Raw genomic sequence first — 144,179 nt, 5'->3', positions numbered from 1 at the left:
TGTCTGACTATCCACGTGCCTCGTTATCACTGATCCCCTCCCCTCTCTCCTCACCCTATCCCCGTGTCCTGCCTCCCCCGCCACACACAGATACACACGGACCCCCCCTCCCTTCCCCCCCCTCCTCCCCCAACACTCCCTCCCTCCCTCCCACCCTCCCCATTCCCTCCCACCCTCCCCATTCCCTCCCCTTTGCGAGAGACCCGGCCGGGGATTTGAAGATCTGCGAGAGAGCCTCTCATTTGTAATCAGATGAAAGCGCAGATAATCCCGAGTCTGGCTCCATCTTGTTCACCGTTGGAGTAGAAGGAGGTGGAGGAGGGGCCGTGAGAGGGGGAGGCTGGGCCTGGTGGGGGTCACCTGTGGATGAGAAGAAGGAGGAAGCAGTTTTCTTTCCCTTCCAAGGCCCTGGACTGACGGGGCGCTCAGAGGATGAGTGAACTCTGACACCGAGAGACAGACGGAGAAAAGGAGAGAGAGAGTGAGAGAGAGAGAAAGGAGAAGAGGGGAGCTTTGTGCTCGTCACTGACACTCGAGGTAAAAAGGTAAGCGGGGTTTGCTCGGTGGGGTGGTGTTTGGAGAGTCAGACATGCTGTCATTTTTAAAAAAAAATTATTTCCGCCTGGAAACACAGTTGCCCGTCCGTCAGCGTTTTACCCGAAGGTTGGCGCAGGTGCATGGCTGGTTACAGGGTGGGGGGAGGTGGCTGGGAGAGGGGGAGTGGAGAGGAGGAGAGGGGGCGGGCAGAGAGCGGAGGAACAACACCTACAGTCTCAATGGTATTTTTAGCCTTCCTGGACGAAACAGCGTGAGGGCGCTCTCAGTCTTGGCGTGCAGCTGGGGCTCTCTGGCTGCGGCTCGGGTCTCGGAGGCTGGTGCGGGTGCATCTTCGCCCCGGTCTTTTCCTTTTCCCCTTATCGTCCTGTCACCTGTCCTCTGCCTGTGATGTGCCGCTCACTCATTCTCTACGTGCACGGGAAAGAGATTGCGCCTGCATGCAGTGCTGTTCTACGACCCTCGTGAAGTCCTCATTAATTTGCAAACAAAATGAGGCAGCTCTCAACTGAGTGGTTTGTGATGTCAGCAGGCTTCTATTAACAAAATCCCAAGACAAGACCTTTTTTTTAAAAGGCGGTACACTGGGATGCTAAATGACCAAATATTGTCAATATTAAAAAATATTAATTTTTAAAATGAATATCAGTAAAATATGAAAGATAAGGTTTGACTTAAATCGATATTTCTTTGAAACTGTTAGGCATTGAAAGCTAACATTTTTTTTTTCCATTGTGATTGTGGGTAAAACTATTTTCACGTTTTCTGTGTATTGAAGATGCACTGACCACAAGTGATAATAAGCCACCATCATCCTAGAGAAGTGATATGGCAACCGTGATTAACTAATCCTGCCAATAGAGTCGGTCAACATTGATAATGACTCAATACATTTGCTGTATCACTTACTGCTCACTGGAGGGTACTGAAACCAAAAGTGTTACTTGGTTTTATTGACAAATGTTTTCAATAAATGAATTTAGTCTGTCACCCAGCTAGCTGTAAAGCTGAAGTATTTTGATATGCTTGTCAGTCTGCAGTAATGAATGAATTGTGAGTTGTATTTGTCATGTTTAGGACGCCTTATCGATTTGGTCTTCACTCTGCAATAGATTTTTGTCAGCTATCAGATGCTGCAGTCCAAATGCTCAGGTATTGATGCTGATGAAAGCTTGATTTTTCAGCGTTTGACCAGTGGCAGAGTAATTCTGCCCGTCACTGAAAACTGAGAGTTGCCTGAGTGGAGTATGAGTGAAAACATGTTGACGAAACACATCCCCAGCCTCAGCTGTTTGAACGATAATTATTCTGACATCTTGCAAAACAGATATGACACCGTGGGCTTTGTGTGAGTGAATAATACCCCTGTCTGACTGAATGCAGATGCTAGACAACAATACCACCCCGTTCATGAACGTTCTTGCCAGACAGGGGGATTATAATACTCTTCTGCCAATGCCCTTGTCAGCCACAACAACAGATGAAAGGAGATGGTGGCGGTAGTTGTAATTTTTGGCATTTGGGTGGGTAGTGGGGGCGGGGGATAGCTGCACTGTGGAGGTGTGGCTTGGTTGCTGGCCTGGACCTCAGGGTCATAGACTCCGACCCAGCTTGGAGGGTTGGAGGTACAGACACGCAACCCCTCGAATACCGCTGGCTCAAAGTTTCTGAATTTTTACCCCGTGTTTGACCTAGGTTTGATCCCTGCTTTCACTCCAGGGGACAATGTAGGCATCAATGACAGCGCCTCCAAGTGGCCGATGGCCAAATTGGAGCAGCGTAGCTTTAAAAGAGAAGAGCGTGCCAGTATCTACGGGGTAAAGGCACAGGAGTGCAGACGTACCTTTGAAGTTCAAGGATGATGAATCAGAAAGACGGCAGTATAAATGTGCTGCATAATGAACCAGATCTATTAAATGCGTGCAATTTCCTTTTTTACATTTTTTACGCTGAGCAAAATTCATACAGCTGCTTAAATTTTAACACTTTTTAATTTGTTATAATTTAATGCCTTTAGACATACCTGTCACACACTCACACACACACACCCACATACACACACACATTATTTCTGGCTTTCTGGCTCTTCCCTTCTCTCTGTCTCTCATACAGACACACAGGCATGGTACATACATTTGTAATATAGTTTTGTTTATAATCAAATGAGCTGCTACAGCACCAAAGAATATTTAGATTTGAACCTATATTTGAATAGGTTCAGAAGTATTCCCAAGAGCTGCTGCTCTGACCTTTAGCACCTTGGTGTAATCCTCCTCTTGGGTCTACAGTTGTGTGTTTGCACAAGCATCATATGAATCATAGCTTAGTGGGGATGGACTGGAAAGCTCATGTTGTCTAAGAGAAGGACTTATTGTGGATCTTAGCCCCTTAGTCCCTTTGTTAGAGTTAGGCCAGATCAGCTGTCTCGTCTGTACTACAGAGAACATGATGTCTCCTTTTCCCCGATAGTCAGATAACTCACACGCGATTTGTTCACACGGGCCAGCACAGACTTACTCCGGTCCGTCCTGCAAGGTTATGCCACCTCCGTTTACTGCGCGGCCGCTCATGCCGTTGTAAAACAGTAACCACCCGTGAAGCCTAATGCGCTCTTAAAGCAAGCCGACAATCCCATGTTTCTCTAATAATCTTGCGGATCAGCACAGACTGATCCAAATCTTTCCTCATCCCCCTAATCTCTGGGAAGTGTGTGGGATACCTGACCTGTCTCCGCCTGTCTCCTCCACTGTGTCATGATTTTGGGTGCACGTTCCCCACTGCTAGGTGCATGTGCCAGCCTCTAAATCTCGCCCCATGACCGGTGAACAAGAGGTTGAGACTTTGCAGCCTGATTTGGGGTTGCATAGATCAAAAGGTGACTTTACATTGGGTGATCTTGAGTTGGTCTACGAGGTAGCCACACGTAGTCTGAGGCATATAGGAGACCTTCATCTCACATAAAGCCACCTAATGACTGTGGAATTGCTGTAAATAAACTCCTAATAATGCAGTGTCACGAAGTTTGCCTATGACACAGGAACCTACGCTGCACAAGGCTTTAATTACTGTGGTTGCAGTTTCTGTTGTTGTAATTATTTTGCTGTGGTGGGAACCTGAAGACAGCAAAACGGCAAAATTGCGTGTGCAGTACGACACTGGTTATTATTGCGCAGTGTGATGGATTGATCAGATGTAGTCTGTTGTTTTCTGTATGCACTGTTCATGTGGCCTTATTATGAGTACTTTTGTACCTCTGCTTTGTAAGTTGCTCTGGATAAGAGCATCTGTCAGTTTTAATGTAAATGTAAAATGTTGTTGGAAAGCTTAGTATCCATTACCTTTTCCCCAAACAGGCCTTGCCCATGGCAGAGAGCGCACGCCCCGTATCAGAGCTCTTTCCCCCGGGGAGCGCCGCTGCCTCTGGCGCTGACAGCACCTCTGATGGTGGCATCTTCCCCCTCTCCAAGAGCTCGACGGACGTGGTGACGGGGCCTCTGCGGCAAAAGGAGCCGCGGAAGAGTTTGAGCAGCGCCGCGTGCTCTCGGACGTCTGTCGACAGCGGCGGCCCATCACTGCCGCCGTCAGGGAGTGACTCCCAGGAGCACAGCAGCGGGCCCGGCACGCCGGAGACGGTGATCCACCGCGACGCGGAGCGCCCGTGCAGCATTGCCGAGATCCCATGGACTGAGCCGCCGCCCGCGGGCGAGGTCGCGGTGAACAGCCACCCCTGCGCGGCCCCCGGCCCACAGAGCCACGCCTCCTCCTCATCCCACACGGACCTCCGCGACCAGCGCCTGGAGCTGGTCCAGCAGCCGGTGCAGAGGAGCCTCTCGGCTAGCCTGCACACGGCCAGGGAAGGGCCGGCGCCCCGGCGGAGCGAGACCAGCGTCGCCTGCCCCCGGGCGGGATACTGCGGCCAGGACACGGCGGGCTGCCCGGGGCTGGTGTGCAAGCAGCCCATGCAGCTGCAGCAGAGCAACACGGTCACCACCTGCCGGGGCAGCAGCAGCAGCAGCCCCACCCAGCAGCAGCAGCAGCAGCAGGGGGGCGTCCGGATCTGCCTGCCCAGCCCATCCAGCAGCTCAGGGGAGGGCGAGGCGAAGCAGCCGTCCTGTGGCGGGGAGGCCTGCTATGGTCACCTGGTCAACCACGGCGGCCTGGAGGACACCTTCGCCGCCTACTGCCACCCGCTGCCGATCCCCACGCCGGCCCAGCTGCTGCCGCGCCTGGTCGGGGCGGAGGGCGAGTGCGGGGGTCAGAGGGCGCCGGCCCACGCCGGCCTGCTCACCTTCCCCCGGCTCATCTCGTCCGTCAGCGAGACGGGGCTCGACGCCAAGCGGATGATGCGCTGCTGCAACGTGGACTGCCAGGAGCAGGGCGCGGCCTACCCCATCCTGCCGCCACCGGGGGGCCTGCAGGGGGCCGGCAGGGCCACCAGGGAGGCGGGGACCATGACCTCCCGCGGGGAGCTGAGGGACGTGGGGGTGCAGACGGAGCTCTCGGAGACGCCCCCGCCCCACGTGTACCCCGAGGTCAGCGTGGCGGCGGAGGAGGGGGACGCGGGCACGGGGACGGGCGCCGGCGGCCAAAAGTCGCCTGTGAAGGAAGTGATGTGGGACGCGGAGGGGATGACGTGGGAGGTGTACGGGGCGTCGGTGGACCCCGAGGAGCTGGGCCTTGCCATCCAGAAACACCTGGAGCTGCAGATCAAGGAGAAGGCTGCCCGGGCGGCCAAGCTGTCCCGCCAGGACACACCCACCTCCCAGCGGAGCGGGCGGCGCAGGAAGAGGGGGGGTGTGATGGGGTCCCTGAGGAACCCCTCCTGCTGCGCCCGCTCCAGCGCGGTGGTGGACTGACAGGGCGAGCCACGGTTCCCGTGTGGCAGGGTGGGTGACGACCACCATGCGCTGTTGGTCATACCCACCAACTGCAGAGACTGTGGCCTGAAATACAGAGAGGAACCTGCCTCACAGCAGAGGTATGTCCAACTGATGTCCAATCAGGCAAAATCACGCATTCAGTATCAGTGCTGCACTGAGATCTGTAGCCCCGCTGCAGGTAGGCAGATCAGTCACTACCACCAGCGAACCTCGCTGCACAGGGAGCAAAAACTCAAAACAGCCTTCCCTTTGTCCCTTCTCTGGATTACTGGACTCAGCAGTATGGGTGTTAGGTCTATATGTTAGGTCTCACACATTCTGTGTTTCTCACGCAAAGCCATGAGACAAATAGCTCCTCAGACCTCTGGTCTGGAAAGTGCTATTACAGCTGATTTAAGGACCTTTTGTAATTTTTCAAACTAGCAAGTATTATAAAACGGTACTGCAGAAAGGAATGAGCAAATGTAACTAACAACTGCAAATGATGTTGGATCATATCTAAAATTCATGCAAGTTGAAAAAAAAACAGGAAGTTAATCATTTAAGAGACAGTTGCAGTGAGAGATATAATTACAATAATGCCATCATGAACAGGTCATTAACAGCCTTTGTGAACTACATTGTGCACTGTATTAATTCCGCATTGAGCACTGAATTGAAGTCGACCACATCAGTACATTTGATTATCCTTTGCCTTGAAACCAGCAATGATGGCAGCAGCATTTCAACCTTCCATATAGCAGAGCTTAATGGTGTGAGAACCAGCTACAAGAGTATTTCACAAATAGTCCCTCTGACTCACACACATCCATGCGCATAAACACATGTCGTTAAGATCAACAAACACATTTACCTTTATGTAAGCAGCGTCCCTCGAGTGGGTCAAACAGTCCAGCCAGTCATGTGGAATTCGTATCACTCACACAGTGTTTATTCTGTCACACTGATGCATCCGAACGGGGGAACGCTCAGCCTAAAACAGTTCAAAATAAGCTGTTCATTGTTTGTGACTAAACACAGCCCTGTGTGTGTGTGTGTGTGTGTGTGTGTGTGTGTGTGTAGCTGCCCCTGTTTGTGCTGCAGTTCAGAGTTCACAGAAATATCCAGATGAGAACACGCACAGGCTGAGCTATATGTCACAATAGACACTGATCCTAAATAAAACATTGCGAAAGATGTTGGTTCCAGAGTATCCATGCTCTCTCACTTTGACTAAGGGCCTCATTTTGCTTCTGGTAGGTTTAATTTCAGAATTATTCTCCATATACATGTTCATCTATATGTTTTTTAAATTTGCTGCTTATTTTGTATGGTAATCTGCATTTTATTGATCAGGCTAATGCAAAAAATAGGGTAGGTTATAATTTTTCCACAGTGGTCCTTGGGTCAAGCCTGGTAGGCAAGCCTGTTCATTGACAGTGGTTTAATTCCAACTCTCTGGGCACATGCTGTAGGTGGTCTGGAGTGTTTGAGATGATAGGATAATGGTGTGATGTCTCATATTTCATAAGTGCTAATTCATGGGCGGTAGGGACAGATTCACTGCTGCTGTCCTTGATTTGGGCCATCAGCTGCTTGAATTGCGCAAAGCACACAGCAGCCATGAACTGATAAAAGAAATGACAATTTCCCTAACCTTTTGCTTGTCACTCAATAGTATTACCCTTCTATATATTTCTGTCATTATGCCAAGGATGCATACCTGACTAACCGTTCTCTAAATGTGGGCTAAACCTGTAAGAAAGAAATTCGGTTAAACTGCAGCATGTCCCTCCCTTATAGCTGAGTGTGTGCCGAGGCTGTGGATTTTAGACTGTGCAAAGCAATGTAAAGCAAACTGTGTATCTCAGCTGTGTCATTTTCTTCACTTATGTGCTGGTGCGCACTGTGTAGTGGAGCATTAGCATGATTCTAAAGAGAGATCTTCGACACAACTACGCTTCTATACAATCAGTTCTCACAGAACGTTCCATTTCACATGTGTTCTAAGCAAAGCTTGTTTTTGGAGTGTCGGAGTTCTCTGTAATGACTTCTTTGTTTTTATAGATGAAGGAGAAAGAATAGAAAGGAATTTCCTGACGCCAAGTGACAGAGAAAGTAGCTTTAATTAGTGAGGTGTTCGTTGACATTGAGCTCAGACGATTTGGAAGAACGGACTGGGACGGATGCATTGTTTTATTTATAGAGGAGCAGGAACACATCAAACCAACTGGTGAATATCTGTCCAGGTCTTTCTTTTCATACAACCTGCGAACTGTGCAGGATACAAAAACAAATGACCAGTATTCCTGTTCTGCTGTTGTGATTTCCTTCCCTTCAAGCCAGCTCTTACTCTTCCCTGGATTCAATCAAACTGCCAAATCTTCTTAAGGGAAAGTGCTATCAAATGTAACCCTAAAGCTAACCTTAAAGCTAATCCTAACCCTAAACAACAGCAACAAAGAACCAAACAAATAAAACCTGAAAAAATAAACTCTTGTATCGATCCAGTAGTGCAGGACAAAACAATATTATAAACTGACCCCCTTCAAAATCATCTAAATTACTTAAGGGGAAAGGTCACTTGAAATATGATATAGATTAATGCTTCTTTTTTTGCAGCACTTAACATTGAAATGACTTTGCAGTTCTGATTGAATCCAGGGATGTCATTTGAACCTTCGGTTGAGATTTCTCAATGTATCATTGTCAGCCTTTACTCTTTACTTTAAGAGAAGCAATAATGGATACTCTAAAATTGCCTAACAAGAGTCTACTTTGTTTTAAAAGGTAAATATTCACAAAACCTCTATTGTTATGTGTATTTGTGTTTATTAGGATCGATAATATTATACAAAGGATGACCTGCTTGTTCTGTTATGGTCAATTACTGTGTATCCAGCTGTGAGTCTAGACTAGAATCTCTAGGTGACTCTAAGATGGGCCTCTGCCAAATAAAAACTGCCTACAGCAAGATTTGAGTCACACCTGTCATCAAGGGTTATGTGTTCTGTAGATAAGTCAGACTTTTTCCCTGTCCTTATTGGTAGCTGTTTGATGTGATGTGTCAGTCAGTCAGGAGCGAAACCCTTTCAGTGACATCATCAGCACCAGACTGTGAACCAGGTGAGCTGCTAGGGTGATGAGAGTGGGCAGCCTCACGCACCCCAAAATGGCCAGAGCTGAGAGTGGCTCCTTGATTTTGCCCAGTCGCAGCGAAGCCATTTGATTGGCTCAGAAAAGTCCACGATCGACAGAGCTTGGTACCGTAGCTCCACCCGTTTTGGGGTTCACGAAGCCTCACTCCCCCACCACTGCTATCAGCACAATAATGACCCCTCTGTCCCGTCTCTTTGCTCCGCTTTGTTGGAGGCTGAAAGCATTCAACCCCAGAGTCAAGAGCTCAGTTCGCTGTTCCCATGAGCTGGCACATTCCTTGGTATTCACTGTAAAGGGCTCTTTTTGAGTGGTTGTTTGTCACATATAGTGAAATGGCCATGGAGGGCAGAAAAGCTGCTCTGTCGGGTGAGGCCTTCTGAAATGAGGCAACGCTGAGAGCACAGTTAGGGTGCCGGGGCATGAGGTGGGAGTGTCTGTCTGTGCAGCACATATTCTTCTAGTAATGCCAGCAATAATAATAATAGTAATGCCTCATTTGAAATCCTGTGTTACTGTGGTAGCCTCTGAAACACTGTGTCTTTTCTCCTGTGTGTTGCTGGCGTGGTAGCGCCACCTGTTGGAGATCTGTAACGACTGCCCCGCGGTGTGTGTCAGCTGGTTGGTGCGCACTCGCGGAGGAGGGGTTTAGAACCCGAGTCTCCGATTGCGTCATCAGCACATCTGGCCAAGGGAAAGGTGGCGTGTGTCTTCAAGAGTCAGATGATAAAAAAAAAAAAAAAAAACACCAAAACCCCACCTCTCCCTTTAATCGTTGCTTACCATTAACTGGCTGGTCCATCACTAGTCCTGTTAAACTGGCTTTTTGAGGCGAGATGAGAACGATCCGGCTCTTTTCCCCTGTAGTCTCTGCCTCGAGCAAATAGACGTTGTTGCCACCTTGGCCTGTGCCAAAGTGCAAGTGACTGACCTTAACAGAGCCTGCGGAGGCGTTAGTGAGGCTCTGTGGAAAACGAGGTCAGTGCAGCCTCCTTCAGCTGTGCCTCAGCACAGTCCGTCCCAGGAGAGCGGGTTAAAGCCATCTGTCTTTTGGAGCACACGACGTCACACGAGAATGTTCGTTACTTTTTTTTTTTATAAAAAAAGAAGGTTTATCTATAGTTTCTATTTTATTTTTTAAAATGAAGATGAAAAGCCAATAGTATTCCCAGGGGGGCTGGTGTCCACTGCCCTCTCTAATCTGTGTCTGTGTCTTTGAGATTGAGCGTGGCGTTTGTGACCCGGTACGATGTTGCGACTAATTCTGGGACGAAGGATGCCCTTAACTAGCTGACAACACACAGTTCTCTCTGTACCATCTGTACTCTAGTATTGTAGATACAATCGGAATTGTGGCAATGTATTTTGGAAATGTTTTTGGAAATGTCAATTGTTTATTTTCACCAAAAACAATAACAAAAAATCAATAAAGATAACTAATACCAGTAAAATTGTCTCATAGATTTTTATGTTCATATTTTTTCTGTAAAATATCAACTGCATATTAAAAGTAATAGTAAAATGATAACTTTTTAAATGATTTATACTATTCACTGCTCAAAGTGATCTGATTACATTCCATCCAGGAACTCTGCGATACTTGAAAACTTTAGAATCAATGGAGACCCACTGTATGATGTTTTAGAAAACTGTCAATAACAGAAAGGTTTGTGGTCTTACATGTTTGTGAATTCTTGTATATTGACACCTAGTGGCAGAAACAGGGAAGACGTGAAGCAGACCTGAGTTGATTCTGTTTACTAGTGTTGTGGCACAATTCTGCTACCTGTTAATATTACCAGAGCCTCTGCACACACAGGTATCAGGTATCACACAAGCACACATATCTAAAAGTAGTCAGCACAAAAGAAGTGCACCTGAAAGAGTTCAGTTATCCATGTCACAAACAACAGTACTTCTGGGCGATTCTTCAGGCTAACTTGTTAAACTCTTATCCCCGCCTTGCAGCAGAAGTGCAAGAAATGGGCCTGTTCTCTCAGCTCACCTTGCCCACCTCCACCATTTTTATTTTGTTTTTTTGCTCAGCACATGCTCATATCTAGAGTAGCATACGTCACTTCAACATTAGCGATGGGGGGCACAGGGTGCTTTCTGTCTGTGGGGTGGGGTCATGTTGTGTGCTATTACTTTAACAGCCAGGACAGCTTTAAACAGGTGGGGTGGGGGGGGGGGGGGGGGGGGTGAGAGTGGAGGTGGCATTGGGTTCATGTGTTTACAGTTCCAGGCTAGTGGTTTGAAAATACAGGGGGTGGCGACAGAGACCCTGCGGGACCCCAGCCCACGTGACGTAGCGTGAGGAGGTGGTGTGACAGCGAAGGAGGGCGGCGGCGTTGTTTCCGAAAGTGCTGATCGGACCCACAGGTGCACCGGCCCCGTTAATGCAGAAGCCCCTAGCTGCATCCAGCAGAACAATCCAGCGCTCTGGGCCCTTTGTCCGGCCCCTTTGTTCCCCAGGGGGGCATTGAGAGAACAATGGCGGGGGACCTGTGACAGCGCTGCCCCGCTCCCAACCCCCCGCCGCCCCTCATAAATAGGGGTGCTCTGCAGCCAGCACCCGTCACTCTGGAAAATGAGCGTCAGGAGCCTGCTGCTGTTGTGCTTCACTCTCGCCCTCACTGTCACCCAGGCCGTCTCCCCCGGGCGTCACCTGCAGTCCAAGGCCCTTCACCTGGGTAAGTGCCAATGGACGCTCCTCTCTCCCCCGACACACACTCCCAGCTTGGCCCACACAGTCTCTACTTACACTGTCCTGACGCCCAAATAAAGTCTGGGCTGACAAATGCGAAACAGGGCGATCCACATTGCTGAGGAATTGGCCACAGTCCCTCAGAGTGAGCACAGAATAGTGGAAGCACAATCAGGAGACATTACTGTGTTACTTAATATTCAAAAGAACATGGATGGAAATCTTCAGTACCTGATCTGAACAGTAAAAAAGAATGTGCTTTAGGGCGTCAGTTCCACTAATATGTTCATAGACATTTACAGTATAAAACAGTATATTGCAGTAATGGAGATATTTTGTCTATGGAGCAAGTTTCATCTGATAAACTTAAGACAAAAACGAGATCATGCGATATCTACCTGGTCTTCATCAGGTTACAGCAGTATTGCATCAGACCTGCTTAAACAGACACATCAGCCAGTTAGGCAAATGAAAGCTGGGCCGTGATCATAGATGCAAAGGTGGAAGAGTGACAGATAGAAGACAGATGGGAGAAAGGTACAATATTGTAAGAAAACACAGACAAACTCATACAGAAATGCAGTACTGCCAAACACAAAGAAATTATAAATATTACAATAAGTTTGAGAAATATGGAAAAGGATGTTAATCCATATAATGCATAAAATTTATATCATAATAAACAAAAGGTGGCATTGTATACAAGAAGGCAGAATATGGATGAATATGCATAGCAAGACATATATCCTGTAGATGTCCCATAGAAGAACACGTAAGTGACATATAAAGTGCGTAGAACTGGTACCAGGAAGGAAGTTCATTTTCTTAGTCATTGCATCACAAAAGTATCTTGGAATCAAATACATATCAGTACATCAGTACATATCCGTACATTATCATGTGAATTCAACACGCTCTAACCTCACTAGAATTTTATCAAATTCCCTTGTAACTTGCTAATTGCAATATTTGATTCCTTTCTGATGATATCTTCCATGTCTGTCAAACTGTTAATATGATATACTCACAAAAATATTGCTAGTTATCACAATAATGAATGTCACCAAGCTGAAAATGTCTCCTTTCCTAATTCTGATATTTACTGAAGTGCTGAAGTGTACTGAATATGAGCCACAAAAATGTGGAGAATGGGGCTTTAAAAAAATTCCACTTGTAGCTGAAATGCAACCGACATAAAGAAGTACCATTCCTAAAACAGCTTTTCAAACGTATGGCACTTGTCTGCATGCCAACAAGTAGTGTTGTGGATGTTCTGTCCTTATATGTTTACATATTTTTATTCTGCATTTATATATTTTTAGGGCTCTGTAAGTCATATATAATGAAGTTTGTACATTATTTTAGTTTTGGTCAAAATTTTCTTTCGAAAATGAAAATGAAATGAGAAGTATGGAGAATGTGGGCCTCTCTCTGAGCTGAGGTATAACTGTCTGTGTCTGTGCCGCCCTGTAGACTGGCCTGAGGACTGTGGGCTCGCCCACTTTAAACCCAACACAGCAGAACGCATCGTGTCTGGGAATGAGGCACGGCCTCACTCCTGGCCATGGCAGGTCTCTCTGCAGGTAAATCACATCACAGCGCCACCTAGAGTGATGCTTCCGGCCAACACGGCTCCATGGGGTTCTGGGGTTAACACAATAAACATTTGCATTGCTACATAACTGTGCTGAACTATCTAATATAGGTGTATAGTGAACCATCTATTACTACATTTGTTTGAGGGAGCATTATCTTTGCTAACCTTTAAAATGTGCCATGGTATGTTTAACATTTACTTGGCATAACATTTACCTAACATTTATTTAATACATAATAAATTATATGGTTCAAAACAAATATGACTCTTGTGTCAAAGACTTTTTCTGTATCTATACTGACCTTTTGTTTGATAATTAAGGGTCAGTGTGGCATCCTCAAGTCAAATTTTCAATACGTGCAAAGCACACATGCAGTAAGGCCCACTGAAGCTTGATATTTTTCATTAAACACGGAAACATGGCATGCAGAAAAACACTCAAGGCTGATGGTGAATACAAAAGGAAGTTGATGTAGGTACTCACGCTCGTTGTTGCCTGCCCCAGGTCCGTCCCAGAGGAAGTAAACACTACATCCATGTTTGTGGGGGAACCCTGATCCACAAGAACTGGGTGCTCACTGCTGCACACTGCTTTCAGAAGTAAGGGTTCCACCAGACACATTTTACACCAGAGTGGCCTTGTGCCCGTGTAATCACACATTTTAGTTACATACATTAGAAGGAAATCTCTGAGCATTTAATGTGATTACATATGCAGACCTATGTAATGTGTACATAGCTATGCATATACTATATAAGTATTATGTAAGTTCACATGGAGTGTTCCTGGTTTTCAATATAGTAAATCATTTCTTTGTAGTCTGCATTTTTAAATTACTGAGTGATGACGGATAATGCAAATAAATAGTTTTGCATATGCAGTTACCCAGATGCAAGGCCACTGCAAAATGAAGTACATTTATCTCAGACTAAGATCTCCCAACACGTGTTCATCCATTAATTAAAAGTGGGTACCCCTCACTAGTTTTGAGGGCATAAATCCAGCAGACATTATGTATACCTCTGAGTTAAGGTTCTCTGAAACTAGGGTGGGTGTTAAACCACGTTAATCCACTCAAAAAATGCCAAATTCAATCAACCAATCTTAAAAGCCAAGTCAAAATCAAATATCATTCAGCAGTCTAAGACTGGATGTCATGACCGGGAGGTTAGATGCACCGATGATGCTCTGTGAGGGTAGTGTAACGGTGAGGTGGTGCGTCTCTCTTGGGTGCAGGGGGAAGGCGGAGGATGCAGGGAGCTGGCGGATCGTTCTGGGGAAGCACCAGCTGAGGCGCGCCGAGTCGGCCGAGCGCATCTTCCCCGTCAAGAGGATCTACCGGCACGAGAGGTTCCGCTACCCGGCTCACAGCGAGCTGGACTACGACATTGCCCTGGTCAAGGCCGCCACCGACATCCAGCCCAGCAACTTCATCCGCTACGCCTGCATGCCGCGCAGACAGACCGCACTGAAACCGGGACACTACTGCTGGGTCACGGGCTGGGGGGACACGCGCGGTAAGAGTCCACAGACTGACACAGTGGATAAGGAGTCTTATAACCTGATAAGGCTGCAGGTTCAATTCCTGGATTGGGCACAGCTATTGCACCCTTGGGCATGGTGCTTTACCTGAATTGTTCCAGTAGATGGCCAGCTGTACACAATGGTGATGTGCAAAAATGTAAGCTATGTAAATTGCCCTTGAAAAGGCCTCCTAAGGAAACATGTAATATCATGTACAGTCAAAGACTGGTGGGGAGTTGCCTTAAAGTCCATTCCGGGGTTGAATATTAGCTATATTAGCTATTTAATGGACAGTATGATATTATTTCCCTTCACAATCCCAGTCTTGATGCTCTCAAAATAGAATTGTGCTACAAACGTGTCAACTTGTAGTAATGCGAGGAAAAGGAGAGAGAATGCATTGGCGTGAAGAGACACCACATTAGTGGCATGCTTTCCCAGGGGAAAGACGTTAAGGGGGCCATTGTTAAAAGGAGGCTTGTGTTTGTGCGTCTCTCAGGGGGGAAGGAGAACGTGTCTCTGGCTGAAGCACTCAACCAGGCCCGCCTGCCCATCATCGACTTCAAGACATGCCGGCAGAAGAAGTTCTGGGGGGACCGAGTGCGAGACTCCATGATCTGCGCTGGGTTCCGTGACACGGAAGGCACACCGGCTGCTTGCCAGGTGATGAATGATGTCATATTCTAGAGCCTCTAGAACTAACAAAATGCAAGGGGGGCCAGACAAGTATATGAGAAAACTAAACCCGTGATTAGGGAGTCATTAACAGTAGTGGGATTCACTAAATCTGCCTATTGAACAGATTGGAATTGGATTGACCCTCCAACAGAACAGTTGGAGGGTCTGTCGAAGCCGATGTTCTTAGGTGGTAGACCTGTAGACCAGACAGTAACAGAGCATGAAAGGAGAAAGGTTAAGAGATGTAGGTGTGTTAGTGTGGATGTGCTACTGAATGAACGTCCCATTGCTGAAGGAAGGGTGAATAGGGGACTGAGGCTAACATTATTGCTGATGGTTTGTCCTGCGTGCAGGGAGACTCTGGTGGGCCTCTCCTGTGCCAGCTGGGACGTGACCGCTGGGAAGTGCACGGCGTGGTCAGCTTTGGCCCCATCGGTTGCACGGTGGAGAACAAGCCGAGCGTCTTCACGCGCACCTCCGCCTACATACCCTGGATCGAGGCCACCCGGATCAGGGACTTCTTCCTGCACTGACACCACACCTCTGAGGCGGGGGCCACCGGCCTCCGTCCGTGCAGAACCACCCCCCCATCGCCTGCTAGAAGAGTGTAAACAGCAGGGAAAAAGCACCCGCCACCTACAGGCGGAACGTGGCATAGCATCTGCTGCCCGGTCCAGGGCACGTGAGCTGTGACCCAGTGTGTGTTGTTCCACTACATTCACAACAACTCAACTCTTTGTCTACGGTGGCATGGACAGTCCTGGCTCCTCCCGACAGTTCCTCACTGTGTCTGATTGGTCCTGACTAATTTCAGTCACTTGTGTGATTCGTCACCACGCCAGGATTCAGCACTGCAGTGGAGCAGCATGGACAAGCTTACTGTTGCCTATGTCTGTGCAACTGAGTCGTATTCCATTACCAGGCAATAAGCAGATACACACAGCTGCTGGTGCTTTACGTGTTCATCAGCAGTTATGTGCACATAGGTTTCAGTGATCAACATGTTCCTTTCACGTCTACATTTCAGTGTCCCACCGATGAGTACTCAGAAAGTGAGTTCTTTTGTTATTTATACAGCACCAGTTAATCATTCTACCCAGAATGTCACTGCTGTACTGCAATAGACTTAGGCACAAAACATCATTGCTAGAGTAGTTTATGGCAGTCTCCACAGATAATCAGTCTTACAATATCAGATATCTTAATCAGTCTACAGTTAATTAATAATCAATACGTCAATAGTCTGTGCAATAATTTTTTGAAAAATTATTGCATCATATTATCATTTACCAACACCATTTCACTGTCCAGGTATACTCACGTTTATTTTCATACATGATCATGATTAGATTTTGATGACAATCATTCTTAATCCTGTGACAAAGGTCATTAAAAACAAAGGAGAAATAAGCAGTTATCTCTGCAGTTGCCATGGAAAATTATGCTTGTATCAACTTGAATCTGAGCTGCAGATTCAAACAAGCATTACTTTTTCATATGTTGAGCAATGTTTACAATCAGTGTCAGTCAGTGAAATGAGCAAACCTTGTATACAGCATCAAAAGGTCACAACTGTTTAAATCTATCGTCAAAGGTTAAGACTGACCATGGGAAGATCCAGACTGAAAGGCCTCCAGCTCACACAGCCTTTGTTTTTGTACCATACTGAAAAGGACAGACTGATTATACACAGAGTTCTGTATATATGACTTTCTCTGTGTGGTTTTATGGAGGGGACAATGCTATACCGTAGACCTCATCAGGCAGTCATTTAAACTTTAAATGTAAACTAACTGTAGCTATATTTCATTTTAGTTCCAACTTCTCTATCCAGTACACTGAAATAAACTATCCTGCTTTTTTACTGGTTGTGTGCATCATTGAATTGGGTTGCTCTCTTGTGTTTTTAGAGCCCACTTAGCTATTGGTTTCCAAAAAATTGATGTGAAGAAAAAAAATCATGTTTATTAGCCTATTCAATACATTCAAAAGATCTTAGCTCCCATCCATCAAATCTGATGTCCCTGGCAAATCTTTTGAGTACCTACTCTACCTGAATTGTTTCCTATCCATGACAAAAATACAGAAAGTCTATTTCAATATACAGATAATTGAACTCTGCTTGAAAAATACTTTGTAAGCGGAGGACAAATATTTTAAAACATACTGGTAAATTGAACCACTGCTGAAAAAGGGTAACATTCTTCTTGCAGACGGCATACACATGGCTTGAATTTGTTAAAAAAAAAAAAAAAAAATATTCAAAACATGCATCATTTCAAAACATGTTCATCAATCCAACTGAGCTTTATAGAAATTTGAATTCATGCTGCATGATGCATTTTTGGGCTTAGATTTTGTCATGACTCAGAATCTTTTTCAATGGAATCTGAATCTGGAATGCTGAACAGTTGGAAATTATGCACCAGAAAATGAGAAGAAATGCCGACATTCTTCAAGAAAGTCTTAGATTGCGTTACGGTGACACACAAACTGCAAATCAAACCATGGAGGGACTGCCTGACCCCTGAATTCATATTCTTAGCATTGGGAGAAACAAGGTATTCTCAAGGTCTAAGCAATTGATGCAATACATAGACTCATATTTGAGTGGGTGGGTGGTGGCTTCCTCAACAATACAGTCTCTCCACAGCTGTGCATGGCTGTACCAATCAAGACTCCACCATATGTGGCTAATGATGTCAGACTAGCAAGCATGGTGATTTATATGAATAAACTATTAAATGAAAGGCAATCATTCGGTTTCTGCATTTTTCTGCATGTTTTATATATGCATGTATGTATGTATGTGTGTGTACTGTATACGTATTGAAAAAACCCTGAAAGGATTACACTCTTATGTGAAATAACCTTTTCAATGCTGCAAGATAGCACCTTGGTCTGGGGTCTAGCCTGTAATTGACAGCAACTAATTGCATAATTTTGATATTGACATTTTCTGTATTATATGATTGAATGGATAAATACCTCAAAGTACTTTCTTTATAGAATTAGTTGTGGTATGTTTTCTGATTTACATATTGTCCCACCCATGACTGTAATGACAAAAATAGTATCCCATCCAGTCATTAGTGATAGGCTAATCTTAGCTGAAAAATGTTACAAGAAAGTCAGTTATGGTTCATTCTGAAAGAGATGCAGACCATATTTAATACAAACTATACATCCACATGTGATTCAGACAGCAAAATTCAAAAAGCTGATTGAAGAGTGGACATGAAAGAATATATCTTAAAATGATGTGATCCAAATAAACAGAAATGCTAATTTGTAATTGGTCCGCTAGGGGGAAACGTGCTTTCACAAAAAAATAATCCATCTTGCCATGTGAAACCGACACGCCGCCTACCGATCAAAACCGCGATACCGGCGAAGTGTCGCGAGAAAGGCCAATACGCAGGGGAGCATCCGCATCCGTCAGGCGAATGACGTCCGTCCCTACGCACGCACTGAGCCTCTGACACCGGCGGTGTGGGCGAAGTTCGTGATTTTACCGCTCAAGCGTGGTCATAATTTAACCGGCTTTTGAGCAGATTTACACGACACCGAATACTTTCATGACTTCCAAATCGAAATCGCCACCAAACGGGACCAGGTGGGTGACATCTATACATTATGACGTTGTCTTACTTAGGCTACACTGTGTACGTAGAGATGGTCTTGCTATCTGGTGACCGAGCTAGCTATCTAGATAGCTATCAGTATAACTGCATATTTTCAGTTTTCTGCTATTTGGTAACATATAACTACACGTCATTTAGAAATGAGTACCTGACTTTAATTATGTTGTAGTCTTTGCTTAGTCGCTTAGTTATTCAGTAGTTAAGGAATTAGCCGGCTAGCCTAGCTCTCTACATTTCCTTCCTCGAGTGTAGCCTAGCCAGCAAGTTGGAAAAAGTGGGGGGAAAATGGGGGTCAACGACGGCCGAAATTGTTTCATAACCGGAAGTTCCTGGATGGAGACCTGGTTATTTGCAGAGTATCTTAAGTATGCTTGCTTATAATTTACATGGAGATTTACATACTGACATATTCATGTATTAATATTAAACTGAAATGGCGGTAATTGCAATTAATGTAATCACTGTATGATGCATAGATGTAACTTTGAGTTAGTTGTGGGTTCTCAATTACATTTTAATACAGATGCATATCTGTCTTACACCAAAGTATGAAATGAAGTTAGATCTTCTCTTGTCTTGTGGAGATATTCCATGTGTTATTATATGTAGCACTGTGGGAAATGTCAAATTGAATTTTGCAGTACAGTATGATCATTAGCTGTTCTGCAGTTCTCAGTCTAGCAGTTACCAGACTAGTCTACATTTTCATCCTGGACTCTTTTCTCTGTGCACAGTTTGTAGGCAGCAGGGAGAAAACCTCCTACATAACTTGCACCATGCAGCGTCTTAGCTATATAGCTAACTGCTTCGTCCAGTAAGTGTTTATCACATTACAGCATTTTCCAACACTGTGAGGGACTACTAGCAGTTGCCTTGTGTGTGTTTGTGGGCATCAGTTTAGAGCTATCACTGCAGAGCACCCCTAATCTTTTCATTTTATGGATGTGATAATCTGATAAATTGTGTCCACTATCAGCTCACTGTGATAATGTCAAGATCCGCTTTGAAGCGAAGCTTGTGAATAAACATGTAGCCGGGTGGACTAGAGGCAGTTTGACCATTCCACGTGATGCACCTGAACCGGTGAGGGTTGAGTGCATGTTCCGTGCAGAAGACCAAAACTAAAAACAAAAAGGGGCGTAAAATACATTAAAAAACACACACATGCACACGTGCTCAACACATGTTGCCATCTTAACTAAATTGTCTACATGTACAGGCTGGGGTGGTTCTTGGGGTTCAAGCAAATCTACAGGTCATTGGTTGGAAGCACCTTGCTGTACACCCCCTGAGGCCTAGGCAGGACACAAGCAGTCTACCGAAAGACATCCTCAGGCCACCTCTTTAATGCATTGTGCCAGGTGGAGAAGCAGCGGGCACCGTTTTGAAAGTGTTAGGTAAGACTCGGGCTGGCAACCAAATCCCAAACTTTCTGGGGTCAGGACAAACCCTCTGACCGCAAGGCCTTGTTCTCGTTAATTTACAGCAATGTTCATTGTAGGAGGCTCACTCGTATCGGCTTGTTAGAGCAAAAGAGGGAAGATGCCAGCTGGCCCGGGTCTGCCTTTGTCTCCCTCCAGTACACCTTTCACAGAAATGACGTCCGCATTCCTTCCATGAGGGCAACTCCCTGCTCCCGGGTAACCTCACTGAACGATGTAGCTCTGCACAGCGCGCGCGCTGCTAAAGAAGGAACAGGTTCTGTGTAGTGGGAAGTAAAACCACACATGGCATGGGAGAAATTGTGTCATTTCTTTATGGTTCCCTCTTTATTATGGCATCATGATGTGTTTTGTTTTGTTTTTGTTTTTATTTTTTCCAAGCACGTGTCTTAACTGGAAAAAAATAATTTATAGTGCACCTCATTTTTATCTTAGTGGCTCTCATTTTTATCTTAATTGTTGCATTTATTTTGAAAGAACCGACCTCACATTTCAGAATTTGTTTGCTGTTGCCAAAAAGTTGTCTTTGTTGTGATACCAACAGGTTTCAAAATTGTTTTCAAGTCAGGTATAATTTAGCTTAGTGTTCATCTTTAAGGTATGACACAGTAGACAGGAATACGTGTATACGGATTAAAGATCATGTTTTGTTTACGTCTGTATTCGGAGAAGCGCGTTTAAAGGAAAGAAAACGTATTCTTTTTCTATTTTTATCAAACAAAACACTTTGGGCAGCCGGCGAGCTTGCGCTGTGCCTGCGTTCTCCGTACCCTCCTTGCGAGGGCCCCATCCCCTCTGATGGCGTACGTGCGGAATGCAGGGCCGGTAGTGGCTGGCTTATGAGAGACATGGGGTGGTGACGTAGGCAGCTGGCTGGGAAAGGTCTTTTGGTTCACCTCCATAAGTAATGGTAGGAAGCAGTCATACCGGCATCTTTGCTTAAAGAGTGAACACCGGAGGATATAAAACGAACGAACAGAAGTGCCTTATCGGACTTATCAACTACAAGACGAGGTATTTCTGATTGTAGTTTTATTAGATGTAACGGTTGAGTTTAGGCTATACATGATTCAGACGGGATTCCTTTGTATTGACTAACCGGCTAGCTAGGTAGTTATTTAGGAGCTCGCTAGCTAGATCAGGACCACCATTTTACTGAGCCGGCTATATAGCTAGACGGGAGGTGACAGTAAATACTATATGCAACAGATATTGACAGCAATACACTCAAACAGGAAAATCGTCTATATCATAATGCGCTAATGAATTTTTAGATAACATGGACGGATGTAAGGATTATGTATTGCATAAAACATAAGCTAAGCGGTGTGTCCAGCTGGCACTTTGCAGCTCATCGCGTATTCGCTCATGTGGGAGTTTTTAATTTTTTTTTTGACACTTGCTTTTTAAACAGTGACAACCGCTGCAATATTAAGAGATGTTATACTTACCGCGCAGCATGTATCCGTTAGCTTGACTAAGTTTAAGTTACATATATCACGAAAGTCAAGGTCATAGTTGTCGAGTCAGTGTCTTTGAATTCAGACAAAGTGTTGGTATGTAGCTAGCCATTATCCTTGAATTAAAATGAGGTTTTGCAGCTGTTTGGGTTGTTTGTGCACCGTGGCAGTCGTGCTCTGACGAAGAGTGCTACTAACTCTGGCATCGGGTAGCAACGCATCCCATTAAAACAAACAAGCAACCACATAAAATACTATTTGTCGTCATCCAGTCATACTTTGTTTTTCTGCTAAAAAAAAAAAATAGTGTGCGTTTTAAAGAGCAGTTCATGGTTCTTAACCTTAAGAGCCTTTCCTGTAGTCTGCGCATATTTTCCAGCATTTTCGGGGCCGGTTGTTGAGAGGTTGAAAGGCCAGCTGGAGTGCTGGTAACATGCGGAGAGGACGTGACTGAAGTTTTTTTTCATCGCCTCGCTATCAGCTGAATAGCACCATTTGGCTTAGTCAGGGAGATCACCACATGCAAGGGCAGAAGACCGTGCAACTGTAGAGAATGAGGTTATTGCAGCAGCAGTTGGATTTTTAGCATAGTTATGTTGTTATTCTTCCACGGATTTCATTTTACATGCAGGGGCTTCTGACTAGAATTGATTTTTTAATGTTTTTGGTAGACCAAAAACTCCAAACATACTAGCGTGGGCAAAGTGAAGAGAACTTGCAGAGGGCTATTTTGAATAATGCTTTTTAGGATTATGGAACAGGTAGAATTTGTCTTTTACAAAGTTAGACTCATTCTGCTTCATGACTAAGAAAAGTGAGAAACTAGTCTCTGTAATTTAGCTTGTGAGGAAATGGTGCACATTAGCACCCTGGGGAACAGGTGAAAAGGGAAAAAATGCCCTTAAAAATAGCTATAAAATTCCCTGCCCTAACCGTGTCCTGGTTCTGAATGACAAAATGTCTTCTCAGTGCCGTCTTGCTGGCAATGTCGGGGCTGTTTCAGGACAAGCTGTGTCCTTGTCGCTGCCTTAGGGGTGGGGTCCCTAGCCTCTGCCCGATACTGTCAGGTTCTGTCGGTTATTTATGTGTGCTGGTGAAACATTGGGCATTTGTTTCCCTATGTGATATCAGTACAATGGCTGGTCTTATGTCAGACAGCAGCATGGCATTTTAATCAACACCGGGTGGGTTTGACACATCAGGGCACACAGGTAGGTTTATTCTTTTGGAGTGACATGGACATCCATTGAGTTCAATGCTGCAGGCTTAGCTCAAGCTTGGATACTCCTGTGAGTAACAATGTCTGTTGTGTTGATAGTCGCTCTTTTCATCCCCTGCTGTGTCTGCCTGCCATAATTGTTGAACGTTGGGCTGATTATGGCTTTGCAGACAGTGGCATGTTGACCATCAGCAGTTTAGCTAAATCCGTGGATTGTGGTGATGTGATTTGGGGGGGGGGGGGGGGGGGGTGAATAATAATAACAATGTGTTTGCTGTTTCTATTTTGGGATCCTAAACATTACCTCAAATCTCAGGGCAGCTTCACAGCTGGCACGTCAGACTAGGGAAGTGGAAGGTCAGCAGGCTTTGGGGAAATGAGAGCAGTTTCAGGTGAAAATGGTATGCAGGGGAAATAACCTGCTCTAATGGGAAACCGCATGCCACAGTGACAAAATGTCTGTCTGTTCCTCATGGTTCTTTTGGTCTTTTTTGGCCCTTTTGCTTCCTGTTGGCGGTTCAATTGAATGAAGCGCGCAAGACATGAGGGATTTTTTTCCAGAGAACATGGCGATAACATTTTCGTGGAGGAAAGGAGGAAATTGAGCTGTGGCTAACCATGGTGTCGCCTGCTCCCTGACTGGGCTCAAACTGCCACGCTGTCTGTTGTGTGCGGAGGAAATAAAGACGTGCTGACGGTGCGGGGAGATAGCAGTTCACATACAGCCCTGTGATGTTTCAGAGCCTCTGTTCCTAACAATTGTGTGTCCCTCCGCCCCTTTCCGTACAGGATGTCTCCCGCGGAGGACTGCGAGAAGGCCGTGCTCAGGCAGTGCATGCAGGCCCGCTCCCAGCTGGAGACCGCCATCGCCGGAGTGACCCGGGCCGAGGCCATGCTGAGGGACAACTCCAGAGAGGTGAGGGAGTCCGGCGGCCGCTCTCAGCCCTTTCCCACTGAACCCTCCCCCAGGCTAGCACTGGCTGGAGCTTCAACTGCACTGCGCTACCTGGAAAAAACCACCCGCAGCCTGAACTAAGCAGTGCAGCTCGGCCTGTTGATGTTCAGTGGCAAACGGTGGCTGTTGGATGTTCAGTGTCTACCGGCAGGAAGTCCTGATGGTACAGATTTGGGTGCATTCCGGGCAGACGCCGGCCTGTTACACTACATCAGTGTCTTGCTGAGTGATTGTAATGTAGAAGCACCCCCACTGTACGCCTGTTTGTCAACAGCTATCTGGGTTTTGTAAGGCTGTACTTGCAAGTCTTATTGTTGTGGGTCACCGCCTTTGTGGTGGCACTAAGCCAAGTTGGTGTGGAGCTTTGTGAAGGGAGCCCTTTGTCCCCACTGAAGTTAATAACCACTGTGGGGTTGATCTCATGGATGAGGTTGGGGAGGGGGGGTGGGAGTTGGTAGGAAGGGAGGAGGGACAATTACAGGGCCCCTCTTCCTCGAGGTGTGTCTGTGCGGAGGCCGGGGTTTATAAAGCAGGGTGGAGAGGGGCAGGCAGAGCAGTGTGTCAAGGATTCTCTGCTCAGAAAGTCCCTACAACTCTGAAACGCGCCGCTTGGTCTGCCAGACACGACACGGGATAGGCAACAGTTAGGGGCATTCCAGGGGAATAGGTGAAAGCCGTTTCTCTTCTGCTTAGATTGTTTTCATCCTTTCTTTGCGTACATGTTGAATGTGATTTGATTCAGCTACAATTCAGAGCAGAAATGCTTTTTATTTTGTTGTGGATCTCTTCAGGAGAATGACCTGTGTGACCTTCATTTAATTCATTTAATTTTTTTTAGTGTAATGATTGCAGGGACTATATGTAATAATGTGAAACTGATGGAACTATAGAAATATTAGATATTGGTTTTAGTTTAGTTTTGTGTAGGTTTTTGTTTATGTGAGAGGAGATCCAGATTAGTTCTGTACATCCTGCGTGTCACAGACTGCTTGATCTCCGCGACCTCCCCTGTCCTGCCCTGTCCCGTCCTGCAGCGCTGATCCCCTGTAGCGGGGGATTAAGAGGAGCAGTGCAATCGGAGGGAAACCGTGAGGCCGCGCTGTATCTGTCAGATGCTCACTCTCGCCCCCCCCCTCCACAGGTGAAGTCCCAGCTGCACAGCTGCATCAGCAGACACCTGGAGTTCCTGCGCTCGCGCGAGGTCTGGCTGCTCGAGCAGATCGACATCGTCCAGCAGCTGAAAGAGGAGGCCCTGCAGCAGCAGCTCCAGCAGCTCCACTGGGTGGGTGCTCCTGTCCGTCTGTAGGCCCTGCTCCGCCGTACCTGCCCCCACCCTGCAGTGCGCGTGCCGGCAGCTGCGCGTTAAGGCTTTCGCCACATGCGTGTGACTGAAAGTGCGACCGCTTAGCTGCGCCTCAGAGCCAGGTGCTCTGCTGGGGTAAATCCTATTAATGGAAACTGTGTGAAAGTGGAAGCACTGCAGGGGTGTCTGCTCAAAGGCACTGAGTCAACTGTGAGAAAATCAAACTCAGGAAAAGGGTTTATTCGTACGCGCTAGGCATTTATGCAACACCCCTCGATGGGCTCTTGACTTGCTGAGAGTGCTTTTTATGGCCAAGTAAACACGTTCCCTGGAGTTCACTGTGATTTTTTTTCCCCAGGACAAAATGTTTATGATGATTATGGTTTTCAGCTAAAATTGAGAGCTCACATAGTGAGGATTACTTTTCTGCTCTGGGCAGCTCTTAGAAAAAAAATCCCAGAATGCCAATTTAGTGAAGAGACTTCAAAAATGTGAGGGTTTTTTTTTTTGTGTATTGAGATTTTCTGTACAGCCTGTGTCTCTCCTCACCTTTGGAGCAGAGACATGTTGTTGACCTTTGCAGTGACAGATGTTCTCTCGGTCTCGATTCCAGCTCCGGGGCCAGTTTGACACCCTGATTCATCAGCTGGAGAATTCCAACAGCTACGATCTGGCCAATCAGCTCACCAGCTGCCTGGAGAAGTACGAGCACATGTCCAAACAGCTTTTAACAGCGATTATGAATGAGATTTACCGTTGTCCGTATTTGTTGTGTCAACTCTCAAAATTGCAGGGTGTGCTAGACTAACTGGGGAGGGGGGGGGTGAATTGAATAGATGGTTTTTCATAATCAGTTATCTTAGTGCTGTCCCAACATGCTTTGAATAGTTCTTAGTAATACTCACCCATTTCATGGCAGTGATTAGTAGCAAGTTCTGACCTGCAAATGTGTATGTGCAAGAGCTGTTCGCACAGCGATACCTGCACAGCGCTCTGATAGTCCCTGTGTGTCCCGCCCAGGTTATCCACTCTTAACCTGAAGCCTGAGGAGACCCCCGAGATGAGCTTCCAAGCTGACGTACTGTCTCTCCGCCAGGCCATCACCTCCTTCGGGACCATTTCCACACAGGTGGGAGCTCCCCGCCACGCGCGCGCGCGCCTCACAGAACGAGGCGGTCACGCAAGCTCACGGCCCTCACAGAGCGTGAGGGGGAGAGGAAGGCAATCACGCACACACGCGCACATACACACACACACACACACTCACAGACATGGTCAGACAGTCACGCGCAAGCTGTCCACCCGCTTCCCCCCTGAAAACGACTGACTCAGTATTGTGGGCTCCCCTGATGAGGGTGGCAGACAGTCTTGTTGCTAGGCAATGCTCAGCTTGTCTCTAGCTCTCGAAGGGTCAAGTGGGCAGGCTTTGAGCTCGCTCTCTCTGCCTCTCCATAAAAGGAAAATCTGCTTATCAGCTCCCGGTAAGGGCTGAGTTGTAAGGGCTGAGTCCTGACGAGCTGCCTAGATGGACCTCATTCCTTGTCCTGGTTAATGTTCTAGTCAGTTCTACAAAATATTTGATGTACTTTTGTAGATGTGATTTTGTAGTGCTTGTAGCTGACATTTTGTATTTCATTTAATATGGCATGCACATTTGCAATGTAAAGACGACCTGTGGCCAAAGGGGATGTTGTGGCCAGCATATCCTTCCCCTCTTTATCATTTGGTATCCTTTGTCATCTCTTGTGGGTTGTTGCAACAGCTCTCACAGTTTCTCCCTCTCTGGGTTTAAATTGCTATGGTATCTGTAGAGGCTCATTCTCCTTCAGGCCCTTATGGTTTTCTGTGTTGCCCCCCCCTCCAGCAGATGGACACCACTCCCAGCACCCTGAAGAGCACCAGCTATGACAGACCCTGGCTGCAGCAAAGCTGTCCCCTCGCTGCCAAGAAGCAGGTGCGTCTGTAACAGAGTTACACTCGAGCCCCAGCGCTGGCCCCCCTCAGCCGCTGACCTCTCTGGTGTGGCATGCTGCCGTTGAGGAAGTGGTGCTAAGTAATGTATATCTGTCCTCCTTCAGAGGGTGGAGCCTGAGTGTGGGACACCCCTCGCTGATTGGCTCCTCGGGAGCTGCCCAGTGTCCAGTGGTCCAATTATATACCAGTCCAGCAAGAACCCTCAGGATTGGCTGGTTACCTCTGTGGAGAGGACCCAGGTGAGGCTGAAGTGAATAGGTATAGCGTACTGTGGGATTGTAGATTTAGTAGAAGGGCTTGGCTTCATAAGCTGAAGTATTCAAATGAATCATATGTAAGGTCAACATTTGCATCCTTGTAAAGATGTTTCTGTTTTTCTTCCTGAAAAGGCCACCCGTCCTCTGGTGCCGTTTGATTTCCACAAGGCCTGGGGCCAGCTGAAGGACCTGGAGGCGTGGCTGGTGAAGGAGAAGGCCCCCGCCAGGGAGCGGACCATGAGCACCGCCAGCACCAGCTCCACCTTCTCCATCGAGAAGATCGACGAGTCCGAGTTCAACCTCGCCATGGAGGATGAGGAGGAGCAGGGGGAGGAGGAGGATGCGGCCGAGATCAGCGACTGGCTCGTCACCCCGCACCCCGCCGCCGGGGAGAAGGGCGACGCCCCAGAGAGCGGCCTCTCGGACGCCGACAAGTGGAAGCAGGTGTTCCGGCCCTTCCAGGAGGGCTTCTCCTCCAGCGACTGGCTGCCCAAGTCCGACTGCGGCTCGTGCTGCGCCACCCGCACCACAGCGGTGGAGATCGAGAACCTGGGCAAGCTCAAGTGCCTGAAGCAGAGCCCCCCCGCCTCGCCCGTTGCCCCCGCCCCCGCCGCCACCGAGGCCTGGCTGCTGCAGGCCCTGCCCGTCCACGTGGAGCAGGTGTGCAAGGCCAACGAGCCCTGCTCCAGCTTCTCCGACTGCGTCTGCGACGACAACTGCGGCAAGGAGGCCCTCAGCGCCTGGCTGCTGAAGAAGGAAGGGCGCGACAAGAACGGCGTCATGACGGACAAGAACGGCGTCCCGACGGACAGGAAGGGCAAGGCGTCGCCCACCCAGCAGCAGAAGGTGGAGGCCATCCTGGAGGCCTGGCTGCACCCGAGCCGGGCCGGCTCGCCCGCGCCGTCCTCCCTCTCCACCTGGGTGTCGCCCGCGTCCCGGGGCGAGGAGAAGGCCAGCCGGGAAGAGCGCAGCTGCCAGTTCAAGAGCGCCCCGTCGGAGAACCCCTTCTACGGGCCCCTGCAGACGGAGGAGTGGGTGATTCCCGCCAAAAAACACAGTCCCGGTCCCAGCGAGACGCAGTGCCACGTGGACACAAAGACGGGCAGTGACACGGAGGAGGACAAGTGGCTAATGCGCAAGAGGGCCCAAGTTCAGGTAGGCACAGCTGTGTTCGCAGTGTCTGATGGGAAATGGTCTCAGGTGTGGAGAGGTGAGGAGCGAGTCTAACAATCTGTGCTCTCCTGTTTTACCTCAGGAGCGGTATGGCCTTCCTACAGTATGTGACCTGTTTGCCTGTATGAAGCTGGGTGGAGACAAAGAGAAATGGCTGCACAGTGCCCCTATACAGGTGAGAAAGAGCACCAGCTGCAGCCTTTAACTTATGCAAAAACAAGACGGATGCAGATGACACTACAGTGAAACGTAGTTGTGCGTTTTCCTGCCTGTTCTGCATGCAGGTTTATGCCCGCTGAAGACAAACATCCTTTTTCTCTCTCTCTCCCCAGATGTGAAATCCAGATTAGTTAGCTATTGAAGATTGTAAGGAGCCACTGAATTGCTGATCATCGCACACAAACATCGCCAATCGCCTTTCCTCGCAGCTCTGTAGGGACTGGAATGCTTTCTGTCTTTCTCTCTCCCTGAGTAGTGGGGTTTTTATGTTTCCGGACGTCCACAGAAAGGCGGTCTCTCCTCCTTGGGCTGAAACGCAGGCGGAGGCAGAGACCCGTGAGACCCGCCAGTCTGGCCCAAGCGAGCTCTCTGCTGATTGCGCACAGTCTGCGAAAGCCTCTGATTCAGCTAACAGGGTCCTCACGGCAGCACACCGAGCAAGCAGGGCCTCGGAGAAACGCACAACCCTCCGCGGTCCTCTCTGTATAAGCTAACGATCGAAGCGATTCGATACCTGTCTGAAAAAAAAAAAAAAAGCTCTCATCCCAGAACAGCCTAAGGGGCTCGCTTGGACCAGACCAAGGCTCACATGTGACCAAGCTCTCGAGAGTCACCATTTGGGGAGGTGACAGTTCGGATGGGTGGGAATAAATTTAAGGATATTTATTTTAATCAGCTGTCTTAAAAAAACTTTTTTTAAACTTTAAAGAGTTATTCACTCTACAGCGTATGGGGGGACAGCCACTTTTGCTCATCTGTGCAGTTTGAAAATGCCAATTTTTTTTTTTCTTTTCACTTTTTTGTTCGTGTTTCTTTCCCTACCTAAAACAGAGTAGCATGTGACAGGCTGTGTAGTCACTCTAATTGATTTTTATTTGATTTTTATTGGTATGAATACCAATTACCCTGGTCTTGCAGTGTCTTACGGCATTGGCGTCCTTGCAGCATACTGTTGACAGGCACAGCTTACAGCATTGAATTAACGGAAAATTTGAAGGTGAAATAGTTCTGTCTTGTTGCTGTGAAGGAGTCTAATACCACAGAGTAATTAAGGTGTGGAGTGGGTGCTAAATAATCCCAGATATATGCATTATTGGAATTCTGTAACCAGCTATTTTTTTTGTTTTTACGTCATGCTCAAAGTTTGCCCTGTTGTGTTCCGCACACCAGCTTTATTGGTCATGCACATTAGTCCAAGACATGTTCCATCAGCTGTGAAAAGAATTTGCGCGTGGAGCATCGCAAGCACAGTTCTGACTCGATCTTCAGTCACGATGTGCATTTAGCGCACGTCTCCTTTGGCATGGCCAAAAAGCTGGGTTTGGGAGCGCAATAAAGCGGACATTCAGCATGTAGTAACAAAAGGAATTTAAAATCAAAACTATAATCGTGAATATTAATGCTTTAGCTTATATTACTGTGTAACAGGTAGCTCTAATAAACATGCTTTAAATGTTTGATCTTTGCATACAAAGGTGGGTGAGGATGTTATAACAATAACTACCAAGATCAGCCTCGGTCTTAGATCCTTCCTGTTCCAGTGAGATGTTGCTGGCGGGACAGCTAGGGACTCAAATTCTACTACCTGTGATTCTGTACTTCACCCTGGACCTCGTTGGCCTGTTCAGGGCACAGCAGCCAAGCTGTTGAGTTGACCTGGATGCCGTTATGTCCGTCCTCATCCTCTTGCACTCTCTCCCTCTGTGTACCCTGGGTAGCCTCTGCCATACCCCAGAGCTACATATACAAAGTTCTTTGGTCGTATTTAAGACTAGATAGAGCTCTTCACATTATTGCTATACAAGTCCTTTCCACTGCTGTGGTATCAATTACCATATGTAACTCTTAATAAAAACAAGGGGGAAAAAATGACATGTCTCTGTCTGTCTCCTTTCATGTCTTGGTGCTACATCTGCCTTTTTCTCTCAGTTTGCAACATTTTTTTTTTGGTTTGCCACTGAGGTTGCACACATAGACAGTTGGACTTGAGCAATGTGGTGGAAAGCATTTTCAACATATCTGCTGACAGCGTAGAGGTCTTCAGCTGTCTCAATTACCCGCCTGCGCTGGCGGAGATAAGTGATAGACAGTCGTGTCTGCTGCTGTCATAGTTTCCACTTGCAGGAAGTAGACGTTGAACAAGCTATCTGTGCTCCAAGCCCTTTTGGGCTGTTACATTTCGAGTTGCATTTTCTCTGTATTAGATGCCTCAGCAGTTGTTTTCTGCCTTGCTGTAGGGGTATTGGAAGTAGTTTTCCAGGGCCAGTTTCAGCTGACTGTTGAATTCAGTTCAGGGAAATGACAGGCCTGTGCTGATATCCCAAATCTATTAGCAACACTCCATAGAATGTGCATTCATTTACTTGGTGTGGCCCTCCTTCCTCTAGTTAGATTTTACAGCACCGGAGGTACTTCCCTGGAGCTGCAGTCAGGGACGTACAGAAGAGCAAAGGGGAGCATTTGACACACTTAAATACAGCAGCAACCTCGATAAAAACCAACAGCTTAACTGTTAAACATTTACTGTTAACTGTAAAACTAAGTAAACATGAACCATTGAAGTTTGTTTCACCTCCCAGAGATGGACTGTGTGGCTTCAAGGGCTGAAAGATTACCCCTGACACATTTTTTGCATGATCCAGTTGCACTTTTTTTCCTTTGAAAGAAATGAAATTATGTATCCTCCTACTGTACTTGTGATCGACTGTACTCGTGACTGTACAGTCAAGAGCTGATGATCCATTGGTTACAACATAACTTCCGAAAATCCGCCAGGGGTATCGCCCTGCCAAATTCCCAGTTTTATTACTGGCCCTTCCAGCTAAGACTGAACTTGTGGCTCCACTCCATAATACCCGTGCCTTGGTATCCTTCCTTTCACATGGCAACTGTCATATGGGATAAAATGTGCAACTCCTGGCAGAGTACTCCTACATTTCATGACCTCATCTAACCGAAAACGTCAGTGTTTACAGCCTTGCAAGTCTTTGTTTGCTTCTCAGTGATGTCATGTCATATTTATAGTGGAGTACTTAAGTGTCCCAGCATCCTCTCCGTTTAAGGTTCCATTTGGCTATTCATGCTGCTGGTCTTTCCTTGCTGGATCCTTTGAGCCCTCACCTGCTATATCCTCTATTTCATAATCTGCACAGTGCAGGCTGTCTCCTGTGTGTACAGTTAAGTTTAAAAAAAAACCCCATCAATTACATCATGATTGGGCTTGGAGAAGAACGATTTGGTGTTTACCCGACAGTAGAAATTGATCTGGTAAAATGTTTTTTTATTGTCAAAAACTGGCGTACTAATTCATTAAAAACTAGCTCACTGTCTCTACACGAATTCCACTTGGGAGGTATCGGATGAAGCTGGATGCAGAGCTGTATGGTATGTGAGACTGGAACGTGTCTTCATGTTTTTGGTAACGCTCAAAGAATGCATTGTTTTGGCAGTACTCGTTTCAGGAGCGGTTGTCCCCCTCTCTCCTGAGGTGCTCCTCTTGGTGAATGGCTCCATCTTGCATCTCCCCATGAAGTCTACAAAACCCATCCAGGCAAGGTTGACTGCTGCACTGAGACTGATATTGAGTGGCTGGATGAAGCCTTTTTCCTTTTGTAACAGAATTGTTAAGACCACTGTTAACTCTGCTACATCGGGCTTTGTCTTAAGCAATTACATCTTGGGATGCAATATTGCAGTTGTCTGTAGAGAAGCATGTCAGCATGTTTGGGGTTGCTTCTGTCTCCTTTCCATGTGTTTGGGGGTTGGGTTGGGTGTAAGAAAACTCAATAAACAAAAGAATGAGCCTAACAAGCACTGAAATCCATGTTTTTGCTACATCTTTTCTTTGAAAGGGAAGTTAACTTGATTTCAAAAGCATGTGTCAGTTGGCAGCCTTTGCACAGAACAGATGTTCTTAAACAAGCATGAAACTAAAACTGACTGAAAATAAGCATTTCCAAGCAGACACGGTATGAACTGAAACTTGCACGTAGAGCAGAGTGACTTTAAGGACTTTGGCCAGCAAGCAGCCAAAGGGCAGAAAAAAAAAATCATCCTCCACAACCAAGATAAGTTTCTGATTGTCACAGCATTCTATAAAGCACAAGGTTCTTATTGTTCCTGCACCATTATTCAGTTGTTATTCTTAATCTTAACTGCTTCCTCTTTAAAACATCTCTTCAAGATAGCAGGAAGGTCAAGCTTTATTTCAGGCCATCAAGGGTTTTATGTTAAGGAAAACAAACCCCAACAGGAAAGCACAAGGGAAGACTACAAGACCCATCCCAAATGTTGATCCAGGCAATGTTTTATATTGTTAACATTAAAATGCAATCAGGTTTAGGGTCAGGCTTAAGAAGAACACTGCTATAGCAAGGACGACAACACAAACATAAACCAGGAAGTTGCTTTAATTGACAGTTGCCTCTCCATCATTCAAGATGATGTTTTCATTTGTAATTGTGACATTAACACCCTTGTTCGACTGAACTGATATGGACTGAATGGGAGAAAATTTTTTCAAGTACAATAGGCAGCCATGTCAAGTGTCACCTGGAGATTACGCTCCATGATCAGAATAGCAGCATACATGTTACCATGATGAACAAGTATGTATAATGACAAGGACTTCTGCCAGACAGAGTGCAATTAAGATAATCAAGTCTTGACACTGAATTAAGACATTTTTAAACAAGGGGGGGGGGGGATAGATGCTTGACATACCAGTTTCGTTACATGGGCATTCTCAGCTACAAGACTCAACTATCAGGTTATTTCAGAGCAAAGTTTAAATGGAAGGTTTAAGCTGCATTAATGTACGTGATGCATGTGACACACTCAGCATTTCTGTAAGCAGTCTTTCTGCATCCTTTGAGTGTACTGTTGACTGAGTCTGAAAACAACACACCCATTACAAGCCTGTTCAACGTCTGCTGTTATGATCCTGTTCTAAGAAACATAAAACGCTACTGTTGTAACACCAAGAATGGGTGGGCTGTTTGTGTGTTTGACGTGCCGGAGATTGAGGGGAGGGGGGGGCTATAATACATCTCAACAATCTTCTTCATCTCTTCAATATAAAAAAAAATCACATTGCCGTGAAATGAAATGTACAGCGTTTCTGCGTTTTGAACACATAAATAAAAGCCTTCCAATGTCCCTCCTCCGTAAACCGTCGGCCATCTGATCCAAATTCAGTGCGCGCCCACTCAGAGCTGGCGCCGACTTCAGCCAGCATTGTGTGGGGTGCAGGTAGTGGGGAGGGGGTGGGTGGATGGGGCCATGGGGTTGAGCTCAGCTCGTGGTTTTTGGGGGGATTCCTCCAGCTTTGCGCCCCGGCGGTGTGGGTGGGCTCAGAAGCGGCTGGGTGAGGTGCCCTTCAGGTGGTCCCAGTTGTTGTAGAGGGCGTACAGTCCCGACATGGCCAGACCCGCCAGGCCTCCCCGCGCTACTCCGCGCAGGCCACCTGCTCAAACACACACAAACGCCACCGCACACGGTTAGGAGCCGGAGGGACTCTCGTCCCAAAGGTGTAGCTACACTGTCCACAGGTTTGCTATTTTTCTCCACTTTAGCTACTGAACTAACCATCCATAGTAAACCAGTTCCACCACCCAAAACCGCCAATATTACACCCATCTTACAACCCATAACCTCTTATATTAAACCCATGTTACTGCCTGCCCTAGTCGACAGTGTTCCCTTTTCAATGAGCGGCACTGTACCCCTCCAGGACAAAGGCCTTAAGGATGGAGGGTACTGTCCATTAGTCCTGTGTCTGGACTGGTGAGGGCTGCTCGCAGCTCTGAGGGGCTGTTGCTATGGAAGCCTGCGCCCTTGGTTCAGTGTGTGTGTATATCAGCAGGGGCTGTAGCTGAGCTGGCTGACTGGCTGTGCGGTGACGGGGATAAGGCCGATAGTGTTCCCACTTACTCCTGCCCCTGATCCACACCCACAGCAAGCCTGCCCCTGATAAGTGTGGGGGAGGGGGGGGGGTCCCACAGTGCTACGTAATGACAGTGGCATCGCTTAGTCCCAGCTCACACTGGGGTTCAGACGGGGCCACTGCGGACCGCTCCAGGAGCACTGACGTCAGGGCCGTGACACAGCAAGCACACGCCCGACACGCGATGACACACTTACACACACACACCCAGTCGCAGTCCCACTTAGACACGCTCTTACACACACACACACACACACACACACACACACACACACACACACACACACACACACACACACACACACACACCCAGTCGCAGTCCCACTTAGACACGCTCTTACACACACACACACACACACACACACACACACACACACACACACACACACACACACACACACACCCAGTCGCTGTCCCACTTAGACACGCTCTTACACACACACACACACACACACACACACACACACACACACACACACACACACACACACACACACCCAGTCGCAGTCCCACTTAGACACGCTCTTACACACACACACACACACACACACACACACACACACACACACACACACACACACACACACCCAGTCGCTGTCCCACTTAGACACGCTCTTACACACACACACACACACACACACACACACACACACACACACACACACACACACACACACACACACACACACACACACCCAGTCGCTGTCCCACTTAGACACGCTCTTACACACACACACACACACACACACACACCATTACAGACAGACACAGTGCACAGACAAACAGACACAACTGCATGCAGATGTAAACACTAAGGCACAGACAAGTACACACACACACACACAAACACACACTAAAGACTGGTTTCATCTCCGTTCAAACACATGCCCAGCCCAGCCGCCAGCCCACGGAAACATCCCCCTCTTTATGAAACCGCTTCCATCTTTCCACTTTCATTTCTCATTTTGTTTTATTTAACAAGGATGTTCCTCTCCATAAAAAAATGACCACTAAGGGCCAACAGACAGCTGGGTGGGTTATGAATTCAGGAACACAGGAAATAAGATCGGTCCGCTGCTGCTAATCTATAGTTATAATAGCTTCAGGCGTACATATATCACTTGGGATGTCTTAATATGCTTCTGAAATAAATTCCAGCCATTTGGGAACTAAAAATACACATGGACTGAATATCTATTCAGAGAAAACGAATGACCCTAAATAAGGCAACGGTATTATGTTCCATTTAGCCAGGACCAAAAAACCGTTCAGGTTGGCTTTAGTATCGGGTAAGAGTCATACAAGTGAATGAAACACATTCGTGTCGTGTCATGTGCAGCTAACACAGGATCAGTTAGGCTGACACAATACTTCATGCCTTGCATCCACAGTCAGAACAGTGGGCTTTAGTGCGCTAAGCCTCTTGTCCCCGTAAGCAACCATGGAAAGACCTGAGCGGTTATGTGAGGTGTAAAGACCTTACGCCTCCTGCTGAACCGTGCTGTGGTGGTGGCTTGGGAAATAATGGGAGTCTAAGTGAGCTTAGCCGAGCGGTTTTTGTTGTGCACAGGGCCAGGCTTGTCAGCACCGCCCGATACAACTGTGTATATTTCCAATTGTGCGGAGTAATCTCCAGCTGCGACGACAGTCATGGGCTTAGCATGAGGACGCTGAGATCACTGGCAGCGAAGCACCGCTCCCCACTCAGCCTCTAATTGGCACCTGCATCACCGTGACGCCGCGCGGGTGGTCCCGGCAAGTCCGAACCGCCGCGGTGCTCGTTACAGAGTGCTCCGGCTCCTCTTAATTGGCCAAATTGGCTTTAAAACATCGCATTTCTCTGAGGCTGTAATTATGGAAGCTGAAAGTGCGAGAATTGCTCTCCTTTCCTCCACAGTTATTTCGCAACCCGCTCCTCTGTGACAAAGCGCCACGGATTCACCCTGCCGGATTTCTAACTGCTTGTCCCCCGTCACCCCACACAAAGGGAGAGGAACATCTCAGGGGTAAACAACTGTAAAACGATCCTGCATGCGCTGGCAGCGTGACAAGGTCAGGTGAACGGAAATAGCCTCAGCGTCCCTGCGCCGACGCCCCTGTGTTATAGGCAGAGGTCGCGGGAGGTCGAAACGTGACATGCCGCGCGTGCGGGGAGCTGCCGCTCTCTACAGCAGGCTGTCAGCGGGGCCAGAGCGGGAATAGCAACACTCAGGAGGAATAAGGCTCATCTTCCACAGGGAAGCAGGCCCCTCATGAAGAGCCGTTTTAGCAGACACTGATCAACCCTCCCCCAACCCCGAACGAACTCCCCATACAACCCTGAGTAAGGTCGACAAAGATGGCTTTCAGTTCCACAGCTGTATATTGGCTGTCTAGTATTCCAGAGGGAAGGTCAGCCATGCAGCCCCCTCTGGTGCAGTATGTAACATACGCCAGCGCTTTAATGACTTCCCTTCTGTGCCATTCCCCAGCACGGCACGCTGGGGGGGATTCCTCGGGAAGCTGTGGCAGCCAGCACTACAGGCCTCACGCCACAACCTGAGCTGAAAGCACCTGCTGATTCACTGGGCCACATGTACAATGGAGCAATGGCTTCTGGGTAATTTACCTAAACCTTGTGACCAAAAATTAAAAACAGAAAGGCTCATGTTCTGGTAATTTTACCCGACAAAAATTCCAGGTTGGGTACTTTTTCTAGGCAACTTCCTCAAAAGGGAACCTCAATCCAGCTCAGCTGACTCTCAAATCAAAAAAAAAAACCCAACTGAGGTCTCACAGATCCTTGATTCATTTCTACATTAATAATTGTCAATATTATGCTCAAATTCAGTATCCTACTGAAACTCACACTGTTTCATTTTCACAGCTGAAACAGACGGAATGAAATTCAAATGTTTTCTGAATACAGCGTTTAGATGGAGCACCATGCACTGTTTTTATTTTACGTTCTACAGAGATAAGAGGTATCGCCAACCATGACAATCATTAACAAACCTCTCAGAGTCCCTCAACCGTTCCTTCTCAGGAAGTGTAGCAATATCATTTGACATACAGCTTTGCAGTTGAGCCCCGGGGTTCAAAGACAACAAAATAAACTGTTGGCACTGATCCAGACATGATCTGGGGCAAAGCGTACACCCAGGTCAATGGCGCTTATTAAGTTCTCCATTAAGTTCTCCTTAAGCTTTTAAGAATCCATTTGTTCTACTTTGTTCTACTGGAGGACAATGGTGCATAAACAATGAAAAAAGACATCAGAATTTGAATACAGTTTCTCTGATCGTCCACCAATTACCAAAGCATCATGCAAAATATGCTGGAAACAAGAAGTTGTCCAGTTCAGCTAAGTGCCTGGGTGCCATTTTACACAGCGGGAATAAAGGAGACTTTCTACAGATGAAAAATGCTGCCTCTTGAGTCTAAAGGCTAAAGTTTAGATTGCATTCATTAGTATAAACACCAATGAAATGAAAGAAACCAGGCATTCCACAGCCTACACTCTCTGATATTCTACAAAGAAATAAGGAAGTGTCACATCATGAAACAAAATGTGAACAGGCAAGGCAACAGCACAATTTACCATTCAGACACTCAAAAAAAATTTTGTTGAGTCAAGTTATTTTTTACAATAACCCACTATTATACGGTTTCAGTTAGTGAAGGACACCGTGCCATGGCATTGTAGCTCAAACAGTGGCAGCTATTCAGTAGTGTTCAAACGAGTAACAAAAATAAAAATACTATATGAATTTACTCAACACCCTATGAAGGTCGGTGTGACATCACCTGACATCTACCATTCTGTGGCTGGAATAGGGGTGACTGAAAGGAAGCTGTGAACCGGTCTGTTTGTAAAAATAAAATCTGTCTGCTGACCGCCCAGCTGGTGTTTGTCAACGTTTTCATTTTATTCCATTGGCGCAAGGCGCAACACATCACCACATTCGGCTAAATTTTTGCTCAAAACAAAAAATGATACTGGTTTGATACTACGATGGCTGCAATGGGTTTTTGACGATAACGAGAACTTCAGCTACGTATCGTTTTGTGTTGGAGGGGATTGGCTTAGGGAATTTATAAACCCCCTCATTTTTGGAGAATTAGACATTTGTAAGACAGAAATCATGGAAGGATGTGACTCTTCTAAATGCAGTGGACTGTATTCTCAAAGTGCGATACAGCTGAGTACATCTGCACTGTGCTTCCTGTGACACGGGGTTCCGTGGGCGTGTCCTTTACCTGGGGATTTGTAGAGCATGCCCGTGAGTGTCCCAGCTGCCACCGTGTTGAGGTCATCCTCCGCTCCCCTGGCCTTCTCGATCACCACTCCAAACACGCTGTACAACAGAGCTGTGAAGAACAGAAAGGAGCTAAAGTGTGTGGGGACACGGGTCTACAGCTCCCTGACTTACAAACCCGTTACCACACACCAGCAAGTGGAGAGGCCCCCATGGAAACATGGCTGTTTATATAGCATTCCTTGGTAGTACTGTACGTGGCTGAAAACAGGCAAAGCTCCTGTTTTCTTTAGCCACCTTTTCAGCACAAACTGAGGCCTGCTGGTAGAGTGCTTTTACAGCTATCCTGGTCTCTGTGTGTGTGGCCCAAAATCGGAGCGGAGAGACGATCACAGAGGCTTTTGGTGAAGAACATCCCCTGTGCTCCTGTGTAATCTCCAGAAAGCATTACGAGCCTGTAATCAGAAAGCATTACGAGCGCTTTGGTGTAGGCTCTGTGTAAATGGCTGATACAAGCCCAGACTGAGGCGCTGCGCACCGCGGAGCCTGTTCACAGTGGAGACAGTGAAATCCTTTCTGAGGAATTACGAGAGGGATCACAACCAACGGAGACAGAAACCCTGCCGCCGCCTCTCCAGGGATGAGAGGAACGGGGCGTCTCCCAAGGAATGCGGGAGGGGGGTTATCCCGTGGGGGGGGGGGGGGGGGGGTCGTCATGAGTCGGGGGCGAAGGAGATCCCACTCACCCACGGAGCCGAGCGTGTTCGCCCATGTGGCCCCCTGCCGCGTCACCAGGTTCAGGATCCTGAAATGGAGATCAAGACGCGTCAGTATTGGTGTTCAAAGGCTAACAGCTCAGCTGAAGGCTTCAGGAATGTATTCAGGCGGCTGAGTCTGAATGTGGGACCCCCTTTAAAAGGAGGAGCTCGGTCTCTTCCGAGGCTCTCATTATCACGATAACACATTCTGAGGCACCAGGGAGATTAAGGATTCCTCTGCTTTATCCTGTCTGGCGTTTAGATGTGCTAACACTCCAGTAGTCAAGCTACTCACTGTCATGAAGATTTAGAGACGAAAATGAAAGACTATAAGGCTACCTATGGAGTGGCCTAACTTTTCTATCCAAAACAGAGTACTTCCCTACCACCTTTCTAAACAACCTGACCCTGTAAATCTAAACTGATTAAGCACAGAGACAGTGAAGGGACTCTGCACCGCAGTGCCTGGCTGGTGTGAGGTGACCCCCTCGAAAGAGTCAGAGTGTTTGTTCAAGCTGGCACGTCAGAGAGCGTGCTTCCCATACTTGGCATCAGCGGGCACTACTCTGCCACAGGGACACACCGTTGTTTACTAGCCTCTGCAGGGACCCTGACCCCAGCAACACAGCTGTGTTTGAAGGCTCCCAGCCATGTCAACACAGGTGTGTTAACACAGGTGCATCAGAGGGGACACCGTGACGCAGCAGGTAAGAGCAATGACACCAAGTGACAGAGAGAGATAAAGCAGGAGAGAGAGGAACAGGGAGAGGACTCAGAACGCATTGTCTTTCCCTGGGAAAAAACTATTTCCCCTCTATATGCCACACAGTATAACTCTTCTGCTTCCTGTCTTTTGTATCGGTAAACCAACAATACGGGCAGCTTGAGAGTGTGTGGCTGTGTGTGAGCTACAGGACAGAGAACCACACTAATACCCACCGTATGAGCTATCTAAACAGTTACTGCAGCTGTACAAATGAAAACCTTTTTGGGTTCAAAAATGCTCAAAAATTCAACCCTTCAACTGAAACACGTGTTTAGGTTGTCAGTAGGTCAGTGTTTTGGTAGTTACCATTTCTAGAACTAACATAGCCGTAAGTTGCTGCCATGTGACAAATTTGATTTGTGTTCTCAATGACAACGTACAGCTGCTATTTAGGGTTAGAGGATCTAAAACCTCTCATGGTTTTATTATTTTGTGCTCATGACTGCCACCTCTCTGAAACTGTGCAAGACACACCATCCTTAATGTTTATTAGGCAATAAACATTTAAATTATTAACTGCATATCAACATTGGATGGTTTTATTTCTTTTCTTACTTTAATGAGCACAATGTGACTTCACTTTAAATTGGAGCAACATGCCAGGGGGCAAGTCTGTCCAATCACATTCCTGCAAAATGCTGCCATTTTCTTTCTTCTCCTCTGGGGTGCCTTGGAAAATGTTACAATCCATGCAGTTTTCGCTTTGGGAAGAGAGAGATTTTGAGTATAAAAAAAATAGTAAAATCTAATAAGAGAGGCCATATTTTAGCAGTATTAGTTACAAAACTTGACTAATGAGGTAAAAAAAAATCAATATATTTGGCATATGTCCACTGCTGCCAAAACATACACATAAAAATAACATTTGGAATGTAGTGTTTTCCCAGGTCACTGAATGTTCATCATTTAGCTAGAGATTCGTGGCCACTGCCTGGTCACAGGCCATTCTGGCAGACTTTTTCAGCTGGCATGCTTATGGTTGTGTAACCGCTTACCACATGCTGTGCAGTCCTACAAGAACACTGAACAGCTCAGAATGACTGCACGATCAGTAGTTGTACAGAATTTTTCAAAACCAAATTCAGACTGGGGTTTAAATGTAATGAGCCATTACAATTTCAGTGGCATGGGCTGGAAACATTACTTTTTAAACACACTCTTGCGTGTTGTATCTGTGCACAATGACAATGACTTGTTAAACACAGTACCAGTGTTGAAAAGTAATTAGTTACATATGCAAAAGCTATTCAACCCTGTTATTGAATATTTTAAGATTGGTGCTGTGTATCTTCTCTATACCTGCAATGAGCAGTCAATGTTAACACTAGAAAGAGCACCGCTCATTTTCAAGCATTTACACCACATAAATCCTTGAAAATCCCATAAGGTTTCAACACTGCTGAGTGAACTTTGATACAGAAACCTGAGAAAGCAGGAAACCTCTGACGAGCAAGATCAGGGTTATGAATGAAACAGCATGCAAGGACAAACCGACAGATGGACTATGACTGCCCTCTGCTGGTTACAGAATTATCCCTTACTTAATATCTCCACCTGCTTTACACTGGTTTGCTCACAACAGAAACCCTTTCCCACAGATTTCCACCTTATAAGAACCTAGCTCTTAACACAGCCAGCCAGACAATCTCTAAGTGCATCAGCAGAAGTGGCAATGGGGATAGCTACAGGATTAATGATTTCATAGTACCTTTTGTATGTTGTATGTAAAAAGAAAAGAGCAATCCTTGTTGTAAACAATGGAAACTTCATCTATTATTGTTTCATGGACCATGGTCCAAAAGTATGAGCCCACAGAGCACTCAGACATGAATTACAGAACACAAGCAGGGTGGCTTTGTACCCATTCTGAAATGGGGAAAATCAGATATAAATGTGGCTTGTGTCTCGCAACCCACACTTGAGCACTTTATAGTGTATAAACCATTCTCGGGGGCGGCTGGGACAGTACTTACTGTACGTTGCGAGGTTTGGACCAGGCCATGTCCCTGGTCTCTGCCAGGCCCATGCGAAGACCATTCAGAGCTCCAAATGTGGCACCTGAACAGCAGCAACAACAGAAGATGTTACAGACCCACTACACATCCAAGCGGCACGGAAAAAGTAGACATGATGGTGAGGCACAGAAGTGACCTTTCTGGGCGTGTCACTGTATGGATCTCAAGGCAAGAAAGTGCATGGCCAAGCACTGAGTACTACGGCTCTCCATCACACCTCTCCCCGATCCGAAGTCACTAAACCAAACACCCCTGCGTATATACTGACTCCACAGTAATGAACTCCTTAAAACAGAAGTTTTAGCCAAAAACGGTTCCAAACAAATAACGATTTTCATTTACCAGCTTGCAGAAAGCTGCTGGCTACATGGTGTTGTAAGATTACCTGTAATGCAACAGCCCCCGATGGTGAAGAAGGCCAGCTCGAACCGACCGCGGGTCTTGTTGGCCCCGGTGGGCAGAATGAACTCATCACTGTCCTGAGGGCAGTAGGATGTGCGGTGATTACCAATTGAAATGTACCTTATCTCTCTATGTCTCTGGATTTAATTCTTTTGCAGCAGTGTTTGCCTGGGCTGTCCAGACAGCTGCATGAACGTGATAAGGGAAAACGCAGAGCGGGTTCCTGTTGTCATTACGATGAAAGATGGCTTGGGGAACCAGAGAAACACCTTCTGAGGCATTGCTCATGTTATAATCACTTGACCTCACTTGACCACACTCTGTCGCCGCAATTTACATCCTTACACGATTATGTTCCCTACTGAAATTTAATGGGAGCACAGCACGCAGTATGAATGAAAATACCTGTGTCAGGTAGCGGGGGTCCACATTCAGATAAGGGGAGAGGGGGCTCATTCCCGTTACTGTGAAAAGATATCATAACAAAAGATGACATTTTATCTGCAGTTTACAAGACAGCAAGCTCACCTTACTTCAGCATGACGCAAGCAACAAGCAAGTAACAACATCACTGCTGGCTATAAGTAGCTCAACTTAGGCTAACTAGTAAAGTGGTTGACGATGCTCTTGTATTGATGACAGCACCATAACTATGAACGTATGATCCAGAATCCAGCAGTTAAATAACACAATATCCTCCCAGTCGTTTGAGATGATTTTAGCAATGTAACATTAGCTAGATCCGTGTCCTGTCGCGTCAGTGGAAGCCAATTATCCACTGGGTGCTAATAAGCCAGCTAATGAACTTACACGGCACCCCGGCAAGCTCAGTGTTCGAGTACTCGGGTGCTGCTCCTCCAAAAAGACTGCCCAATCCGCCTCTGGAGCCGCCCGATCCCGGTGAATTATTATCCATATTTCTGTGTAACGCACGGGAACCAGGTAAAACAAAATTAGCTAGCTAGCCAGTTTGCTAAGTGTCCAGCTATTAAAAAGCTAAAAAGTAGCTAACTAGCTCGCTGATCTGGCAGGAGCGTAGCCTCTCTTGGGCTACCCGGTTAGCACATCAGGACGTTTGTCCGTATTTGTATTGTGAATGTTATAGATTCCCCTGGCAGATACAGCGATGTTAAACTGACAGCTATACTGCGGTAGGTGCTGAATGTAGCTAGCTTGCGCGCGCTCTCTTCGGCATTCCTCTGACCTCCACGTTCCACAATTGATAGCCGTAAAGCAGTTAGCTGGTTGCCGTAAACGACGAACCAGTAAAAGCAGAAAAGAAACGCCGAAATATTCAAGCACAAAAACGTTTTGAGTCGCGAATAATATACCGCTTACTGACGGAAAACGATTTTTTTTTTTTGCACGCACACGTCACGGGGTGTGTGGAAAACGTTCAGCTGCCTTAAAACGTCGCGACAGTATACACGACAGGATGCGCGTGCCACACTTCCTAAATTGATGGAGCCTCACATGAGTGCAGGTACTTTTTGGCGGCCGAACCAGGATCGTTGTAAACAAATCTAATCCCATTTACAAACGTTATGTGGAAAAATACTAAACTGATCCAAGGGTAGCGACATGGGCCAGTACCTATGTAGCTAGCTACCTCCATGCGGGCGAATTGACGACGCAGCGAGGGAGAGAGAACGCCTTGTGCTCTACCGGGGCCGTGCCTACAAAATAAAGGATAAGCATTTGGTAACTATTTACTTTTTAATGAAGTGGCTAGCTATCAAATAAACGGCATTATTGTACAACCAAAGACAACTAGATTGCTAGCCATTTATATACCGTTATCTACACGTAGATAGGCTACGATAACTAATCTAGTAGCTAGCTAGCTAGCCAGCTATCTGGAAAACAAAACGGAAAGCAACACCGAACACGATTGAATCATGACCACAAGGACACAAAAATAGATTAGATAGCGCCCAGAATGCAATAGTAGTCCTCTTGCTAGCCACATTTTCCTCAAACAGATATCTTAAGGTAGGTGTTGGTGTTATGAGAGCATTTGTGCGGAATCTAGCCAGGGTGTCGGATAGCAAAAGTTACCCCCATTTGAATTGAGACAATGGCGCCGAATAGCTTGCTACATGGTTCACACACATGTATTCGGTACCTTCTAGCTAGCTTTGAGTGATGCAGTGCGTTAGAGAAGATGGGGTCCGTTTTAGTTGCAATAAGCTTGCCTAGCCATGAGGAAAAAACGTGTATTTTTAATGCACATTGTGGTTTTTGTCCCATTGTGTGTGTGTGTTTTTTTTAAGCTCATCCCTAATAGCATTGTGAATTGTGTAGGGATGCATTTCAAAGGCGGCTCTCACATTTATATATAAAACTTTTATAGCCACCAAATGTTCAGCACGTTAGAGCACGTTGTAAAACAATTATCGAGTCTGTATCAAGCTAATCCTGGTAGGTCGGTATTTTCCAGAAGGCTTCCTCCATTTTTTCATCCTTAGTGTAGCGTCTTAGCTAACGTCCTCTGACGTCACGACCATTGCGATACTTCTAAGATAGCTGGGTGTCATTGTAAATTAGTCGACTCCTGTTGTAATTAATTTTGAGTTCCTTTGTGTATTTTCTCAAATGAATATGTTTGAGATGTACTTAAGTACTTAGTTGTATCAGTGCTGTAGTTGTTGCTCTACACTTGATGTCCTAACTTTACTAGCCAAGACATCCCTTTTTGTTAGTGATTGTGATTGATTATGATTGTATTATGATTGAAGATGATGTGCCTATTTGAGTGCAAAAATTGAAAGAAAATAAGCATTTTACTGTAATTGATGGTAGTTGTGTTACAGTTGCATTTACATCATTGTGATTTTGAAATTATTTATTTTTATAATTGTAAAGTACAGCTATTAGTGTAACATTATTTGAAGAGAACAGTAATAAGTGTTTCTTTGATGTACACACAAGCATCACGGTGCACCACAGAAGGCTAGCCTGGACTTCATTCATGTTGTTGAAGCTTTTCAGTTTTAAAATGTAAATTTGTGCATGTGAACCATGGAAACAATAAATGAGACTTTATGAATAATCCACTTTCACCACATATTATTGGAGGGAGAAGTGAAAAATATTTCACAGCCTGCAGGAGGGATGAATATTTATGTTGGTCCCTCTGGTCCTGTGTGAAATTCCTTCAGCTATGCTCAGCAAACAGACAAGAATGAGCTCACCTTTCATTGTGTGCCACAAAAGCAGACCAACAGTAACCCATATCCTTAAAAGATAGCATTTAGGTGGAGTGTGCCACCTCTTTAATTTATAATTTAGAGAGAGAGAGAGAGATTAGATTGGGCTTTTGCACCCGGGTAGTTGTTTTACTTTTTGACTTTGTCTCTCTGAGTTCCTTTACCAGGCTAAAGGGACTTAAGTCATTCGAATTTGAACAATGTTTAAAAGAAATAAGGAGAAAACTCACTGGGCTCAGTGAGTGGCTCTCATTCCACCTACCCCATGTTTTAAAAGACCCCTGTGACTTAGGAGTTGTAGCTTTTGGATTGTGTGGTAACACAATTACCGATGACTAAAATTATACACCTCCATGCACGCCCTGCAGTTCTGCCCCCTCATCCTCATTGCATCCAATTTTATTTTGATGAGAAGGAGTAAATGTTCATGAGCTACACAGGGTTTACAGCAAATATGTATGAACAGTGGCTGACTGATTCAATGAATTGACATTCCGTGGTCTCCCATAACAAAGATTTGTTTTTTATGTATATAATGTATGAAGTTGTTAATCACTTCAAATCCACTAAAAACAACTGGGTTCCTGTTAGGTTTTGGGAAGGTGATTGTTGTCATTTTGTCTGTGCTGTAGCTTGATTTCCTGCCTTGTCTGTTTCCTCAGGAGCGGCAGACCTAGCTTTTACACTGACATTGGAGTACAAGGCACAGTTTAGGTGTGACACAAGACACGACCGAAGTCAAAACTGAGCGGGAAGCAGAGACGGGGACTTCAGGGGAGTAGGCCGAGTTTGTCTCATCAGGACCCGAAGCCATGGAGTCAGAGTACATAACGACGGTCATAGCAGAGCAGCCCACGGCGGGCTCGGAGTTCCCGCCCGACTGTGAGAAGACTGAAGCCGTCCAGGAGTTCAGCTTCAGCACGGACCTCTCGCACATGCAGTGCCCCACCCTGGTCAGCAACGAAATTAACCTGGAGCCGGACGGCTTCACCTACGTGCACACGGTGGAGCACGTGGCCCACAACTCCGTGTACATTGCAGAGCAGCCCCATCCGGCCGAAGTGGCGTACCAGATCACGACCGAGGTCGACGAGGAGGTCCTGGCGGAACCGGGGGGCGGCGCGCGCCGGGGCAAGAAAAAAAAACACTTGAAGAAAAAGAAGAAACAGTCCGCCAAGAAGGGCAAGACCCGCTCCATTAAGAAGGAGAACAGCGATAAATTATTCGTTGTACAGTCTATCCGTGCCGGGAAAGACTCCTACATCTGCACCGAGTGCGGACAGACTTTCAAGGGGAGAGCAAATATTGTAGCACACCTTCAGCAGCATGAGATAGAACAGCAGTACTCCTGTAACCAGTGCCCGAAGAGATTCGGTGAGCTGTCCGTCTTGCTGAAACACCTGAGGAGCTCGCACAAGGGCGGAAAAGAGTACCTCTGTTCTCTGTGTGGCATGAAGTTCTCTAACTTTAAAACTTTTGCCGCGCATATGAGGATCCATTCGGGGGACCAGCTGTTCGTGTGCGACGTCTGCGAGAAGAATTTCCGCCACAGGTCCAGCCTGTCCAGGCACAAACACACCCACAGGCTCGAGAAAAAGGACCGCCTCGCCCTGTGCGAGAGCAGCTACGAGCCGTCGAACCTGGTCATACACGAGGAGGTGGCGGGCTCGGAGGGGAAGGGCTTCGTGTGCGCCGAGTGCGGGAAGGGCTTCAGCCACGGGTCCAGCCTCTCGCGGCACAGGCAGGTCCACGCGCAGGAGAAGATGCACCGCCACAAGAGCAGCAAGAACAGCTTCGGCAAGTCGGCGGGCCTCAAAATACGGCTGAAAATCCACAGGGAGAAGTCGCACTCGGGCGCCCAGCACGCGCAGAGCTACAGCCTCCAGACCAACGCGAGCCAGCAGACCAAGCAGAGGGAGAGACTGTACTCGTGCTCGCACTGCGACAAGTGTTTCAACCATTCGTCGAGCCTGTCGAGACACCAGCAGATTCACGTGCAGAGACCGTACCCCTGCCCCCAGTGCAGGAGAAGCTTCACCACTTCCCTGCACCTTAGCAATCACATGGAGATCCACAAGGATAAGAAATTCTACTCGTGCGCCGATTGCGACAAGAGATTTAACCATTCTTCGAGCCTGTCTCGACATCGGCAGGTTCATATAGCAGGTGGAGCCCTTCACTGAGTCAGTGGTTTCTACCACCCGCTCTTCAGACCTGGAAAGGACACCGGATAATTCACACTTGAGAGACCATACTCTTGCACTTGTTGTCAGGCTTGGATGGATATCGAATTCGCGCAGGACCATACGTCAGCACTCGCCCGTGAGTGAAGTTTCCCTCGATCATCGGAGAGAATGCAGTCCTTCAGCCATTCCCAGAATGTCGTCAAATCTCATCAAAAAGCGCATGATCCATGAACTGATTTGTGTCGGATGAAAGTTCCCTTTACACGACACTAGGAGACGCTGTGTTGTGGTTGCTGAGGGATCAGGTCATGGTGTAAGCGGTAAAGTGACAGTCACATAAAGTTTGGTCACACTTTATATTAAGTAGATACTTGCCTGTATCATTACTTTGTATTTAAATGTAGTCAGTTACTGTCTAATATAAGCAAGTGCTGTGTAATTGCTATGTAGTGACATGTTGCATAACTTGTATAATCATCTAAGGGGTTGGGGTTGATCTTTTGTTAGATTTGTGGTTGGTTAAGGTTATGGGTCAGACTTGGGTTGGGTGGCAGAATTATTTAAAGAACTTGTATAATTACACAAACTGCAAGCTCCTGTTCCACAGTAAATTGTAACAATATGGTAATATGTGCTTATAATGTAATGACACAGTAGTTACAAGGTAATGGTACAGATTTATATCTACTTCATATAAAGTGTTACCAAATTTTTGATTTGTACTCAGCAGACTAGGCAAACACTTGCTTCAAAAGAGGGGAAATTGCACACAGCCAAAAAAAAAAATCTTTATGCTTTATGCTATGTGAGTACTACACCACGTTATCCAGTTTTACACAGTGTAGAAGAAAAAATGAAAATACTTTATTACTTCCTTTATTTTAGCATAACCATAAGCCCTCATGACCATTACTACCTGTCTTTTCCCTCTTCCTTTCCTATGTAATGTGGATGAGATAGCTGCCCATTGGAGCTGAAATGTTGCTTTGTTTCCAGAGTTCCTGGGGATTGTAGTTCACATAGTGGCCATATTGGAATGTAGTCCACAGAGACAGCCAGCGCCTGGGAAAACTGCTTCAGCCGATGTTACGCTGTATTGATCGCTTCAGTAAACACACACATCTAGACCCGTATATCCAAAAAAACAAAGTGAGCAGAGAGCAGAATATCGTCAAGTAATTGCAAATACTCATTAACCGAATTAATTCATTTTATGGGGTTGTGATCCTGGAAGCTGGCATACGTAAGAGTCCCCAAGAAGTTCGCAAGGCACTGTTCTAGTTACATGTTTTCCTCTTGCCTTTTAGTCTTATTTTTGGGCTCCTTTTTTGGTTGAAAGAATTTGGTTTCAGTGATGTTTGGTCCTATAGATCTGTTGTATAACACTTGATTTCCTAAGACTGTCTGCTTGCGGCTGCAGTACACAAATGCCTCACAGGATGGCAGCAAAATACTGAGTGAACAGGAATGACCTTTTGTGAGGACAGCAGGAGGTAAAAAGAGTTAGCATTATATACTCTTTAAGTGTTGTAAAGCATATATTACATATATATTTAGTCAATTGGTAGTTCAGAGACTAGTTAAATCAGCATATTGTTTAGACAAATGTCCTCAGTTTGTAATATGTTTGGATTGTTCTCTTTTTTTTTGTTTTGTTTTGTATCTGAAATCTCAGAAGTTTAGCTGAATAAAATAACAGATCATGGCTGCATCTGGCAAAAGCATTGCTCTCCTGTTTCTTTCTCCTTATTTCTCTATGCAGACATGCTCTCGCAGGAGAAGACCTGAGAGAGGCAGCCTTCCACTCAACAGGCTTTATTCCAATAAAGAGCTGGTAGCAAACCAATGTCTGACACATAATCTCACTGGAAGATAAGAAAATCATGTTCTTCTCCTGACATTATGAAGGAAAAGTGATCACTATGTAGGTTATGAATATAACAAAATAAGCATTTTCTGTTAATTTTATCCACTCTGCATAATGAAAGGTTGTACAATGCAATGGACTTTACTATATGAAAATGAACATTTTAACTTGAGTTTCAACAGACCATGCACTACGTCATACATTACCCATTCATATGAACTCGGAAATCATTTGGACATGTTTGCTGAAAGGTTTTAACTGAGGGTAGGTAATTCAGTGCTCTTTCATGAATGAAAAAGGGAGTGGCGTTTTGAGGCATGGACTTCAGCCGCTACAGATTTTCGCTTGCATCGCAGACACGAAGACAGCTTGTTCCCACGCGGCTCGGCAACCACCTCCGGTTGCTTTGCTGCGGCAGGCATGTTTAGGCCAGGTTACCGAGCGAAGGCCTCTCCAACAGACAAACATCGAATTAAAACCAAACGCCAATCTGCCAGTGCCGAAAAACCTCCAGAGGGTTTCCGTCCTCACGGTGAAACGCTCCACTCTCCTCTCTGTGGTGGTGTTCGGTGCTCCCAGGACAGGGGCAACGAAGGAATTTGTGGGGGGGTGGGGGGGTGGGGGGGATAGCTCTTATTAGAATTCAGGCATTGCAGCTGGGGTTTGGACCTCGAAGTGGAGCAATAAAGTTTGCCATTGTTGTCAAGCTAGTGGCTCAGACTTCCTGGCAACCACACTAAATTACCCAGGCTTTCTGTGGGCCTAGAAACAGCCCACTGTTCCTCAACAAAAAGGGCATTCAGACGGAGGAGGATGGCCACCGTAGGTTCCCGAAAGCTAACTCTAAGCCAATGAATGGATGCTGAGGGCTTCCCAAGAAAATGACCACTGTGGGAAATAGTAGTGATGTCATTATGAATGCATTTCCAATGTTTTTGTTGTGTACCCCCCCCCCACTCCCTCCTCTCTACTGTTCTCTTCCTGTTTCATTTAGGCCCATTATTAGGAACCTCAGAAAGCTAAACAAAAACCCAGGGCCCCACTGTGGCACTGTTTCCATGGAGATGTGAAAACAGTGCTGTGAGGCTTCTGTTCTCTTTGAAATCAGTCTGGGCGAGATGAGACGGAGGGGGGGAGGGAGAGAGGGGGCACAGATCAGCAGGAATTTGGACACCTTAAAAACAAATTTGTAATCCTTCACACTTGGGCTTTTTTTCCCCAAAAAACAAAATGTTTTGCAAGTCTGGTTTAGTTTGTTGCTTGAGGATTTTTTTTAGCCGTAGGACCTAGGAGCATTCAGTAATTCTCTTGAAGGCGCATAAAGATGAAAAGTAGCGATTGTATAATTTTCTGTATTTAACATATTTTGAACTAAAATTTGTTTAGTGAATTTGAATTAGGTTAATGTTATGTTGAGGCTGAATGTGTGTATGTTTCTTTGGATATTCGTACAGAGGGTATAATAGATAAATTGGATTAGCCATGAACAGTCTAGCCATGACATTTGCTAGTACAACAGAAGTTTAATAGCTGCAGTGGCATGGTTAAGCAAGGAGAATAAGACATATTTCTTATGAAACATACATTTTCAGTTGTCCCTTGACACTTGATGCTTACTATTGTAGCTGTACACCTTAATGTACTGTGTTCACAGTAATGTCACCTGCTTTCTGTTATCTTTTTACTGTATAATTTTCCTTGGAGACATCTTGGGCTTTGACTCCACCGCACACAAAATGTCACCTTGACACATGCGTGGTGTACATGCACACAATTGCATTTGATCTGCAGTTGCAGACAGGCAGAAGGAGAGATGGAATGTGATTATCTCAACATCAATCAGAAAAGCTTCTCCTCATAAGCTCTGTCATCCTCTTTGTTTTTACCCATCAGCCCTCACTTCTAGCCTGTCAGGGGACTAGTTCAGATGAAATTTGTTCTTTTTTGGCCCGATCCTATGAACCAGGTTAGGTGGTAATGATGAACAGATTGGGGCTGAGGTACATGAGGTGTCTGTGATTGGCTTTGGAAAGATATCAGGTGCCTGGCACATTGGCAAGCAGCGAATTTCTCAGGCTGGTTCTGAATCCCTGTCTGAAAGTGGAAAACTACTGAAGTGAGTTCTAGCAGCAACGCAACAAAACATATTGTTATATAAGCAGGTTACAACGCTTTGCCTTGTGTGTGGTCTGAACTGTGACAATGCGCAAGAAAGAAGTTTACTTCCTCCCTATTTTTCTGGGCACATCCCAGACAATAAAGCTGAAAACATCAGCAAGAGACTAGCAGAAAAAGCATGTCTCAACAAGCTAACGATCTGGTCTGAGTGCGAATACCACTCGAAATTGGCTCTGGAGAGACACCTGCAGTGTGAGTGATTGCCCCTGGAGAGTCCTGCAACATGATTGGCTCTGGTGAGAGACCTCAAGTGCCTGTGATTGGCTGTGGAGAGGGACGTGAGATATCTATGATTAGGTTTTTAGAGTCCTGCAGCGTAACTGGCTGTTGAGACAGCCCTGGGGTGCCTGTGATAGGTTGAGGACAGAGGCTCGTGGTGGATTTCACTGTGGGCAAATCCCTGAAGTGTGATTGACCTTGGCAGGGGAAATTTTCTTCATATTTTTCGTGTCCAAGTCGTTTCCGGAAGCTGTTTCATTACTGGCTCACCCACGCGGTAACTTTGGTAACTTTGAACACGTTTAATGGCTTAATATCACAGCATTATTTGATCCAAATATGTCCATGCTTACATTAACCATATGGATAATAATGTGCACTCTCACTTACATTACATGTTGTATCAATTTTCTTTTGATGAATATGAACTCTTACAAAACTCCCAAGACCAACAATTCCAGACACCCCCTGAATTCCACTGCAGTGATCCCAAAAATGACTGATATGTGTTGTTTGGAATAGCAAAGATGAGCACAGCTGTTCCTCGACGACTCCCATATGAGCAGGATACTGCTGTGACCCTCAACACACACATGCACACAATATAACCGTTATTCACTTGCAGATTTATTCAACTCAGCTTTGAAATATTCACATATGCATTCACACGCACAAACACACACACACATGTGCATCTCATTGACACGACAAGGCTTAAACTACGGAAGCTTGCTCAATAATGACAGAATTCAAAGGAAGGTTTTTCCGCTGGCCTGCACCTCATGATATGCTGAATAATATCATGTCCACTGGCAAGATTTCAGCTTTAACAGTTTAAATATTTTCAGAAGGCAGAGAAACTCCTCACAGCCAGTGGCGAATTTCTGTCTGTGTGCGAACCGTTTTTGAGATTCGGATTGTTTAATTGACGCTCGGGAAACCGCCGAGGCCTACGAGACGCTCGGGGGAGAGTGTAATGTGCTCTGATGTTCTTCGGCGGGGTGGAATCTGAGGACTGAGGACAAAACATGACAGTTCTAGTCAAAACAGGAAGGGAACGGCTGTGTTCCCCAACATGAATGAGCCCCCGACACAAAAGGCGGCATCAAAGTAGGACGCGGTTCACGAACGAAGGCGGAAATGAGGACAGGAGTGGATTTCTGAGTAGCTGCCGCACATTTCAGCTGAATCACCTGTGAAATCTGTGTGTGTGTGTGTGTGTGTGTGTGTTTCCATGTCATTAATAGCATACAGTCGACATTTTGTGTGTCTAGAATAGGGAGTGGAAGGGTTAAAATGTGGTACTTAAGATTTGTTCACATAATGGCCTTGACGCTGTCTTATTCACAAAACCGATCCATTCCAAACTGCTCTTTCTGCCACTTTGTCCCGAGAGTCATTAAGAAAAATGGCCGCAGTCATTAACACCCATTATTGGGAGGGCAGTTCGCTTGGATGTGGTCTTTCCATGAACTCCTTGCAAGGTGTAAAACAGTGAACAGTCTAAGAGGTACTTATGGATGGAATCTTTACAGCTATGATGTAGTATCTCTGTCTTTATCATTTTGTAATTGATTAGTTGCATGTAATGTGCTAGGGGAACTATCCATGGCGATGTCAACTAGTGCACACAGCATGTTAAACCTCAGATTGAATCAATACTGCCGTGTCATCAAAAGGGCCATTCAATAGTACAAATGAAAACCTTTGAAGATTAATTTGGTAATAAAATTGCATTTCCCCTAAAGACAGCTTCCTCGTTTTGATTGAATCCAAGGATCAATTTATTGTACCACTGTATCAGATTAACCAAGGTTTTGATCACATAGCACTGTCCTTTAAAATGACCTTGCATTCTTGTTCAAATTGAGTTAGATGCTTTAGGTGAGTTAGAGATGTTTGATTGATCCATGATTTGATTACTTGGCTTATCATATGTCATTCGGCAGGGATGCAGCAAACAAAGGCAACAGGCTTATTTCTGATCTGCTTTGGTTCCTGTGTCCCAAATCTTGGGGAGATCTATATGGATATTTTCAGATGCTATACCCACACAATAACCTGGATTTAAAACCCTTCCTGGAGGCGTGCTGCTTTCAATCTTTATTGCGCAGGACTGTCAATAAGAGGCGAGGCAGATGCGGTCTCTCAGTGCTCCCGCTTCCCGGTTTTGATTAATACCGAGCAGGAAAGGTGCTGTGTGCAGAGGCAGGCCTGGGCTGGCGGGGTCCGTGCCAGCTGCCCGGAGTCGCACGGCCCCCGGGTCCTGCAGGAATGGCGCGGTAATGGCCTTGGCTCCCGCCGCCGTCCGCTGGCCGCGGCTGCCAGGTCGTGCTGCCGCTCTCCCACAGCCAGGCAGCGTCTGCGGGGCTCTGAGCCGGAGCCCCCGGCTGTCCAGGAAGGGTAGAGCGAGGACAAACATGAAAGGGAGGCGATGGGAAATGGGGGTAAAGGTAGAGAGAGGACAAATGGCCAATGGGAGTTGAGGGGTGTGTGTGTTGGGGGGGGGTCAAAGGTCAATTCATCAAAAACAAGGCTTCCGTTGGTATCCTGCTTAGTTAGTACCTGTGTATTTAGTTCACACATAGATATGCTGTCACACACACACACACACACACACACACACACACACACCCACACACATACAATCCACTCATTGTTTAGTTAGTAAGTGCTGCCTTAAGGCACAGACGAGGCTCCAGCTGTTCTTGTTGTGTTTGTGTGGTCGTGGTCCTCCCACACCGTCAGGTCTCTCTCTCTCCGAAGGGGGATGTCTGCTCCCATCCGCCCCCACCCAGCTCCGGCCCCCCCACCACCCTTCCCTGATAGTTTCTCCTCCCGACGCTGTTCATGTTTGGAATAATTTTTTGTTAATACTTCCTTAAAGGACTCATTTAGACACCACTCCAGCTTCAAGGCAAGAAAATTAAACAAAAGGAACTAAAATAGCCTCATTTGCACCTGATCCTCATTGTCATGCTGTTGAAAGGCGAGCTGCATTGTGTCGATTCACGATAAGGATGTTTTTAATGGGGTGAAAATTCAGAAAGAGCCAAAGGGTGAAACAATTCGATAAGCAGGAACTAATTACTGAGTCTTACAATAAAACAGAACTCATCGCTGCTCATTTAACCAGTGTTTACAATTTACAAATTTGCCTGAAAGGTAAGATTTTATTAAACACTGACAATGGATTATGAAAATCATCAATACTCACAAACAATAATGTTGTGTACTGTAGCTTCACATGTCAATCAATCCATCAATTAATAAATTAATGGACCAATTGATAAATCAGTCTTTTTGTGTTCATTTCAACACACTTGTCTTTGCAAAGTGCAACACAGAAAAATGAGTGCAAACTACAAGACAATAATTGTGAATTATGAATTGGTAACATATATACAAAGCTGAGAGATCATAAACAATGTCACTGTAATGATGAGATGTATGTGGATGAGAAACTTACGTCAGATAAAATTCACTCTTAATGCACCATCCCATGACCTTGGATATGAAACCTGGGCCATTGTTGGACAGAAAGGCCCCAATATACCTTTCCTGACCACTGTTGGATGGGAAGACCCCAATTCTAGCCCAACTCACCCTCCAATGACCACCCCTCCGAGCAGCTAACAGTCTGGATTTATGTAGACAGCTCGCAGATATTTTCACTTACAGCCTAGTTGTTTCTTTTTCTCAGGGTCATGTAATAATTTTACAGTGTTTTCCCCAGCTGGCTTTTTGGCTTTCTGGTTTATTGACTCTCTCTGGAAAACACACTCAATCCAGTGGTTTGTAAGAATACAGCTGTGAAAAAGACACTGTAAAATACATATTTTCATCTACTGCATTTTGGAAAATGGAGTGTAAATGTCACAGAGAGGCATTGGTCCTTACGATGCTGCATCTGATATTTACTGCGCGCACGTTTACGCAACCTGTTCCGAATCCCAGCAGAGAGGCACCGCTGGGACCCCGAGGCCGCACGTCTTGCGCTCAGTCCGATAATGGCAAGGTGTATCCGTCCCTGGAGAGATGGCTGATCTTGCAGACGAAGTGTATGCGTGCTGCTGCGGTGAAAGCAGGCATTCATCACCACAAACACCGGAAGGGCTCCCGTGCAACAAGCCCGCCTGGTCTGATCGTGTCACCAGCGGCGATGTGCAAATGCTGCAAGCTTCTGCATACCCCGCAGCAGTGACACCTGCACCACTCCCATGGAATTGCACACACCTACCTGCACAAAAGAAGGCTGTAGTTTGGATGTTTGTCTTCCCACAATTTCTCAAGTTCTACTTGTTATATCAAACTGAGCTGGCCTAGCAATATCCCTTAGTCCCTTAACTCAGGGGGTGTTGTAGTTTCTACCACAGAAATGTAGTGTTTGAACAGTATTTGAAAGAAGCTACACAGAACACAATGTATTCCTGAGCCAGTATGGTGGAAACACAATGTATTGCTTTATGCTGCTCTCAGGCTGGGGTTTTTTTCTTTCAAAGGACATGCAGTAATTTATTGCCAAAAGTCACAATTGTCATTGTTTTACTCAGTGTTCAACACTCTCTCTCACGCAGAGCTCCATATGGTAAGGTCTGCAATGATGGCCGTAAAAAGCCATCTCCTCTGAGGTAAAAGTTTGATAAAAGTTTGAGGGATTAAATTAATAACCTTTAGCTTATTCCTTTCTGCCTTTTGGAGTTCTTCTCCCAGAGTGAGCAGCCCCCCTGCCCCGCTGCGCCCCTGAGCCCCGCCCCCGCCCCCGCCCCGGTCTCATTTTGAGGGCCGCGCCCACAGCTGCAGCACCCCGCTGCACATCCTGGCCGCTGCAGCCCGGAGCACGGTCCCAGAGCACTGCTCGGACATGAAGGTCACAGCACATCCAGCCATTGTTAAGGTGATCCGACCGAGCGTTGACAAAACACCCTCCCAGGACCCTTCAAAGAGTCCCAGTGAGCTCGGTTTTCACCCGCGCTGCCGTTTCGGGGCACCTGCACCCCCCGCCCAGACCAATTATCCAGTCATTAGGCTGCCCCCTACTGCATTATGTTACAGCATTAAGGTGGGGGTGGGGGGGGTGGGGGGGGGGGGGGGGTTGCCCAAACCCAGTGATGGATTGAAGAGGACCCTGGCACTTCAGGCTGGTTGGGGAGGGGGGGGGGGGGGGGGGGGGGCTGATAGGCGGCAGAGGCTCAGAGGCGCTGAGAACATGATCTCAGCCGCAGCCTCTTGCATGCAAATTTGGGAGAATAAGAGTATGAATATTTCATCTTGATTGATTCCTGCTTTCGGGAGGACTCAGCTTCCTAATGCGCCTGGCTTCCGAGGGGTAAAATAAACGGCAGGAAAAAAAGGAAGCAAGGAAAGAGCACAGCGAGCGCGGCCGGCGGTGATTGCCGAGCCGCTTCTGCATAGCGCGGGGGGGGTCCTGAAGGACACGGCCGAAGCAATTTACGGATCAGTCTGCGCAGAAGTGCCCGAGAACGCAGCCCCGCTCCCCCCTCTTTTTTTATGTGACTGTTGTTCGTTGCGGGGCAGACCTGTGTAATTTCACCTCTCCCTTTCTTCCTCCTCGGCGCTGAAACGCGACGAGCGTGCGGGTTTAATCTGCGGTCTGAGAGACGGGGGCTCCGCGAGGGATCCTCCGCCTCGGCTCGCGGGCCCGGGACGCGCTGCGCGCACAAATGAAACACTTTCATGCCTCAACATCCGGAGGCGAGGCGAGATGCGATTTCTCCCCAAAACAGCCGCCGGGGCCCGGGCTTGTCTTATCAGCGTGGCGCAGGGAAACCGCCGAATCCCAGGCAATTTCTTGCCCGTGATAGACAGAGCAATTTCTCTGAAGCTGCAGACCGGGAGGAGGGAGGGAGAAGAATGTGCGTGCGTGTGTGTGTGTGTGTGTGTGGGGGGGGGCACGCAAACAACAAAGACAATGAATTAAACGTGAGAGGTGGGAAGGTGGGCTGTGAATTGACAGAAGAGAGAGTTGTAATGATTACGGGTCATGTGGGGGAGGGCAGCAGCGGGGTGCGGGGTGTGGGGTGAGGCCGCGCTCGTTGTGAGAGAGAGCACCGGGGGAGCGTGAGCAGGGTGGGCCTCTGGGCAAGGGGGGGGGCACCCGTCGCCTGTGGTTACTCTCCTAGGCCTCGCCGAGGCTGGCAGGCGTGGAGATAACGGCAGATAGCGATCCCAGAGTCCCCGATAACAGGCCCCTCAAATGTCAAATAACACAAAGGGCTCTATCGATTTGCCCCCCCCCCCCCCCCCCCCCCCCCCCATCCGCTCCACCCCCCCCTTCTCGACTGTCTTTCTTGGCTTTATTCTTCCTGCTTCCCCTTTCGAACAGAAAACAGCTTCTGATTGGGCTAATCTTTTCTCCCATCTGCAGAGCATTTTACGCCGTCCTATTCCATGTTCGCTGAGACAGGTTTTATCAATATTCCTTATCGCAACAGCACACCAGCGGTAATAGCTAAACATGGCTGTTATTGCTGCGAAACTCACAAAGCCAATATCAGGTCCCATGTTACCTGCGGGCCCACATATAATATAGCTAAATGTACGGTGATTGTTTATTGATTTTTTTTAACTGCTGGCTCCAGTTCTTTGTGTTTGTAAATCATATCAAACGAGCGAGAGTAAAGAAAGCAGCAGCCCTCTTATTCAATACTTGATTGTGCGCATAATACGAGAGAAAGGCTGCCATTTGTCCCTTGTTGCATCATCCTCCTTGCGTCCAGCTCAGCCAGATGAGGGACATCCGCAGTTCTCCGGAGGATATGGATAATGCTTTCTCCACTTACCTTACACTGCCCTGCAAATCCTTTGCTATACACTGCAAACAGTGAAGTTTATGTTAACATATTCAACAAGTGCATCTCATATTGTAATTATGATACTAATGATAATGCAACTAATAACAGTAATACTTATACATCTTATAATGCAATGTAATGTAATTATGTAACGCAATGATGATACTAATGATAACACTACTAATAACAGTAATACTTATGCATCTGATATTGTAACGATGTTACCAATGATAATACTACTAATACCAGGAATGCATATAATTCTGATATTAATTGAATTCATGAAGCATGTTCCATCTACCTTTACTGATCTCAATTTGCTTTGCAAAGAATTGTGGGAGGGGGGGTGAGGGGGGTACTGCTGGGCTGGTGACTCACTTCAGCCACCGCTAGCAACCATATGTGCTGACTGTTAACAGCTGAGTGACACGCATCTAATTCCCCCTGTTCGCTTCTGCCGGAGGAGAGGACTCAGACACACTGTATGAGTCACCCTTTCCTTTTTTAAATCGAATACCAATACTTGATATCAGCCTCTCGCCAGCATCCTCGGTGACTGCACCGTCTTCACCATCTGTCGGCTCCATTGTCAGGCCGGAATCTCTGCTTTATTTAAGAGCACGGGTTAATCAGCGCATATCTGCAAGTCACGGCGGAAAAGCGGAAAAGAAAGCACATTAATAGGCTACAGAGAAAGAGCAGTGAGATTAATTTGGCCCTTCTATTAAGATTTTAATGTATTGCTATCGCACTGCAAAACAGGATATTACTGTTGGCTCATCTGGCTTTTCTAAAAACTTTTTTAAAAAAGAAAAAAAGAAACCACAAAGTTCATGTTTTAAAACAACCCAAGCAGCCACCTGGAACATGTGAACATTAATAAAACAGACTTCGTCCAGTGTTAGTACATTTGTATTGTCATGTTTTATTAAAATAATGCTATTGGTTAATAAGAACACTTTACAACGAAAAAAAAAAGACCTCAAATGCAAGCAACATAAAAATGAAAACCAAAAACAAAACAAAGAAACTAAATGTAAAAGAGAGTCTTCCTGTAAAGGATTCATGATGATAAGGCTCCTTAAAGAGTGTCCTGGTTCTGTTCTGAAACTCAGTGCCTTTTTTTTTTTTTAGAAGAACCTTCACATTCGCACTTGAGTACTTCATTTAATGTATTTGTTTTTCCATTCTTTGTTCGTGTCCAAATCTGGAACTAACATCATTTGATGTTTTTTTTTAATTACATATACATATAAAATAAGATAGAAAAATACATTATAAACTTGTAACACTCGCTGTAAATACATACATGTCATTTGTAGGCAATACGTTGGACAGGGTGAGTTCAAAGCATGGGTCAAGTGTTATAACATAATAGGTATGGGCTGAAAGGTGTCGTACATAGAACACCTGCTTCTGAGCACACAGACATTAAAATCAACAAGAAGTAACGCGGCCAAAAAGGCTTCTTTAAATAAAACTGAACAAAATAACGCTATAGTGCGGGTGAGACTGTAAATAAGTAAAGCTCGTTGGATATCATGATCTCACCCCCAAATTAATCTCTCCTGCAGTACCAATCCTGCGGGATCTTTGCATCGAATATAGGCTCCCAATAAGCTCTTACAGGTTTCCACTAGTAAAACCAACATGGTATACTACATACTGTCCTGATAATCAATTCAAAAACATTGAATTACTTCTTTCTTGTAAAAAAGAAATACGATCCTAGTAATAATAATAATGATAATACTACTAATAATGGCACTGCATGATCATAACTGAAAAAGAGACCAAAACCAAAAATGAGTATCACACAGGAAGACAAATCCATGACGTGGGAGCATACCACACACAACACAGAAAATCAATCTGTTGCATAGTAAATAAAGAAACATATAGACAGTTCAATAACGGAGTGTGGAGCTGAACAGAGTTGAGCTGTTTCTAAATGCAGAGATGTATGATATCCCAGACTAACCAAACACAGAGCATAACCATTTCTTCTGTTCACCTTTCCACCACTGACACCAATGAAATCTGTGTCTGTAGCCCCATGACTCCTGTCTACTGGGCTGGTTAGAACCCCAGTCCTGATCTCTACTGGGCTGGTCAAAACCCAGCTTCTAATCTCTACTGGGCTGGTTAGAACCCCAGCTCTGATCTCTACTAGGCTGGTGAAAACCCCACTTCTAATCTCTACTGGGCTGGTTAGAACCCCAGTTCTGATCTCTACTAGGCTGGTGAAAACCCCACCTCTAATCTCTATTCGGCCAGCCAGAACTCAATTTCTGATTTCTACTGGGCTATCAGTACCCAAATTTTGATCTCTAATGGTCTGGTTAGTACCCTAGTTCTGATATCTACAGGGTTAGACAGAACCCCAGTACTGATCTCTAAAGGGCGGGTCAGTACCCCAGTTCCGATCTAATCCGGGCTGCTGAGACCACCCACTCCTTCGATCTCCTTACACCAACAGCAAGATGATGTTACCTCAATGACAGGAGAACAGCTGCGCTCAGAGATTCAGGATTGCAGCCCCTGAAATCAGGTTCTGATCACACTGGCGCTCCAGCCCCTAACAATACAGACTCTAGCAGGGTTTCAATGGCAGCCTGGACCTTTGCGGGCAGATTCCTTCAGGTGCTAGTGTCAATTGGTCCAGGGATTGTACTCTAGCAGTACTAACTCACGAGAATCTCAGCAGCGCTCCGGGTCAAGAACTATGACTCTGTGACTCCGCCTGTACTTTACAGGAGTCTCAGTGGGCAACCTACACAGGCCTTCCTGAAATCGCCCTGTGTCACAGCGTGGCGAGGTGAGGGGTCTGTAAAATCAGAAAACAAAGGCGACGAAGGGACAGGCTGAATTTTCATCTCGGTTAGAGAGAAATGGCAAGGCAGAGTCAGGCCTGAGTGACTCGTTTTCATTGCACTCTGTGTGGAGGGAGACCGTGTGTGTTGACCCGGTATGCAGCAGGAACTGACTGATGAGACATTCAGATTCAATGACCATGAGGAAAATAAGGCACTTTCATTTCCTTTTCATTTTAAATGCTTAACAAAAAAAGAGGAAAAGAAAAAGGCTGTTTTGGTCTTTAATACCTCTCTGTCCACTGAACGAAAACTGCTGTTTTCATGAAATAAAGGGTTTCTTTGTTCATTTTCTTCTTTACAATACTTGAAAGTATAAAAGACTAAATTTTGGAAAAATATATTTTTCTTTTCACCAGCACCCTTTTGTAATAAAAGTATCTACTTTTTTTACGATCGTGTTTGTTTTCCCACAACATTATACATTTATGTACAATTTAAATACATGTGTACAGCAGTTAGGCAGGCATGGCTTTTACATCCTTAAAGAAATGTCTTTACAAGGAAGTGGTCTTTAAAAAATAGTTGCCAAGTAATGGGACTCGAGATGCATGTACCTTTGCTGTCACTGGGTTGTCTTCATCCCCATCCACTCCGTCTTTCCTACCCAAGCCCCGCCCCATCATTCCCTAACCAGTCAACACCCACCCTGCTCCTCCCAAGCCCTCCCAATCACAGCCTGACCAGCCAACACCCACCCTGCTCCTCCCAAACCCCGCCCCATCACAGCCTGACCAGTCCCCACCCACCCTGCTCCTCCCAAGCCCCGCCCCATCTATTTCCTCTCGGTTTCAGATAGGGTTGGAACCCCACTATTTAATTTCCCTGTGGAGATCACTAATTACAAAGATTTGGAATATTTAGGTTGCTCTCAGTATCACAGAAATGTCACTGACAGACCAAAGGACTGCAAGGTTCATGCATGAGACCTCATCACTACACAATACATTCAGGACCAAATCATTTACCATGAGCAGAGGTCTCCCGGTGATGCTGGCAGCCATTGCGGGAGACAGCTGCCGACTGCTATCCCACTGCATTGCTTTCCACATGTTCTTCGTCTTCTTCTTCGTCAGACTGGTTGGAGGAGGGGGGCAGGGATCGGGGGGTGTGGTGCGGCGGGGGGGTGGGGTGGGGCTTGGGGCGTGACCTTGCCGGGGGGGGGGGGACGAATCAGACCTTATTGCTTTACAACTATTCAGTGCAGGTCTAGAATCATGATCACCCAACCAGATGAGACAGCGCAGGAAAGGGGTGGTGCTGTCGAGTCATCGCCGTGTCGATTTGTTAGGGTGAAAAGCTGCGCCCCTCAGCTCGCTGCGATCGAGACAGACAACAAGCGAAGGCGTTCTTTCTTTCTCTCTCTTTTTTTTTTTTTTTTTTTTTTACCAGTGAACTGATCTGCAGGCAGGCAATGGTCAGGTCATCATTGGGTGAAGAGTTCAGAGGTCAGAAGGTCAAAGGTTAGTTGCCGGTGGCGGCTGGGTGGTTAGGAAACAAACAAACAAAAATAAACAAATAAATAAACAAAAAGGAGAGAAACAAAAGGGGAAAAAAGAAAAAAGATAGAGAGGAGATTAGTTTCAGCTAGTGACGGCTGGATGACAACATGGCAAGCTAAATCACAACTAAGAATACTGGCAGGACAGTTTTTACATCTCCTACACGACGCAGTGAAATCATGACGTCATGATTTCACGCATGGTGGGGAGCCTACTCCCACAGGTAGAATGTTAAAAAGGAGGAAATGAAACTGATTAAGGAATTAAATAAAACAACTACGATAACATGGCTAATGGTTAGTAGCAGTCAAGTCAATGGAGGAAATCTGGATAGAGAGGAGTTCAAATGAGAAAAAGAATCATTTTGAGAATAGTCAGTACAGTTACGGTTCTCTGACTGCTATTAAGCATTAGGGCTCTTTACAAGTGCAAGCGAGAAAGCCGCTAGTAATGATGGATGTGGATATTAATGTCTCTGCTGTTAAAAGAAATGAATTTAGAGGAAATAAGAAATTCAAGAAGACCATTCATCAGGAAAAAAAATAATTTATGGGCCAAACAACCATTTGTGGTTTTTTACTCAATAAAATTTTATTGCTTTTCAAGATATTTTTTGTTCTATTTACAACAACATGAAAATCTTGGCCTCATGGTACAAAGCAACTCTACACGGTATATCTATAGCAGAATAGGCATTGGAGCTGCGAGAATGCCAAAGCCATTACTTCAGCCAAACCCCCAGCTTTGGAAACTATTGACAATTTACAGGACACATGATATAAAATGCACTTGCATATAAACACTGAAAAGTCCTGTCATTTGTATAAAGCCCTAAAGTATATCCAAAAATATAGGAAATTTCTAAATGGTGCTATAATGTTGCTATAATGCATATTTGTCTTTCTAACAAATAGCCCTCTAGAATATCATTGCTATTTCTTTGCAAATACAATAAAATCTGACATTTCATATACATTCCTGCTTTATAGTTTTTTTTAATATATATATTTATATACTTTTTTTTTTTTTTTAAAGAAGCCACCGTTAAATACTATTTTCTTTGCAACAACAAAAAATAAACAGAAGCTTACAGTAGAACATAAAAAAAGTTCTCAAGTGGAATAGTTTCTTTAATGTATTCATTCTCTGGTCTGATCTCATGCACAAAGTGGACCCTATATTGACTCTATCCACTTCGCAGTGGTCAGTTTAAGACTTTGCAGCTTTAGTCATATGTTCATCTATTCATTTTCTGAGGTTTGCTGTAGTTCTCATTTAACACATCGCCTCGTCTGCCCAAGGCGAATGGAGATGACCACGTTTTGTTCATTCAGTGCAAAATCGGAGTTGTGCCATTTCTCACTTTTCAAATGAATCGAAAACCCAACAGCTCTACACACAAAGAAGGCGGTGTGTCTGCTTTACCAGTTTGAGCGGTCTGTAAAAAAAAAAAAAAAGACGCAACGTAGGGTAAGGTTCCTTGCAAACCCCTCAAGTTTTAACTGTACTATACATCACAGAAAACGATAATCAAATTAATCAGCATTCAGAGTAAAAAAAAAAACCAGATCTATTCTGACGCACCATAGTTTATATGAAAGGCATATCTCATGGTGCCCCTGTAGAAGTCTGATACCGAGATTGGTTTGCTGAATACAGCTCTATCTCTGCAGTAGTTCTGTGTACTGTCAAATCAGACCTCAAATTTTTCTAAGCAGATTTGTAAAAAAAACATACATTTAACATTTAAATAAAATATGTTTTCTTGGTCTGAGTGATTAAGAGTCATTTTTTTTACAGCCGCGTCAAAGGGATGGTAAAGAGACACACGCCTCACACACCATCTGACACCTGCCCACCCCCTGTCAGGGGCAGTTTGTCACACACACAGGTTTGACAGTTGTGCAATTTCATGTGATGTTTGTTTTTTTTTCATTAATCTTGTCAGTTTTTATCTTTTATCTGTTACTGGAACCAAACTTAGTTTTTTTTGTTCCATTCGTTACGTATTAAGATCTTACCTTGGTATTACAAAGCTAAAGTCACTTGGCAGAAATTCACCATCCGTAGGGTACCAAAAATTAAAGTTTTTAAAAGTAAAATTAATGAGTATTTAGAAAGATTTTTGTTTTTTTGTTTTGGCACGGTTGTGGTACTCTGACATGAGTTATGTAAAAATGAAAGGGGATAGAGAAAGGACTCTGTGGTACTATGAATGATCTTTCAGTGCTGACACGCCAGTTCCCTAAGACCCACTTTATATACATGTGAACTGTGAGACACATGAACTGCTCCAGAGCACAATTAAAACCATATTAGGGCTTATTGACATATTTAAAATGCATTAATCACGTCAATGATCACATCTGGCTATCACTGCAGTTGTTCAAAAAGACTGCCATTGTGAAGGATTCGAGATTTGTTCAATAAAATGTAAAGTGTGACAAAAAATACATAAACTCTTAAACTCGAATGCTTCTTTCAAGTAGAAAAGAGTATATTGGTCCACAATATTTTAAATTAACAACGGTATAAACAATGAAAAACAATGACCCAAATCAAAAGACCAAAGAAGCTAAGAAGCAGTAACTTCTTAGTCTGCCATTGGTCATTTTCTAATGAAATGCAGGAATTGTGACGAGACAACTGCTTATCAACAAATGTGTGTCAGTGAGGGGTTCATATCTATGACCTCTGAGCTGACGCTTAATATCTGCCAATAAACCCAAATATATCACACCCCCTGACAAAAAAAGGGGAGTTGGGCTCTGGAAGCCCATGTGTATGCTGGCTTTAGTTTCAGCCAAGTCTCCGAATGGATTCAGACTTCTTGTCATCTCCTGTAAACTGTAATAGCACAGGTATTGACTCCTCAAACAATGCAGTCAAAATAATTGAATCAAAACCTATCATTTATTATTAATACATAATAAATTTTGCTTTAATCCAGAGTAGAGTTCAAGTGTTAAGCTTCCATTTTTTTATGTTTTACTGATACATTTATATAGCTTTGATTTATTACTCAATTCAGTCACTGTAACAAAAGCCAAACAAGCACATGGCTCTCTAGGAGCGCAGTTTGTGTCATATTTAGCAATTGCATGATAGCTGGGTCTTAGGGTATATATGGGTACCGTCAGGAAATGTAGAACACATTTGTGTGTGTGAGTGTGTGTGCATGTGTGGGTAAGACTATCTATAGGCCTGGAATTCTCAGTTTTCTCTTTCCCTTCAAAGAGTTGTTGTTAAAAGAAAAAAAAAGCACTTCATACAGACAACTTCACTATTGCTAAGGAATACTTTCTGTTCATTGCAATTGTTGTGGCTAAATAAGGCTGTAGTTTATGTGTTGGTCTCTTATGAGAATGATAGGGGCTTTTGTTGGTCTCTATTATGTATAATCAATGTATGTGTTGGTTTGTATTGGTTTCTGTTTTCCCCTCTGCACAAAAATTCAGTATGTATCTTGACATATTTCCAGTCTACACTGTGAGAGAATTTATGCCATGAATGAGACACTGAAAATAACTGCTTCTGGCAGTAGACAAACACAAATAATAATAAAAAAATCACTTGATTTTGTCTCAAAACAAAACTGAGATGCAGTTGATCAAACTCTGTCCAGCTTAGCTTGACTCTGAATTTCAGAAAGATATGGCGATATGGCTGATGTGGCCTCAGAGTTGTAAACGTGCGTAAAAAATATGAAATCTCAAAATCAAAGTTCTCCATAATGTTACATTAAGAATTTCTGCAAACAAATAAATACAAATGGACAGACTTGATTTCTCATAATTTACAGAGAGTTGGATGTTGAGGACTTAGCTAAGTGCAGTGAAAATTGAGCCTTTATTTTATTGGGGGCGGGGAATCGAAATGTTGGTTTTGTTTGGTGGGGGGGGTGTCCATTATTTGTCATCAACGGCATGTCAGAGTCACACAGTCATCAAAATAATGGAGTGGCAACGAACAGTCCTTTCCGTTTTAAAGACAGGATTTGTGTACATGTTCATGTGACACAGCCCTTACATGCTGTGTTGTGGCCACCGTCTAGCCCGCTCTTTTCAGGTACCCCCCTCCCTCCCACAGTGTAAATGGCCTAAAACTTCATATCCCAGAAACAACAGGGCTGTTAGCTCCACAGAGGGCGAGGGGTTCTTGAGCGTTGGGCGTTACATCACAAAACCATGTCGTTTACCCCAGCGGGTTAAAAAAAAATACTCGGAGCTGTCTCCGCGCGCAGCGAAACAAGATGTGGACCAACAGGGGGCAGCACTGGTGATAAATGTAAGCGCTGGGGCTAAACTAACCTCTGTCAGCGGTCACTATCCTTTGGTAAGGATGAACCCGCATTTCGTGCCTTCGAACCTTAGTAGCCACCGCACCTGCTTAAATTGCAACATTACCAAAACAAAGTTAGATTATTCATTCTACACAAATCTCATTAACAGTCAGTTTATCAACAATAGCAGGTTTCTTGTTTTTATATCAAAAATGACCAAACACATCTAACAAATTATGCAAATAAGAAAAAAAAAAAGTTACAAGTTAAGGCACAATTTGAATGTTTTCTTTAAGAGCATGTCTGTTAAGAATTTCTAACATGGTTGCCATCACCTCTGTGGAGTTGCCTTAAAACCAGGTGGATCCCCTGTGGCAATACTCCTTGGTACAGTATTTCTGACATTAGACACAGGCATGCACTGAGCTTTACTAGTCACGTAATTGGAGTGCAGCAGGTTGAGGCGTCTTTCCAGTTATCATTTTAAATATAATACTGATCATTCTCTGGACAGGCTCAGAGAGGAGAATTTAGGCACATCCGCAGTAGTAAATCTGAGGTTTTCTTTTTTTTAAAACCAATGAGTAGAAAAAAATCGCAATGAATTAAGTGATTAGTAAAGCGAGACAGTATTATATCGATTTACCAGAACATAGCAGTCAGTGAAACAGTCTGTATACACATACCTATAAGAGTGTGTGTGTGTGTTTGTGTGTGTATGTGTGTGCGCAGTGTATAACATACATTGTTTCAGAGACGAGTCTCTGGTGAGGCATTGCCAGTGTAAACATCAGTAGTAAGGAGCTGTCTGACTGACTGCTAGGCCAAGCTCATGGTTTAATTCAAGGCAGCTGTGAAACAAAGCACGTGTTAACACTCAGATCGGATGAGGGTTCAGTAAGATCGTTCTTGAACGCTTTTAGCCTTTCGTGGGGAAAGCCATACCTAAAGAATGAAGGAAGGGAACGTGAATTAGTGCTTGGAGTCTCTGACCTCGGAGAAGCAGTACACACCGTCCTCACTGCTACCCCACCCCCGACCCCCTCCCTCCCTCCCCGGCCCCCTCTCATCGGTCCTCAGGTAACCCCACTGACCCCTCATCGTCCTCATGTTACCCCCCGCTGACGCCCCCCTGGCCGGAGGGTATACCCCAGGAGGATATGCAGCAATGTGGGGCTCAGTGCTTTCCTAAGTCTTTTTTTTTTTTTACATAATACACACACATAAAGAAAAAAACAACAATGGCACAATTCACTTCAAAAGACCTGCCGACAATACAGGGAAGTGGTCTCTGTTTAGTTTGTTTTGTTTCTTGGGTTAAACGGGCCGTTCCTCGGCCAATCCTACACAAAGAGTTGGGGTGGGGGGGGGGGGGGTTGTCTGTGGGATGGTGGTGGGGGGAGTTGTGGTGGAGGGGGTGGGGGTGGGGGTGTCTGGTTTTCGGGTTCTTTAAAAGGGAGGCCTGGTCGAGGGCTCTCCTCGCTGCACTGTGATGGGAAAGTGACAGGTATGGAACCCGAAGTACACGGGCAGCTCTTCAGCCTTTGAGGATGCTGTATAGGTTACACAAGAGAGAGAAAAGTGAAATCTTCGCTCAGCACCGCAGCTCCGCGATCCCCCCACAGCAGCAGCCCCCCCCCCCCCCCCCCCCCCCCCCCCGCCCCCGCACCCCCATGCTGAGCTCAGGTCTGTTCACCTCTCTGGCTCAACAAACACACACACACATTGACAGTACCTTCAGTCTACCTGGATAATTCTATTGCTGAATGAGAAGACAAGTCATCTCCGCTTCTCTCTGATTTTCATGCATTGGCAACTGTTCATTTAACACAGTACCTTTCAGAGTTTCTTTTTTTCCTTTTTCTGAAAGTACTTCAGGCTTCTGGCATGATATTTCTACTGCATTTCTGAATGGTTTCAACAAAGCAAGAAAGCCATTTTGGAGGCGGAGAAAGAGGGGGCTTTCAGGGCCATTTCTTCAAATTTACACAAACACTTAACTGCCTATTAATTTACACACAATTCTTAAAAGGCTTCTTATCGTGAGCCGAGAGTCAGCTGATTATGACTTCATTTGCCAGGCCCTTGCTGACGTTATTTGCGGGGGACACTGCTTGGTGGGAACCATTCCAGGTAAGAGCAGTTAAGCGGAATGGCCACCGGACAATTCGGGGTGCATTTGTGGGGTGCGGGGTCCCACTGCGGGGGGTGGGGCGCGGAACACTCACAGGGACACACGGGCGGGAGGGAGGAATGCTTACCTAACACCCCGCTGGAGTCGATGGGGTACTCCAGGATGGAGGTGGCGGGGGCCAGCGTGTAGGGGTACTCATAGGGCGCGTAGATGAGGCCCGACTCGGGCCCGGGGGGCACTAGGGTGGCAGTGGGGTGGGGCGTCCCGTTTGGCATGACAGTTTGGATCTGTCGGATCAGAGGCATTATGGTGGGGCCGGCGGGGGTGGGCGTGCGCAGGGCGGCGGGGGGCAGCACCGGGGCGGGGCCGGTGATGATGCGGGGCGCCTGGGCGGTGGCTGCAAGAGAAAAGGCAAGGGCGGCTACGGTGAGCGGGAGGACACCCCAGAGAGGGCCGGCGCCGGGCGGGGCGGAGGCGGGGCAGGAGAGAGAGGAGGAGGAAGAGGAGGAGGGAGAAGAAGGGAGGGGTGGGGCGGGGGAGGGGGAGGAGGGGAGGGGGGAGAGAAACAGACAGAAGAATAGTTAGTATCATGCATAGCCAATACAGCACACACCAAGCAAATCAGTCAACAGTAAGAGGAGATGAGGCTCAGTCTGGTTCTACCCTGTCTGTTTTGCAGAGGCAGTTACACGCGCAGTCAGGGCATGGCGCTGCTCAACGCCGCAGCGGGCGCAGCTGTGGATGCGACACATGCAGCCAGAGCAAGCTCGCCCGCACCACAGGGTAACGGAACGTGCGCTAACTGCGCGGAACGCGATGGCATTCTGCCGCTTCTGTGAAACGCACTGCAGGCAGGCAGTTTGTACCTGGGGTGTCAGAGCCATGCATTTCCAACTCCTAGTTATTCAGTTACCTAACCATTTAATCAAACTCAGTCTTCATAAACAAAAAACAGACTGCAAAAACTGTACATGTAAGTTGTTCTGGAAAACATACAGTGCAAACATTTACAGGAAATATTAGATCTACATGAAATGTAATCAACTATTTCCTATTTCACAGGAGTTCAGAAAACTCGCTGATAATTGACTTTCATCTGTCATGTGAAAATTCAATACACACAAAAGATAACATGGATTTTTCTGTTCTTCAAAACACCCCAGGTTCAAGCTAAAAACTGGCAATGCTAGTACACTGTTCTTGTTAAGTAGACAGTTTACTTGTAATTACAATGTAATAACCAAGGCATGAAGGTGTAATTGTAATGTCACGTAATGTGTTTTCAACACATTGAATACAAACCTCAGTTGGAACAGGAGGTGCCAGTTTATGTAATTACAGCATCTACATGAATACCCAGGTACTCCCCTGATACGTATCCTTACTCCAAGCTCAACTCTACCCTTCAACCTGAATTAACCATTTAACTTTATCTCAGTCCAAAATCTGACTACAGATCAATCCTGATCCCTTACATAGTTAAAACAATTTTTCTAACAATGTGAAACATGATAGCAGTTAAACAGCATTAGCTTGCTGTTGTATTTATATTTGTATATATATTGTATTTATATTTAATTACAGTGTAATTACATATGTAACTGTCTACTTCATATAAAGTTAATGCAGTCATTACAGTCAAGCAATATATTGGGTTACGGGAAATCAATTAAAAAATCAATGAAATTATTAGACCACAAAAGACCACAAAATGTTTTCATCCTGACACCCTGGCAAGTTATTTTCTCTGACCCAAATTCGATGATAAAAGTGAAATGAGCAAGGGAATGAAATGCTTACACGTTAAACTGAAATTTAAAATATCCAGACAATGAAGACATATTAGAAGTATTTTAAGGTGATTTCACGGTGATATGAGTACTCTTCAATGCCAAAAAAATGGTTAACGACAGAAGCACGAAGCATGCGGTGTTAGCAGCATTAATTTTATTGCTGAAGTTTATGCATACGTGATGGTTAATTAGATTGTTAAAGAAAAATTAATTCAGTAGTGTTTACAGAGGAAAATATGTTGTGAGGGCCAATGCAAATCACTGCTGAACTTTGGTGATTGTATTATATCAGGTGTGTTTAATCTCTTCAAGGCCAGATCAAACCTACACAGGGTTCACCTGAGGTTCTGATGCTCAGTTTAAGAACAATGATTAGATCAGCTGTGCCCAGTATGCATCTATACAGAGTGAAGCTACACAACATCAAGCTAAATGAATCAAGAGAGATCTTCACATCAAGAGGCCATTTCAGGGAAACGGGTTAAAAAGCGAAGTGCGTATCTATATCTATCTCTGTAGCTACAACAGCAAATGTTTAAAACCAGGTCATAGCCATCTGTGGCTCAGTGCAGCTTTCTGAAAAAGGTACAGGCCAGGTTTGAATCACATTAGTGTTATCTCTAAATGAGGCAGATTTGGTAAATGGGGAGGGCACTGACGGAGCACTAATACCACTATTAGTCACACAAAACTGCTAGCTCAGTGTTTCTAGGGAACCTCATATTAATTCATTCAGACCTCATAGTGAGATTCAATTAAACAAATGGATAAAATAGAGATGGTAATATCTCATATGGGTCACCGATAAAACCTAAGTTTGTGTCCGACTTTCAGAACTTCTGTGAGATGTCAGTGGTAGCTCTGTGCCGTTCTGCACTGCCAAGCCCCTCCCACCACAGTCCCCGCCCCCTAGGACAGACAGAGAGAGAGAGAGATGAGGTTGTCCTTACGTGACTTGATGTTGGCGTCTCTGTACGTGCCATTGAGGATCGCCAGCTCCATAAGCTGCATCTTCTTCAGACTGTCCTCTCCCTCTGCCTGCAGGGAAACAAGGAGAGACCCGCTGTCAGACAGCCCCGCGAACGCACACACCCATGCAATCTCTCCAGGCGAACCAGCTCTCCGGGCAGCGACATCACACCGCGAGGCCAGAGCTCGCTGCGTGCGGCGGCTAATCTAAGCTCCCAAACCCTACTGGTAGGAGTTTTTTTCCCAGAAAAAGGTGCACGTTTGCCTTGATGTCACACAGGCCCAGACGTAATTGACAGACTCTGTCTGGCATCGCTGGAGGGATTAAAGAGAACCAAACAGGGACAAGGGGTCTACAGAGAATGGTAAAGCAGTTCACCTCGGCCGTGAAATATGACGATCGAAACATCCTTCCCTGCTGCCCCCACCTCCACAGAGCGTTTTAACACTCTCCTTACGCTCTCAGTTTCATTTTAAAGGCAAACTCGCCTTTAAAAAAGGACGAATGCTCGCAGAACAGGGTATCAGAGAGCCTTTTAAATCTGCATACTTATCAGGCATCTTTAACCAGGGTCATTCGGATAGCTTACATTATAAACACAATGCACTAGCTGGATATTCACACGCAACTCCTACCTAAGAGTGTCACAGCAGGGATTTAAGCCAGCTACTCAACCAGCTGTAGCGAGGTCCAGCTCCTAGTCACATGGGGCTGTCTATATTCAGGGATCACATTTTCTCTTAAAGGTCTTCAGCACAATCTGTGTTAAAATCAGCCGCTCCTGCATTTCTGTATAGCCGCCTCATTTGAAACGTAGTCAGGCAGCGGGAAGACCTTCCTGATACCTTGTCCCAATTCTCACTGGATTTCAAGACGGATTTTTTTTTTCTTGGTACATTAGTTCAGTTTTAGCAGCCGGATACCACAATGCTACATCTTCAGCAGGATCTAGATTCCATTACTGTGATAAGGCTATATATATATATAAAAGTGACTCAAAAATTGCTTTTATGCCCAAAGCAGCAATTAACCATTGAAAATGTAATGCATCCAGCGACTTTTTACACAGGCCTACTCACAAAACGACAATCTGCAAAATGCTGAAATGTTGTAAAGATAAGGGGAATTGAGCTAAATTGAACTGACATGTCATACACTGGAGCCTGCACAAAAACCAGGCACGGCGAAGTACAGAAGGTCTCACGCAAGGCCGTGAGCCCAATTTCAGATTACCGTCGTGACAATGACGAAATTCCCTGCAGCACCTTGTGATAAAATATTAACGCTTTTAAAGGCGAAGTCTGCAGTGATTAATAGTCTCTGAGAAATTACTCTTGAAATTAATCACCCATAACTGCATTTAATCAATAAATTGTACTTTGTCCTGGGGTCCTTGCGTTCGGTTCTCTCTCAATGACGCGGTAGGGGCTGGTGCAGAGCAGGGAGTGGGGACATTTTGCCTTTGGAAAGCGTTCCTAGATAAGTGTCAGAATGTTGCACTAAATTATGGTAGTTAGGATCGCGAATGGCAAGCTGATCTTAGATCAGTTATCAAGGGCAGGAAGTCTTCATTGCTGGAGGGGCGGAAACATAGTCATGTGACATTCCCCTTGAGATCATATGACACCCAATGGCCCTTTCTGACTTCAGATAATAACCAGAGGTTAAATGCCTGCCCTGAGACCTAAGGAGGCTGCAGTTCCCCTTCTGTACCAGTGGGTGGTGCTGTTGTTACTTAGAGCACTCAGCTCGCTCTGCGATCTCGCTCACCCCCTTCCTTACTGCGTCTCTCGCTGCCGTGGTTCTGGTTAGACACACACATGTGAAAGCCTATTGAATAACTTGTCACAACTGCCTTGCTATTTCCTCCCTAGCTGTCAGCCGCAGTGGCGTGCGGTATCCTCAATCAGCGGCTAGTGTTACCTGCTCACCCACGATTCACTCTGGCTCTCGCCAACGCGGAACGGGCCTTCCGCGCTCACAAAAGCCCAGGGTCAAAGAGCCGTATATCCTTCTCACAGGTATCTCCTGCTTTCCTCCGCATGCTCCTCTGCTCCCTCCCTTTCTCCTTCTCTCTTTCTCTCCATCGTTCACATTGCTCTGCCTGTAGTTGTCTCCCTGCCTGTCCTCACTTCCCGCCTCCTGCCATACTTCCCTTCCATTGTGACACTGTTGCCTATGGCTCAGAAACATGGTGAGCATGTACCACACTTCAGAGGGACTCGCCACTGAGCCCTCGCTGCTAGGACTGATCGTCAGAGAACAAGGAGAAACTGTGAGTGTGTGTGTGTGTGTGTATTTCTGTGTAAGAGTGTGTGTGTGTGTGTGTTGCAGTGTGTTAGTTTGTGTATGTGTTTGCACATGTCTGCACACATGGACAGCATCGATCTGAATCAAATACCCAACGCTCAGGACGATTAACCCCCCCCCCCCCCTTTTAATCCCACCCATTATTCTCACATTTTTTTCTATTATCCGCCGGCCTCATTCCCCGCGGCGGGAATTTGGAGGTCCTCCTTTATTGCTCTCGGTGCGGCGCTGCGCTCGCCGCGAGGGCCGCACAAGCACCCCTCGCGCCTTCTCAACGAATGCGCAGGCACGCAGCCGGCCTCACGGACGCCAATCACGGCCCCTGCCAGCAGCGCCATCTAATCTGCCACATCCATTTTATAAGCGAAAGGGGCACCTTTGCACTGAAGTTAAAACTCGCGAGGCTGACTCGTCTGGCCAGGTCATCCCGCGCTATTACCCAGAGGCCCACGGGCAGAGCCGCTGCTTAGAAACGAACCGTCCTCTGAAGTGCGGCAACGTTTCATACAAAGAAAATCTCACACTCGCGCATGAGCGAGGGGAAAAAAAAAAGACGTTTGTCTGAATTAGTTATGAAATCTCTGAGGTGTACTGCTGAGATTCAGAATAAATGTAAAAGAAATGTAAGGAAATGAGGGAAAAAGAGAGGCGTCGGGCTCTCTCTCTGGCCGGCCCATCCGTGGCCTCGCTCGGGGCAGGCTGAGCGGAATGCTTTTCATGTCGGCGTGCATAAAGAGGCATAATTCCACGGCTATTCAGGCTGGGATCAGAGTGACCTTTGTGGCACAATGGCTGCCAGACTTCCCCTCTCCATCAGCGGCTGTCAGTTGAGCTCTCTCTCTCTCTCTTTCTCTCTCTCTCTCCCGAGCGGTGGGCTTTCTGCTCGCTACGCGCTCCCCGCTCCCCAAGCGGGAGTGGGGGGACGAAGCCAGGGGAAAAAAAGGGGGACATGCAGCAACCGTTGCAATTTACCACTGACGGGTAACCGCATCTGCTGGGTTCGACATACAGCGGCAATCATGCGGTGACACCAAAAGTGGGTTTTGTGAAAGAAGTCCAGAAATCCCTTCTTATTGAAAAGAAAGTGCCACACGCTTTTGGGTCTATGATGACAGACGAGGGCAACGCGGTGTCATCATCTTGTGAAACCCACGTAACCGAGACATAACAATATCTCAATTGAAAGTACACACAATGGTTAACTGCGGTGGCGGGGAAATGTGTTTCGAGAGCCATTACAGTTCAATGGTGCACGGTGGCGGTGATAATAGTTGCATGATAACAGTGGCACATAAAAGAGCTGAAACGCTGGGTTTAATGGGAGAAAGAGCAGGTACTGACATCAGCTGAATTAGGGGACCAATGAGGGAGCTGGGTTAGAAAGCGGACTCTTTGCCTGGAACACCTGAGTGGGACATGTATGACCTATTAGATGACCCTGTCCGAGTCACTCTGACTGCTTTCCCTGTGTACTCCTGACCTGGTCAGCGCCGGCCCACCTGCCGCCCCCCACGTTTCCATAATGCCCAGTTTCTATATGCCGCCTCAGACAGCACACGGGTGGACTCACAAGGTGATTTATGGGTAATCAGTATTACCTGCAGTGCTAATTCAACCCGAAACGGCACGCCAATTTCTGAGGCGGCTGGATTAAGTTACAAGCTGCTTTTGCGCTTCTGTGAAGAGTTTTTTTTTGTGTGTCTAGATTTTAAAAAGGACTGCCTTCGTACCACTCCACAATTCACTCAGATTCACTATTCATTGCAGCTTAAATGGTACTGAAGTCTGTCTCTGAGAACCCTTCCAATCCCAACCTTACAAAATCCAATTGGACCTTGAAATGAATAGCACATTTTCCAGGGGCCAATCAGCATTTGAAAACGGACCCCAGGGAAAGCATCTGGTTGGACATACCCAGCACACACTATGCAAACAGCCTTCATAAGGCGGACTTATTAAAGCTTGGTATGTCTGATAATTCCTTTTCCTTGGGTTACATTTTATGACAGAACAATATTTTGGCTCAGAGGACACAAAGAAAACTGTTTTAGACATGTAGAACCCTTTGCGTCTTACAAAGAGCTGACAGCTGCTTGGAGGTCTAATTCCTACGTGCTCCTTCGACACACCTACTGTATGAACCGGTACACATTATTGCAGCAATTTTGGTTTATGAGTCTAAATGAATCTTAATCCAATATATATGTTAATTTGACTGCTGTGCCTCTTTTAATTGGCCGTCTAATTAGATAAACACTTGTTAAATATGCATGTGCAAACAATCTCACCGTTTAGCCAAAGTTCAACAGTGCAGCCTTGGAGCTAGAGAGATAAACGCGATAGGCTTACTTACAGCAAGATTCAACTTGATCCATCTTTCAATCGGATCCAATATCATTGTTTAACAAGCAGACAACTGAATAATTGTCCAATAGGCATTATGTGCTGCAGAGCAGTGAATCTTCCATCAGCAACATTAGCAGAAATCTCAATTAATTATGTGATGAATGCATATATGTCTAAAACTGTACCCACTGCCTCCCCATACCTTTACCAGCTTGTTGGCCCTGTCTGACTGCTGCACTGCAGGGGTAACTGACAGCAGTAGATATGTATATTGTTTTTTCTAACAGGTGGGGTTACCACAAGAGCCCTTGGATCAATATAACCCATTTAATTAGAGGAGTTTCCTGAATGGAGGAGCAAACACTACTCTCTTTTGTTTTGCTCCTGGTATTGGTACAATGCAAAGGAATGAAGAGAGTAAAATTAGCACGCAGATTATTTTAGGAACAGGCTGGGTGTGTAAAATTCCCTTCCTGTCTGTGTGTGTGTGTGCCAGTGTGTGTGTCCATGTCTGTGCTCATCTGTGTGTGAGTGTTCACGGTGTGTGTTCCTGTTTATGCGTGTACGAATGTGAGTGGTGTGTGTGTAATCAAAGTGTGTGTGTGTGTGTGTGTGTGTGTGTGTAACGGAGGTGTATGTGTGTACGTGTGCGTGAGTAAAGTAGGTGCGTGTGCGCATGTACTGAAGGTGCGTGTGTGTGCGTGGGTGTGAGTGTGCAGGAATATGTGTGAGAGTCCAAGGTCACTGCAGGCCACGGGGTGGGAATCCAGGAAGGCGTTCACCTCTTGTCTCCAGGAGAGTTCCCTGCTCTGTTTTTGGCACGTGAAGCGTTCATGTTAATGGGCTTTGGAAAGAAATAAACACGAGGTATTCCCAGCGCAGGAGGATACCGACTGAGCAGAGCATGCTAATAACCATGGCTTCATCAGCTGTAATATTAATTTGCTCTGCAGGTTATTTTTTATGCTTATATATTTGCTTAGCAGATCTCATCCAGGGTAACATTTTTTACATGTTATCTCCTGATACAGCTGGGTGTATTTGCTTAAGCTCTTCCGGTTAAATGCCTTAATTAAAAGGAAATCAACAGAGGGCTGCCCATTTGGGACCTGAACCAGCAACACTCTGTAGAGCAGGCCTGTTACAGGTTATTAGCCTGGAGAGTGAGGGGTTAAAACCTCTTTTCTCAGATGAGAAAGTGAGCCCTAAGTATGGCTATGAGGAATGCGCTCCTTACTGCGCGAGTGTGGTAGGAGACTCACACACCCTGATCTCTCACAGCAGACCAACAACAGAGGAGCATTAGCAGCCGGCTGGGCCAGGACCCTGGGAACGCACACGCTCTGGTCGCTGATCACAGACTGAGTGTGAACCGAGAGAACCGATGCACACCAAGTTATGGGTAAAATGAGACTGCTGTGGTCACAAGGTCTCGCGTTTTTGAAAGTGCTCTAACAGCGCACTGCAGTTTTCTTTTGTGAGAATATCCACTACCTCTGCCTTTATGGTTATTCGCTGCAAGCTAATTGTCTGAATGAATTCTCATTGATAGACAACACTGGTTTGCCCACTGCCCCCTGCACAGCCCCACACACCCACACACACACACACACACACGTGCATGCACACTTACATATACACATGCACGCACACACACACATGCACATACTCACACGTACATGCACGAACAGGCCTGTGAACAATACAGCGTATCTTAAATTGAAACGCCTGCTTGCCGGGGAAAATAAAAACCCCTGATTGCGGAATGCAAATTAACATCAGAAGGGCAGATTTTGATACAAAGCATGAAACCTTTTAGCGGTCGGTGCCACTGTGCCAGCGGGTTCGGCACAGGCAGAGCCTGCTGCTCCAAGATGGCAGCTCTAGGGCAGGGAGAGAGGCGCACTGAGAGGGAACTGTGGAGTGCGTGGGAGAGAGCGGTTAGCACTTTCACACACTTACATGCGCACACACACACACGCGCGCACGCGCAGTCACACACGCGCACACACACACATACAGTCACACAAACACACGTGCACACACACACACACACACGCACGCACACACACACACACAGTCACACACGCGCGCACACACACATACAGTCACACAAACACACATGCGCACACACATACACACACACACATATACAGTCACACACACATGCGTGTACACACACACAGTCACACATGCGCACACAAACACACACACACATGCACGCACACACACACACATACACAGCCACACACACACATGCGCACGCACACAGACACACACATACACAGTCACACACGCACGCACACACATGTGCACACACACACACACGCATGCGCACACACACTGCAGTGATCATCACATTGTTTCATTTCATATATGATGTACAGCAAGTATAGCACATGTTTGGCATACACATTTTAGCTCCAGTATTGTGGTTGTACAGCACATAGGGGCTATAGTAAGAATACTATTAACTGTAAGGAAATGCCTATATAGTTCATTGTTTTACTGTTGTAACTTTTTTGTAATGTGTGTGTACATGAGGGGGGCAGGACTAGATTTTCAAGGACCTGTCTGATATAACCTATAGCATTGATCAATTTCACAGATCAAAACTGTACAATAACATTGAAAAAAAAAAGAATGTTGTCGTGCAAAAGTGCAGCATCACTGTGAATGGCTTAGACTGACACACAGCAAACCACTCCATCTCCCTGTCTAAAGAGGAGAATGAGTTTCACCCAAACATCTGAGTTTTGCCAAATCTGAGGGGAAGTGGATTGTTTTCAGGCCACATTTCTCCACACTGTATTGCACCGGGAAGATAAATTGACGCCATTATTCCATCTGGGCAATACAGCACCCTTATCTTCTTAAAAGCCAGCCCTCGGCTCACATTATATGCAAAGATGGCTGTAGTGTTTCGCTTGACAAAGCTGCGGGTCGTAAAGTTAAAGACGCGTTGGGGAAAAGAGCTTGCCGACACCTCTTAACATTTTCTAATCTTCTAACTGTTTGTTGTTCTGTTGCTCCCTCCCCTTCTCTCTGTCTCTCTCTGTCTTGCTCTCCCTCTCTCTGTCTCTCTCTCTCTTGCTCTCTCCCTCTATCTCCATTGTTCTCTCTCTCTCTCTCACACACACACACACACACACACACACACACACACATATATACACACACACACACACATTCCTTTTCATCTCAACAGATATGAGGACATTTGCGTTGGTGAAAAAAAAGCGTGTCCTTATTTTTTATTTAACATCTCCATTCAAATTCATGATTCTCTGAAAATAAAACAGCACAGACAATTTCACCGGCATGTGAAAAGCCTATACCCATCTAATGAACACAATATCCATTACCTGACATTATGCATTATGCATTTGCTTAGGAAATGGTCCAGCAATTTAATGTTAACAACTATGCATCTTACATTTTTAACCCATTAACACAACAGGGTTTTTACAGGAGTTACTGAGCACCCAACTCAGGCATTCCCTAATGACCACTCCCTGCTAGTACCCTGAATGCCCTGATTACTGAGCAGGGCCGTGGATGCTTCACACTAAAACATGCAATGATGAACACTGTCAATATACACAGACACTATTCTACACGCTAATTACACAGACAGTATTGAACACTCCCTCAGCACAGAGACAGTACTGAAAACACAGACAATACACAGACAATGCTGAACACTGCATCAACACACAGACCGTATTGTACTCTGTCTTGATACAAAGACAGTGCTGGACACTATGTTGACACCCAGACAGTATTACACACATGTGCTGTATGATGTACTGAACTGGCAGACTTCAAAGGCTAATGTGAACTGTCCTACAATGAAAATTTCAGTCAAAAGTGTTAGGCTCCAATTTTTTTCCTTGAGATACCACAATCTGGTTCAGATATGTACAGATATGTGTGGAGCTGTCAGAGAATCTCAGATCTGCCTTTTACAATAAAAATAACTTATCTTATACCTGACTTAGAGATAACTCTGACCTAAGACTTTAATGGACATAGCTACAGAAAATGGTACGCTAACACACTGACAATGACAATGTTTTTAGTAAGCATGGGCCATTGTAATACAATCGTAAAAAAGGTTTTTACTGATTTATTGTTGGTTTTCGTTAACAAAACAGTTTTCACAAAAACAACAAATGCTTTACAAGCCACAGCCAAACGTGTCCCCAGCTACAATTCTAATGTGCTGTTACAGAAATGCCAGATTTTTTTTTTTTTTGGAAAAGTAAGTTTTGATTCTTATTTTTACACGGCTATCTGAAAAGCCATGGATTAAAACCATGACCTTTAAAACCAGAAGTGACACCACGATGTTGACTTCCCACTAAGTACAAATGACACTGAAAAGTCAAGCACTGCATTAACAATCACAACTGCCATTTGGAAAGGAACATTCTGTGTGCAAAGGCGCATGCACAGGAGTCTTTATTTTTAAAGATGACATTTCTCTTCAAAGTTCCTTGAGGGTGGATCTCTTGAAATATTACATCAGCGCACATCTACCCAAAAAAAAAACAACAAAAAAACACGTCCCTGGTGACCATGAATCATCTGTGGGCCGACCCACACCTTTTTTTTTCTATTCAGCAGAGAATACCCCGAAACGTTCGACTCCCCCTGTTCACTGACAAAACAGCAAAGAGAGGAGGGGCACTGAGAGAGGATGTGAGAATGAAGACAGATGGCTGGCCCCCATTACTGTCGGGGCCCTGATTTCACTGGCTATTTAAGAAGGGGGGAATTGGGTGAAGAATTAGGGCCTTTCTTCCAGGGTGGACTGGCATGTCAGCCCCACAGCCCCCCTCCCGGCGCCCTTTGATGGCCCGATCCACAGCGGGCTGAACGCGTTGCCTAGGAGACGTGTTCCTCTGTTTACCGGTGCTCCCCCCACCTATTCTGCTAAACTTCCAGCCCCACACATTGGGTGGGGGGGTATGCTGAGCCTACAGACGGTGTTATGCAAAAGTGCCTTATCTAACAGCGCTGGGGAGGGAGAGCCCCAACTGTGTGCAGCAATGTAACCCACAGGATGGTAAGTCCTAACAGAGAGTTCCACCCCAGTGACAGAGCGGAGCGGAGGGGAGACAGAGAAATGAATTCTATAAATTGCGGGCAGTCAGTTCTACCAGGACAGAGACAGGAGTGTGTGTGTGTGTGTGTGTGAGAGAGAGAGAGAGAGACAAAGAGGGAGAGAGGGATGCAGAGGGAGAGAGCTGAACTCCACAAGCGTGTCTGATGTAGTGCAGGGCAGGGATAGAGCTCCAGTGGAGAGCATTAGCCCTGCATGCCCGAGGAGAAAGCCCCGCTCAGGATTTCCACACTCCAGTTGTAAACAAAGGCCCTTTTGATGGTCTTTCAGCCTCAGAGACCTGGAAGACTACTCAATCATGTGACTGCCAAAATGACCTGTTGTTCGCACATATATCAGACACACATGCTCCCATGGATGGACATGCACGCATACACACACGGACACACATTTGCACATATGCATGCTCATACGCATGCATGCATACGTACAAGCATACAAGCATACACACATATGCACGCATGCAGGGCGATTCCTTCAGCTTGTTGTGTCACTGCTGGGTATTCCATCCCTTCCTATCTGACAGAGCTCGCTTATCAGCTCAGTCTGTCTGAGAGCTTTGTTTCACTTCACTTACACTGCTCATGCTTATCCTGTACTTGATCACTTTTACATCAGCTTTAAAAATACATGAATGGAGAGGCAACAAGCATGAGGACAAAGGAATCGCTACCACTGCAATTCCTCTTACTACTGCAGTTACAACTCCTACTACAACAAGAGCCACTACTACTACTGTTACCACCTTAGCTACTACAAGTACCAATTCTGTGGCTACAAACTGGAATGGCCACAGAACAAGTAATGGAGCTACGTCTACAAAGGCCAAAACAGGATGCTCAACTAATGTGACTACAGTGTAACTCTTTAGAAGTATTTGCTGCAACATTAACACAGAAATCAAAGGAGAGCAGCAAAGCTCATTGTTTCTCGTCCTTTCATGGCAGGGTGCGTTCTGTCCTCTCGGTGCTGGTACAGCGTGGCATTGTGGGAACACTCTGTGTGAGCCGTGTAGCGTAGCGAGCGAGCACCGCGCGCAGGGAGGGATTATTCCCTGCCTCTCTGTCTCCGCGGCATTCTCTCCGCTCGCAGCGCTCCGGATAAATAAGAAAGCCAAAGAGAGGGCGGCCATAATGCGCCTCTGTTCTTCAGTCAGGCCCCGTACAGAGAAGGGGAGCTCCCCTTGCCAGGCCTTTGCCCCCTTTCTCTCTCTCTCTCTCTCTCTCTCCACCGTGCACACGCGAAACGGCGAGCCACCGAGAAACACGTCACGCAAGAGGAAGCCCGTTGTACTGCGGAAAGAACAGATGGAAACTCACACAGGCTTTCGGGCCTTTATTTATTTATTTTTTTTGCGAATTCGCCCTTCGCCGATTTCCCCGCGTTCTTTTGATTGATTCACAAAACGAATCAACACACTGTCGCTTTGCTCCTTTTCATTTCCTCAGAGAAAATTTCTTTCTTGCACGCTGCGGTTTACCTGTGTACTGAAGGTGAACGGTGTACCGAGACTGCAAGCAGGACACAGAGTCCCCATCCACAGCTCCCCCCCCACACACACTGTAACCATCCCCATTCCAAAAGAAGGGAGAGATGGATAGGATAGTCAGCCACAATGACTTGCAAGCAAGAGTAATTGGAGGACATTAACCCCATTTATTGTATATTATGCTCTGTTCTCCCTGCCCACATTCACTTACTGATGGCCTGAGCCAGAATGGTCATTTTTTGTTTTAGTTGCATGTTCTTAGCAATACCTGCCACTTCATGGAGTGCAGGGCGAGGTGCATGCAATCCTACGTTACATGTGCAAGCCTACAGCAACTTTCCTTCACGGTACAAGTCGCACAATGTATCCAGAGGCAAACACCTCTGGAGGATTGGGGCTTCCCCTGATGGCATCTGAATGACTCATGGACGCCCGAGCGAGTCGTAGGCTGCCGATGCAGACACCCTTGCCGCCCCACCCTCCCCTATTCCTGGTAGCAAAGCCAATTTCTGGACTCTGTGGTTGTGAACCTGGCCTGTAGGTTTTAACAGGACCATACTTTTAATGTCTGAGCCACTTCGGAGCCTCAAACCCTCAATACTGTTTAACAGGGATGTGCTTCTGGATTTCAGAAGAGGCGAGTGCACTCTATTTACAGTTGTCTGTGTGGAAGCTGGCTTTAAAACCTGAAACTGAAGAAGACTACATGACTACTGCTCATCAACATCATTTTGTGTACACTTCTAACGGTGTTTTTGTCCTGATTGCTGCAAAGATAGTCAAAATTCTACCTCCCTCGAGTTAAGCTGACAGCAACTTAATTACGTGCAATTATCGTCCAAGTCTAGTTTGACAATGGTGAGTTAATTTGAAAAGGTGTCTAAAGACGCTCATTTGAAAATCAAGGGTTTCACTTCCAATACTTACATGAGTGAGGTTTTCCTGACTGTGTGAGACAGCACACAGCTCAGCATTAAACCGAACTGTGAGCTTGGTATTCTTTGTATTCTATATGCGGACACTGTTTACTTATGGGAGGCATGTCCCACAGTCCATCTCGAATCCTCGGTCCACGAGGTCACTATAAACACGTTCAGCTCTGATTCCTTTGGCCAGGTTGGGTATCTCACTGGAGTGAGCTGACTGGGCCCAGGCAGGTCAGGGCCAGATGGGGCTAGGCCCAACGGGCTGGTCTCAGGCTTACCTTAAGTTAATGTGAACAAGACAAAACTTAACCCACAGCCGTGCTGCGGTATAGTGGAGCACGATCAGAGATAAACACAGAAAAACTCTTTGCTGACCATTCTCCGCAGAGTAAATCCACTCCTGGGTACCCAGCACAGACCCATCCTAAAACCAGATTCATCACGTATTTTGCCTAAATGGTGCTAAATTTGTGCACAGGAATGAAATTTGGACACATGTATATCAAATATGATTCAAAAAGGTAAGTACGACCCATGTACTTGTTTCAACTGATATATCAAGCCTGTTCTATGAATGTGTGCACATGTATCACAAGAATTCAACCTTTACAACTACCTCCAATCAGCCATGTGAATGCCTCTGTAATTATGATAATTGCAATCTATTCATCTGGCACCATGAAATACACCCTTTAAGCAAAAAAGGGACAAAATCAGAATCCAAACAGGAATAATAATATTGGCTCAGTTGTAAGCTAAAATAAATGCATTATTTGACTGTCTTGGCAGGGAGGTGACAAGTAAGATTAAAAGTACTATTTGGCAGTCAATAACATGCTTTTATTCCAGCTTCATCAGAGCGCTGGACACCCACAAATGGAATAGAAGCCGTTTGATTTGTAGCCAGATGCACAAAACACAACATCACTCACAAGAGAGACGAAAAGGGGAGAACTTACTCAGTACTTGTATCTCAATTCATGAATTTATAACTGAAATCTTATTGATTTGTACAGCAGCAGGTGTAGGACATTTCTGTTGAAGGTTAAGATTTCTGTTTTCATACTGAATTTGACTGTATGCAAAGTGTAGCTTCATGTAAAACAGCGACTGTAAGAGGAATCAGTATTGAGATGCTGTTCTGCAATGTGTCTCCTCAAAGAATAAGAATATTTCCACACCACCCTCAGTTTTGACAAATTACAAATTCTGGGAGGTTATATGCGTACCGGTAAAATAGGATCAAATCAGTGCGTTTGCATGACTGATGAATGAGGCCCCCCCTCCCCACCATCCTTCTGACTGGTACACGTGTCCCATCCAAAAAAAAAGCAGCAGCACTCCTCCACACTGCATCTGGACCCCTTCCTGCATCAATCACTGGCACAGCATCTCCGGTTTCTGTAGGTGAAGGTGTAAAGGCTTTCTGCGTGTGTGTGTGTGTGTGTGTGTGTGTGGAAAGACAGGGAGTGATTGAAAGAGAAGGAGACAGCGAGAGAGCAAGACAGTGAGAGATGGTGAGAAAGACAAAGAAAGAGAAAGACAAAGAGAGTGAGAAAGAGACAGAGCGAGACAGCGATCGGGAAAAAAAAAAAAGATGAAGGATGAGAGGTGACCAAACCCATCTGGAAAAAAAGACGAAAAAGTCTACTTGACGTTTCATTCAAGACTCAACGTTAAAAAAAAACAGGTCCAGTGCAGTTATTTCGAAAAGGACCCTGCCTGGCAGGTCAGGGGTGGCCAGTGGATGAGGACAGCGGTGGTCCCTGGAAAAGCAGCTGGCTCTGTTTGCTCAGGTTTGGGTGACAAACATTCCCCTGCCCAGCTGGCTGAGATGCTATTTGTGTTGCCTGGGAGGGAGTGTGCTCCCATTTAAACTTCACTTTATCTCTGGCCTGACAATTAAAGCGGCCTCTATCTGTCTGGACCCTGGGCCAGGAGCCAGTGCCGGCCAGCAGATAGACAGCAGTTTAATTAAAGTAGGCCCTTCAGCGCTCGGCGTTTAGGACCATTATTGGTAGGAGGGGAGGTTAAGAGACTCTACAGATATCAGTGGCAGCATTCCGCAAGATTTCAAAGTTGATGCTAGCCCTGTAGCTCGTACTTCACACCCGCATCGTACTGGCACAGGGTGTGAAGCCATAAATTTCATCTAAAAAGCTCCGGTTTCTCAAAAGAAGAGACACTCTTACTCATGTTGATAAATCAGTGACGTGTCCTTTATGTCGTATGGGGAGTAGGCTCGGCAGGTAGACCCACAAAATGGATGCTTATGATGATATGATATCCACTTAACCGCGAGGGACGAATGTGACACTTTTCAATTGACATTGTTTCTTGTCTGTGATCTTAAAGGAACACTTTAAATTCCCTCGTCCCTGGACCATTTCAGCACTTTTCACCTGAAGCTGTAAGTGCGGGTCGTTATAATACCAGGTAAGCGCAAATAAAGACCCTTATCCACCGTCAGAGAGATAAAGTGAGAGTCTTTTATCAGCACTCGAAAGTGATGTCTAATCTACATTAACAAAACCACAAAAAAGCATTTGAAAATTAATCAGGGGCTTGAAAGGCTGACCGCAGTGAAATGATAAAGCCCAAAAAATACCAAAGAATGAGAGTGACTAAATGTCTTTTTTATCCCACTGATCCTGTGAAGCACCTGCCTTTCAGACTGAAGGTGCTCTGTGAAGAGTTGGACTTGTAACCAAGTTGTGGGTGGATGTCTTTGGTAGGGCAATGCAGATGTTCTCTTGAGCAAAGTACCTAAGCCTAAGCCATTGCTTCAATAAACTTTCTCCTTTAGGATCGGAAAAGCTGTGTAAAATGGCTGAATAAGGATGCCAGGCATATTATACATAATACAATACCTAATACTTAATACAATACAGTGTAATGCAACATACACCACCTCCTTTACCACAGATTATACTCAGGAAAAAGCTTAGATATCTCGCAGTTGGTCCCAGAGAACATGTTCAGCTTTTTTCCCCTTGACTTGACACAGAATGACCTCACCTAATCAGTGACAAATCTGAAGAGGCAGTGATTGTTTCAGACTCCTATTTCAGCTTTCAGAGGGAGGCTGATTCACACACACACACACACACACACACACACACACACACACACAATTCTCCTTATCACACAAGAATCACCTATACACACCGCATCGATGCGCGCGCACACAGACACGCACGCGCCTGTTCCCATGCCCCCACACAAACGTAGAATCAGAGACATTTGTGTTTGGAGAGGTTTTCAGATTTGATATAATGCCACTGATGGTAATTACTCTGCCTCTGTTATTTACATCCTGCTGTTGACAGCAGGAAAAACACAAAAGCCACTGATGATGATGATGATGACGATGATGATGATGATGATGGTGTTGATGATGATGACGATGATGATGGCGGTGATGACGGCTGCTGGGGGGGGGGGGCTGACCGGTGCTTGTCCCGGCTGGTTTGGGACGCTGACCCATGCACACAGTTACCTGAGAAGAGCCAGTCACCACTGTGTCCCTGTGAAAAAGTCTGTGTTGGGCGGCTTGTTATCCCGGGTTTAACCATCACATCACCCACCTGCCTTTATGTCACACGCAAAGGCCGTCTAAGGCCATGAAAAGGCCCTGACAGCTTCTGTAATAGGCCCTGCCTCTGTCAGTGTGACAGCCTGTATTATTATATTTGTTATTATTATTATTACTGTAGTTCCTATCTTTCATTTTGAATTCATTTGACTGACCAACACTGCAGACAAAAAAATGTTCTTCAATACTAACAAGAAAAACATTTTGATATTGGAAAAAATATAAAATGGTAAAAGGCATGTGGCATGCTCTGTTCAACACAAACAAGGTTTAAAAATAGATTTAATTGGATGCAATTTGATGTGATTTTTTGGAGGGGGAAAAAATTAATTGCGTCGTGGTAGGACAAAATCAGTTGTGGACACGGGAGTGCAATTCACTATTTGGTTTATGAGGTAACATTAGTTTTTTGTGTTTGTGTTTTTGTGTACTAAATGGAACACAATGAAAATAAATGCAAACATGACAATGAGACAATGAGATGTGTGTTGATCTGAATTTGTGCTTTAATTGGGCGTTAAGGACATTTATGTTAGCCAAACAGCATTTAGTTAATTATATGATTAACAACCAGTGGCTAAATGTCCAATCTGTAGATTTCATGTCTGATGTAGTGGTGGATACATAGATATAATAGACAGATTTTTACCATACAGGGTGGCTAGTATGCTTCATATGCTCTGAGCACAATCAATAAATCTCAAGAACAGAACTTACTAAAAGGTAGTCATACATGGAAAAGATTGTTGGAGGGTCTGTCACCCAGCTTCACTTTAACTCTCACAAACCTATACAGCATTGCCTCTCCACCGGTAGTAGGAGGTAAGTCACTGATTACCATAATGCAAACTCAATCATATCCACACCACTGGCAGTGCTGCAGCACTACAGACAGTGCACCCAGCTAACACCACCCATAATGCACCACGGGAACAGCAGGTAGCTGTGGGCGTAAAATTAACATTCCCACTCACCTATCCAACCCCGGCCAAAGCAAGCCCATACAGGCAGTTAAAATGTCACTCGATGCGTTCAATCTGTATGTAAATTTCAGGAGGGATTATTAAGCTCTTTAGGGGAGTTGAAATGGCACACTGCTGGCTGTTATCTTTGCGCAAATAGAAAGGAAAAAAATATCCCCTCCTCACTTTGCTGCGAGCCCTGGAGTTAAATATGACAATGGTAATGAATTTTTCTCCTGGAATGAGAACTGTAAGTTCTGAAAGTACATACGCAGCTGAGCTGTTTTAAAGAGTTGAGCAGCCAGCCTGACTTTCTAAGACTGTGAGAGTACACAGTGGTGAACTGCGTTAAGGGATCGGCAGCCAGCCTGACTTTGCCAGGTTTTGAAACGACACAATGCACGGTGCCGAACCGTGTTAAGGGTTGGGCAGCCAGCCTCAGTTTCCCCGATTGTGAAACTACATTGTGCTGAACTTTGTTAGGGGTTGAGCAGCCACCCACAGTTTCTCAGGTTGTGAAACTACACATCGTGCTGACCTTTGTCAAGCACACAGTAGCCAGTATTGCTTCCTCCAGAAGGAAGGGCCAGGCTCACGATGGTAGCATCTCTGCTCCACTTTGAGTTCCGTTACAGCGGTGGCCCAGCGGATCGGCGTGGTAACTCCTCTTGTTGATACCTAGGTAGGTCTTGAGAGAGGTTCCTGGAGATGTGTTACCACAGCCTGAGAAAGGATTTCACTACAAAGAACTTACCATGGCAGCCCAATGAGACAGTAGCGTGTTTCCCCCGATCCCCGGAAAACCCAGAGAGCCGTTACCGTAGCTGCCAGTGGAATGGTGGGACTATGCAAACAAAGACCTGGCCTCTGGAATACCATCAGTTTGCGAACGCCGTGTCACCCTGCTACATAGCTCTGCTTTCTCTCTGCAGTGCGCTTTCTCTCATTTGCAAACCCCCCGGGCCCCCACGTGTCTCCCCCCCCCCAAAGCCACAGCAATGCACAGGGGAGGAGGACAGTAAAGATCAAGGGACGACGAAAGGACGACGGACGGGACCACGGGGCTCAACAAAAGAGCACGCAGCCCCGCCAGCAAGCACAGTCATACGCAACTCGCTTATTCACCAGACCAATTTCAATCCATGAGTTAGCTTTCACCTGAATATTTTCGCTGATGAATCAGTCTGACTCATCAACTAAATGCCGACAACAGGGCTCCTGTAAATAGACAATCACCGGCATCACCTCTGACCTGGATAAGGACATCATTTGTGGTAATAACACCTCCCCTTACACGCGCGTCTCCCATTCATCTCCCTTTGTCTGTCCCGAATCGGCGGCGAGCTGTTTACCGCCGTCCTCTCACCCGCTGTCAGGCAATTAGCCCTCGCCGGCTAATTACCATACCGGATTGGAAGCGAACGACACGCCAGCGGCAGGAACTCACCATCCCGTTCAGGTTCCGGGGGGGCCTGACCCCACTGTCTTGTGGTCTACATTAATATATTCATGGTAATTAAATCAATTAAAGAGCGCCACGCCGGTCATGCTCTCTGTATTAGAGCTCGTATCTGTGCATGACAGCTTTGCACATTCAATGTCAGCTCCCTCCCGCCACCCCATTACTGCTTCCCCCCAATATTACGCTTGGTAGCAACCCTCCCATTAGTCCTCCATCTGACAAAAGGGTGAATGAACAGGTCGTTTTCTTTAAGGGGTGATTTAAGATGCTTGCACGTGGGTGTGTGTGGGGGAGGGGGGTCAGTGATCGGAGGTGTCGGTAAGATTCATCACGATCGACGTTTGTTGACAGGAGACGTGCATCAGTCACCGTTTTGTCACACGCAACCGCCTAGCTGCCGCCTCGATTCACTGATATTCACACGCCGTAATCACAAACAGAGTTACATTTACGGAGGAAACACAACAAGGATCAAGACAGGACCAGCCATCTGTCGAGTCTATGATGACTGACGAAAACCATGTGATGTGTATCGAGGTTCACATGACCGCTAATGCAGCACGTTTGACTGCTCCCTCGCTCCCTCTGCTTCTCCGCCAAAGACAAGAGCTGTCCATTCAGCTCAGATGAAGAAAGGACAGTGCAATCTAAGCCTCTCTTTATTACAGTGCTGAGGACCCAGATTTGGACATTCCGGAAAGGACTGCTGAAGTATTAAATTTGAGCTCACGATCCTGAGAATCTGGGCCTCGTCGAAAGTAGGTCAGATCATTTAGCTTTCTCTAAAGAACACAAAAGACATGCTAACGCAGACCGAGATGACACAATCGGGCAGGTTCCAGGGGGAACTTCCTCTTTCGTAATAAAAAATAAAATAAAATGACGTAGATTTTCTCGCTTTTTACAGAAGACATCAAGGAAATGAAAAAGAAGAAACCATGCATCAGCAGAAACACACACACACACACACTCACACACACACACACTTACACACACACACACAGACACACACAGAAATACTGAAAAAGCAACGCAATAACCCAATATTGGCTCTAGTATTGACTGCTTTAAATGAGAAGCTCTGTTCTTTATGAACTAAAGCGATGGCTGCCTCTATTGGTTGACATTCTGTGGCAATGTACAGGAGTCGAGGATGGAGCAATTAACGATAATTGGTCTAAAAGGGCAACTGTTTTGGAGTGGACAAAATCATGTTGTTCTCATTAAAACAGTCTCATAAACTTGTATGTTGTGATACCAAACTGAAGTGCACATTTCACCTTTCAGCTAAATATATGTCACATATTTTTAATGGTGATGGCAATGGCATTCAAAAGTGTAGCAATCAGGCAGGCTGTCAGGTTGTAACTGTCTAAGTCAAGGCCCTGTGGAAGGTTCTGTGGGCACTGACAACAAAATGATTGGTTGACAAATTCAAGCATCACCCACGCTGGTACACCAATGACCCTCGTGGTCCCCAGCACCCCATGACATCTCATTAACCCCTTAGTGTGGAGCAGGGCACTGCTCTTTTCAGACACAATGCAAATGCTGCTAGAATTAAGGTCCTTTGCACACACACACACACACACACACACACACCGTTATAACTCAGCACGTCTCTAACAGATGCTGTTATCGCAGACCACCATCCAGCCCAAGCCGAAACTCTGCGATGAATGAGGGGACTCTGCTTCTCCCACTTCTCCCAACACTACAACTAAAGTGTGTTGATAACTGGGATATCACTATAAGCACATTGCCTGTAACAGCCAGACCCTCTCACTGTAGCTACGGTAGCACAATAGTAGTACAGTATGACTGCTCTACTGCTCTTTGGTTGGTGACTGAGCTAACTCTCTTTCTCTCTGTCTCTCTCTCTCTCTCTCTCTCTCTCTGTCTGTCTCTCTCACTCTCTCACTCTCTCTTTTTCTCTGTCCAGTTATTATTCACTTCCTCTACTCCTCTGCACATAGGTCGCATTATATTTAAACACGTACTTATCACATTCACGAGATTTGCGGTCTTCAGGAAGTTGCAAACCCGAACGAAGGCAAAAGCAACAGCAGCGGAAAAACCCTTGTGCCCAGTACTCACTGCAGGGACCAGCAGCTTCTTCACTTCCTCCACGGCCCGCTTCAGTTTAATCTCTGCTCTGTTCTGGGCATCCTCCACCGTGATGAGGACGTGCAGGTCTTCGTTGAGGTGCTCCCAGTTCGGCTTCCCTCGATTCTGCTCCTCCTTACGTCGTAAAATATCAAAAAAGAAAAAAAAAAGTCTAAGTTATTACGTTTTGCTTCATAGGTTAATGTTTCATGTCGAAAATCAAGTCCAACGTTTGACATTCGATTATGTCTGTTACATTTGGTAAATAACTTTATTTATCACATTTGATATTTGCTAAATAGACAGCCTTAATCTGCTATTTGCTACACTCACATTTTATACTCATATAATCTGTTTACAGGTCCAGCACCTAAACCTGACAGCAAGTTTCCTATTACTTTAAACAAAAACAAATTAAGCAATCCAATCCAAATCTACCACTGGTTAAGAATAAAAATGTTAGGAGACTGACCCAAAACTAATTGGTTTTAATCTACACTAGCACCTAATTATATGGCCTTTATATGGATTGAGCAGTAATAGCAGCAATGCCTACAACAACAGACAAAATTAAAATGTACTGTATGTTACTATAGTATATAAGAGCATCATCAATAGCACTGCCAGTGACAAGAAGCCACTTATGTGAATGAATGAGGGCCAGAAATTTACTGTCTCCTTCAGGGACATTATGGGGGCTGGCGAGGGGCGGAGCACTTAAGGGTGACATTATCTATAGAAATATGAACAGTACATAGACACATCCAGACACGTTGATTCAAAACATGCATGCATTATGGGAAGACACAGGCTACCAGACACACACCTCAAAGCAGTCATGTATGTTTGTATCGTATTTGGCACTGAAATGAAGACACGAAATGAAAAAAGCGTGGACACAAAGGCGATGAGTCCCACTGTGAATAAATGAAGCACCAATCCTCATCAGCAGCGGGGCTGCGCAGTGCTCCCTTGCACTCTGTGTGTCTGTCGTATTCCTGTCGCATTCCTCCGGCCATCCCTTCCCCTTCATCAGCCAGCCCGGCCCAGGCTGTCCCGGGCTGAAGAAGGGGCAGGCCAGCGGAGAGGAGTCAGACGCGGATCGTTTTACCGGAGCCCAATGTCGCCCGCTGAGGCTGCACCTCCTTGACCTTGCGAGATGCAATTTAGAGATTCTGAGGATGCGGCCTACGCCAGAATCGCCAAGCCAGAGCTTCCCTGGGCATCCAACCACCTGCTATTTGATGGCAATGCTTTCAGCGGAATGGCGGAACACATAGGGCTGGCCCCTCTAACACACACACACACACACACACAAGAACGCAACCACAATAAAACACGATCAGAACGAAGCACAACGGCTAGGCTTTGATCTAGCTAAACCCTCACCACCAGAGCAAAAGCTGGGACACAGCCCTCGTGAAATCAAACGCCTTACAATCGTAACCTGCTTCAAAACAGCTCAACCCGGCACGACAAGGCTTGCAGCAAGATCAGCACTGGCAAGAGAAATCTATCGGGCGACATCAACGAGAAACATAAAACAGATGGCACGTTTAAAAAAAAAAAAACGAATTAGCGTGTGGTGCTGTTGAGACCTGAATCTCAACACAGAAAGTGCTCTGCATATAGCACAGTACTGAACCAAGTCTCTGCTAGCATCATCGTGAAGAGGTTACATCATCACCCACAACTGACTCATCATTTAATAAATTGACATCGCTCCATACAGTGATAACAGCTGCAACTACACAGACACAGCTGCTAATGTATAGGGATAACTGCTGAGTAGCTCAACAGACACTGTCATAAGAGATGGGCACGTCAGTACACCCCCACCTCCCCCGTACTCCCCCCCCCCCATCCTGTCACAAAAGACACAAACCGCCATATTGGCTCTTTTTAAAAATCTAGATTTCATACGATGGCAATCAGATATGCAAAACCGCTCTGCTTGCCTCCCTGTGGAAATGGGAAATTTGATGCCTATCGGTCGGCATGAATTTTCCCCCATTGTGTGTGCGGCGATTTTCATTATAAGTCCGACCACAGACGCGGGCCTGTTTAATGGGAATAATTTGGTGTTGATGACGCCTCACCCAACAGTGAGCAACGTTCAGACCCATTCAAGAAACCCTGCTCCACTGCTTTCAGATAATAACGTATGACTGTATTATATTTATGTTAATGTTTTCCATTTTATTTTCCCCCCTTTTCCCTCTATAATGATATCATTAACACACCCCGTGGTTGTGCCATGTGCAGAACAAAACCTTGTTTATTCTTGTTTATGAACCTTATTTATGAATCTTCAAATGCAATGTATTCAGCTGGGACCTGATATTAATCTGAAACAGGCCCTGGCAAAAAGTAAACAGGTCAGTGTACGTATATGAAGAGTAGAAAAACTGGGTTAGCTGCTGCGGGCATGTGTATAGTTTGTGTAGTCAAAACTTCAGAAAGTAACCGGTAACCTTGATAGACACACAGCAAACTCTCCAGCAGAGAAGGTCAACCCGCCGTTCCAAAGAACCGCGGCAGGTCCCTCCGTGTCAACACGGCACAGACTCGCTAATGAGAACATTCAGCCCTTTATTCCAAAAAGACCCTGTACTTTAACAGCGGCGCTCCAACAATAACAGCTTAAATGTTAACCTTGACACAGTGCTTCAATGAGTCAATCATTCCGTTGAGTTTTATTACAGCGCCGATGTAAGCGGAGAAGGAACTGCCTTTTCAGAGCTCATTATAAGGAGGCAAATGTAAAATTACAACAAATACACAATTTGAAATCTAAATGTATTATTGTTCTTTATTATTATGGGGCCAGTGGGTTCAATGATTAAGTATTAAGGCCCAATGATTATGCACTATTATGCCTAGCAGCACAGGCCTCTGCAACAGAAAGGCATCTTGATTGACCACATTAAAAATCAATGGCGATCACCTCAGAGTTCTTCTCGAATACTCACTTTCCCTGGGCCTAATTTCATGTATACCACCCCCTGACACACACTAACTCAAGCACACACACACACACACACACAGCTCAGACAAAAAGAAAACTTATTTTGGAAAAGGCCCGCACCTTTCCGAGAAAGACAAACCCTGAAACGACTCCATTCCTGAGAGTGAGCCCTCTGATTCGATTTTGAGTTTTACCGTCTCTTTCCAAACACTTACAGCCAATGCCGCGGACTAACTGTCACTGACAAACCCACTCACCCAGCGGTGTGCCAGCAGCATCACCTGCCGGAGCAAAGGAGGAGGCCTGGCTCGCAATCACCGTGACAACCACCACATCTGGAGCCAGGTAGCCGTCAGTTCATCTCTCGGTGGCGACTGACCCCCCGAAAGAAAATGACAAGCTCGGTTGTCTAGGTGATGCTCCCATGAAAGACAAATATCAGTCCTTTAAAAGCTGCACCCCCACCCCACCCCCCCCGCTGCGTGTCTTCGCATGGAGTCTGTATTTACCCCCCCACCCCCGCCCCTCGGCCTCCGCCACGCCGGCGTGGCATTGGTGAATAATCAATTACCATAAATCCATTCCCCATCCTTTTGTAATCTGAGACGAGGTAATAAAGTCCCCTTGAAGAAGAAAGGACCTTGCAAAAAAAGGGGGAATGGCGAACAGACCGGAGGGAGAGGAGTGAAAATGGCGCCTCTCGCAGTGAGCAGCTCTTCGTGTAACCCGTGCCTGCTCCCCGCTTACTTACACCAAAGAGCAAGAGAGCAGCTTCAAAGGTAGGGTGTGGTTTTGATATCACAGGGTTGTGAGAACACAACCAAAGACCTAGCTTCAAAATGTTGTAGATTTTGAGGGAAAAAATTCATTCACACACCATGCCTCAGTCAGATGACCTATATTTTTTGGAATCAGTCATTAAGACATCTGTTAGAATTCAAGTTTGGAGCTGACCGGGAAAAGAAAAAACTCTCAGTGTATTCAGCTTCCCATGATACTACAGTAGGTGCAACTGGACTACAAATTAAAACAACCCCTTCCAACCTCAAAAATATTCATCATAAGTCTGTACCTCTTCTCGCATCACAATGTACACAACTCATGGCAGAGTAAAGCACAGAGTCCCAAATGAAAAGCTCGTGGGAAAGAAGTCTGTCACTCATTCTGAAGGATTGTTATCTCCAAACCAGGGAGACAATCATGGCAGTAGTGTAAGGACCGTCTCAATAAACATATGCATAGCCTATGTTCTTTGGAATAAGTTTTAGAATACAGATTATTTGACCTAGATTTGAATGTAACACATAGTGGCCCAGTTTTATATTAAAAAATTGAGAATGCTTCTGAATGTGTTTTGAGGAATGTTATCAAGGATTAAGTCCTCCACTGTGTATTGGTCTGTGTCATAGACTTCCAGCGACCTGGTTTCAGTCTGCCAGCACTGATCTGCCCATCATTATAACACTTTTTGCAGTAAAACTTTACATATTTATACATGTATAAAGCAGTTTATAACTTTTTAAAGGTAAAACTCTGATTTTAAGCACAGGGCATTACTTTGTGGTAGGAGGTGTTAATACTGGATAACACCAGAATAAAATTAGTGCGGGTGGGGTCAGGGAAAGCGCGTCTGGGCACCTATTGCTGGAGAGAAGACTGAGGAGTGGGGAGGGGTGGCGGGGTGGGAGATATACGTCATAAACAGGTTTGGAGTAGGACAAGCTGGGGACTACGCCTAGATAGAGGGGACTGGAGTAGAATTTAAATACCTCTATTTAAGATCTCTTCCCTACAATGATTTGCTCTTCTGTCACAGGTGCAAGGAGTCCCCAATGGTGAGTGTGTGTGTGTGTGTGTGTGTGTGTGTGTGTGTGTGTCCGCGCGTGTGAGTGTGTGTGTGTGTGTCTGCGCGTGTGTGTTTGCGAGTGGTGAGATAAACACAGCTGGATCAGTTAGGAGGGAACACAAGAGAACTAATGAAATGCAGTGATTTTCCTCTCAGTTTACCAGACGCAACAAACCGAATAAATGCTCAGTTTGTACACAGACATGTGGCCCTGAACCACAAACAAAAGCTTAGGCTAAGACTGCATGGAGAGCAGCAGCCCGAACCGGGGGGGGGGGCACCGGCTCCAAAACGCAGCGTAAGCGAGGCACGCTTCTGTTGACGCGCTCTGACACCCTGTCACGCTCTCTCGTTTCTCCCAAGCTCCTGCTGTGCTTAACCCTCTCGTTCAGAGAGCCCGGCTGAGTCGCAGTTAACAGCACAGCACCATTACAGGGTCACGTAAAACCACTCTCTACAGGGGAATGACTCAGGCAGAAGGATGTGGCAGAGGAACTGAATAGCGCTTTACCATGTTGACACCTGTAGCTCCTGAACTTTTAGGGGTTGAGGGGTGGTGGTCAAGACTAATGCCCAGCTTCAATCAACATTTTCTTAATTTTGACTAAATAGATAAATTCAGGGTCAATGTTTTCAATACAAAGGTTTTTTTTTTTTTTGTAGCCAACCAATGAGCTCACTGACCAATGTGAAGAAAGAAGGAACACATACTTTCAACTGTGAATCAAACTTAAGAACGTAGGCTGTAAATTGAAACGAAAGTGGAAATTCCCTGCAACGGTCCAGTGTGTTCTTAAAAAAAGCTCTGGTTGGGCGGTATGTAGCTCCCCCTTCATATCTCACCCCAGATGTATGTAAAGTGCGGTAACTGCTGACCAAGGTTGCAGTTTGAATGGACGCACCAAGCACTTCAGAGCTATGCATGATGGCTAAAGCTGCTTTAACACAGCGTGACACAGTCACCTTGACACAGCATCTCAATAAATTATAAACTCCATTGACCACACGACAACCCGCCTAATGACATTCACTTTCATAGTAAGAACTCATCTTATTATTTATTTGGCTTAGTAGACGCACTTGTCCAGGACAACTTGCATACCTTCCATTTTTACACAAAATATGTATTTATGCTCAACGATACCACTGCAGTGCCCCGCTCGAGATATGGACGTGCATCCCTGTTACAAGCTCTGCTCCATAGCTACGACGCTACGCTCCCACTACTGCCAGCCCTCCCACCCATGCAATTCAGGATCTCCGCTTTCACAGCGTTTTGCCGTGCGGAATAAGAGTCTGTTCTTTTTTTTTGGGGGGGGGGGGGGATCTTGACGACTTCTTGATTGTGAAAATCTCCTCCACATCAAAGCTCCTAGTTAAAGGATTTAGAGCAAAAAAAAATCAATGGACATTTCCTTTGTTATAGAACTTATGTATGCAACGTTCTGGCGAGGAATTCTGTCTGCTGAGAGGATTACAGCCTGAGTGGGCTTGCTCGAGCGCACTCATGCTCACGGGGGCACACACACACACACACACAGGCACTCCTAAACATCTCTACCGAGAGTAATGTGATCCATCTCTCATTAATTTATTTAAGACACTCATTTAACCCATTTTAAACCATTATATTTGCCAAAGCCTGTGCTCCTCATTTTTTATTTGAAACTTATTACACGGGGTGTTACACGCTTTGAAGATATGCAATATATTCGTACACGTTCTCTACAATTATTACAAGATGTTGTAAACTTCCTTGTACCTTTTCAGACAATCATGACACTATAGTTAAACAAATGTATGGTACCAAACACAACTCCTATGAATGCAGTGTTTTTTTACATTAAATTCTCAGTCAAAAATAGCCAAGAACTTTACTATAACTGTAGACATTCTTAGTCTACTGAACCATTGCTACCCATCCATGCCATATCAACCCTTCTTTACATTCAGTACCCTGCCAACCCAAACAGCTGGCTACAACAATATTATCCCTTATACAGTTCTAATCTTATTGAACTAACATACCCAGCAGCTCTATTCCAGCATGCCATCACTTTCCTTACCATACCTACCGCTGAAAGTTGATGAAAACCATCAGGTCAATCAATACTGCCAGACCATCCTTAGGGGAAAAAAACCTCTTTTTTGTAATATCTTGCCAGATTAATCTGGGGATTTTCTACTGTATCTATTGTATCTATCTATAATGTTCCTTGAGCTACCTAACCATACAGTACTTACCCTACTAAATTGTATCTATCCAAAATTGTATTTATCTGTAAAAAGCTGTTGTGCCAACAATAATGATAATATTGTTAACAATAATGATAATGCTAAAAATAACGATATTATTGATGATGGTTCAGGTAATATTGTATATGAACAAAACAACAAGTGATACTACGTGCAAAGACTGTTCACAAGCAGCGCCATCCTGAGTCAGCTAACTTATACATCAACAGGGGGGTATAACGTACAAATATTTCCTGAAATATGAGCTTTACATGAGCTTTATATATATTATATAAATATGAGCTTTAAGGATTCAATTTGTGTTGCAGTAAAGTTGTTATTAAAGACTGAGCTCTTAATTTCGACTAAGACCATTTCGTGCTCTTCCACTAGGACGAGGGGGCTCACTTCCAGTGCATCCTATGGAGATCTGTGGTTCTATAGGTGCTCCCTGGGTACGAGTAACCGAAGGGGCATTTTCAGGACAAACTTTCTGGAGAAAAAATTACGGCGGAGCATTCTTTTACGGACGGTTGTTGAAATGATCACAGGTGAGAAACCACTGTAGAAAAAAAGGTGATAAATTCACGTGGTTAATTTGTGCCCGAGACAGTGTGTTCACGCGACACTTTTCCCAGTTCTCACATTTGCATACACTTGCAACTGCAGACTCACCTTATCAGAGAGCCCCACTCTCTTCACAATAATAAACCGAGACACAACCGTAACACGGACAAGCTAATGAATTATGCATTTATATTATTTATTATTGCGTCTATTGGCTTTTCATTCTTATTGAGCTCAAACAATACTTTATTTATGTCCCAAGTGTCCTTGTCAAGACTACAACTTTCATTCCTCGTGAGGGAGCTGTAATTAAATTGAGTTTAAAATGCAGTATTATAAATCCGCTAATAATTTACATCACTGTGGAGGAGAAATGAGCCTGCAGCTAGTGCTTTCCGCATTGCTACTTTGGGTGGACTATTAATTCAGAGCCATGTCAGTACTCATGCAAATAAAACTTGTAATATTGTACTGGTGCACTGTGCCGCCCTCCTTCTAGAGATATGCATATTCTTATTTTTTTTTTGGCACATCAACTTCTATCTTCACCAGCGCATTTCTTTTGCTTGAAAGGTTGCAATAGTTGCTTTGAATTTTTTGAACATTTTTTGAACTGTGGAAGGATCACACTGGAGAACACAGACACACACACACACACATACACACACACACACACACACACACACACACACACACACACACACGCACACTCATGCACGTACACACACATACGCACAATGCAGACCGGTGCCATGAGCTTCAGGAGATGGGTGCGCTGAAATCGATGTGCTGTGATGGCCGGTGTGGCTCAGATTGGATTCCAGTGAACTGATTCTGACAGTCAAAATAGCTGCGAAAGCCAGCCAGCCCCAGTAGAGAGCCGCCCTGACAGCTATTGTCAGAAAATGATGATGTCAACCGCGGGGAGGCAGAATCTATCTGCTCTCTCCACATCAGAGCGCCTCTCTTCTCCGGCCCCCGCCTCTGAGCACGGACCAGCACGAACGGTGGCTATCATTAGGCTACCGGCGGTTCTCACCCTGTTTGATTAAGCACAAAGCCCCGCTGAACATTTTGAGTTTGTTCCTGATTTGGGTTACAGAGCTGTAGCTACATATAGCTTACTGTTTATATCTCAGGTAATGCACTGTAATCCCTAGTGGATGAAGCGCTTTCAAGAGCTGTGAGCCTGGGTGTGTGTGTGTGTGTGTGTGTGTGTGTGTGCGTGCGTGTGTGTGTGTGTGTGTGTGTGTGTGTGTGTGTGTGTGTGTGTGTGTTTGAGTATGTGCATTTACTGTAGCACCAATATATGGAGAGTGGGGTGTAGGCTTTAGCAGAGAGGAAGATGGAGGACTGTAATGTGGAAGGCTGGTTGGGGAATGTGGGGGTACTCTACACTCCAGGTTTGGAATGAGAGGGGTGTGGGTGTAGCAGGGAGTGGGGTTGGAGGGGCTGGTGGGTTTGGGAGTGCTGTGTAAGTGGCGAGGCGAGGCTCGCAGAGCGGTGATGGAGGCAGCCGCACCGGCGCGACGATGACACAGCCCCCACTTGGCACGCGGCCTGGCCGGGCGCTTTTATTAATAGCAGTCATGGATGCGGAATTAATTAAGATAACTGGGCAAAGTTGCTCTTCATAACATCGCTCCACAATGCGAGCCGCTGTCAGGCTGCTGTGACTGAGAAACGGATGCTAGAACGCTGAGCCAGGTTTCAATCAGCAACAAAGAGGTTTTCAGCTGTGCCGCGCAAGCTACGCTCTGCTGCGGCAGTCTGGCTCTGCAACCTGCTGGGAGACCCCACTACTCTGTCCTGGCCCAGAGGAACACTCACTGCAGTATTCCAGCCAGGCCCAAAAGCCTACTGACACTGCAGTACTCCAGCCAGGCCCAAAGGCCTACTGACACTGCAGTACTCCAGCCAGGCCCAAAGGCCTACTGACACTGCAGTACTCTAGCCAGGCCCAAAGGCCTACTGAAACTGCAGTACTCCAGCCAGACCTAAACGCCTACTGACACTGCAGTACTCTAGCCAGGCCCAAAGGCCTACTGACACTGCAGTACTCCAGCCAGGCCCAAAGGCCTACTGACACTGCAGTACTCTAGCCAGGCCCAAAGGCCTACTGACACTGCAGTACTCTAGCCAGGCTTTGAGGCTATTAGGAGCCTTCCCGTGGGGGCATGAAATAGAGCAAAGGCCATAAGAATATTGTAGCTCCACTGCTATAGCTAGGCTAGGAGGCCAACTGTGTCACTACAATACTATCTATCTAAAGTTCTGGATGTGTCCATTCCAAAATCCAACTGGATTTGTTTTCCAAACAAGTGTCCACGTTCTACAGACACACATTTCCAACATTCAGTCGCACTGCATCTGCAAAAATATCATTTTTGATCAGGAAGAATAAATGTAAGAGAGTGGCATTACTATTCTGGGAGTTTGTGGGGAGAATTCTGCTTCCATAAACTGTTACTTAAGGATTCTGCATGTGCCCTGAAAGACTCTATCAGGGACAAGGACATAAACCCATAGTGGAATAATCTAATAGATTGTCTGCAAGTAACGCAGACCTGTAACAATGCCCTTCTGTCAGAGAGTGAGTGAGGGAGGGAGTGGCTATGTGTGTGTGTCTGTGTGTGTGTATGTGTGTGAGAGAGACAGGAAGGAGAGGAGAGGAAGGAGAGAGAGGGAGAGAGTGTCATTGACTGTTCACCGATATGTGACCTGCGTTCAAATGTTCCAGAGTTCTGAAGATCAGGACACCCTTTTCTCTTTAAAAAATAAATAATAATAACAATAATTATTCTAATAGTAATGACAAAAATATTACAAAATATTAATGTCTTAGTAGAAGAATAATATGAAGAAGAATGGACTGTATTTATATAGTACTTCTTATGGATTTGCTAGCGCTTCCCAGTGAGGGGGTGCCTCAACCTGTGTAGCACCCAGCTGGGTGATGCAAGGCAGCCATTTTGTACCATAATTTTCACCATACATCAGAGGTAGAGAGAGGAGATTTGTTTAGCCAGTTAACCTGGAGGGGGTGATTACAAGACCATACTGAGAGAACCAGATTAGACTGGAGCGACAAAAAGGAATCCACACTACCAGCACCGTGTTTAGGCTCGGATGGCTTGCGTGGAGACAGCTAGCTGGGTTCCGATCGAGCGCAGAGTTAAAACAGATGTGGGAGAGCAGGCGAAATCACAGAGACGGTATCAAAAGACACGATGTTTAATTTTCTTAACGAAGGACTCCCATGTCGACACTTTGGAGGATCTCTGACAACAATCTCCCAGACGGAGCGCTGTCCAAACAAACGCAGCGTCTGGCTGTGCGCCTGAAACACAAGTGCGTGTGTGCTCGGAGAACCGGGGAGGAGGCGTTCTCCTACGCGGCGCCTCGTGCTGGGCTTTCTCCCCCACCCCCACCCCCCTCCGGGGATGGGGCGTGTGAGGGGAGACGCAGCGTGCGTCCAGACCGTGGGCGTGACACTCACAACGGTCCCTGTGACGCCGCCTCAAACAGCCGCGCATCTGCGGCCAAAGACAATGTTTGAACACCTGCCATTTATTTTCTTGAGTATTTTTTTCGCGAACGCCCGAGATTCCCAGATAAAAGGACGCCTCTCCTTGCAGCCGAGCCCCGCGGACCTGCGCACTGACGTTACGGACCGCCGGTGGCTGTGCATGCCTCTCACTTCTCTCCCAAAAGTTAGTCTGCCATAATTCATTTATCATATCCGTGACGGCATAGCATCTCTACGACAAAACCGCATGCCACACATAATTTCAGGGGAAGTCAGTAGGCTGGCCTGAGAGGCCACTGGTGGATCTTTTCTCTGGTGGGGTACAAATTGGCGAGCAACGTGATGGAGACCAACCCAAATGACGATTGCAATAAAGGGAGAAAAAAGTAGTAACAAAGAAAAGGGGTGGGGGGGGGGGCGTTATGTAGCAAACACCACTGACTATAACAGAATTCAACTTTATCCTTTTGTTTTAGGGTCGCCCCTCATCACCCACTGGCGTAGGAGGCGTGCTGTGTCCCCCAGTGTGACGATCCGGAGAAGACAGAGCACTGCGAAGCAGGTTGTGCGCAGTTACACACGCCACGTGTGCGGGGGCGTGCATCTCACGTGGAGCTATGTCTCTTGGAATGCCTCTACGGGGCAGGGCACTGGATCAATTACAATCATTACATCAGTCCATCAAAGTCCATTTCGCACAGGGCCTTCAGCGCTCATAACGCCACAGCCTGCTTTGCAGACAAATAGCTGCCAGAATAAAGACACCAAAGCACATGTTCATAGCAGATAAGATGAAAGCAGATGACACCGGATAACACAAACAGAATGATAGCATGACACCAGTTGTTTTCTCCTCTTTCGAGTGCTGAAGTGAAGTGTCAGATACCTTGCACGTAAAGCCATAGCGAGAGGTCAGAGGAAATGGATCCGTTCAATTTTCCTTGAATAGATCTACTTTCTGATGTGGCTGGGTTTAATATTCCTCTGTATCAGGCTGCAGAGACTGTGTCAACACGCCGTGGGAGTGATTGCCTCTTTACATTACATTATTTACTTGCTGCACTGACGCTCTTATCCAGACGGCTTACATAACTCCAGCTTCACGCAGCATCCATTTGTTCAGCTTGGGTATTTACTGGAGCGATTTAGGTTAAGTACCTTTCTCAAGGGTACGACAGCGGAGCGCCGCTACGGCTCTGAACCCGCAACCTCCTGGTTATGAAACGGATTCCCCAGCCGCTCCAGGCACCCAGCGTCAGCGAGGGACCCTGGGATTGCGCCCAGTCCCTAGAGAGCTGCTGCTCTCTCCCTATGCCTTCACATAAGCTGTGGTTGTTTTTGAACTGATGTTAGCAACAGGAAAAAAAGCCCATATTTTCCTGGCTGTGATGTACAATTTCAGCTTTTAGAAGAGACAAATTCGCATATCAGTTCAGACCCCCACCTCCCTCCACTAGGTAGAATCCAGTCAAAATTCTTCCTGTGATACCTGCTGCCATATTAAACATTCAACTAAACAACTAAATCTTTCCTTTCAAGGTTTCAAGGGAAGACTGTTGCAACAGTCTTGATCACACACAAATTTGTTTTGATGAAGTTCTGACAAAGGTGTTAGATGTGAACTGGTAGCTTGTAAATCAATGAAAAATAAGAGAATGGGTGTGTTCTATGCTGAAGTGAAGCTTTCTCATGATGGGACTTTTCGTCAGTGCAGTGTTTCATTTACGACAGAAGGCTATTACAGGACAAGCACGCCTTTATCGCAAAATAAAAAAAAAAGGGGTGAGCTGATTATAGCAGGTGCTTTTCGCACTTGCTGTGCCTTTTAAACAGGAAAATCTTCCTCAGGCAAACTTGACTTGGACCCATCTGTCTGAAAGCAATCAGGTGCAAATAATTCACTATTTTGTTGTTTTGTTTCGGGGACCTCGAGAGAGCCGCATTGGTGACCCCTCTGGGACAGAGAAATAAGAGTGCCTGATGTAATCCTCTTTTTTTTTTTTCTTGCTCATCCATTAACGTTCTCCTGCGGGGCGTGGCTAAACCAAGCAGCCAGTGAACCTCCACGACGGACTCAAATGAAGTGATTAATGATTAAATGAATTTATTTAATAAACCCCTCTGGGCTGCTTTGTTAACGGCAGAACGCCCGCTCAGACCTGTTTCTGTATTTCACGCTAACCGTGGATGATAATGTATAACTGCCTCGTGGGCCCCCTCCGTTTTGGGATCCTCTTCCCTCCCTCCGCCGGGTCCTCTCACCTTCTTCTTGTCCCTCATGGAGCCTTTCCCTCGCACCATGATTTTGCACCCCGTCTCTGCCTCCAGCTGCTTCGCCGTCAGTCCCCGCGGTCCCAGGATCCTGCCCACGAAATTGAACTGCGCGGAGAAACACATAACAGCAAATTAGAAACAGCCATCAGAGAGAGGCCTGAGCCAGATCTCTGCTGATCTAGGATCAGATTCAGCCGAACCCAAACTCTAATCTTAAGTGTCATATTTTAAACAGGACAAACGCATAGGCGCAACGTCTGCCTCAAGCTTAGAAGAGCATCAGTCCTTGGGAAAGCATCTAGATGGACAAGTCAATGGTTTATCCCAGTACACATGAAAAGCTAAGGGCTCTTTGCTTCCCATCTGCTTGGAAACATGCTAATTGTCATTTACAGAACATACATGATTGTATCCAGTGTCACTAAAATTATATCAATATTATAAATGATAACTGTAGAGTAAAGTATGTGTTGTATTTCAGCAAAGCATCCTTTTAATGCCATATGCACATGTACATTAATTTTGTCACGCAGTCTCACGCGGCTTTTATGGAGCCATTGTGAGAGCCACTTCTAAAATCTATTTTTTTAATAGAACTTCATAAAAAGCAAGCACAGCTTGTACACCCCCCCCCCCCCACCCCTGCCTGCCACTCCCACACACACTCCATTCAATCACACATACCATCAGAGAAAAACAGAAACAGAAAGAGCTGAGAGAGAGAGAGAGAGAGAGAGAGGAAAGGAGGGAGAGGGTAAGAAACAGAAAAGAACACTCAGAGACATTGGCGCCTTAAGCAGGGCCATCTGCCTCACCGGAAAACACCTCCTTTGACCCTTTCATCTCAGTGTTATCTAAAACCTTCATCACACGCTGACTCTGACAATGCTGTTCAATTGCTCTGAAAAGCATCCAATGCCAGGGAGTGCTTCACAGCTGTTCCGAGGGCAACCAGATAAGGAGCAGCAATCGTTCAGGTATTGATCAATCGAGGCCCTTGGCTAATTGACGGGCGTAACAAGTGTCAGTCAGGGGAGCCGTCCTTGTCGATGCGCTGGGTGATAGACGCTGGGGTGGATATGGGCCACACCTGCAACAACAGGCTTACTGAGAACCCCTAAAATCACCCTAAAACATTACATTACATTATTGGCATTTAGCAGACGCTCCTATCCAGAGCAACTTACATCGGTTACAGCTTTTCATGATGTTATCTGTTTATACAGCTGGATATTTATTGAGGCAACTGTGATTTAGATACCTTCCCCAAGGGTACAGCAGCCGTGTCCCAGTGGGGAATCAAACCGGCAACATTTCTGTTACAAATCCTGTTCCTTAACCACTATGCTACACTGCCGCCAAAATAAAATAGCCAGCAACATTATGGTGGCCAGCCAACAATACAAGAAACATCCAATGATATTATAATCAGCCAGCAATGTAATAATTAGCCAGTAAGGCAACCACCAAACAGCAAAACAATAAACACCCAATAATATCATAAGCTGGCGATGACATAGTAATCAGCCAGCTAAACAATAAACAGCCAGTAACACACTAAATATATCCAGCTAGCGATATGATAATCTGTCAGCAATACAATAAAAAGTCAGTAATAGAATAACAAGCCAGCAATATACAGTAATAAGCGATGAGAAACATAATAATCTGTCACCAGCAATAATATGGATGTGCTTTCCTTAACGGTCCCTGTTAGCGTTACTAACAGGAACGGGCTGTAGGCATGTTAGCTCTTATAAAATGCATTAACAGCATCGTTATCCCTCCGGCAGTGGATATGCCAAGGATGCATACGTGTGCACACTCTATGAAGAAAGGAGACTCTCAGCGCACCACTGTGGACGAGACGTCGAGGTGGCGCTCTCCGTGGGAAGGGGGGAAATGGGGAGGGGGCTTCATGATATTGAGTGTGTGTGGAGGGGAGGGGGCGACGTGGTGCGGGCTACAGTGAATGTTTATCTCCTCGTGTTCAGCCGCTAATTTAAATCACATCTTTTCATTTTGCTCCAGCACATCCCGGGGGGGGAGCTCTGCTGAGAGGCCCCGGAGTCGATCTGAAGACGCGCTCGCTCTCTGCACCTTTGAGGAGCAGACTGCTCGAGGAGCGCTTTCCCGCCGAAGAGAGCCCGCGCTCTCTCCAATCTAAAGCCTAATGTCCCCAATAACCACGCTGAATCAAGCCTGTATTACATCATAAAGCCATTTACGGCCAACCCCTTTCTGAGAAACATGTAATTTGCCTCGGTAACAACAGCGAAGCCCTGAGAGCACCAATATGGAAAACTCACGGCGATGGCTTTAATGTATGTAGTCCTCACTGCCGCCTGAATCTTGAACAAAAACACTCCAGTGATGTATAGATGCACGGCACCCTTTACAGTAAAACCATAAAAACACAACCTGGTCACATCACAAACAGTAAAAAAAAGAGTATCTAAGAAAAAGACAATGGTAAACACGTATGTTCTTTAATCCACCATACTGATTTCAGCAGCTTTTTCATGGCACTGATTTCTTTCATCATCAAATTTCTATTGTCCAGTCTTCTCATTTTTTTGGCAGCACCAAAAAAAAAAAAAAAAAAAAAAACGGCACAAAAACCTTGCCATATCTGTTGTGCAATCAAAATATAACCAAATCCACTGACTCAATTGGTGTGCCTGATTGATATTATTATGCACACTATAATAAGACTAAATGAATGTTTAATATTTATCTACCCCAAAAGATAATTATTTTAGATACACATTGTTCCAATCTCAGCAAAGCGTGCTTATGTTTATTCACCAGAGGTGGAAAGCGCTGCCCAGATAAAGAGCTCCCTGAAATCATACACTAAAGACGTACCTCTTTAAACACAACCTTGCTTTTTTCCTCTATCTCTAGTAGGTCTATTATAAAGTCCTTGTTTGACACCTTTTCCCTATTTTTTTTTTTTTTGCATCCCTCTCAAAACCAGTGTGATTTAACTGTAATTACTCAATTTTTTTCCCTCTGGCATTTAGTTTTGCACAGTGTGACTTCAACCACAACCCGGTTCCTTCTGCTTGCTTTGAAATGTTAGTTGGTTCAGTTGTCACACCTCACTGATTAACCTTATTCAAACGAAATGTAGTGCATTTTGTGTGTGTGTGTGTGTGTGTGTGTGTGCACGAGTGTGCGTGTGTGTGTGTGTGCGTGGGCACGAGTGTGTCTGTGTGTTTGCGTTTGTGACAGCACACCCGGCTCTTGCATGAAGCTGCATCCATTTGGAATTTATTACAAACGAGGAGCTTGCGCTGCACCTCTGTTAAGCCACAGACATTTCAGCGCTTCTTATCCGCACATTTCCTACTGCCACACCGTGTCAGCAGAGCAGATAAAGGACGCGCCTCTTACATCGGGCCACAACTCAATTCAGCTCAGCAAAGTAACAAACATTTTTGTCGAGGTAAGTTAAATGTTTCAGTTTTTTTTTCGGAATGTCACGTCCTTACGGTGGCAAATCAGATCGGATTTTAATTAAGACACTAAAATAGAGCTATCTTGTCATTTATAGTAAACCTAGTATACTGTGACAGCAGTATCTGTAGTAAGACAGTATTCTGCCTTTTTTATAGTGCCCATTTAAAATGAATGTCTTTTTTTGTGGGGGAAAATGCATACCCATATGGAATTGCTTTGTCTTTATTCTTAGGTTTGGCATTTTGTTAGCTGTCATAGTAATGTGTTCCTACCTTGCACAGCTCAACCCTTCTATCCCCGACCCCCACAACTCCACCCACTCTACAGGACAAAAAGATGCTGTTAAATCTTGGTAATACCCGGGAAAGGAGGGCCCTCGTTCCATAACTGCGGCCGTAACGACAGGGAATGATGGGTAATTATGTTTAACTGAGACTTGCGCCTCCGATCTCGGGCGTAAAAGCGAATCGCCTCGTAACGCAGGCCCGAATTAAAAACAGCCTTCACGTGGAGCTCAGCTCTCCCAGACAGTGACATTTCCAGGACACCTGCGCAGGAGAGCAGCCTGCACTGTCCGAGGTTTCGCAATCTGTCCCCTTCATCTGTTTGACCCAAACCCCCCCCGCACCCCGTCCGTTCTTGGCCGTACCCCCTACCCCCTGCCTGCCCGTCCCCCTCTCAGATATTCAGTTATCCCCCACCCCTTGCACCCCCCGCCCCTCAAAATGATAATAAACAACTGTCTGTTGTTTTTCTTTCTTTCTTTTTTCATTCGGAAATAGATTTCTCATGCTCTTCCTTGTGTTCTCAGCTCATATCAAGTGCTGTAATTTGATGCACTTGGCATTGGAGAATGGTTAAGAGCACACCGGAGTGGAGTATGAGTATGAGTTTTAAGGCGGGGTGGGGGGTTGAATTTAAATTCCGTTTCTTCTCCGAAACGCGACGCTTCAAAGAGAGCCCCGCTGCTTTAAGGCGGGGGGGTTCGCTTTGACATTATTAGCGGCGACAGGTTACTGCGGTACAGACAGGCGCGCGCTTTGTGTTCGGGACGGTGCGGCCCTTGTCCCTCTTAAAGTGTTTAACCTTATCTGTCAGAGCGCTGAGTGATACGCCCGGCAGCTGTTTCTCATTCAGGGTCACAATGCATTCTCTTCCTTTTAAAGCCCCTCGCCCCAGCGCCGCACTGCGGGCTGCAAGCAGGTGCTCGGGCTAGGGGGGGAACCGCACACAGTAAATTTAGATCTGATCTCACTTATTCCAATCTGTGCCTGCGTGCGTGTGTGTGTCTCTGTGTGTGTGTGTGTGTGTGTGTGTGTGTGTGTGTGTGTACTGCTGAGGGTTTGTGCCTCACCTGTTTGTCCATACATTGTTGTGGGTATGTACGTGTGCGAGTGTGTGTACTGTCTGTGTGTGTTTGAATGTGGGTATGCCTGTGCGGTTCTGGGAAGGTCTCTATGTATTACAACAGATTACGTCCCTGTTTACATTTATGCATTCGCACAGTTACCTTTCTAAATATTCTGCCTTCTTAATGACCATTCTTCCCTGTTAACACCTGCACTGACATTCTTCCCCACCTGCTCTGAATAGCCACACACCCTCAGCAGCAACCACAGGTCTCAATATGTTCCTGTTTCTCCACGGACTTGAAACTGTCCTGTACCACGGCTTTAAACATGGGCACGACTCCAATTCATCCACCTGTATAAATATGAAATTAAAGCACGACGTTACGCGTTGTATTTCCGAAAACTAAAAAGAGCGCTCATTATTTGAGGTGGTGCGGGTGTTCACTGCAGCCGAAACGATAGCCTTTCTGGATGTACTACTGTGAGGATCAGTGAAAAGCGAAACAAAGTTCGACACAAATGGTGCCCATAAACCACCCAGTTCCGCTGTCTGACACCTACCGCTTGCCAGCCACGCTTTTCCACCTGAAAGATCTTCCCCGCGGTGAATACAATACTGCTTACGTTTACTTGCAGCCGGAGCAATTTAGCAGAGAAATAAAGGGAGAGTGGATCAGCTACCATTGGTGCGCACAGTCACGCTTGGCTATCCAGAGCCTACAGAAAACTAATAGGTGGGATGTAGAAAAAAAGATCATTTTGTTGTAATGGAAATCCTAATATCTGGTGGGAAAAAAACAACATTTGCGCTATTTATCCAATCTGAGCGATAGATCTTAAGTATATTTTCCATCAACCGCAATAAAACACAGCGCCAAATCTAATTACGGCCATTTACTAACGTAAGCAGAGTGGACTCTAAACGACTCCGAATGATCTTATTACGAAGATAAACGAGCGAGTGCTGGTAATAGGCAAATTAATTATTTCATGGATTTTCATATCGCTCAGCTCTTAATTCCTTTTCAGGAAGTCTTTTGTTTTCATTATTATGGTAGACAAGGGTTGGGAGGAAAGAACAAAGGCCAGATTTCTTCTCCTCTCATGAACAGGCTGGAGCTGGTGCGGCGCAGGAGACGCTGAATATTCATCTTCTGCTTTCGCTACAATTATGAATCATTTTCCGCTCAGATGATAAAAATAGTTTAAAATGGCATCAGAGGCTCAGACAAGCGTTTGCACATTCCCGAACATAAATGGATAGGCGCACATAAAAAATGACGATCGTCCCAGCTGCACCGCAGTCACATCCCAACAGGACAGAAAAGGGGGGGGGGGGGGGGGGGACTCGGGCCTCGGCTTGTTTCAAAGTTTGCTATCTGCCGCGTCTCCCGAATGAGATTCTCTGAGCGAAAAAATCCTCATTTCTTTATGTTTCTCAAGTCTAGGGCCTGTCATGTTAGGCATTGCCTTGCAGGAATTTTTTATTTTTTTATTTTTGGTTTTCATAACACTCCCCGGCTCATATCTGTCCTCACACTGTTATTTGTTATTAGAACATTAATTTATTATTATGCGACGGGTTAATTTAGCTTTATACGATCCTATCTTGTTTCGCGTTTTATATGATGTATTTACACTCGGGTTTTTAAAAGGAATTCATCTGTCGCTCTTTGCTGTTGGGCAGTTTATTGTCGCGCGGTGACAGAATTAGGTGACTAACCGTGATGACTGCATCACAATGGGAGGAAAAAAAATCAGGACAATGTTTTTAGCCCTATTATTGTCCTAATTAACTATAATTAACCTTCATTAGCAAACCACTGATCCACAGCCTCCGGTTTATTGGCACATTACTCTCCTCTGTTTCTGTTTGTATTTATTATGAAATAATAATGAGGAGGCCTAATTTATACGGCATACCTGTGGTAATTAGGAGCGTCCGTCCCCTTCCCTCCGAGCGTCTCCCCGGGCCTCAGGGCCGGCCTGACGGGTGAGTGCCCCTCTCAGACCAAGGCCACCTCTCCCCTGCACTCCCGAGCACCCGCGGATGAGACTAAATTTATCACGGCCAGCTGCTCCAGTCCACCACAAACCAATTCCCCCGGTTAATATACAGTAGTTTGCATTTCATTACGAATTCGTTCCCTGTTGATTTATGGCGTCGGCTCCACGGCGTCGTTCAATTAAAACAATGTCACAACTCTTGGAGGGGAGCAGGGTTTTTTTTTTTTTTTTCGAAAAGCCGGTCGGTGAGGAGAGAGAGGGAGGGAGAAAGAGAGAGGGAGTCCTGTGTCTAACACGGAGGGCAGGGTATAGAGATCAAACAGTTTAACACTCTTCCCTGATACTGCACACACACACACACACACACACACACACACTCACTTGTCTCTAATCTGCCTCCCAACTCAATATATCCTGCCCAACCCCCCCCCCCCCCCCCCATCTACCTGCCCAAACGCACACACACCTACACACAAAACACACACACACTCCTGCCAGCTCCACTTCACCCCCTTCATGCATCGCCCCCCCCTTCCCATCTCTCCCCCTGGAAGGTTGCTGAAGGATGGACAAGGCCAAATGAAATGACTGAAAGAGAATCAATCCGGTTCCACATGACTATTATGATTAATAATCGCTGATAGTTGCTCATCTCCTCGTGTTTGACCCAGAAAAGGGCACAAAGTTAAATGATAAATGACAACAGTATCGTTCAAATCGCGCATCCCCCCCACCCCCACCCCCACCACCACCACCACCACCACCAATACAGAAACAGAGGGTACAAAAAAGCTCTTTCTTACCACCGAGAGCCTAAAACTATTTATAATCAACTCAAACCCAGCGCCCACACACACGCGCACGGCGCATTGGTGATATACATACACCAATGAACGACAGAAAGGCCCTCTGAACGAGGCCGCATTGTTCTGCGGCTCTTTATTCCCTCGGCCTAATAACATGTTCAGCAAATTGGATTGGGTGGGCTGCCAAAAAAGCAGCGCTGCACGGAGTTGACAGAGTGAATTAATTTCTGCGCCGCCGAGTCCCGCCCCGCGAACGTGCGTGGGGACACGGGAGCGGCTCTATCCGGCGACCAACCCCGGAGGCCGGCGCATCGCCTCCGCCGAATGGCCACATTTGGGACAGCCACAATGCGAACAAGTCCGCAGCACAACGGGGAAAGCCGTTTACTGCTACCGGCTTCTCCAGGTCCTTGCCAAGCTGCCCGCTCCTCCCCCTAACAGCAAGATAAGATAATTGGGGCGTTTCCTTAAAGAGCCATGGAGCAGTTTTTAGGCAGACAGCCTCTGCTGTTAACCAGTCCTGAGGGGCTATGTTGCTATATGGAAGGCCCATAATTAGGATGCTGATGGAGGACGTCGGCACCGTCCCCTTGTCTCTGCTCGGAGTGACAGAGAGTGTCATCTTCGTCACAATGAGGGTAGGCACGTGGGAGTCTTGACAGACTAAAACATATTCCGTAAGGAACGTGGAGTATGTCAGAAATCTCTCTGAGCAGAAGTACCTCAGTAACCCAAAGTCTGGCAACTTCTGCGACAGGAGAAGAGCAGCTCAGTCAACACCAAAATGGATTTCCACGCTCGAGAGGATAATAGGTTTAGGCCAGATAGTGGGCTTCCGGAAATCTCGTTGTAAAACCAAAAAAAATACACACGAGAACCCCAGGCATTCGCGCTCCCATCACGACGGCAAAAAGGTCACCCTGCACCCTCAGCATGCTTAACGTGCCATTCCAATTAAAGCGAAAAACCCAGCCACTCGCCCTCCTCGCCCTGCCACTTCACGCCCCGGACGCGCCCACTGTGAATCCCAGACTCACCTGCCTCACCTCCCCTTCAAGCCGAAATCTGCCCTGGATACAACCATCGGCCTCCCAAGTCATGATGATCGTAATGGCGATGCGGCGATATTACTTTCAAAGCCAGCATCGCTTTGAACGTCCATTAAAGCACGGATTTCACTAGAGGGAGAGCGAGAGCGCAGCCGCACGCACGGCCCACGTGGGTGACCGCGGGCTCGGGGGGGAACGCGTTCTCCGCCCAGGGAAAACTGGAAGGACTCTCATCTCCTGTCCCTCATACTCGCTAATTAACCCCAACCCGTAATAATGATCTTATCTGTCCTTCAAGAGCAGCGAGCGGCACAGCAAGGACACCAGACATCATTACTCACACAGCGCCGCTCCTCCGGCGGGGGCAGGCCAAAAAAGTCAGCTTCGGATCTCATATCCCCAATCTTTACGCTGCCGCAGCGCCTACGTGGCTCCAGGCAGAAGCTGCTCGAAGGTGCTGATCCAGGACCAGTTTTGCTGTTTGGCTTTCAACTGTAAGGTTGGAAACGTGGTTGGGGGAATTGGGTCTGTGATCAAAACTCACAAGCAACTTCTTCCTCAAGTACCTACACATCTCCTCAACAAAGTACCCAGTGCCCAGCTATGAGTTACACATCAGGTACCCCTTGACACGTCAAGATAAGTTCTGGTTGTGTTTTTACCAGGCACCCTTCTAAACAAGTACAAAAGAGTGAACACTGGCTATGCACCAGAAACTCCTCCACACAGTGCCACTGTTGGAGAAACTGCTGAAAATGTAACAGTTTGGTTTTCTACAAGGCATGTAAGGAGCACACGGCAGTCACGTTGCACGCTTATTGACGTGTCACAACATGACTAAAAATGTCCCTGCAAGACAAAAAAGAGCTAATAGACATATTTGATCAGTCTGATCTCTGTGAGTAAAACCCAGGAAAGCGGTTTAGCCAGACACAGCAAGCATTGACAGATCTCTCTTGCAAGGTCTATTTACTCGGTGATTCAAATACTAAAAAAAAAAAGGCAAATTAATTTTGAGCTCCAAACACATATGGAATGTTGAATGTGAGATAAAACTCATCTTTTTCATACAGCAGTCCTCGGTGGCCTTCAGCACTGAATTCTGAGTTCCCGCAGGCGGATAAGTGTTGTCATATTGAGGACATACTGCTCGGGTTGCATTGTTATTTTATGCTTCTAAACCACAAGAAAGGGACAATTGTATGTTGGAGGTCTGTGAAGGCAGTTGTGTGGTGCCTCTGACAAAGCTCTCATCCCTAACGAAGCGCAGGACCCTAATCCAGAGCTGTGTTTACACAGCTTATGAAATGGCTCGATTAATGCTGCCCACGCAAGAATCAGTAGTAATGGAACAAGTTAATTGGGATCAATCAGCTCGGAGCTCGTCTCGTTCCCCTGGGCACAGGGGGCTTAAGTGAGGCTCCGAACACGATTGCTCAGAAGATTAAGGGAAATGGAAGCCACTGCAAATAAAACATTTGAAAGACGCTATCAAAGAGAATCGCGGATTGACCGCGAGGGGCGGCCGGGCTGCTCTAACACTCCCATGTTCGGTGCTCTTTCTGTGTCCAATAACGCCACGCTTATGAATACTTTAAAACAGTGTTTGATTTCCCCCCTCGTCAGGACCGGGATCCTCTGTCAGAGTTTGTTGACCGCGCCGTTCTTCCCACGGCCTCCCTTTTTTTTGATCAATATTCATGAGCAAATACAGTTTTCAAGGGAACAAAAGAAGCAAAGCTGGTCAGACCTCGGTCGCGATAAAAAACAGATCAAACTGCCAGAAAAAAAGGGGAGTTTTGCGTTTATGAATTTCTGAGAAAACGTCATGTCGTATTTTTGTCAGCATGGAACGAAGGTGCTATGAGTGAGTGAAAAGGCCAGTTGGCCAGCTGTCAGAATTTCTTCACTTGCTCCCCTAACCCTGAATCTGCAGATTCACTGAAAGGTGGGCATAGTTTATCAAATGTATAGCCAGAAATGAGAGGGTTTTTCATACTGTCTAAGTACACAACAGTCACTACAATGCACATAATTGTTTGGCATACTTGTTTAATTTAATTCGGGATTGCTTAGAATGAACAATATTCCAGGGTTTAACGCATACTGTGCATTGCCCACTTAAACAGATGGATATTTACTGCAATTCATATTGCTGCAACTAATTGTTCTGGCGTACAGTGATGGAGCCCTGCCTGTAACTTGCAGGTTAAAAACTGCTTCTGCTATTTTAGGTTCCAAGCCCAGCTCCTCCATCACAACAATTCATTGCTGCTGTCTATAGTACACAGCAACTATTTCCACTTATATTTAATTAAATGCATCTTGGTACAATATTTTATATTACATATTCTGTAAAATACATTCTATATTACATGTGTATAACTGCTTTAAAGTAGGAAGAGTGGATATTGGGGAGAGGACAGAGTGGATTCTCTGTATGCCTGGCATGCCTTATATTGTGAAATGAATTGAAAATATTTCCATGATATCCACGGTCGGCACACAGCGTGCAAGGACGGAGAGGAAGGCGGCTGATTCAGACTAAAACCAGCTTTGCCACAGGACATTTTATTCATTTGTACAGACGCGAGAGGGTAGGCAGAGGCAAAACCTTTCAGCGGCGCTAACTGTCCTGTCTACGTCGCCGGCGGGAGTTTAGCGAAACGGGCGGGCGGTGGAGCGCCAGCAGCCCCCGCTCTCCATCCCCGGTGAATGTCCAGAGCCTCACGCCACCTACCATTAGGGAGGCAGGTAGGTGGACATGCAGGAATACATGCATCACTGGCACCTAATCTCGTTATGCAGATTGGCAGCCTGTAATTAAAACGCCAAAGTAGCGCCTGTTCAGGAGTGGCGAATTCCTCTCACGCGGATGCAGGGCCAGACAATGGAGCCGGCACAAAGTCCTTCAGGTTTGAATAAGGATGCAAACAAAGTCACAAAGCCACAGCGTCCGCTCCGCCGGATCAATACGTTGGACATCGGCCTACCTCCTAATGCAGAGAAAATTAGATTATATTGACTTGTACAACTGCTGTAATTAAATAGAGGGTATACAGTAGTAAGCCGTGCAGTCGCTTCTGAGTTTTATTTCTTATTCATTGTGATGGAGAGGAGAGCCCCTGCTTACGTGTGCATCGGATGAAATCGACTTTAGGTTTAATTCCACCGCACTCTCTCCTCATGCCCCCATCCTGCTGGCTCCTATGGACACTCCCCTGCCAATCCCCTCCGCCCCCCTTATCCCCTTCTCGTTCTCTACCCCCCCGCCCCCCCTCCCTCCCCACCCTCCCAAAATCCTTTGAGAACTTAAATAGGCCGAGTGCAACGGAAAGGGGTACTTACATCAGGATACTCTTTTACAGGCACATAAAGTTTCTCTTGTAGCTGCACGATGGGGCCGACGGCGTCTGGCAGCTCTGAGGCCCTCTTCTCTGTGCTGCCGTTTAGCGTGTCGTTGTACATGTCCTTCCGTACCCTGCTGATCTCTGCAAGAGAGGAGAGGAGAAACACCCCGTCAGACACGCCCCTCCGAATCCCACCCATCAGCGGCAGACACACGCCACTCCCCGGCACCACCGTCCTGTACGGGGGCACCCACACAGACCTTTCCGCTGTAGTCATCGATATTTGTTTGAGATGAATGACCTTACCGCCCGTTATACAGCAGTATATTAAGCACAGCACCGGGGGTTAAGTTCTCTGGTCGGGCACTGACCTTCCGGGGACCGAAACCCGCAACCGCCTAATGTTACAGCCGAGTCTCCCCGACCGCTGTGCCACGCTGCTGCTCCCGGCCCACGCCTCGCCCGCGGCCGTGTGACGGCTCTGACAGAAGCGAGACAGCTCGTCTGCACACGCTGCCATACCTGCCTGTACCTGTCTGCACCTTCCCGCACATGCCCGGGCCCGTTCTCACATGTCGGCCTGACGTCTGTCAGGGTGCACCGCAGATGAGAACCAGCCTAACAGTCACCAGCCGAAGCTACAAAAAGTCACCAGCGCTGCTTTAAATTCAGTGCAGTCAAGTGAGGCGTCCCGGCCGCCCCCCCACCGAGCTCCGGCATGCAAAGGCTGTATAAACCGTCGACCGGCGATGCATGCCGGTGAAGCTGTCGGCCGAAAGGTGGCTCGTGTTGCCGCTGGGGCTCCGCTGTTGCTGTAGCGCCTGGGCCGAGGGGACTGGAAGGGACTGTGAACATTGTGTTCCTGTGCAGTCATCCTACACCCCCGTGCCTCTGGTGCCTCCTCTGGCTGCCAAACACCCTGTCAGTGACCGACACAAAGGAGGGGGGGGGGGGGCGACACAGCGTCCCCACTGCCAGCTCTGCCGAGCGCCCAACGCCGGTCGCCATTTCATGTAGGAGGGGCGGCTTCAAACGTCCACGGAGCGCGTGGGTCAAGAGGTACGGAATTACTGACACTATGACGCAGTCGTGTAGAGACGTTTTAGGTGCGCTGTGATAATAGCCACGCAGTTACTCACGGCCAACCACTAGGTTGTACGACTCTCGGTATAACCTCACAATCCCTTTCACAGTGCCGCCGGTGGGCCTCCTACAGAATCCCTGCAGCCGCGGCGAAGCCAAACTCAACGCCGGTGAGAGAATCTAAAAAGCCGGGCTCCCTTTTAGCGGCCTACCTTCCCATGGGCCCCTGGGGAACGGTGTGCTCCCCGCATTATCTATGCGGTCTCCCTGCATGCAGAGCAGGACGCGAGGAGACAGAGGAGAGATAATCACATTAATAACATATGATCCAATCTGTCATTTAATGGACGGGTAATAACTCTCCATTTCTTAAACCAACGGATGTCTTCCCAGAGGAGACAGAAAGGGGGAGGGGGGAGGGAGAGAGAGAGAAAGGAGAGAGAGAGAAAGAGAGAGAGAGAGAGAGAGAGAGAGGTAGCTCTAATAAGGTAGGAATGATAATTAAAACCACCAACTTCGTTAATATTTCATAAAAGACATTAAATATCCTGGTCCCTAGATGCTGCAGCTGCTGCTGCGCGTTGTGTAATTCTATTACTGGAGAGAGAATTCTCAGACGCTATTCTCAGGGGCACTCAAGGAGGAGGGAGAGATGTAATTACAGTGAAGACACCCTGACTACCATACCTGCACAGTGATATGCACTAAACCCACTGATGCCTGTACACTGAAACGCACCAAGGCCACTGATACTTCCACAGTGTAATGCACCAGACCCACTGATACCTCCACAGTGTAATGCACCAAACCCACTGATACCTCCACACTGTAATACACCAAGCCCACTGATACCTCCACAGTGTAATGCGCCGAACCCACTGATACCTCCACACTGTAATACACCAAGCCCACTGATACCTCCACAGTGTAATGCGCCGAACCCACTGATACCTCCACACTGTAATGCACCAAGCCCACTGATACCTTCACACTGTCATGCACCAAACCCACTGATACCTCCACACTGTAATGCACCAAGCCCACTGATACCTCCACGCCGTAATGCACCAAACCCACTCATACCTCCACCCTGAAATGCACCAAACCCACTCATACCTCCACAGTGTAATGCACCAAACCCACTGATACCTACTGACTGAAACACACCAAATCCACTGATACCTCCACCCTGAAACACACAGGTCCACTGGAGCCCTCAGAAAAAAGGAGCCACTCAAAGCAAATCCCACAGAGGAGACAACACATCAAACAAAAGCCTGCAAACAAGGACAACAGCGGCCCCCTTCACAGTCTGACCAAATGCTTTTACCCATGTGCACTGCAAAGGGCCTTGCCCCGGGCTGTATGTCAATAAAATGAACACGTATCATAAAGATCAGACTACAATGGAGGACACGTTTGACCATACCCGTGACAGTAACTTAGAAAGTTGTTTATGGCTACATTGTTACTGCGGTAAATACACTGGTTGATTTATACATCTCCGCATGACACTCAAGGCTGGCTCTGGGAAAAAGCCTGTTTAAAGGCGATGAAATGGACTGGTCATGACAGAGGCTGCAAGAAAACTGTCCTGCCACTCCAATGGACACTCACACATACCCCTCACTGTTTTTAACCCCGTAAGGTAAACATCATTCAATGAAAGCTGGGCACCCCGGCAACGAAACAAAGGATCAAGGATTCTGGAATGCTAAAATTGTTGAATTTTTCGAGTTCAGCTGGGATACGCTGAAGCCCATTTTGTGTGTGTGTGTGTTTTAATGGCATTAAAATGGAGAGCTTAGGTTCCATTTTGTTTCTCTCTGGGAAGTGTTTTTTTTGTGTTTTACTTTAAGATGCAAGTTCCGCTTTTTCTGACTTTAATCACTGGATTAAACGCCCTTTCTAGTATAACAAATCTATGTGAATAGAGGATTATTTAACAAAATATTCCCAAATTTATTTATCAGCTGGGCCAGTTCAGGGATTAGAATTGATTTTCTTTTACCAATTAATGAGCTTAGTATTTATCCATGAACAGACATACATTTGTATTTTCATAGACATTTGAAATATATTAGAAACACATTGGTCAGAATATACTGCGTACTTTGATTGTATTCTTTGCCCGAGTACTGAGTAATGTCCAGTAGTCCGATTGAGGCCCAATTCTGAGGATGATTAAACTGTCAGGCAGTGATTAATGGACAGCATTTTTACAGCGTTTTAACAGCGTTTTTAGTGATTTGTCAGCTTTCTGGACCTCAGAATTCAATCATTTTCCTCGGTGCAGTGGCCTGAAGGGCTGCTCTGGCCGCACCACTGAGCCTCCAACTACCACCACACACACACTCACACACACCCGCATACACACACACACACTCACACACACCTACACACACGCATACACACACACATACGCACACACACACGCACACACACACACACACACACATACGCACACACACACTCACACACACCCGCATACACACACACACACTCACACACACCTACACACACGCATACACACACACATACGCACACACACACACACACATGAACACACACACACACACAAACAAACAAACACCTGGATCCACAGACACACACACACATGCACACATGTACACGCGCGCACACACACACATACAGTAAGGCAAATACACACCCAAAAAATGCTCACTTTCTCTCAAACACATACACTCCCTGTCAGTACAATACACACCTTCTCTCATAAACACACATTTTCTCCTTCTAAGATCACACACATACAGCACACACAGACTTTTTTACATTTGAAAAGCAATGGAGACAGTTGTCTGTAGACAGTACAGTTATGAAAATCTAAAGAATGCAAAAAAAGATTTTCTACAGTAAAAAAGACAAAACCATGGAAAAGCCTCTCAGCGCTATGGATAAGGTCTGAATCCTGCACCAGGAACATGTTTATGCATCAGGCATTACTGGATTAGCCTTATTGACAGTATGCTGCTAAGGGTTTGAAGGCTTACACTCAAAACTGCTAACAGTGAATTACAGTGATTCCGAGATGACAGCTAGAGGGCTAATTCACTTACATAAGTGCATAACCATGTAAACTTTAAAAATCTGTAAACCTGGACATAACCCTGGAGCTGGCTCCATCTCATCTTATATTGTGTGAGATACTGGCTGCCTGGATCTGAGAGACACTGACAATATGCTGAGGCTTTATGTTTCAACTTTCACTTTAACGTATAGAGGTTAAAAACACAAGGCTATGAAGGGCCATGGTGCAAAGACAGTAACATTGCACAGCCTTGCACTAGAGCTTTGTCACACTCGCAGTAAACAACAACAGAGGGAGAGTATTGACCAGCAATACACTGAGACCATGCAAATCTAAATAAACAAGTACAGGTAGCCAAAAACACAGTTGTTCACATGCAGGCCGTACAGGAGTTCAACACACTGAGACCATATCAGTGCTCAAAAACACAGAGTGTACAGTTATTCCCAAACACAGAGTCTGTACAGTTGTTCAGATGTTCATAAACCAAGAGTGATCATATTGGATTATAGCAAAAAGCTGAGATACTGTATAGCTGTTCACAGACGGAGAGAAACCACACAGGTGCGTCTATCCCCCCATAGAGACCATGCTGCTGTTCCCAAACGTAATCAAATATGCTCAATGGGGGGGGCACACACCGGATAAAGAGAATGGTGCTGGTGGTTGAATTTTTAATAGTTCATCGCTCACAAAAAGGAAAAAATCACTGGGGAAGTAAATCAGCTGTATCCAGAGGAGAGACACGGAGACACCGCGGATCTCTGAGACCCGACGGGGGTCGCAGCCGAGAAGGTCCGCGGCGCTAGGTGAGTTCGCGGATTCAGACGCCGTCTGGGCCTCCCTCGCCGCGGTCGGTCATTAGGGAGCGCGGTGGGAGCCGGGGAGAGGTAATTACAGGGCCGCGCCGGCCGGCGGGATCGGGCCGGTCACGTGACCCGGGAGCTCCGCGCAGGGGAGGGGGGGCCGCCGGGGCAGGCTGCCTCCCTCACGGTGCTGTTTATGTGCGTCTGCACGGCTCGCACACCTTCCATTAAAGCGGCCGACGGCGCGGGCAGGTACAGCCGCTCTGATACAGTTAAGCATGGCGTCTCTCTCCCTGCAAACAAACTACACAGTGACCGCAGTGCCTATCTCTCTGTCTCAGCTCAGCGTGCTTTCAACCACTTTAGGGTTGGAAGTGATCGTATTATCATTTTATCACATCTATCTGGAAAGCAGATGGCCCTGCTGAAGGCAACAGTGTCTGTATGCGCCTCTCCCTCTGTCTATCTCTCCCCTGCCTCCCTCTCTCTCTCAATCTCCCCCTCCCTTTCTTTTCTCTATCTCTAGTTCACCCTGTAAATCTGGAACAGATTCACTATAGTGTAACTTCAATAAGCTCTGTTCTTTACCCTTAACTTATTACAGTTCTCAATACTTAACACATTTACCTATCGATCACCTATCGATCACTGTCCATTTGTGATGTAGTGTATTCAAAAAAACTTGGTTAAATTCTTTACTCAGAAACAAGCTCTGAGTAAAATGCACTCTGTCTCGGGCTTGTGTGCTTAGAATGCTTACCACACAAACATACCAATGGTCCCTTTGCTGGAAAGATGTTATTAGCATAGAGTAACGTCATCCTTGTTTGCTCCTGCAAGCCAATGGAGCAATATGTTCCACTGATGAATAAAACTCACAGTCAATTGCACTTCAAACTCCTGAAGGAGGACTCCAGGAGGAAAGACTCCTACAACAAGCAACCTTAGCCTCACTCATCATAAACCATAGCTTTTCCCTCATTCAAAAAAGAGGGCACTAATGTTTTGATGATGAACTGAATATATCAGTATAATTATACTATTATTTAATTAACTTGTTAATGGAATGATTATCTGTGGAAGTAACTGTGATGTTTTCTTTCTGCTATGAAAAAACGCACAAAAAAAATAAAAAGACAAAGAAGAATGAAAGTTCGGTGATGGCGCAGAATGAAACACGGGTGCACGCGTGAGGCCTTCCGCAGCACACGCAAGCGCTGCGTGACACACGCACGGTCGCCCCGGCGCCCTCGACGGACGCGGCGCGACACCGCCTTCTTTTGTGAGGAAAATGAGTGCACGCTGAAAGGGGAACGAGGGGAGGCGGGGGGGGGGGGGGGGGGGGGGGAAGAAAGGGAGAGGGGCCTATCTCGCTAACACCTGCCTGTGTTTGTAATTACCGCACCCTGCGAGAGGCGGCCGCACCGAGAGCGCGGGTTCAGCCGAGGGGGGACGAGAGGCGAGGCCTCAAACAGAGACACCATCTGGGCCTCCACTTCCTGCCGAATTACAATTCCGCTCCCTCCCCCCCCCCGCCCCCTTCTCCTTGCGCCCAACCCAAGCTCCAGCGCTAACGCTAGCGGAAAGATTCCTTTGACTCCTGTCACGATGAGCGCCTTGATGCAGTAACCTGGCTTTGCATAATATTACGCGATAAATAATAACGCACCATATGCCGATACATTTTCTCACTTGAGAAGCGTCTAGACATTTCTTGTATTTAATGGTCCTTGACATAAACAGCGCGGTACAGTATGCAACCAGCCACCTGTCAATAGACAGTAAAATGTTTATTGCTTGAAACCAGAGACCAACGGCTTCCACAAAGAGCAGTGACCAGCACCTCATGCCTAAAAACACTGGAAGTGACCGGGAACCAGTGGCTACTACTCGTGACAAAGAACAATCAGTGACCGTCGACCAGGGACCAACGATTCCAAACACTACAAGACCCATCAGAGACCGGGGGCAGAGGCGCGTGGGTGAACTGCGTTCTCATCTAATCAGAAAACGAAGGAAAAAAAAAACCTCCTCGTAAAGGGGACGCACAAAATCAAACAGCCCTTGACCGAACCGTTTGCGAATCCGGTTAATCAAGGTTAACCGCTATGCTCATCAAAGGATGAGCCTTAAACGCAGCAGCGCGGCGGAATCATAAAGCGGCTGCACACCCCATTAAATGACGACTGTTTTCTCCCCCCGATTTTATTTCCTCGGCACGGAACGCAAACGCATTGTGACCGTCACCCGGGGTGCGGATAAAAGGCACCGGGGATATATTTAGCCGCGCCGTTATGACCGCCTGGCTCTGTGGCTGTTGACTCCATTGCCGTGGGAGGAAACCAGCCGTGCACAAAGAGTCACCAAACCCCCTCACCCCAATTCAACCATCAGAGGAGCACAAATGAGCCGGGACACATTCAGCACCGAAAATCCCCGACACAGACAGAGAGAGAGAGGGAAGGGGAGAGAGAGAGAGAGGCAGAGAAAGGAAAGGGAAGAGGGAGAGATAGAGAAAGTAAAGGGAGAGAGAAATAGAGGGATGAGGAGAGAGGCAGAGAGAGAGAGACAAAGAAATAGAGTAAGAGAAAGGGAGAGGAAGATAGAGGGAAGGGAAGAGAGAGAGAAAGAGAGGAAGGGGAGAGAAAAAAGCAGAGAGAGTAGGGGAGGGAAAGAGAGGGAAGGGGGGAGAGAGAGAGGGGGAGAAAGAGAGAGATAAAGAGAGAAAGAGAGAGAGCGAGAGGCAAAGAGAGAGAAAGAGAAAGGCGGGTTGACTGTTCCCCCCAGTCGCCTGGCTCTGGCACAGACCCACTTCAATTAGCTCAATCTGCCAGGATGGGGAGCTAAAAGGGCCAATCCAATATTTATAAAAACATGCGTGCTGCTTCTCTGTACATGCAGAGCAAAGTGATCAGAGAGACAGGACTGACAAGCTTCATCATCTCCTCCACTGCCTAATCAGAGTGAGCAGGACTGCTGGCTGAGTGCACACACTCTCACTGACACACACACACACACAGGCACACATTACCACACTCACTCACACATTCTCTCTCTCACACACACACACACACACACAAGCAAACAATCATGCAGGCCTACACAGATGTTCACCTGCCCACACACTCACACTGATCTGAGACAGACTGGTGAAATGTGCACAGACATAGTCCCATATTTATGCAGTCAAACATAGCGGCATTTGAATTATGCGTTTGTGTGCAGTACATATTTTTCCTTTGCAGAAGGGTAATATGACTGCAACAGTTTAATCAAACTTCCCAAGATCTTTTAAGCAAATCTTCAAAAAATACATTAAAAATGCTTTTAACTGATTTGTTCTTACTTTCTGCTTCCTCTGCATCTTAAACATTAAAATAATCCTGAAAATCAAGGCGATCAGGAATGAGGCAGATTTGGAATATCCATCTGTAGTTAAATATTCAATTATTGTCTCTATGAGTTTCAAGCTTGATCCCCCAGCTTGTGGACATATTCAACGGGTTTTCTGCACTGTGTAAAATGTGGGGCTATTCACGGTGAACCGGTTTGATTTCTATCCTATTTAAAAAGTGCAAGCCAGCACCTTCAACAGTAGTCTGTCTGGTGCCTGTTTAATTTACTCAGCGCAGGAGCTCAGAGAATTGGAGCCAACCAGAGATCAGGGCTTCAGGTCAGCTCATGCCAGCGCTCTTTGGTTTGCAGTGTGTGTGTGTGTGTGTGTGTGTGTGTGTGTGCGCGCGCGTGTGAGGAAGACTGTGTGTGTGTATGTGTGTGTGTGTGTGTGAATATCCGTGCGTGCACGTGTGTGTACGCATGTGTGTATGTGTGTATCTGCGCAGGTGCATGTGTGTGTGTGCGCGAATGTGAATACGAATCTGTGTGAGTATGAGAGTGTGTTTGTGTACGTGTGTTTCTGTGCCTGCATGTGTGTATGTTTGCGAGTAGGTGTGTGTATCTCTGTGTGTTTGTATTTGTGCATGTCCCTGTGTGTGTGTGTGTGTGTGTATCTGTGTATGTCTGCGTATGTGTGAGTGTATGTGTGTGAGTGTGTGTGTGTGAGTGTGTGTGTGTGTGTGTGTACCAGCGAGCAGCATTTCTCTTGAACAATGCTGCCTCAGGGGCTGCTGACACAAAGGAAATGATGATTCTCCATGGCAAACGCTAATGCGCACCAAGAGAGGAATTCTGCTGCGCTCAATGCAGCGGGGAGCGGGGGAGATGTGGCAGCATATGGGCCACACTGTCACAAAACAGCCCGCGGCTGGCCGGCTGCACCCCCCCCCCCCCTCCCCCCAGCGCAGCCCCGCGCCCAAAGAAACATCATACTCCGCAAACTCCGCAAACTGTGACATATATGTCCCCACAAACACCATCAAATGCCTTGTAGGGGACGCAGCAGCAGCTGTTTCTATACAGCACCGCTGTGTGTGCGGCGTATGTTTGCAAGAAGCGACTATCAGCGTTATACTGCTGACAGTATGAAAAGGAAAATAATGAGGCCTCTTCATGTACGGGTATGTGTATTTAGTGTTAGACAGATACCAGTGGAGGATGGTGAATTTAAAAACAGACCTTGAAACTGCTCGTTATACACGATGTGTTTTATTATGTTTTGGGCTATAGGAGATTTAGCTAAGCAGCTGAATGCTTTGATTTCACTTGATTTTTTGAAGCAGCACAAGCTTTGCATATTTAACAATAAACAAGCAAAAGATAAAGAGACTGGGTTATATGTAATGATTTTGATTATAACAAGGATTTAGACTAATCCCCCAAGCTTTCTGTCATTAAATTTTTCATAAGAATTGCACAAAGTTCATTGCTCAAGGGTGACCTTTACTTTGAACGGCACACTTGTTCATCAAGCAAACACAATCAAAAACAGGTTATGGACAATTAGCAGTTTAAAGGCACCGAGCCTCATGAGTTTTTGCTAGTCACTGCAGCAGCTCTGGAGATTAGCGTCAGTCGCTACACAGTTCATAACTCGCCAGCTGATAATTCGGGGAGACAGAACCCAAAACATGACTGAAAAACAATTATCTTTCATATTTTGCGACATGACGAACAGCAACGGCAAAAAGGAAACCTGAAACGCTAACTCGGAGGACATTCTCGAAATGCTTTTCCCTCTCCTGCGTTCAGATTTAACATGACATAATTGCGTTGCGTGTCACGAGACAAAGATAAGGAGCTAATGGTTTAATGTCTCTGAATCAGCGGCTGCATACATCACATGTCCCAGGGACGTGAGGTCAAATCCCCCTCCCTGAATGAGCGGCACACATTTCGGCTCCGCGGTGCATGAACCGTTTATTATCAATCTCCACCAAACCAGGTGGCTCAGGTGGCCGGCTTCCTGGGGCTTCTCTAACACTGTAGCAACATCGTGGGAGCAAGAGCTACATTAGCCTGAGTAAAGACGGCCTGCCAAATGTGTTTTTTTTTGTCAAAACACTACTTATCATTTCACAGGCAGCTGTTAAATAAAATAAAAAAAACACTAACTGAGGCCTGAGCAATTTATTTGCTAAATATAAAGAGATTTTTCTCCTTGCGCAAAAAAGGCAGCAAACCTAAATATGAATTAGATTTATTCAGGAATGTTTAACTAGCATTTTGAGGAGGCTGAGCGTTTGACTCGCAGCTTGCAGACTGAATGAACTGACTGTGCGAAAATCTGCTCGTACAAAACAAACAGAGGGAAAATTAATTTTCTAAATAGTATGGTTCAGAGATCGCCTTTCTCATCTGTCTCCTTTTGGAAGGACAACTCCCAACACCCCCACTCACTGTCCCCCATCCCCCCCCCGTCGAGATTTCAGAAGATAGTGAATGACAGTCAAATGACAGTCAAATGACAAGAGCTCTGCCTTCACTCCATAGACATGCACACCACGATTCATTCAAAACTGCCAAGACATTTAAAGGAAAGAGCTGCTTAATTTAAAAAGCGAGGCTGCCCAGATTAATCTGGCACCACGCTGCAGCAAAATGACTTTTTACATTAAGGTGGCTTAGCTGTATTGATTGTATCCGGGGGTCACTTTGTTTTAATACAGTGGCAGATTAATCTAGGAGGATTTCTTTTGTTGTTGAGTGGCGCTTTCACTTAAGAAAACTTGGCAGGTTTGATTGAATCCACTGGACGGTGCATATACATCACTATCTCAGAATAAATAAATACAGTCTAGCCTGTCTACTGCATTTAGGTAATGACTCTTTAAATGATTAGTCACACAGTTGCCAAATAATCTGACAATTGAGCAAAAGAGGTAAAATCCACCTAAGTACTTCTCCTGAATCTTGACCTGTGAACTGAAGACAAAGGCAAACGCTTTTTCCTGCGGTTTCCAGAATCACAGAACTGCTTCCCACGATCGAGCGATACGTTTGACTCTGCAATTGCACAGTGCCCATGTTCAACACAGTGTTACTCCTTTTTAATTTGCAGCAGATGGTTATACCTCATGGTAATCTAATTTAAGCGTGGAATAATAAGTGTGACTGGGCTTCACCGGCTCTGGGTGCATTGTCTATTTGGTTTCATTTTCTTATCCCCTCCGAAATCTGAGCTGTCATTCTTTCCCCTTGCTCCCTCACAGACCCCATTCTCTGAGGTACATCGACAACGCCAAATTCTGGGACCACACGCTTCACTAACAGAGCTCCATGCCATGTAGACGATGTTAGCACCTTCTTGGAAAATATCTTAGCGTGACTGGGATTTCCTGTTACGTTCAGCTACATGCACTCCAGGTATACCAAGAGTGGCAGTGGACGCAGACCGATCTCTCCTGACTCAATTTATGATGTGACTGTGGACATCGCCGAGAGGGAGCAGGCCTGCTTATTTTGTGGTCTGACGAATCAGAATGCTTTCGTTCGCACACAAGCTTCCATAAATAAAACACACACTGCATGCACTGCATGGCCAGTCAAAGCTCTCCACTGCTTTTTGGCAAAGGGAGAGTTTACTGCCCCTACTGTGGGCAGTGGCATAATCACCTTGTCTCCTGCAGTTTCCATATTTCGTGTCCAATCTAGCTGCTGCACAAATAACTGCAAATAGTATGCGTGCAGAAGAAAAAAATGAAATGTGCAAGCCCTGCTCTGTCACGGTTTGTTAGCTGCTGGACTGAGAGGCAGCTGACCGCTGACATTGCCTTAATGGGTCCTGGGTAAGGTTAGCAACAGACAGTCAATCTAGGAACAAACCATCGTCAGGCCCCAGCTGACACTGTGTGGTGCCTCTATACCTGAGCACAGCCAGTGAGAATGAGGCTTTAGTTACCCCCTACGGGGGTATGCTGAAAAGCAGAGTGAATATGGCACAGAGAGAGCATTCAGTACTGCTCACAGACACACCCACTGGCAGTTTACAGACCAACAGACACCATTCAGTGAGATACAGGCAGACACAGTTCACAGACAGAGTGCTTGATACCACTCACAGACACACCTGTTGGTACAATTTACAGACCAACAGACACCATTCACTGAGATACAGACAAAGCTCACAGATAGTGTTCGAAACTGCACACAGACACACCCATCGCCACAATTTACAGACCAACAGACACCATTCACTGAGATGTGGACAGACAAAGCTCAAAGATAGTGTTTGATACTGCTCACAGACACACCCATCGCCACAATTTACAGACCAACAGACAACGTTCACCAGCATACCGACACACACGGCTCACAGACAGTCCAATGGTCGCAGCTGACAGACATACAAACAGACACCATTAACAGACAGATCACAGAGGCAATTCACAGACATATGGACGCCGCTAACTGAAATCCTGACAGACACGGGTTCCCATAAGAACCGACTGACACTGTTCCACCGGCACGCACCACGCATGCTTCCTTCTTCAATATTTGATATCAAATAAAATTCACTTACAGCAAAGGTCACTGAACATCGCGGGCATAATGAAAAAAAGCATGCAAATACGAAACCCACAGATACAAGCTAAACCACTCTTTACATTCCAGACACAAATTTCTTGTTGCGGATAGGTCAATATGCCTTTGTTCATTTAAATCGATATGCTTTGAACAGTCTATTCCTGGTCTTTTTTTTTTGTTGTGGTTATGACTGTGAAGAGCGCTGCCCTTAATACAGCCTCATGCCGGGTGACCGAGGCAGGACTGAGTGAAAAAATGGTCTCAGTTGTACAGGGAGCCTTAGAAATGAGAAATGTGAATGCATTATGAGAGGAGACATTGACGTCTTGCCCCCGAAGTAATGATATGCATAAATTTCCCCGATTACTCTCTCCCAGCTGTGAGCGGGCTGCTCAGGTGAACAGACAGCCGAGCCGACGGTCTGCAGCCTAGCAACCCCCGTGACCCCCCTGGCCTCGTGACCCCGGTGAACCCGTCTCGGCCCAGATGTTCCCCCCCGCAGACTGAGACAGTGTCTGGCGCAGGCCACGCCCTTTTGGCTCCTTTCTCCATTCTGCTCCCTGTTCCCATAGACTCATTTATTTTAAAGAAGGAATCTGATTCATTAAAAGAGATCAGCCAGGGAAAAAGACAGGCCCTCTCTGATTGGCCGGCCTCTGACTTGTGACCTGCACATCGCCTAACTAGCCTTGACGAACCAGGATCGACTTGAGATCAGTTCAGTTTACAGCCCGCAAATCTCTGCTTTTTCAGCTGTGCAAACGCCGTGCCATTCACTTCAGGCAGATTTGAGTTTGCCAGGTTTGCTCTTCAAAGAGGAACAATTTCTTAGGGAAGCAGCAACTGGTAAGCGAAAGTCGGAACGACCAATTGAAGGGTCTCACTGGTGGTGTTTGTCCTCCCCTCTTTTTCTGGTGGGAGAACCAATCACATCTCCAGGAGGGGGACGAGCGCGGGAACTGAACTCCGTGTGTCCGGGAGACTCCAGGGGTCACACAGACTTCGGTGCGCTCAGGGCACTGAGTGCAGTGCGTCAGACTGAGGGATTACATGCCACTGGGGTAATAATATGTTTAGGACACATCTGCTTTCATACCGGCCTGTGTGTGTGTGTGTGTGTGTGTGTGTGTCTGCGAGTGTTGTTCACACGCTGCGTTTATACACGCAATCGGCGAGTGTCATCAACACAGCCACACGGCAGCTCCTGCAGTCAAAAGCCTGCTGAAAGCACGCAGACTGCCGCATGAGGTCTATGCCATTGTCTTTGAAAATTTCAACAGACAAGCGCTGCATACTGTGGGTTGTGCAAGGTCAATCCATTAAATCTTTTCAAAATGGCTTTGTGAAGCAATTGAGTGTGACTCCACTGGGTGTTTGACTCGACTTTAAGACTGCGACCCAGATACGACCCCACCGTGACTCCTCTGAGAGGTTTTGCCTTTACTAAGAGACTGAGACCCTGTTGACGCTATGTGACTCCCCCCTGCCCCCCCCAAAGCAATCATGATCCTACTGTAACACCTCTAACATACTGTGACATCAGGGGCCCGTCTGTGACCTTAATGTCACCCGTCTATGGGACTCTGACTGCACTGTGACTGCACTAGGAAGCCATGACTCCATGAAATAGGCTGTACTTGCACCCATAGAAGAAATACATGAGAATATATTTCAGAAAATGTATTTTTTAGCTCAAACAATATGTGGAAAATATGTAAATTATTGCTGTTTTGGTATACTGCAATATATTTCTGCTTTGTGTTAATATATTGTAAATGTATTTACCATTTATTCTCCTGCTGAACAACATATTTCTCAGTACATTATAATATATTTCATTTTCATACGAGAGGGTTATGAATATCAAATCATTTTGTATACATTATATTTGGAAACACAGAGAGTGTTTTTGAATAACAGCAATATTTGCTTTATAAAACATACACAGTACATTCAAGATCTCCAAGCTCACTGTGATCCACTGAAGGATACCCCATTACATTACTGAGAGGTTTGCTATTCATCTTCATTTATACAGGTGAATTCATGTTATTCACATTATCCATTTATACCGGTGAATGTTTACTGAAGGGTTAAGGACCCTGCCCAACGGTTCAACAACAGTGCCCCACTGGGGATTCGAGCTGGGAATCTCCAACCAGTGAACGGGTTGTGACTCAGCTGATCTGGATTTGACCCCAGGATAGGTTCTAAATTGTACAGCTTTTTCAAGCTTAAAGTTAAAAAAACATGCATTTTGCTGCTTTTCATTTGCTGACTGATGCAGTTCAGTTCCCTGCTGATAACATACCAATGAATCAGGCGCCACACCCCCCCCCCCCGCGTGTCCCCCGTCCGAAAAGATGATGAAATGATAGAATCTGGTGAGATGTAACTAACGGTAATGGTAATGCAGCCATAGTGTCATCCACGGTGCCGTTCCTTTTGAAAGCCGAGAACGATATGAACGCTTTGATTACAGGCGCAAGCAGAGTCGGAGCGCTCAGCCACTGAACCAGCAGATCATGGGAAATCAAGCAGGGAATTGAACAGAGGAGCGAAAAAGCAACCCCCCCGCCCTTTAAAAGAACCCAACCACCCCGCCCCGCCGCCGCCGCCGCCGCCGCCGCCGCCGCCGCCGCTGCCGCCGCTCCAGAGAGAAAGCATTATTCAAATTTTGAACACGAATTCGATTGCGCGTCCTATTTTTCGGTCCTGCCAGGCAGCGGCTTTACTTTCGGTCCCGTGCTTTTCGTAGTATGCACATGTGGTGCGATCATTCGCTCTTTTTCACATTCACTCTGCCCCCCCAACACATACACAAACACACACACACACAAATGCATACACACACCCCACCCCAGACCCTACAGACGAAGGAAAACCGCAGAGGAGACAATTACTATACATGACGGGGACAGCATCCAAGTTAATTCTGGAGAAATTGACTTTGCCCACCAACCCCCCCCCCCCCCCCTCTCCCCTCTACCTCACTTCAGTTCTGAATTAATTAATTACTCCAATTATGTGATGAATGGGGCTACTTAGTCTAATTATGGGATGAACTGGACGGATTCTCCGCGTCCCTGTGGGCCTTCGGGATGCTGCTCGAAAAGGAGACCGTTCCTGGAACCGACTGCATCCTTCAAGTCCTTACCGGTAAAAGACCTTGCAAATCTCCCTCTGAGTGCAATTAAGCGGCCCCGCGGATGCCTGCCTCCCACCCCCCACCCCGTCCCGGCAGGAAATATCGAGGGGCGGACGAGAGCGGGCGCTTCTCTACCCCTCTGATGAAATTACCCCCTGCCCGCCTTGGCTCCGCAACAAAAAACGGGGGGTTTCGGGGTGCCCCTTCTATGTCGTCTGCTACACTGTCTGTTCTGTGGAGCCCTCCTTTCCTGGCAGAAGACAGTACAGGACCTGGGATGGGGATGGAGATCGATATTACTGCAACCCCCCCCCAACCGAGGACAGCAGCGGTAAATTCAAGGTCTTCGGGGTAACGCTGGGCGGAGATAATCACACGCCCAGCTTCCTGCCGGCCCGCTCTGGCGGCTGCTCTCTGGTGACGGTGTAAAGAAGTCTCCGCTGCTGTTTGATGGCACTGTCACAATCCCACGGGGCTCTTCCGTTTTCATTACAGCCCATTCCCCGGTGGCCCCGTGCGTCTAATTGTTTAATTGGCCGCGTGTGTGTTCACCTTCCCGCTCTGTGAAATACACTCCAGCTTCCCAGTGCCCAAGGTTTCTAATTCACAGCAGAGTGGGTGACTATGTACTGCAGACACACTCCTGGAAGGGTGATCGCACCCCAGTATTCTCGCACCCCATTCTCTCCATCACTCTGTTCTCTCACCACATTCTCTCCATCATCCTTCTCTCTCTCCGTTCTCCTTCACTCTATTCTTACTCCATCCTCCCCCCGACTCTGTTCTCCCAGGCCATTCTCTCCATCACTGTTATCTCTAATACTCTGTTATCTCTCTCTTCATTTTCTCCACCACCCTCTTGTCTCTCTAGAATCTTCATCACTCTGTTCTCACTACATTCTTTCCATGTTTTCTCCATCACTGTTCTCTCACTTCATTCTCTCATCAGTCTATTCTAACTCCATTCCCTCTACCACTCTGTTCTGTCTCTCTCTCTCTCGCTCTCTCTCTCTCTCTCTCTCTCTCTCTCTCTCTCTCCAACCCTCTGCCGTCATTCCCATGGGCACGCCACCCCCCTCCTCCCCCTCCCCTCTCCGCCGGATGAAGGTCTGCAGTGTCACTTTAGTGCCGGCTCATGTGATTAAATTCATCACCTTTATTACAGCGAACGAGCAGCTCTGTACGGCTGGGTGCCCTAACTGCGGGGAGAGACAGCATTCCTCAGCGCTAACGGCAGAATCCGTCTGCGCATCCGTATGCGCATCCGTCCGCATCAGCCGCCGCATCCATTCTGCCTGCTCCAGGCCACTGCGCAGGCACATCGCTCACCGGAGACAAACTCCAAACACACACACCGCTGCTGCTGCTGCTGTTCTGCCACCTCACCAGCACACACTGGCACCAGCTCTGCTCACTGCCTACCCCAATACACAGACACAGAGAAGACTGTATCAGGTGCACCACCCACCACACACACACACACAGACACACACACACACAAACACACACACGCACACGGATGTTTACAGTCACATAATTCTACAAATACATGACCAAACACACACAGCAGGACACATACACAATCACACAATAATACAAATGCATAACCAAATGCATGAATACACACAGCCCCAGACACACACACACTCACACACACGTGATGTGAGAATCCATATAACGCAGCCGCTATGGGGGGGGGGCTTATGGGTACACTGCCCATAAGCCGTGACACTCTTGCCCCTGTAGGTGTAGCCCCATCAGCTCAACACAGAGCATGGTGCTGCTGTTTCTCTGTGGCATGGTCCTCTGCCTGTGCTGGGCCAGGCACTCCAAAGCCACACAGCACTGTCTGGGGCGTACAACAATCTGCCACTAATCTGACAAATCTGTATGCCCACTGAGACTATACATACACACAAGCACGCACAACCACAAAGCCACGAGTCATCATAACTCACGTAAAACTAGTTACAAAGGGGGAAGGCCGTGGAAGACTCAATCCCACTTTCTTCCCTGGTGAGATGCGCCCCCCCCCCCCCCCACCCCCACCCCGTTGTCGATGCCACCACCGTTGTTTGGCGATCTTTTATTTATTCTCGATGGGTAAGGAGCACAAGGCCCACAGCGGAGAGTGAGAGCGTGAAGGAAAACACCAACTTGGAGCTTCACGTATGATCAATGTTGCGCCCCGGCACAAGCTGTTGGGGATATTTTATCCCCGCCGTGAGCAGAATAGAGCTGAGGTCTGCAAAAAGCTCGTGATTTAGCGCCGGTCGGGCGTTACCGGTGGAGCCGAGCTGCGGCAGCACCCCTGCTCTGAAGCCTCCAGAACCTCCGTGGTGAAAATGGGAGAGGCGCAGGGACCCCCTGGCCCCCGCCCTCGGCGAGCCTGTCTCCAGCACCGCAGGGCAACTCCAAACAGGGGCACCGGTGAGTGGCGGGTGGCGGCCAGCAAATGGGCAACGTGGTCGCTGGTGTTAGTCCTTGAGCTCTTCTGTTTCTGACATGATCAGCCCCGAGTGGCTTGTTACCGTTGAGTTCCGCGCATAGCTTTTAAATTGCGCTGTGTTCCACAGACAGTTTTCACTCTGTGCTGCAGACACAGCGTGTGTGTGTGTGTGTGTATGTGCACGCGCGCGTGCGTGTGTGTGTGTGTGTGTGCGTGTGCGCGCACACCAATAGCTCACAGATTTGGCCTTTTCAAACCCCAAAGCCATCGAACACTGTTTCATAACTTTGTTGGAATCCCTATCATTGCTCATCTCACCGAATTTATTTGGACATTTTGACACAGACTGATAAAGTTCTGTATCAAGCCATGTAAGGCAAATGTGATAAAAAGAACAAGATCAAAGCCTCCTTAGATAGGTCAGCAGATTACTATTATTATAATACCGTTATCATTGTAAGTGATGAGAGCTTTTTATGGGGCTACAGTAGCGGCATGCAGTTGTGCATGCAGCAGCAAAAAACAACTTCATTGGCCTGAACTAAATCCTCTGCTGCCAAACAGACACTTAGTCTCACAGAGTGGGTTTTTTCCTCTCTGCGTATAACAGGGGACAAAGCAGTCACAGTGACATTCCCCCTAAGTTAACTGCTAATTGGCTGTCCCCTTACCAAAGCGTCCTATTGGACTACATACTACGGCATTTTCAATAGCCCTCTGATACATTTTGTAAGCGGAAGAACATAAGCCAGAGAGGAGGAAGGGGAAAGAGACGGAGGGAAAGGGAAAGAGAAGGAGAGGGAGGGAGAGAGGGAGACAGATAGAGAATTTTGACTTTTTAGGTCTACTCAATTAGTTTAAATAAAACAGAATCATTGAGAAAACATATACAAAATGAAACAGAATTAAAAAATGAGCAAATTAATTTAAGTCCAGAAAAACAACACAATCAAAACCATGAAATTAAAACTGAAAGGAAAAAAAACAAACAATGAATTTTTACATCACTAAATACTTACATTTCAACTCAGCCCTAAACAATAATCATAAAGCTCCTTGTCCATCCACCTTACAGATACAGTTCCCAAAGCCCCAAACATCTATGTCACTGGTCAGATCCCCTACCAGATTACAGTAAGAAAATTCCACTTTGTGGCACCTGGTGACCAACCCTTTGAAGACCTTTTCCAGGTCTGTAGACCCACTTGCTTTGATTTGATTTCCCCGGGTCACTCGAATCGCTACCTCGGCCTGACCAAACAAGAACTTACAGTAGACAAACCGGTCCCCTTTCAGGGAAATACGTGCTTTGGTCCAAATGAACACTTCATAAGAGAACGCCTCTCCGAGAGTCTCAGACCGCTCCCTGATCAAATTAAACACGTCGTGTAAAAAGACGAGTCAGTGTTTCAGTCTCACAGCAGAAAGGGCAGCTTTCCCCAATGGAAGGATCCAGAAAGAGAGAGAGGCAGAGTGAAAGAGAGCAAAAAAAAAGCAAAAATGGCTAAATGCTAAAGGGGAGCGCAGGGCAGAAAGAACTAAATGAACTGAGCTGGGAGACCCATGCAAGGCGACAGAACCGGCATCAGAGCAAGCGCTAACGTCAGGTAACTCAAGCACCAGATTGACTTTGTTTTTCAATTTTTCCCTCAGACATTAAATACCTAATTGACTTGGTTAGGTAGTCCAATTACTGCACAGGCCCACCTTCTAGATCTAAATGAGTTTATCATTTAAAGATACTGATAAAATTAGAGGCATTCTTCCCCTAAAGGATGAGTGTTGCCAAAGTATTCCTTGTGTGGGTAGTGTTGTATGTACATTTAACTTGCAACAGCATGCGGACACACACACACACAAACAAACTCACGCAAACACAAAAGAACTCACGCAAACACACACACACAAACACACGCACAAACAAACTCGCGCAATCGCAAATGAGCTCATGCAAAGACACACAGACACAAGCACACACACACACACACATGCACACACACACTCACACACACACACACACACACATGCACACGCACACACAGTGCACAGACAGCTGGTAGGCACTGATCTCTTTGCAGATCTAAGCTTTAATATCACTTCTCTGGTCTTGTTCTGTGTATGAGGTCAGTGTTCTGTCTTCAGCAGCCCTAATAGTAGAAGTGAAACTGATGTTTCAACAGCCCTCAGCAAATCTGGACAAAGGGAAATGCACCTTATGTGTCCTTGAGTTATATGTGAGTGGGAGAAAATGCCATTACAAATTCAGCCTGTCTGTATCTGCCCATTGGTGACATACTTAACATATATAGCACATACTGTAACATATGTATAAGCACATAGTGTCTCCCTTAAACAATACCCAAACAAGACCAGTGAAACAAAGATCTTCTCTCATACATGTAGTCTCTGTATGTCTATACGGGCTCTGTCTCTCTCTCACACACCTATTTGACACAATGCCTTCATATCTAGTGAAGGCGACAACTATTCCAATGATCCACTGGTACAGATGTAGTACTGATTACTGGTAAGAAGACACTCCATACTGGAAACCAGTCAAACTCACTGACTTAACTGGCCCTGCTTTCACTTGACCAGTTCCTTTTACTGTTTCGCTAACTTCTGTTCAGCACAGAAACTGGATAGCAACCAGACAAAGGAGAAGTGAAACCCAGCAAGTTCAGTCAAGTTATTTTCATGTTGGTCTTATCTGTATAGTTGTGTATTCTGCCTATAAATACAGCGGCTGTGGTATGCTCCACTTAACAGCTCTTGCTACACTAAAATATTTCCTTTTGGAACGTAAAAAGCATGCTAATCACTTATGGTAAATGTCATCTGAAAACAAAAAATAACCGTGTAAAAACGGCATGAAACAAGGACATGAGGAGCTGGGGTGCTGTGTGATAGGCCAATGAATCATGTGCTAAAATCTAGGTAATGCTGACGTGGGTTTTTAGCAAACCAGCTCCGACAGCACAATTCCCTGTATGTGTCTGTGCCTGGGTCTGTTTTTATGTGTGTGCGTCTGCATATGTGTGTGTGTGTGTGTGTGTGTGTTCTTGTACGTATACATATGCAGGTGAGCACGTGAGTATGTGTGTGTGTGTGTGTGTGTGTGTGTGTTTCTTTGTGTACAGATGTGTGTACATGTGTGTCTGCAAGCATATGTGTGTATGCATATGTACATTCTTGGGTGAGAGTCCTGGAATGTGGATATGTGTGTGTATGTGTGCGTATGTGTGTGTGTGTGTGTGTGTGTGTGTGTGTGTGTGTGTGTGTGTGTGTGTGTGCGTGTGTGTGCATAGCTTAGGCACTGCAGGAATTTCACCACAGATGATTCATTCTAAGGAAAAAACAGAGACTCGTGAGTGAGCGTGTCTGTGATTAGACACCGCAGCAGATACTGCTGTCGCCCCCCCCCCCCCCCCCCCCAACACACACATACACACACACACACACACACACAGGCACTTGTGTGTCCCACCACCTGCAACCCAATAAGACCAGTCCAACATGATGGACATTATTGCAACAGTAAACAACAGGTACACAAAACACCCATCCACAATGCCAAGCATTCTTAGACAGAAGCTGTATCCTGCAGCAAGTCTACACCACCACTGAGACTTAGCAAACACATGCACAGGGACAGGGCAGGCTTTTGTTGCTTTGTCAAAGAACTCACTTTCTTTGATGGACTTTGGGAAAATGGTATATCTTTCAAACCGCAGCACGACACACAAGTGCATATCTGGAACAGTCCCAGTGAAAGCATGTCAGAAAAGAACTGAACAGGCAAGGCCTTTAAGTCGAGGCCTTCCTGAAATCAAAATTGCACCCTGCTACACGCTAATCTCAGCTCACAGAAACGCGAAGTTCGATGTTTAAAGAATGGTTCCTGCAACAACGCTGAGCGCCCTAGATATGCCCCGTATCCCCTTTTCAAGACTTCCCAAATGAAACCCCCGCTCTTCATTCACAAAGCATTACCAAGAACCCAAAGAAGGGGGGGGGGGGGGGGATGGGGGGTTGCGCGAAGGGGGTCTCTGCTGTGGCGCACACATCGAGGGGTTTATTGTGGTGACCGAGCGATAAAGCCCCCTGTCGCTCCCCTCCACTGACCGCGGTTACTCCTCGCTTGTTTCTCCTCTTTAAATACCCCGCTGTTGCTTTTCACTTACGGGTACTCCCTGCTCAAACAATACCCATTCACGAAGAGACAGACTTTTCTTTCACCCGAGGCTAGGACGGGGGCGAAAATAAGCGTTTTTTGAGCTTCTTACTTTCCAACTCTTCTCTCTGTCGAGAACACCGTGGAGGTGCGGAAAGGGTTGGTTGCACAGGGGGGGGGGGGGGGGGGGGGGGGGGGGGGGGTTAAGATGAGCAGCACATGAAAGACAGGCAATGGGGTTATCACATCTCAGCCTATAAATCCCGAGCCAAATCAGAATCGCAATAAAACATTTGGTCGCACTCGCAGGACAAAGACAATGTTTACCCAAGCGCAACTGGCCCACTAAAGAGGTCGTTTTAAAAAGTTAGCAACTGTAAAGTAGAATTGAAGGTGCCGGCGGCGATTCTCCATTCTTCAGCTGTGGGAGCCGTTTGAGTTGAACCGTTGAGAGCCCCCTGGCGCTCGATCCTGCTTCGTCCATACAAGTTTCCCAGTTTTCCGCAGCGCACGAGTTCTTTTCCACCAACTTTTGATCCCGTTAACCAGCCCTCAATCATCTCGAGCCCCGCCACTATTAGGAGGGGCCAACAAAGTCTTTTGCTAGTATGAATTCATCCCTCTACCCGAAGAGGCACTGTCAGAACATTACTTCCGTTTTGACATTCTTTTTACAATACGAACAGATCCATTCCTTGTATATTCAATTTTCACATTTACGAACCACTGATTAAATTCGCAACAAAAACAACTAGGCATCCAGCAGCCGAAAGAAGGCCCTCGTAAATCACTATTATTATTATTCCTAATTTATTATTAGTAAGCGCAGATTATTTGGACAAACCACAGTATATATTTCATGGGTCTATGTAAACAGCATAGCTTTAATTGAGAATATTTGTTCAATAAAGTACCTGGTGCAGTATCTTAATGCGCTATGGGCGTTCAGATGAGCGTCATTTCATCAGCTTCTAATTGCTTAAGACGGAATATTTGCCTGTATGTCCACTGTATTAACTCGTACACCTGGTAAGTTGTGTTAGAAAATATGGTCTTTTGTAGTTGCAATCGTTTAAATTTTTAAATTAAATTGATTTACAAATAAATATCAGTTTTGCTTTTATCAAAATAAACGATCCCGATAATGATTAAGCAGTTTCCTGATGTACTACAGAGGATGGTGTAATGAACACTTGCAAATATAGTTATCAATGAAAAGTATATTAGATAAAGAGCACAGAAAAGTCTGACAGTCACGTTGTTTTCGTAGTGTTGCCACGTTTGACTCATTGGATTGGAAATATGTATTTTTTGACGAAGCTGTACATTATATGCACAGAGAGCCTTCAGATGTTGTCACCGTACGGACCGCCTACAGTATATGGTAGTTATATGCACGGCATTTTAGGACATGCCTGGGGTATGGTTTTTAGCAGCACGGTGCACCTGCAATTTGTTTAATTCACGTGCCAGCATTGTGGAACGGGTACGCAGCATTTCTCACCTCTATCACATGAGCAATTTCATAGCTGACACCGTCGAAACCTCTGAGAATTGGCAAGCGACACAAACCATCTATCCAAAAATAATACAAATAACAGAGAACACGTAACGCTCCAGGAACGTTGAACGCTCGGTGATTCCCCCATCCCGGTCATGCAACGACAACATACGCGCACACTTTTTCCCCACTCACAGCGAAGAACGGGTCGCACATTTGTACACATCGATTTCCTTTTTTTTTACCTTCATCTAGCAGTCGCTCGAGGTGGTTAAAAATCCCGCAGAAGTTCGGCAGACTGCTCATCAGTTTCTTGTCGTTCATAAGCTGCATGAGATAGTCTGGGGTCGGCTTCGGCTTCTCCTTCGTTTCCATTTCCCCAACCATATTCCAAAAAATCACGCGAGCCCTGATTAAAACCAAGAGTGGAAAAACAACTTCAACGTATAAATGAATAAATAGGGTACAAAAAAAAAAAACAGAGTAGAAGAGGCGGACGCTGAGTCTATTCCACCCTGTCCTGTCCCCTCTAGCTAGCCAACGCAGCGAGCCCTTCTGTCTCACGGTGCTGCGATCACTTTCTTTATGCACACCACTGGAATTGTGTTCCTTCCTCTGTCAGTTGCTGCAAAGGGAGATAAAAAAAAATAAAATAAAGAAAAAGGAAAACGGGAAGAAGGGGAGAGGTAGAATCTTCGTATGAAAGGTGCCTTTATAATTCCACAAGTTGCTCAGGATGAAGAATAAACTCCCGTGTGCCCACTGTTCTTGAATCTTTTATTTTTCAGTAAACGTGTGTTGTCCTTCTTCGTAACGAGTGTCTTAAGGCCGTTTAAATGTCCCTTTTTTTTCCCCCCAAGTTCCCCAGAGCTTGCAGTGTGTGTTGTCTGTGTCTGTGCACTGAAAACGTCTATCTCTCCCGTCTCTCGCTCTCAATAACGGAGCTTTTCAATGAAGCTGGCGTTTCGGTCTCCGACAACTGTCTCGCTCTGCTTCGCCTGGGCTCGCAGCCCGTCACATGATCAGACTGCACAGCGGAGTCCTTCCAGTCCAGAGCGTGCGCGCTGCTTTGCCGAGTGTGGGAGGGACAGGCGCGGGCCCGAGTGCGCGCACACACACATTCACACACACACACACACACACACACATTCACACACACACAGACAGGCGAAAAAAAAGTAATGTCAGAGCGTCACACCTGCAGTGGTGACAGGGAGGGGAGAGAGGGGTCGAATGCGAGGCCAGGAGGGAAGTGTCCCGCACTCCCCTCATTCTAACGTGTAAGTACAGCTGTGGAGCACAATGAAAATTAGTCTCACATGGAGAATTCATGAGCATTTTTCCAAAACAGCTGCTGCCTCTGTGTTTTGCATTTTAGCACACTTTGCATCACAAAG

The 144,179-nt window shown here is 46.2% G+C and overlaps 6 protein-coding genes across 15 annotated transcripts; 4 read left to right on the top strand and 2 right to left on the bottom strand.

Moving 5' to 3' along the window:
• Positions 1-237: 237 nt before the first annotated feature.
• si:dkey-191g9.7 (G protein-regulated inducer of neurite outgrowth 1) lies at positions 238-7,280 on the top strand. Its single transcript, XM_036547356.1, has 2 exons — positions 238-545; positions 3,909-7,280. The coding sequence occupies exon 2, from the start codon at positions 3,918-3,920 to the stop codon at positions 5,409-5,411; it is 1,494 nt and encodes a 497-aa protein (XP_036403249.1). The 5' UTR covers positions 238-545; positions 3,909-3,917; the 3' UTR covers positions 5,412-7,280.
• A 3,880-nt stretch (positions 7,281-11,160) lies between these two features.
• Positions 11,161-15,653, top strand: zgc:112285 (uncharacterized protein LOC561476 homolog). Its single transcript, XM_036547273.1, has 6 exons — positions 11,161-11,263; positions 12,751-12,860; positions 13,380-13,474; positions 14,112-14,392; positions 14,899-15,062; positions 15,431-15,653. Exons 1-6 carry the CDS (start codon positions 11,161-11,163, stop codon positions 15,608-15,610), a joined length of 933 nt encoding a protein of 310 aa, XP_036403166.1. The 3' UTR covers positions 15,611-15,653.
• A 2,855-nt stretch (positions 15,654-18,508) lies between these two features.
• On the top strand, positions 18,509-30,592 carry ncoa4 (nuclear receptor coactivator 4). Of its 3 annotated transcripts, none has more exons than XM_036546121.1 (10): positions 18,509-18,693; positions 23,632-23,758; positions 24,939-25,079; positions 25,714-25,802; positions 26,121-26,229; positions 26,968-27,054; positions 27,179-27,313; positions 27,464-28,486; positions 28,587-28,679; positions 28,837-30,592. In XM_036546121.1, the coding sequence occupies exons 1-10, from the start codon at positions 18,656-18,658 to the stop codon at positions 28,840-28,842; spliced, it is 1,848 nt and encodes a 615-aa protein (XP_036402014.1). In that variant the 5' UTR covers positions 18,509-18,655; the 3' UTR covers positions 28,843-30,592. The 3 variants fall into 3 exon arrangements, with proteins under 3 accessions (XP_036402014.1, XP_036402012.1, XP_036402015.1); XM_036546119.1 differs by having other exon boundaries at positions 26,965-27,054; XM_036546122.1 differs by lacking the exon at positions 18,509-18,693 and adding an exon at positions 20,948-21,177 and having other exon boundaries at positions 26,965-27,054.
• A 2,836-nt stretch (positions 30,593-33,428) lies between these two features.
• On the bottom strand, positions 33,429-44,204 carry LOC118789638 (mitochondrial import inner membrane translocase subunit Tim23-like). The gene is made up of 7 exons (XM_036546125.1): positions 43,657-44,204; positions 43,252-43,310; positions 42,830-42,923; positions 42,403-42,487; positions 39,652-39,710; positions 38,907-39,017; positions 33,429-34,187 (listed from the first exon to the last, which is right to left on the bottom strand). Exons 1-7 carry the CDS (start codon positions 43,760-43,762, stop codon positions 34,075-34,077), a joined length of 627 nt encoding a protein of 208 aa, XP_036402018.1. The 5' UTR covers positions 43,763-44,204; the 3' UTR covers positions 33,429-34,074.
• A 43-nt stretch (positions 44,205-44,247) lies between these two features.
• On the top strand, positions 44,248-49,823 carry LOC118789637 (zinc finger protein 135-like). Of its 2 annotated transcripts, none has more exons than XM_036546124.1 (2): positions 44,248-44,329; positions 46,718-49,823. In XM_036546124.1, exon 2 carries the CDS (start codon positions 46,868-46,870, stop codon positions 48,236-48,238), a length of 1,371 nt encoding a protein of 456 aa, XP_036402017.1. In that variant the 5' UTR covers positions 44,248-44,329; positions 46,718-46,867; the 3' UTR covers positions 48,239-49,823. The 2 variants fall into 2 exon arrangements, with proteins under 2 accessions (XP_036402017.1, XP_036402016.1); XM_036546123.1 differs by having other exon boundaries at positions 44,248-44,547.
• A 13,731-nt stretch (positions 49,824-63,554) lies between these two features.
• LOC118789708 (protein quaking) lies at positions 63,555-143,390 on the bottom strand. 7 transcript variants are annotated; one of them, XR_005005473.1, is made up of 8 exons: positions 143,028-143,246; positions 118,645-118,787; positions 106,606-106,722; positions 93,190-93,333; positions 72,855-72,942; positions 70,239-70,532; positions 68,006-68,922; positions 63,555-63,674 (listed from the first exon to the last, which is right to left on the bottom strand). XR_005005473.1 is itself a non-coding variant. In XM_036546261.1 (8 exons), the coding sequence occupies exons 1-8, from the start codon at positions 143,167-143,169 to the stop codon at positions 63,658-63,660; spliced, it is 996 nt and encodes a 331-aa protein (XP_036402154.1). In that variant the 5' UTR covers positions 143,170-143,246; the 3' UTR covers positions 63,555-63,657. The 7 variants fall into 7 exon arrangements, 6 of the variants coding, with proteins under 6 accessions (XP_036402154.1, XP_036402152.1, XP_036402153.1 ...); XM_036546261.1 differs by having other exon boundaries at positions 68,006-68,080; positions 70,239-70,508; XM_036546259.1 differs by lacking the exon at positions 63,555-63,674 and having other exon boundaries at positions 65,633-68,922; positions 143,028-143,390.
• Positions 143,391-144,179: the final 789 nt, after the last annotated feature.

Source organism: Megalops cyprinoides, chromosome 15, assembly GCF_013368585.1.
Source record: "Megalops cyprinoides isolate fMegCyp1 chromosome 15, fMegCyp1.pri, whole genome shotgun sequence".
In the NCBI taxonomy this organism is placed as follows: Eukaryota; Metazoa; Chordata; class Actinopteri; order Elopiformes; family Megalopidae; genus Megalops; species Megalops cyprinoides.
This window is presented reverse-complemented; position numbering and strand designations above follow the sequence as displayed.

Coding starts and splice junctions, on each gene's coding strand:
- si:dkey-191g9.7 (XM_036547356.1), top strand. CDS start 3,918: ATGGCAGAGAGCGCACGCCCCGTATCAGAGCTCTTTCCCCCGGGGAGC.
- zgc:112285 (XM_036547273.1), top strand. CDS start 11,161: ATGAGCGTCAGGAGCCTGCTGCTGTTGTGCTTCACTCTCGCCCTCACT. Junction 11,264..12,750: donor GTCCAAGGCCCTTCACCTGG/GTAAGTGCCAAT, acceptor GCCGCCCTGTAG/ACTGGCCTGAGGACTGTGGG. Junction 13,475..14,111: donor GCTGCACACTGCTTTCAGAA/GTAAGGGTTCCA, acceptor TCTTGGGTGCAG/GGGGAAGGCGGAGGATGCAG.
- ncoa4 (XM_036546119.1), top strand. CDS start 18,656: ATGACTTCCAAATCGAAATCGCCACCAAACGGGACCAG. Junction 25,080..25,713: donor AGCTCCAGCAGCTCCACTGG/GTGGGTGCTCCT, acceptor TCTCGATTCCAG/CTCCGGGGCCAGTTTGACAC. Junction 28,487..28,586: donor GCAAGAGGGCCCAAGTTCAG/GTAGGCACAGCT, acceptor GTTTTACCTCAG/GAGCGGTATGGCCTTCCTAC.
- LOC118789638 (XM_036546125.1), bottom strand. CDS start 43,762: ATGGATAATAATTCACCGGGATCGGGCGGCTCCAGAGGCGGATTGGGC. Junction 42,488..42,829: donor CGGGGGCTGTTGCATTACAG/GTAATCTTACAA, acceptor GCTGCTGTTCAG/GTGCCACATTTGGAGCTCTG. Junction 34,188..38,906: donor CATGCTCTACAAATCCCCAG/GTAAAGGACACG, acceptor GTGTTTGAGCAG/GTGGCCTGCGCGGAGTAGCG.
- LOC118789637 (XM_036546124.1), top strand. CDS start 46,868: ATGGAGTCAGAGTACATAACGACGGTCATAGCAGAGCAGCCCACGGCG.
- LOC118789708 (XM_036546258.1), bottom strand. CDS start 143,169: ATGGTTGGGGAAATGGAAACGAAGGAGAAGCCGAAGCCGACCCCAGAC. Junction 118,788..143,027: donor CGAGCGACTGCTAGATGAAG/GTAAAAAAAAAG, acceptor CCTCTCTTGCAG/AGATCAGCAGGGTACGGAAG. Junction 106,723..118,644: donor CTGTAAAAGAGTATCCTGAT/GTAAGTACCCCT, acceptor TTCTCCGCGCAG/TTCAATTTCGTGGGCAGGAT.